Source organism: Oryza brachyantha, chromosome 1 (genome assembly GCF_000231095.2).
Source record: "Oryza brachyantha chromosome 1, ObraRS2, whole genome shotgun sequence".
Lineage (NCBI taxonomy): Eukaryota > Viridiplantae > Streptophyta > Magnoliopsida > Poales > Poaceae > Oryza > Oryza brachyantha.
Window position 1 is genome coordinate 1122736 of NC_023163.2, and position 142785 is coordinate 1265520.

The 142785-nt window shown below is 41.0% G+C and overlaps 12 protein-coding genes across 16 annotated transcripts; 5 read left to right on the forward strand and 7 right to left on the reverse strand.

The window, feature by feature from the left end:
- Window positions 1-8612: 8612 nt before the first annotated feature.
- On the reverse strand, window positions 8613-10440 carry LOC102722900 (endonuclease 2). Its single transcript, XM_006643636.3, has 9 exons — window positions 10330-10440; window positions 10084-10258; window positions 9880-9987; window positions 9727-9782; window positions 9548-9631; window positions 9351-9443; window positions 9196-9263; window positions 8958-9031; window positions 8613-8860 (listed from the first exon to the last, which is right to left on the reverse strand). Exons 1-9 carry the CDS (start codon window positions 10438-10440, stop codon window positions 8766-8768), a joined length of 864 nt encoding a protein of 287 aa, XP_006643699.1. The 3' UTR covers window positions 8613-8765.
- Window positions 10441-11465: 1025 nt separating this feature from the next.
- Window positions 11466-14846, forward strand: LOC102703537 (endonuclease 2-like). Of its 2 annotated transcripts, XM_015832773.2 has the most exons (8): window positions 11466-11642; window positions 11740-11911; window positions 13729-13830; window positions 13918-14057; window positions 14193-14285; window positions 14361-14428; window positions 14513-14586; window positions 14689-14846. In XM_015832773.2, exons 1-8 carry the CDS (start codon window positions 11487-11489, stop codon window positions 14823-14825), a joined length of 942 nt encoding a protein of 313 aa, XP_015688259.1. In that variant the 5' UTR covers window positions 11466-11486; the 3' UTR covers window positions 14826-14846. The 2 variants fall into 2 exon arrangements, with proteins under 2 accessions (XP_015688259.1, XP_006645460.2); XM_006645397.3 differs by having other exon boundaries at window positions 14513-14846.
- Window positions 13437-17037, reverse strand: LOC102703823 (protein MAO HUZI 4, chloroplastic). 3 transcript variants are annotated; one of them, XM_040529105.1, is made up of 7 exons: window positions 16702-17037; window positions 16426-16627; window positions 16217-16317; window positions 15980-16108; window positions 15807-15895; window positions 15559-15664; window positions 13437-13559 (listed from the first exon to the last, which is right to left on the reverse strand). In XM_040529105.1, exons 1-7 carry the CDS (start codon window positions 16753-16755, stop codon window positions 13518-13520), a joined length of 723 nt encoding a protein of 240 aa, XP_040385039.1. In that variant the 5' UTR covers window positions 16756-17037; the 3' UTR covers window positions 13437-13517. The 3 variants fall into 3 exon arrangements, with proteins under 3 accessions (XP_040385039.1, XP_040385035.1, XP_040385043.1); XM_040529101.1 differs by lacking the exon at window positions 13437-13559 and adding an exon at window positions 14776-14862; XM_040529109.1 differs by lacking the exon at window positions 13437-13559 and having other exon boundaries at window positions 15184-15664.
- A 536-nt stretch (window positions 17038-17573) lies between these two features.
- Window positions 17574-22815, reverse strand: LOC102722617 (transmembrane protein 214-A-like). Its single transcript, XM_006643635.3, has 10 exons — window positions 22242-22815; window positions 21758-21895; window positions 20653-20838; window positions 19740-19877; window positions 19511-19632; window positions 19274-19406; window positions 19051-19180; window positions 18870-18949; window positions 18662-18793; window positions 17574-18313 (listed from the first exon to the last, which is right to left on the reverse strand). The coding sequence occupies exons 1-10, from the start codon at window positions 22686-22688 to the stop codon at window positions 18077-18079; spliced, it is 1743 nt and encodes a 580-aa protein (XP_006643698.2). The 5' UTR covers window positions 22689-22815; the 3' UTR covers window positions 17574-18076.
- Window positions 22816-28490: 5675 nt separating this feature from the next.
- LOC102722337 (extended synaptotagmin-1) lies at window positions 28491-37345 on the forward strand. The gene is made up of 16 exons (XM_006643634.3): window positions 28491-28988; window positions 30516-30621; window positions 30778-31047; window positions 31300-31374; window positions 31449-31556; window positions 31957-31989; window positions 32067-32156; window positions 32639-32764; window positions 33212-33355; window positions 33474-33884; window positions 33995-34126; window positions 34858-35079; window positions 35175-35450; window positions 35707-35844; window positions 36378-36683; window positions 36810-37345. The coding sequence occupies exons 3-16, from the start codon at window positions 30859-30861 to the stop codon at window positions 37026-37028; spliced, it is 2469 nt and encodes an 822-aa protein (XP_006643697.1). The 5' UTR covers window positions 28491-28988; window positions 30516-30621; window positions 30778-30858; the 3' UTR covers window positions 37029-37345.
- Window positions 37346-47423: 10078 nt separating this feature from the next.
- On the forward strand, window positions 47424-49098 carry LOC102704105 (zinc finger protein STAMENLESS 1-like). The gene is made up of 4 exons (XM_040520015.1): window positions 47424-47544; window positions 47867-47992; window positions 48258-48339; window positions 48432-49098. Exons 1-4 carry the CDS (start codon window positions 47424-47426, stop codon window positions 48865-48867), a joined length of 765 nt encoding a protein of 254 aa, XP_040375949.1. The 3' UTR covers window positions 48868-49098.
- Window positions 49099-58450: 9352 nt separating this feature from the next.
- On the reverse strand, window positions 58451-61345 carry LOC102722055. The gene is made up of 6 exons (XM_015837000.1): window positions 60946-61345; window positions 60482-60849; window positions 59946-60395; window positions 59235-59600; window positions 58947-59143; window positions 58451-58820 (listed from the first exon to the last, which is right to left on the reverse strand). The coding sequence occupies exons 1-6, from the start codon at window positions 61212-61214 to the stop codon at window positions 58569-58571; spliced, it is 1902 nt and encodes a 633-aa protein (XP_015692486.1). The 5' UTR covers window positions 61215-61345; the 3' UTR covers window positions 58451-58568.
- Window positions 61346-75254: 13909 nt separating this feature from the next.
- On the forward strand, window positions 75255-76324 carry LOC102721775 (LOB domain-containing protein 40). The gene is made up of 2 exons (XM_006643632.2): window positions 75255-75444; window positions 75585-76324. Exons 1-2 carry the CDS (start codon window positions 75255-75257, stop codon window positions 76265-76267), a joined length of 873 nt encoding a protein of 290 aa, XP_006643695.1. The 3' UTR covers window positions 76268-76324.
- Window positions 76325-92174: 15850 nt separating this feature from the next.
- On the reverse strand, window positions 92175-98198 carry LOC102704660 (metal tolerance protein 7). 2 transcript variants are annotated; one of them, XM_006645401.3, is made up of 6 exons: window positions 97902-98198; window positions 93777-93892; window positions 93396-93641; window positions 93169-93249; window positions 92858-93088; window positions 92175-92737 (listed from the first exon to the last, which is right to left on the reverse strand). In XM_006645401.3, exons 1-6 carry the CDS (start codon window positions 98032-98034, stop codon window positions 92393-92395), a joined length of 1152 nt encoding a protein of 383 aa, XP_006645464.1. In that variant the 5' UTR covers window positions 98035-98198; the 3' UTR covers window positions 92175-92392. The 2 variants fall into 2 exon arrangements, with proteins under 2 accessions (XP_006645464.1, XP_015699286.1); XM_015843800.2 differs by lacking the exon at window positions 97902-98198 and adding an exon at window positions 95090-95429.
- Window positions 98199-109750: 11552 nt separating this feature from the next.
- LOC121053244 (protein NEGATIVE REGULATOR OF RESISTANCE-like) lies at window positions 109751-110595 on the reverse strand. The gene has a single exon (XM_040519845.1). The coding sequence runs from the start codon at window positions 110480-110482 to the stop codon at window positions 110078-110080; it is 405 nt and encodes a 134-aa protein (XP_040375779.1). The 5' UTR covers window positions 110483-110595; the 3' UTR covers window positions 109751-110077.
- Window positions 110596-125902: 15307 nt separating this feature from the next.
- Window positions 125903-130587, forward strand: LOC102721487 (alpha-xylosidase 1). Its single transcript, XM_040522741.1, has 3 exons — window positions 125903-126282; window positions 126771-127429; window positions 128515-130587. The coding sequence occupies exons 1-3, from the start codon at window positions 126053-126055 to the stop codon at window positions 130404-130406; spliced, it is 2781 nt and encodes a 926-aa protein (XP_040378675.1). The 5' UTR covers window positions 125903-126052; the 3' UTR covers window positions 130407-130587.
- Window positions 130588-138200: 7613 nt separating this feature from the next.
- On the reverse strand, window positions 138201-138948 carry LOC102704932. Its single transcript, XM_040530032.1, has one exon. The coding sequence runs from the start codon at window positions 138854-138856 to the stop codon at window positions 138380-138382; it is 477 nt and encodes a 158-aa protein (XP_040385966.1). The 5' UTR covers window positions 138857-138948; the 3' UTR covers window positions 138201-138379.
- Window positions 138949-142785: the final 3837 nt, after the last annotated feature.

Consider the following 142785-nt stretch of genomic DNA (forward strand, 5'->3'; position numbering starts at 1 on the left):
TCCTTTTTGTCATTGACAGTGGCTATGTACAAAGATATAAAAAAAATATAAATGTGATTTTAGATCTGTCCAGTCGTGTTACTCCTGCATAAACTTGATTAATTATTGCCTACAAATGGACCAACCTAACTAGCTAGAGTGCTGATTGATCAAGAACTCGAGATAATTCTACTTGAAAGTAACAAACAACAACTAGGAGGATACGCTCAAAAGAAGAGAAAAAATTTACATTGGTGGTCCAAATTTTAACACTTGCAAATATTGTACCGCTGGTAAGCTTTTCCCATGGACCACGCACTAATACCGTGGCCAACAAGTGATTATCCATATGGACCACAAAATGATCGTTGCATTAGCTCACAAAACTACTAGAAAGAACAAAATTACTGTAAATTTAGTTACACATGCATGAGGCAGTTAACGACCTGATTAGCCTTTCTAGAAGAAACAACATATGTAGCACATTGTTTTATCTTTCTTGTCAATGATATGATATAATCTTCAAAACTTGTGTTTGCTATTATATTTCTAATTATTAGATGATAGAAATATTATTAACATTATATATTTATGTGATGAATGTTCCAAACATTTCTTTGCATATTTGCAGAATTGAGTCACATATTATAGTATGTATGACGTTAATCTATCTATCTCTGCTATATTACAAAGACGTCTCAAAAAAGAGCAATCAAGTTTATTCTAGAGGATAGATATTACCACATTAATCTAAGAAAAAGAAAATAATCTTAAGGGTTTGATTACGATGAGTTCAGATTGTGACTATAAAGATTGATTGATATAGTTATTTACGAAATACAATTATATTTATGAAAATTTTCTATAGGAAAGTTGTTTTAAAAAATCATATTAATCTATTTTATATTTTTTTAATAATTAATAATTAATTAATCATGTACTAATCTATTACTACGTTTTCTGCGCCAGATAACAAACCTACCCCTTCCTCCTAACCGAACGGGGCCAAAATATTGCTTCTTCTTATTGTTAATATATTGCTCCCCCTCTAAAATAAAATTTTATAATAGAAAAGTCTAAGGTGGTTTCACATATATGTGTAGTATCAAACTATATAGAACTAATAATTAATTGTATTGTTAGAGATGTGTATATAATGAAGAAACTCGCAATTCATTATTTCAAGCAACAGTGAAGGAGTTTCGACTCGAGGTTGTCTTTCGTCTTAGCAGTGAAGGAGCTTATAGTTTCAGAAGACCAGCTTTGGTCGGCCGCTAGTGCCGCTACCTTTGGGGATCTCTTAGGAGGGTAGAGCGGTCTTGCCACCTCCTCCCTCTGCTGGAGTTACGTTTTGTTTCTTAGTCGCGTGTTTAGTTTAATCGTTCTGTTTTTTACCTTCTTGGATCTTAGCCTTAAGCCCGTCAGGCCTCTAGGCATCGTGTACCAAAACTCTTTCCTGCTAATATATTGACGTGCAAGTCTTTTGCGTGTTCGAGAAAGAAAGAAATTATTTCAAGCAACGTAACACATTTACTGTTTATTTTTATTCGTAACAACACTAGGATATTTAGCTAGTATTAAAGGAAATAGGAACGTCCGTACGTTCCACATGCTGAATTATTCCCTATTATTATTTTTTGCATGTACTTGCAAGTTTCATCTAACTCATAGTCCTTGAATAGTCCCAAAGTCTAACCATTCGTCGTCTCACTAGCACTTAAATTATCCAACTTGGTTCAACAGAATTCATATGAAAGATCTATTAACTAACAGTCTACGCACGCTCTAGCTTATTTGTCCTCAATTAATTAGTTTTCTGTTATCTATCATATTATAGTATATTGCATCATCATATTATATTAATATTTATCAGGATATGTAGGCTAAAAGGGCAAATGAAATTTGTGAGAGAGAAATAAATCAAGCACCAATTGTATAATAAATTCGACGAGTTTTTAACAAACCATAAGCACGATAATATTTATGTAAGTCTTAATTTGCACGGTCCAACAGTCACCTTTGTATTGTTAACTTGTCTGTGCACATTTACTTCTGTTTCGGTAGGTCCTAATGGGAGTTTATCAGCTAATAAAATTAACATGTTCCTTGGGAAAAAGAAACAACCGGTCAATGTTGTTGCTAGAAACCGTACAGATTGAGTGTGTTTGTACCTACAGTTTGTGTTTTTATGAAGATGTTAATTTAGATATTTGAATACACATATTCTCTATCTATACCTTCTATATAGTAGATGAAACCCACTAACAATCATTACAACTAAAGCTTAATATGGAAACATACCACAACATCACCGCTAGCAATTAGTACAAGCTCATACAAGCATGTCATGTTAACTATTATTTATTATAATATTCTATAGACTCGAGCTTGCGTGCAGAGTATGTTAGCTCACCATCCACATATCATTTATGTAATATTTCAACATATATTTCTCCATTATTTCTACAACATTTAACATATATCCATTCAAATGTTCTATAACAAAGTGTGGGGGCATCATCTAGTATAACCTACATAATTGCCCCCTCACTAACTTTAATTAATTAATGATATTGTTTTCTCTTCTCTCACAAAGTCACATCCCATCTATCATACAGATGATGTGCCTATATCAATTTTTAACCCTAGGATAACTGGTCATATTAATGTGCAAATTATACACAACAACAATGCACATCATGTTTACCATTGTGATGCAACTTTACCGTTGCAACACCCTGGTTTACATCTAGTTACATCGGTAATTATGTAAATTGACTAATTGAAATGCATGCATCTGCCAACCGTAATTATGTAAATTGACTAAGTGCTTGACTAACTAACTACCGGGAAAGGTGAAATTATCACAATCGATATCCTGGTTGAAGTTAAATATTAACAACAAATAGTTAGGGATACACTTGCAATTGGTCTTAAGAGGACCAAGTGAGATGAGGGAGAATGTGTGTACATGTAGTATAGGGTAGGTTTTTGAGAAAATTTAGAGCGTCCCCCTAATATTAATATATATGTGGTTCATTCATCAACATATATAGGGAAAGAGTAGGGAGAAAAAAATTCTCTTTTTACCCCAGTTATGTACGTATGTAGTGAACAATTAGATACTGCATTCGTTTCATATTACAAAATGTTTGACTTTTTCCAAAGTCAAACTCATCTAAGTTTAACTAATTTATAGAAAAATATAGCAACATCTATAGCACTAAATTAGTTTTATTAAATCAAATATTTTAATTGAAAATATCACTATGTTTTTCTGTAAATTTGGTCAAATGTACTAAAGAAGTTTGATTTTTTAAAAAAAATCAAAACTATTATATAATATAAAACCAAGAGGGTATATTATACAGTGGGTGTACACTATAGGGCATATTCCTTAAGTATATTCTCTTGAGGCTCTATACTATCAGTAAAACCCTGGAGATGGAAGGGGTGCGTATCCTCCAACAAACAACTTGTTTTGAGTATCCTAGTTGGTATTAATAAGAAAGCAATTGTTGTGTGTAGTATAGATATGTCACGGCGTCATATACGCATGCAACTCATTAGTTAATTAGCATATGTATGCATCCATGGCGATCATTTTCTCAGTATACAGGTCATTATTAGCATGTCGAGCTCTGAACACGTCGGCTCATGCATAGCAATGCTGAACAGTGTAGAAGATAACAGAAACAAATATAGAAATACATACATAATTATGGAGAGCAAGCATATGCATGCAGTGTAGATGCGCCATAGTTGAACTGCTTGGTGACGATAGATAATTTGCTTCAAATTAACTACAGTAAGACTAACAGTATCCACACACACACACTAAATTAAGTCATCTATCTGAATTATTAAGCACTGAATTTTATATATGAAATAATAATAGTTCAACTTTCAGTGATTGTAATCAGAAATTTTGTGTGCTCCAACTGAGGCCTCAGAAATTAATTTAACGATCGAGAGGCTGTGAAATTACCACGTACTGTAACACATGCTTAGGTGGTTGGGTTCTACGGTCGACACATGTTAAGTTTCTGCTTCGATCGATCCCCTCGGAAAGCGATCGCCATTATTGGCCACATTGATAGAAGAGCTGAGCTAGCTAGCTAGTAATCACATCCGATCCATCTCCTCCGATCCCTTTTCAGTGGTGCATATGCAACATGATGATAAAGCCATTTTAGCTAGCTAGCGATCGATCGATGGAAAGGAGATGATCGAGATCGACCATTAATTCCTTCTCCTACCTACAACTCGATCACCCAGATCGATCGATGAGCTACCAGCTGCTTATTTAACTTGCCATCATCGATCGATAGATCATCCCAGCTGCTGTGCTGCTGACGGATGATCGATATGATGCCTGAAAACAACACGTCGTGATCCACTACTTAACCTCCCTTTTAATCTCACTCGAGTGCATATGTGGATATTGCAGAGTCTAAGCCTAGTCGTTTTAGGGTAGGTTACCTAGGCGCCTCTCGCGCGACGACGCCGCCACCGACGACGACGACCGCGCCTGACGCCGACGGCGACGGCCAAGAAGAAGAAGAAGATGCATCGTGCACTAACCATATACTGATCATCGATCGACGCAGCGCTAGCTACTTGTTGGCATGTGATTATATTGTTTACATCGTGGCAAACAAGGGGATTGAAATGACAACTCCAAGAATCAATCGTAAACCTGAACACGCTACTACTTAATTAACTGCTCTCTCTCTCTCTCTCTCTCTCTCTCTCTTCTATCTCTCTCTTCTCTCTCCCTTGCAAGTCTTGGCTGCTTATTCTGAACGATCGTGACTACTATTTCATGCCATCTAGCTGGCCATCGAATATATGTCGAATGGATGTGAGCTTAGTAATCATGCATGCCCATCTCCTTTTGATCGATCTTGACTACCAACTGATCATCTTTGCATTGCTTCGATACCCATCTCTCTCTATTCTCTCTCCCTCTCACAGATACACACACACATACACGTTCCAGTTCTGCACGTTTCCACCACATCCTATAGTGAGAATCATAGATATCCTAGTATATTAATTCACACTGAACCTGATTAATTAGGATTAATCCAAGTTAATTAGCTATATAGCTCTAGAATAGGTCAAGGGATTAAAGAGCTTTTCACAGCACATAATCTTAACTAGGACCAAATTAAGAGGGAGAATTAGATAGCTAGCTGCAAGCATGAATATGCTGGAAACTAAGAGATGCATCTGCCTAGTGAAGTAGCCGGCTTTAATATTTAGGAGATTCATATTCCTTTCACATAATATACCATTCTAGCTAGCTAGGTGGTATAGCTAGCCATATAGCTAGCTATATAGCTCGACCTTTCACCCACACAAATTTTTAATCAACGTGTTTAATTGTATATAGTATTTAGTGGTGTTAATCTAGCAAGGCTAGCAACTTGTTGCGTACGTAAATCACCAAAGAAAACAACTAATCTTGCATTAATTTACCAATCGATGCGTCGACGGGGGTTAAACAAGGATGCATACTAAATTATTTGCACACTCACGACAACCTCCCATGAGGAAAACCAAGTGGTTTCTTGATAGATCAATCATGATTTATGTAAAGCATATAATATTAATATATATATCATCTCATACCACACTATACCAAGAATGAATTCGATCATCATCAGTTGCTAATAGCTCCGCCTATCTCGCCGTGTTCTTCAGGTCCAGAATCTGGGTAGTGTGAAACAGAAAACAATCTAGCAAAAGCACACATGCATGATGCTTAGACGATTCTAGCTAATTAACCAATTAATTATTACTAAATTAATTAAGGCATGCGTGTTACGTCTGATTCTAACGGAATGAACGCACATTAATTAATTAATCTGTGCTAGTTGTTTAATTTGACACCCCACACAACATACAGAAGCCTGGGCGCACCTGGCCGGTTTTGATGATCAATTCTTGCAATTAACCTCCAAGCCATGCCAGACTGCATATGCCATGTTGTTAATTTAATTTTGTTTGTACGTGTGAGCTGGATGGTAATGTGTGCATATGTTTAATTGCTAGTTGGGACTGAAAACCAGGCAGGTTCATGCATGAGTGCATGTCATTCATGCCAAGTTACGAGTTTTGTAGGGAGGTAGGAGACATCAAACTGTACAATTCGACTACCTGTTGCAGGGAAGAAAGATTAACTAATGCTCCTACGGATATATAGTTTGGTGAGTAGCCTAAGACATGTTTAAGTATAATGCCATATTTGCCATCCATTCCATGGCATTGGGTCATCATGTGTGTGCACATGAAGCTGACGGCACCAACCGTCTACTAGCTAGTTATTATCTTGGCAGCTAGTTAATTGCTAAGCTAGGAATTAGCCACTAGGAGATCGATAGAGCAAACATCATGTGTCTAAAGTTGCTGTAAATTAATGGTAAGTGTGTATTGAGTATATACCTATGGTAAGGTATTGCAAACTTCTTGTTTATGTTAACTACTAGGAGGATGTCTAGAGTTTTTCTACGGTTCTTCCTACCAAAATTCATTGTACATTCCAAGTTATTATAGTTTAACAGTACATCTGGTACAATGTTGACACCCCTGCATTTCTTTGGTAGGCTTTTGACTTTTCATGCATGGTATTCGAGATATTTGATCATCGACCATTGTTGTTATAACTCTAACTTAGTTAAGGTTTAATTAATTAAAACGGTATTTTTGTAAAAAAAAAATATTTCCAAAAGGTAAATTTGATGATATATAGTTTTCATAAAATAAATTTGGACAATTTTAAACATATCAATAGTAAAATTATATAATTATTAGTGGCATCCCATTTAAGGTTTCAAAAGTGAAAAATGAAGCCGGCACTGGGCAATAGCAACATCAGTACCCAAACATACAGTAGAATCCATAGCAGCATAGGAAAATAAAACTTGAGGACGACGTCAAGATATTTGTTGATGACATTCAACCAAAACCTACATTTGCTAGAAACACTACTTTAATAGCCTGTTGTTCACTAGTAGATTCCTGAGGAATAGCTAAAAGAGAGAATTAGAAACCGTCGTTGCGTAGAGCTCATCGAGTCGTGCAAAATAGACTAAATTTGGGATGATCGGAGTTTGAATGATTGTGCGGTGATTAAATCAACGTGGGTCATTGGGTTTAATTTTTTTTAATTTTATTTCCTTTATCTTTCTTTCCCTTTAAATAGAATCTCATGGTTGGTGGAATTTACGTTCGTCATGCTATAATATTTATTTGGTTTGTCACGGTATCTAGACCCTTTAAGTGAAACACATCGGGTGATTGTTTATCTTATTCATGAAAAAAGTCAATAGACATATTTCCAAATAAATATAATTTGTGAATAGAATGTTTATATATGTATTCTTAGCAATATAAAAGCCAAGGCTAGAAAATAAACTTCCGTGCAAAATTTCAAAATCATCTCTAAATTTAAGGTTGGAAATTTAAATTTTACGTTATAAGTATTTGCAGAAGCAAAAAGATGAGGTGGATGAATTTTGTAGACTGGAGTCATTTGGATGGCTCGTAGTAAACAAAACAAAGGAATTATAGTGGAAGTCTTTTATTTTGGGAAAATAGTGCAAGAGAGATAATGGGAGAGAGTGCGTGGGACTTCTCAAAGGAAAATAAAAACATGAGTTAGGAGCTTATATTTATTTTTCTTCGGAATTGGGGCATTGGAGGAAAATCCATAGGAATTTTCTCAATCATATTGCTTTGTTCTAAGGAAGATAACATGAGAAGAATTCCTAAGGATTAAACTCCAACAAATTTCCTTTGAAATTCCTCAAATCCAAAGGAGCTCTTAGAAGTTTTGGCCGTATACGTCGTGATTCTGATGGGCCTAGCTAACAGGAATTTTGGGCCGATAGGCCTAACAGTGGGGAAGTGGGGATGTAGAAGATATACGTTTTCTTTATCTATCTTTTCCTTGATTTTATATAATGTATGCGCACATCTAACACTCATACACTCAAGAATATATATATTTTTTTAATTTATTATGACATGAGTACATGACAATAGTAAAATTGATCTTTCAAGATTTGGACGCAACGCTACACAGAGAAAATAAATCTTCAAGAGAGAACTAATGTCAGGACCGTTCCTGGGCCAGGGCGAGAGGGGCGCCGGCCTAGGGCCCATGAAATCAAGGGGCCCCCAAAATACATATACATATGTATATACCTGTATAATAAAATGGGTCAAAGAAAAGAAAATACTTCGTATCAGGCCCAATGGCCCATCAGCCCAGGAGAAATGATTAAGGAACGTTGCTGCAGATCGCTCCCGCATTGCCGCATATCCGACGTCGGACGCGGAAGCTATTTCTTTATTTTCGCCGTCTCCTCGTTCCCCTTTCATAGTTCCACTTCCACGAAACGCAGCGTCGCAGGTTGCAGCCACAGCAGCACAATGGCGCAACTCAATCCGTAAATCGTCGGTGGCGACGCTAGGAACATCTGAACATCTGATCAGTCGGCGCCAACGCACGGCTGAAGCCTGAAAATCCTGGGTTTTTTTCTTCTCTAATCCGGTAATCCCTATCCAATGTCTTCTTTGGTTGATGCGAGATCTATTAGATTATCGTAGACTATAATTATGTACCCTAGATGTACTGAATATTTTTACCATTAATATAAAACATATTACTATATATTGTGTTGAAGCAAAGGGCTCCAAATTTTATCTCGCCCTAAGGGCCCCGAAATACTAGGAATGGCCCTGACTAATGTCTGCACTATGTGGTGCGTCTTCCTTTAACTGAATATTCTGTTCAGAGTGGCAGCTAATCTGACGCCTCCTTGAGCTAGCCTGAGATTCACAACTGGCAACCTGCTCCAGAAATATGCATCTGCATCAGCAGCAAGAGAAATTAATCGCTGGTCAGGACATTTTTTGGTGTGTTTAATCTGCATCATATACAGCTTAAGTGGCACTACTAACAGTACCTTCTAGGACTGAATTTTCTGCCACATCCTTGTATGCCCAGTCGCACGCTGCAGTGATGCTCTCGGATGCGTACCTTGCATAGTTATCAGTTGCAGCCACAAATCAATCAGATCAGTAATCTGCCACAGCTTGTATACGGAATAATTCACAGGGCAAGGAATGGAAAGTTCAGTGACTTTGCATCGTGTAAAATCTAACAAATTCAGAGATTGCGCTTTTGGCTCTGAGAAACCATACATGTCTGGGCATGTGGTCTGGTTCTTGCTGCATTCTTCCCACCCTTGCACTCGCTGTGACCATTCTCCCTGAAACATCAAGAGCTTGATGAATCGGCTCTTGAGCACTCCTAGCTCAAGCCCACATACAAGAAAACGTGTTCATGTTTTTCTTACCGTTATGTTCTGCAACAGTGCATCGACAAATTCAGCCACACCTTCCCCGTAATACTCGTCTTCTGCCGTTTCGATGATGTTGTCATCCCAAACCTGACAAGTGACAACAGTAGCAAGAACAAAGGTGTCACTGTGTCAGCATTATGCACAATTCTGTCAGAATCGTTTTCATGCTTTAGTCTGAACATTGGACCTACATGGTGGAGAACAGTCTTCCTTTTGTACCAGTTCACATCAATGGTGTTTCCTCCTTTATCGGAGGTAAAACCCACATGAAGCGGCTGCAAGCCGACCACTGCAATTTATAAACAGTAAATTTCCCAGATAATCAATCATACACTGCGGAAGCTTACTAATGATATATTTTTTCAACAACCTGGTGGATGTCCCCCATGAAGTGTGCAAGGAACAGAAGTGCTTGTGTCAGGTTATCTGAACTCAAGATCAGAAACTCAATATCAGCCTGACTAACAAAGAAACACTAACAATTATTGACAAGTTTGTAGAACTGAATGAAATGGAACATTACATTGAGTAGAAGGAGATGCTGTATGATAGGTGAGGAGCTGGGAGGTGTAGTTGTTGATGGCGCCGGCGACGCACCGGCCCTCGACGCCATCCTCGTCCTTGCAGTCTCCTGACAAGACAAGAAATTTCAGTCGAGTTTCATGGATGATGATGTTACAAATTGTGCGTGCAAATTTCAGTCCAGGAGATGAACATAGAAACGCACTGTCGTAGGTGTAGCCGCAGAGGCGGTCAGGCGTGTCGATGTAGTGGAGCGGCGCCGACCAGGGGTACCTGAACTTGACGTCGTCGGCCCAGGAGCAGAGGCTGCTCAGGTCGCCGCCGGCGTAGGATGGCAGCAGGCCCCTCACCGCCGCGGCGGCCGCGTCGCTCAGCCGGCCCTGCGTGAGACGTCGAAAACGATGTAAAGAACACGGAGAGCAGAGGGAGGAAGAACAATGTGCACGCGTGCCTGTGCGATCTTGCAGACGATGAGATGGCCATGGACACCCCAAGCGTTCGACGGTGCAGGAAACGCAGCGAAGAGAAGCAGCGGCAGCAGCGTGGTGATCGGCTGCTGCATCCTGAATCCTGATCGATTGCACCTTGCAAGGAAGAAGACGAACACTCACCGGCAGGGATGAACGACGATCGATCAGGATCAGTGCCTCAGTGGTCAGTATTTTAAGCAATGGAAAAGATGATCGATTAAGATTGACGTACGGCGCAACCTGTCGCCAATCTCGTCCACATTGCTGAAAATGCAGGCCATGTTCATACCATTGAAGTGATGAACACACTCACACCTGCGTACTGACGTGCCATGTCCGTGCATACACAGGAGTGTTGTTATTCGATGTTTCTTTCTTCCTTTTTTTTTTCTTTTCCACTCAAGACGAATGCAACAGCTTACAGCTAGACGCACGGTGTGCGGTGTAAGAAGAAATTCAGCTTAAGCCAATGATTTCGGGTGTGTTCTTTTTTTTATGAAAGATAAAAGATTAGCTAATATTTTTATAGCTGTTTAGTAGTATATAAATGATAAAATTAACTGTTACTATATTCGTTCTAAAATAAGTTTATTTTTCAGTTTTAGATATAATGTTTTGACTTTTTGTCTTATTTGAATTTTTTTGCGATTAACATTTTTAATGTTACTTAGATGATAAAATATAAATAGTACTTTATGCATGACTACCAATTTAAGTTTTTGCATAAATTTTTCAAATAAGATGAGTGACAGAAATTGAAAAATAAAATTATTATGAAACGGAGATAGTATAAAATTAAAAAATCTAATTTACAAAGATGAAACGATGAACATCTAGACAGAAACCTTTTATAAAAATAAACATCATTTAAAGGTTTAGAAAGCACACGCAAAACCGAATAATCTGGCTTAAAAAAAAAACTCGCCTGTTAACTTGATGGGCTGAAATTGTCCGCGGCCGCACATGCATAGTGGGCCTCAATCCGGCCCATCCACACACGTGCGTTATCCACTTCAACATCTGGGTCATGTGGGCCAACCAGCCCAACCCACGACACCGCTTACGTTACCAATAAATAGCCCACGAGCCAACTACTCCGGCCATGGAGGCTGAGCTGACGACGACCACGCAAGCGGAGATGCCACTCGCAGCAGCGCCTCCGCTCCGGCTCCGGCGGCCGCCGCTCGTCGCCGTCGTCGTCGTCGTCGTCGTCTTCTTCTTCTTGGCCGCGGCGCCTCGGCGCGCGGACGCGTGGGGCAAGCAGGGCCACATCATAGTCTGCAAGATCACCGAGGTCGTCACCATGGCCGGCCGCCGGCGTAATTCCCTTCCTCGTCGACCTCTTCCCTCCCCGTACCTGGAGTAACACGGAGGTGTAATATTGCGTGCAGAAGTACCTGTCAGAGAAGGCGGCGGCGGCGGTGCAGGAGCTGCTGCCGGAGTCGGCCGGCGGGGAGCTGTCGGCGGTGTGCCCGTGGGCGGACACGGTGCGTTTCCGGTACCGGTGGTCGCGCCCCCTCCACTACGCCAACACCCCTCAGCTCTGCAACTTCAAGTTCTCCCGTACGTCGCTGCAAAATCGTTTCTTTCGTCTTGTTTTCGTTTTTGTTTATACTTATAAACCAAAACTTAAATTTAAATCAATTTAAAGGATTTAACGCAAGTTTAATTTTTGTATTTATTTTTAGATAACTGACAACGTGTATATATATATATATATATATATAAAGCGCAAAACAATAACCCCTTTGTATTTAGCTGCAAATGCACACTGACTGCATGATCAAACTGATCTCTAAGAGTACATTCTTTTATCTCCAAGTTATATGAACAAACTGTCGATCGAAGATTCGAAGTAGTCTTAATGAACTGCGGGCCATTGATTACTGTTTGAGTTTCTTCTTGATCTCTGCTCAATTCTGTCAGTAACAAACAATTAATTAATAGCATAATTCGGTAATTATCATTTAACAGTATGGGCAGCAAGTACGCGAGCGTAGATGCCATTAACCCAATCCGATCGAATATCCGAATTCTACCCCGGCATGTACTGTTGCTTGTTGGGCAGGACAATCAATCAGAGAAAGAGGTTGAGTAAAGATACACAACTCAAACTCTCATTCATTCATCAGAGGTTTCATTTCAGACAGACTTCGTCTCCGGTTTGCTTGCTTATTTATTTATTCACGGCATCACTACTGGACTTAACTCCATCTACTCTTCCTGTGCCAAACCGCAACGAATTCATTGATGCATTCACGTTTCTTTCAGACCAGTCGCTTTCATCATAAACACCCGTCATTTTGTTGTCGTAATTGTGCGTGTAATGCATCGTAGTACTGCATAAGCATAGACAGGGGAAAAAGAGAAGACATGATAACAAGAATCTGACGCCTTGATATTACTTACTCCATCCAATAATATACGCTATCGTTTCACTTATGCTTATAAACAAAATTTTAAATTTTTAACTTTTAAATGTGATTTTAAAGTTTTTCACTTAAGTTTATTTTTCAGTCTTACCTTTCGATCACTAAAAATACGTATATAAAAAGTTATTTAAAAATTAATTTTTGTTTGTAAATATATCGTTTGGTTTTTTTACATAAAAAAGCAGAACAATCACCCCATAATCATTTTGGTGGTCACTTTTTTGGTGCTTGAGTGAAAAGTCAAACGACAAATATAAAAAAATAATTAATAAATAAAACGTTTATATATGTATTCTTAGCAATTTAAAAGGTAAGTACTAAAAAGTAAACTAAAATAAAAAAACCAAAATTATTTTAAGATTAAAAATTTAAATTTCTTCTCATCTTTGCTCAATCTTTAACTCGCTAAACAATGTACTAAACCATTTAGAGATGCTTACGTTACGTTATAAGACGGAGCAAGTACTAATAATTGCACGAGAGCAGGTGAGATCGACAAGTTCTCTTCTTCCTCTTCTCAACATGAGAATATCTCGACAAATATCCTCCAAACTTGGTTATATTTTTGGGCACGTTCTTATGGGACCAGGAATGTGTGGTTGGCAGAGTCTGTCACATGTGCCCACACAAATCAATCGTTACTTATTAGTACTCCATTTGAGAGATGATGCCAGACTAACTGATCGATGGATCTTAAATGGCCTCAGGGACGAGTTTTCCAATTTGAACATCATACCTTAAGAAATGTAACAATACATGAATAATTCGACATTCCACCTCTGTAAAAAAAATAATTCAGCAGTCATTAGTGTCAACGTACAGCTGATATCCTGGTTAGACAGTGGCAGAGAGGAGTAGAGCTAGGCACAAACATTTCTCTGATTTCTGAAACATGAGCTGAACTTCATCATGGAGTTATTAGCTGCCTGTGACACTCAAATTATTCAGGGGATTGCCATAACTCCCGTCACCAACAAGGGATGTGCGTCGTCGGGGCTATCAACAACTACACCGACCAGCTCTACAGCTATGGCGACTCAAAGAGTTCATGTAAGCCTTTCTGCAACAGCAGTAACACTGATCTTGTTCAGACGGCAGGAACAGGACACTGATCTGATGATAATCTGAATTAATCAGACAACCTGACGGAGAGCCTGATGTTCCTGGCCCACTTCGTCGGCGACGTGCACCAGCCGCTGCACGTCGGCTTCGAGGAAGACGAAGGGGGGAACACCATCCACGTGCACTGGTACCGGAGGAAGGAAAACCTCCACCATGTCTGTACTGTTTCTCCCATGTCACCTTCATATACAGTTTATACACATGCATGCATGACAACTAAATTTGGACAGGCACGAACTGTCGTTTAATTTTAACTCACAAGATTGTTGTTTCATCATGTGCTGCTACAGGTGTGGGACAATAGCATCATAGAAACGACCATGAAGGACTTCTACAACAGAAGCTTGGATACCATGGTGGAGGCTCTCAAGATGAACCTCACAGTGAGTGCAAAGACATTTGAACGGTTTAGTTCAGAAAATGCATGCTTTCCAATTTCTGATGTTTGTAAGCCGTAGGATGGATGGTCTGATGATATCAGTCACTGGGAAAATTGTGCCAACAAAAAGGCAACCTGTGCAAATGAGTAATGATCCTCCACAAACACTTCCACTTATTCCATGGTTAGTATGTACAGACAGATTGACATGTATGCTCTTATGTCATGCAGCTATGCAATTGAGAGCATACATCTCTCCTGCAATTATGCCTATAAAGATGTAGAGCAAAACATTACACTAGGAGGTCAGTATTCTATATATCACAATCCTGTGATGAACATTATTACAATAAGTCATTTTGGACTCAGGATGATAACAATTGGCAATTCTGCATCCTGGAATACAGATGATTATTTCTTCTCTCGGTACCCGATTGTGGAGCAGAGGCTAGCACAGGCTGGCATCAGATTGGCGTTGATACTTAACCAGATATTTGGCGAGGACAAAGCAAATGCCAATGTTATACCATTACAATCCCAGTGAGGGCTATGATCAGCAGGCAAATATTTGTTGTGGCACTCTGTTTAATCAATTACCAGTTAAATAGTTTTGCACATAGTTTATAAGAACACACATGCCTATAGTATAGAATTCAAAATTGTAATTACTCTAATTCCAGTATATTGGAAAGCGTATTGCTTTATAAGAAGCAAATAAGCATAGTATGGCATTCAAAAATGCAATTGTCGTCATTCCTACATATTTGAAGGTACAACTTGTGATAAGGAAGACGTAAGCCTAGTATAGCATCAGACAGATGTAATTGTTTATTGTTGCAATTCATCTATATTTGAACAGTGTAACAATGTAACATTTGAATAAGTGTGTTTGAATTAATTTATTTCGCATGTCTTCACTTGAAAACATTTGAGATTGGTTGCTTACACTCTGATCATATAGGTCGGTTGCGCTTGTCTTCATTAGCTAAAGAGAAATTAGCAAATGCCAAACTGTTCTAGGGATGTGTGCATCCGATGGATGTAGAGGCTGGTTCTAATCCCATTTTTTAAAAAAATTAAAAAAAGGGTGAAGCGATTTGATATGTAGGGAGAAAACAAGAATCACATTGAACTCGATGTAACACATAGTGCACTGAATAAACTTTATTGATATATGATAATATGAATGAGATAAAAAATATATCATCTAAGCAATCGTAACCTACATACAGTCGAATAGTCGATCAATGTGAGCGATCAATTGAGCCCACCAGTACCTTAGTCAGAGCGTGAGTCGCGATTCCAATTGGGCAGAAGAGCAAGCACAGAGAAACCGAATGTCTGGTCTCTATGTTGTTCTTGATACCATCATGATACACCTGCCTGCAATGCAAACCGAAAAATACAGGCATTTTATCACATAGCCATCATGCATACATAACACCTGAATCAAGAATTGCTTTTTTTTTCCTGAAAGAAGGAAAGAATCATTTTTTTTTGAAAGAATGAACCAAGAATCGCTAACCTTGCTGCGAAGAGGTCGACGGCGAGGAGGTGGATCCAAGCCGAGGCGACGGTCATCTCGCTGGCGAACATCCTCACAATTCCCGGCAACTGCACAGGAGAAAGTTTCAGAGAATTGCGCACGCCGGTATTCATGGAGTGCAAATGCAGAGCGGTGCCAGTGGAGTGACTGACCTCAGGGAGCCAGTACTTGCTGGCGAACATGGCGCGCAGGGTGTCGGGCGTCCATGACAGGTAGAGCAGGTAGGCGTAGAGGAGGCCGAGGGCGACGTACGGCGCGGTGCTATCCACGGCACGTTTGGTCTTTATGTATGCAGATGAGATGAGAGGAGAGAAGATGGTGAGAGCGAGCGATTCGCGTGTGGTGTCGGTGGGAGAGTTCATGGGGATGTTGTGTTCTTGGGAGCTTACGAGGTCGGCGTTGGGGGCGACGACCATGAGAGTGTAGAAAGGGAGGACGGCGATGGTGCCCCAGGTGAAGGCGCAGCTGGCAATCTGAGACGTCGCCATCCCTGCTCGTTCCAAGGAAATCCATGGCGAAACGAGAGGGCAGCGTGAGCAGATCAATTGTGCAAAGAACTAGAACTAAATCGAGAGGGAGGGAGGGAGGGAGGGCGTACATGCGCAAGGCCGGAACAGAGGCGCCCTGCCGCGGACGCCGGCGCGGTGAGAGGCCGCGGCGAGCTCCGGGCGGCGGAGAGGGCGCGCCCACGTCGACGCGGCGCCGGCGCTTCCCGTGCGGAGCTGGCCACCGGGCAGCGCGGCGGCCACCCGAGGCACCGCCCGCTGCTGCCTCAGCGCCAGTGGCGCAGCCAGGCCAACCTGCAGCAGCAGCAGCAAATCAAGAACTGGAGCAAAGATAGAGCCTTGGTGTGTCGTCGTCGTCGGCTACGTACCCGAGCGGGGCCTGCGGAGGAGAGCAGGAGAGCGGATGGGGAGGAGGCCGCCATGGATTGAGCCGAGGAGGAAGGTGAGACGAGGCCATTACTAGTAGTAGTAGTTGAAGATAAGCAGAGAGAAGGTGTAGGCTTCTAGTGTCCTACACTACACTACACTCCTCTAGTACCGCTGTTCCCATGTCGGCCCGGGTGGGCGGCGCCGGCCGTGGCGGTGGCCGTCGACGCGTGGTCGCCACCACCAACCAAAAAGCAAAGAGATCGTGCTCGTGCTGCTGCCGCTGCCGAGTGCTGACTCCATGGTCAACCGAAAGGAGCGAGCTTTACAGGGACAGGCTGGCCCGCGGCCATGTGCCATGTGACGCCGCCCGCCCCTCACTTGCCGGCGATCCCCCGCGATCCGTCCCCGTCACCGGCCACCGCTGCCACGACACGTGGCACCTCCCTCCGTGCTGTCATGAGTCATGACCCACATGGCTTCCTCTCTTTCGCGCACGAGTTTACCACTTCCAACCAATGCTATGAATCTGGACGTCTGTCCACACCATGATATATCCCATTCATTACCTAAGGTCCTGTTTAGTTTAAAAAGTACTTCTAGTTTCAAAAAGTATTTCTAGAAACATCATTAAATATACATTAATATTAAAACTAATTACACAGTTATACAGAAAATCATGAGACGACTCTTTTAAACCTAATTAGAATGCAAGTCTGCTAATAACGAAATAATTAAACTCAAAAAGATTCATCTCGCAGTTTCTCAACGAAATATATAATTTATTTTATAATTAAACTATATTTAATACTTCAAATATGTTTTTTAAAAAAAATTGCAAACTAAACAAGGCCTAAGGATACAAACACACAGCTTTGCGAATCATACTACACCACAGCACGGCAGGATAGGATACGGTATCCACAGCAGCAAGTACAGATGATTCAGCAACACACATGGCATGTTGGTAAAAGCAAACAAGATTCAGAAACTAAACAAAAAGAAAAATAAAAATAAACAAAGAAGCAAAACTGTTTCTCGTCATCAGAGATGCAGCAAAAACGAGATAAGCAAAAGAGGGGGTGGGGTGTTAGTCCTCAGGCCGAACCATTTGGCCCAACCTTTCCTTCTTCTCTGACAGATCAAGTCTAACCCGGTTTAACTTTTTTTTTAACTCTCTGCAAAGTTGCTTGCATCTCCTCCCAACTACGGGCTTTGGGAGGAGATGCGAAAAAGGTGACAACTGTATTTTCTTTTCTAGGACCTACCCTGCTTATTAGCCTTCCATGGCGCCGGCCTCTTCTTCACTCCTAGAATCTTCTTCATCTCCTTTGGATTGTCTGTATAAGCTTTTATCAACTGCTGGACACTATGTTTTTAGAACGACAGGTGGGACGACACCATGGCCTGGATCTTCTCCCAGTCGGATGGGATCTCCAGGTTATCAGATAGCAGAAACCCAGCAGCAGCAGCGAGGGCAATGACCAGCAGGCTTCCCTTCAGGCAGGTTTTGCCGCGGCTCAACCTTCCAAGGATCTCCTTGCAGTACTTGTCCGCCTCTTTGATAGATGCCTGCTTTCCAGAGTCTGTTGCTGCTTCTAGAGCCACCTCATTCTGCAATTGCAACCAATAGCACATATTACTAGGGGTATGTGCAGCTAAAGGAAATGTTGTTAGCTTTGACCAACAATTTCCCTTGTTTTGCATGTCCTTTAAAGTGGCAATGATTTGATTTCAATTTATCGCAAAAAAAAAAGTGTGGTAACAGGTAACGCCATTTATCCCAAACTAATTGTGTTATATCAGCAAGGCCAACTTGTACAAAAATCAGCATTCACTAGTCATCTAGAATTTTACTGCTATTCAAAAGAGTAGCATCATATTGCATATACAGAATATAAGAATGAAGCAAGCGCCAAAACAGTCAAACAGAACAAGGAGTTCAACAACGACTTAACATACCTTAGCCTTTAAGTTCTTCAGAGTCACCTTAAGAGACTCAGCATTGAGCTTAGAAGACAGCTCGCTCCAATGCATGACTATATTGCTGAGTGCGGCAACACTTGCTTCAATATTTTCAGGATGAAGTCTTTCCTGCAAATCAAAATTAAGCAACTTCAGTTGTAACATTCTTGATTGGTGTAAAGGCAGACAGGCACAGACTACTCACCCACTGTTTGTAGGACTCTGCATTTTGAGTCAAGCACCAAACGAATACATCAGCAGCCTCCCTGGTGAGGTCTGCATTATCTGAAGAAAATGCATAATACATCAACTCAAGAATTACAAAATAAAGGTAACAAAGCTCTATATGGAAACAGAAGGTAGTGCAGCAAAGGAAGACAACTCACTTTCTTGCATTGCTTTCACACACAATGGCAAAATTTGTTGCGCTGCTTGTTTCACAGTTTTGGAACCAGGAGGACCAGCAAGGGCCAACTCCTTGATTGTCGGGTATGCTGATTCAAACCTTTCTGTAGCCTAAAGAGTTCCACACGATGACTAGAAGTCAAAACATCATCTCATATCAAAATCAAAAGTGCAGTAAACAGGAGGGAAGAATTAAGAATAAACCTTGACACGAGCACTGGAAACAGGATGTGCAGCTCTCATGAACAGATCAAATGTAACAGGGGGAACCAGGCGTTCCCCCTTTCTAACAGCACCATTCAGTAAGATGCCCCGAGCTTTGGGAACAGACAAAATTCTGCATATTAAGTAACAAAATGTGCATATAATATTTGATATGATATATGTAAGAGAACAGAAAAACAGAACAATATTCTTAATCAGATTTATGTTAAGCAATACCTTTCAAGCAACTGCAGAACTAGATCTCTCGACTGGGGATTCCCACTAGCCTTAGCGCACAATGTGGGAAACAGGAAATGAGCCCAGCAAAACATTCCAGTCACTAGGTCTCCTTGAGATGCCTATGATACATCACGGAGAACTTATGTAAGAAAATATAAAATGATAGTCGGAGGACCAGGAATAATTAGTGCCTTCAGAAAGCATGAGTACAGGAGGGAAAATATACCTGAGCAATAACCCAGACAATGACCGGAAGCTTTTCCTGCCCAAGATACTTATTGTTTCCCATTATTTTTGGCATGACGTTTATTAGTACCTCTGGCTTCCTTCTTACAGTCATGGCAAGCACAACAAATATTGCAACCTGAACAGAGCAATAGTCATTCAGAAACTATAAACCAACTTGCCAACAAGATAGAACCATCCATAATTACAATCACAGGTTCAATAAGCAAGTGTGAATCATGGCAGTCAAGATATTAGAACAAGGATTTAGGTTTAATCACATTGCCACCATGCAATCTTCAGGGCCCTAACAAAATATAGTTTGTTCTCCATGAACAACTTACGCAAAGAAAAAGATGGGAAAACTTGCATATTCTATCATCACACTGCAGAATTTTTTGCTTAGAACTTAACTTTTTAGTTATCCTGGCTATCCATAAATCAGGGTAATAAGCCAATGCCCATGATCAAATTTGGATATAGTTCTTAGTGCAAACGAATTATATTATGTAAGAGATGCATACTTTCTTACATGCAAAGACGTATCTAAAAGTCATATTAGTGCTAAGTTACTTGAATTTGATCAAACGAGGCATTCACATTTATGATTTATCTGAAGTAAATGGCATTAACAAGCATATTCTTCCAGCAATGTAGGATCAGGATGTCAGCCATATGTCCATATAATATTTCAACTGCACAGCCTACATTTTTCTCACTGCAAGGTGGTTGCTTCAGAAACCATAGTATGCATATATTCATTAGATGACAACATTAGTGATAGGCTCAGTTGATAGGAATACAATTTAGGACACATAATCAACATAAACGGCATGATATTCTCCATCACGACTCCATGGTACCGTGCTGGCTTGTACAGTGATAGTTTTAAGTCATGATTGAACGAGGACTACCTGGGCCCTTGGAGTTTGCTGGGCAGCCTTCTTTGAAGACTTGGTGCCCACTGCTTGACCTGACAGTTCAGACATGATGTTGTCTATACACCACATGACAAAATCTCCAAGGGCATCGGGAGATCTCTGGTTGATCCAATCACTCGCTGTGCTACGAACTGGTTCGGGAATATGGCACAAGGGAATCTGCAAGATATATCAACTAGTTAGATGCAAATATGAAAAAAACAGAGACATGAGAACAAAGGGGCATTTTCATGCTTATAAATTCAAAACAACACGACAAGTCCATTAGTAACCTAAATTAATAATTGCATTAATAGCGTCATTTCTTTTCTGGAATGAGACATATATATCAAACAAGTGCTTCCAATTGATAAAAGGCTACGAAATCCCAAGCTGATCCGTTCTATGTGTACCCTGTTACACTCATTTATTCCTCATAACTCCGTGCTCTGCACCAATCCCCACCTTCCAAATTAAGTCGCCTTTACGTCTACCCCATTTCAGAAAAGGAAAATGGAAGGAACTTAACACGATGTCTTGTTAGTTGTGACAAATGCAGAAAGTTTTTCGGACAATGTGGATTCCAGGGTAAAGCGTTACTTGCAAACTCAAGTCGATGGAGCACGTGAATGTAAATCACAGTAATTGCACTGACCTTATCCAGCTGTATCATGTTATAAAGGAATAACCATGCAGAATTTATTTTAATTGATAAAGATACACAGCACAAGCAAGAATAGCATAACCATCCTTAAAACTAGAATACTTGACAAGCAAGTTTACAGTGACGACAAGTCTACAGATAAATTGGATAATATTGCTGGTAGTAACCAAAAGTAGAGTTAGTGTTTCACAACTCAATGATGACAATGAATGAATCAGTATCAATGTTCATGCACAACTATTAATTTCATAAAATTTGTTAAGTACGACAATGAAAAGGTCATAAGAACTTAACGATCCAATAAACCATAGTAGGATTTCATATGTGATGCAATTGGCGGGTAACCACCCTATATAAACTGCAATGGGTCTTTACATCTGGTCCAAATGCAACATTCGAATGCGTAAATGAGTTAGGGCAGCTCTAGTAACTCACATCAACCATCTTGGACACTAGTGATTCCTTGAACATCTTCGCCCAGGGGAACTGGGCGGCACTCACGCTTGCAAATGCCCGGCCAAAGTAGTCAGCAAATCTCATGAGCTGGATATCCTGTTGGTTGTCGTAATTTTCCTGCACACAGAACAGTCATTCAGAATCTGTGAACAAAAACAGAAAAGAGGTGTAACACGTAAAAGGATCTAATCGTTGCACCAAAACCCCATACTTTTCAAGATCTCATATTTACATCCAGAAGATCCCAACTTTCTGGTAAGACCAGAATTTTGCATCTTTTTAATCCAAAACTAGCAAATAGACAACATTTTGTCGGAATTTTGAACAAAAAAAAAAGAACGATCCAGCACAAAACCCCTATCAGATCCGATCACTAGGAAACAGACAAAAATATGATCCAGTCCAAGAACGCGAGATCTGATGGTTTCCAAGCAGGAATTCCGCGAAACAGGGCGGCTATTACCGAGATCTGCACGAGATGCGCCGCGAGGTCCTCCGCGTCGATCGAAGCGGCCGCCTCGGCGACCGTCACCTTGGGCTTCTTCGGCTTCTTCACCTTGGGCTTCTTCACCTCCCCCTCGGGGCGAGCCGGGGCCGCCTCGTCGGAGTCGTCGTCGTCGTCGGAGTACCCCGCCGTGGCGGCCGCGATCCGCGCGTCCGGGTCGGCCGCCGCGTCCCTCGCGGCCAGCAGCGCGCGGTGCCGCTTCTCGGCGTTCCTGTCGACGGCCTCGAACACGTTGACCTTGCCGTTGGCCAGATCGGGCGCCGCGGCGGGGGCCGGGGGCGCCTGCTGCTGCTTGCGGTGGCGCTTCGGGTAGGTCACCTTCTGCCACCCGTGCGACGGGTCCGCGGCGACGGAGTCCATGTAGGAGGTGGAGGAGGAGCCGGCGACGAGGTCGTCCATGGCCATGGGGTCGCGTCCGCTCGAGCTGTGCTGCGTGCGAGGCGAGGCGAGGCGAGACGAAGCCGAGTGCGAGCGAATGCGAGGGGGAGAAGAGAAGAGAGCGGGGGATTTTATTCCCGGGGTGAGGCGGGGCGAGGCGAAGGCGAGGTTTTCTGTGTGCGGAACCACCACCTGTGTCTCCCCTCTCCACCCACTTTGGTGTCACGTTTGCTTCCCGGCTGTTTTTTCTTCTCTCCTTTTTCCGATGTAATCTTCCCAAGTTCTTGTTAGAGATATTATTTTCACTTTTTTTTGTGCTGACACGATTCTGGTAGGAGCTACTTCTGGATAGATGGATTCTGGTAAACGATGATGATGTGGATACAAGTACGGTCTAAATAGATATAGGATAATGTTGTATATAAATGTGACGATGAAAATATGTTTGTGTATTTTTTTTTTGTTGTTTAAGTTTTACTAGTTTATCCATTGGCTATTAGGTTAGAATTCTGGAGATGGCAGGGTTTTTACCTTTTGTAATTAATGAGTGGCTTAGTGTTTTTAAATAAGTGTTGTTGGTGTAAATACATATATAATTTATTAAATACGTAAAATAATGTTCATGGTTTTACGCTCAACATGGACTCTTTAATCATGATCTTTTGTTCCTCTTAAATCCGAACAACCAACATAACATTTAGACCTGAATAAATTTATTTGTCGAAGCAAACAAACCAAACTCGCATTTCTTTGTACCTACAGAATCAAGTATTGTACATAGTTTTTCTCTCAACCTTGTATGAGCAGTCATGGCAGTTATTGTGGTAGCTATTAGGACAACATCATACAGAGCTACGAGGTAGCATTAGCCAAAGGCAGTGGTGGTGACTATGCCAACTATAGCACTTTAGTATCGATGGAGAACTACGAGGTTCATGGATGCGAAGGAGGAGGAGCTGTCTTTTAGGGTAATGGCGGCTCTGGCATGATGGCAGCGACAATCTTGAATGATTGAACACCTCCCACACCTCTCCTCGTTGCCTATATCTTCATTTAGCATCGGTGATACATTGGCCAAATCTAAACCTCCCATTTTTTATGTTTCACATGTTAAATCTTGATGTTGTAACTAGTATCGGTGAATGTTATACATATTTGAAGCATTTTTCTCTTAGTGGTGAAATAATTTTATAAACGATGAAATAATGTCTAATTCTTAATGCTCAATTTGCGGTCAATCAAGTTCTAATACACTTAGGACACCCATTGTATTGTTGTAGGTTTTTTCATTCTTTTTTTTTTCAACATATGTCATTATTATGGAGGTTAAACTATAGAATTCTTGACGTGAACAACAAGACATACTGACGTAAAATATAACGTCTCTATAATTACAATTAATATATATTTATGTTTCTATAATTGTATTCCTTTATTGAATATAACTATAGCGATATATATGGTTGAATGTCAAATTGCCAACCATTAATACACAGGTGGCAGTTGTTGGAAGCTTCTTGGTGCAATAGATGACATAGGAAAATTCATTGACAAACTGTGATGCTCTGGTGGTAGCTGGCATGACTGTAGTGCATTGATTATTTTCCTATATTTACATTACATAATGTATTTCTTGATTATATCTAATTGTTAGTAAATATAAAAAAATATTACTTCCTTCACATAGTTAATTTACAAACAAATATAAACATCACATCAGGCCACTCACATTTTATTTGGTTTCTCTATTACTCTTCGCCTACGCAAATTGATATACTCGTGCAGTAAGATAGATCTAGATAATTGATATACTGCATAAACATATGGAGAAAATGATGATCTTTTTAAATAAACTACTTGACTTTTTTGTTTTTATCAAAAAGGTGATTCTTATTAACGTGGGATAGAAAAAAAGTGGATGACTCTGTATTTAAATAATAGATAAATACATCAGAGATGTTATTTTGGATGTTTTAACGGTCATGACAGTTGATCTCATCTCACCCACTGTTAGCATTTAATTAATTACACGAAAGATATTCATGCACGTCACCCTCGGTTATATCTAGTAGGGATTAAAAAGTTGGAGGGTAGCAACAAATTTTTAACCTCTTTTATCTGGGTTTTAGTGTCTGCCCAAATTGTGAGCGGATAATATCGCACTTAATTAATCCGTATGAATAAAGTTGATTTCGGCAGATTTTTTTGTAACTTTGCGGAAGGTCGGGAGGATATGACGCATCATGGCCAGATAAAAACAAATACTCCCTCCATATTTTTTTTATCTGACGCCGTTGACTTTATCCACAGTTAAACATTCGTCTTATTAAAAAATTATATAATTATTAATTATTTTGTTATAATATGATTTATTATTATATAAACTTTAATTATAAATTATAACTTTACATATTTGAATATAAATTTTAAATAAAACAAATGGTCAAACGTGATTCTAAAAGTCAACGGTGTGCTACTCCGTATAATTAGCAGATTGGGATGACATCGCCCGGGCCCCACCCTACTCTGACCCCGTGCAGAGGTCAGACCACGTGTGCAAAATGTGTTGGGCCATCATATTTGATCCAAGGCTCATCACTCCCTCGCCACGGTAAGGCTGCGTTTAGATAGCCAAAATTGTTTAGGTAGGACGTCATGCTATATTTAAAGTATTAAATATAGTTTAATTATAAAATAAATTTTAGATTTCGTCTGAAACAACGAGATGAATTTTTTGAAACTAATTAATTCATAATCAATATAGGTTGGTTACTATAGCACTTATGACTAATCATGGTCTAATTAGGCTCAAGATTCGGCTCACAATTTTCTTCGTAACTATATAATTATGTATAATTAGTTTTAATGTTTATATATTTAATGTTTTATTTAGGTATTTAAAGATTCGATGTGTTGTTTTTAGGAAAAAAATTTTGAACTAAACATGGCCAAAAGTCAGAGTAGGCCCTTGCACGGTAAAAATAATTTTGAGTAAATTTCACGTGACTACGACATGTTGTTCAAACTATTACAAAATTACTGATTTATGAATATATTTCACTGAACAACTAGCATCATATCGTGAAACTACATAATTAATGAGATGTTATCACGGAGCTACTACATATTTTAGAATTAGATCTTTCGGGTTAAAATTAGTGTTAGATCTATAATTCACAATACAATGGTCTAAATCTATAGCTTCATAATATAGTTCACATAAAAATTGTATTTTTTAAGACATCTTCTTGAATCTATAGATTTAAGATAATTCTGATTCTCCATTACCATCTCCATCAAAGAACTGTCAAGGACGCCATGGGAGGTCTATGTCCGTGTGCTGCTTCATCAAAGGACGTTTTTTTTGTTTCGACGGGAAAAAAAGGCTGAAAGAAAAGGCTATCGTCAACATTGACATTCTTGTTGTTTTTCTTCTTTTTGTAGAAGAGTGCGATGACAAAGTCTTGCGCACTAAGCATATGTCAGCAACGAACAGTCGATGCTCCATCAAAATAGAAAATGACGTTGGGTGTTAATTAGTACTAGATAGATACCCACTTGTTGTTGCGGGAGAATTGCGTGATAATACAGTAGATATGAATTCTAAATTTTTCTTACATACTACGATTTTTATATGTTTATATATTTTTGTGTTTTTATCAATTATCCATAAGTTATAAATAATGGGTTGAACGGTGTGTTTTTTGAGGAAGAGATGTATTGTACAATCTTGATGAATCATGCTAAGGTTAAAAACGATTGAGGTAATGTGAAGAGATGCAATTTACATCTTTCATATATCATCCTAAGACTAGAAAAGAGAATTAGCATTAACTATATTAAGTGGGTACGAATTTTATAGAGAAAGGATAAATATTAATTATTAATACTTGGGTAGAAGCTTAATAATAACAGCTCTGAAGCCTCAATTCCGTACGCACATACGTATGAGTAACGCTATATGTGCGACGTTCGCGCTAACCGCAGCGCGGCGACGGAATTCCAGCGACGCACGGCGACAAACGGCTGAATCGGGCAACAACGCAGCAACGGCGGCTGAATCGTAAACGCGTCGTACGGACAACACTTTCCCGTACGTATCTACTGTAGTCCAGACCATCATGCCCTACTACGGCCTGAAAAAGCATTTTTTTTCAGGTGAAAATACGGTGGTTTAGCACCCAACCGTGAAAACCGATTTTCGCACACGGTCTATAAAGAGACCTGTATGTGAAAAGATCTTGTTGGCGCAAAAAGAAGAAAAAATTCAAAACCAGTCAGCTTGCAATTTTAAAATTCCAAATTCTCATATCCAAGCACAGCAAAGACAAACTTATTTTTGTTAGAAAAATATGGAATTACTAGAAGATCTTCTAGAAAGGCCTCCAATCCACAAATGTGCATGAGCTCTTCGGTTATGTTTGTCTCCGATGTGATTGTCTCTAAGCACCATTGTGACCTAGTCTTAATTTTATGGCCCCCGTAAGTTGATTCGTTACAAATAACTCCCTACTGATTCATTTTGGTTTGAGATTGCTGCCTATTATAGCTACTCGCGTACTCTCGTGGCATACCTATTGAGTTACGATCTCAAACAATTTTTAAAAGTAACACAACTGAACTCATATAAGTTGGTGTGGGACACAAGTTGGTTCAGCGGGTTGAACATGCTAACCATTTTGTCTTTCCCGACGACGATTAAAGCTAACAAATAAATAGAAAACACACATGATTTTTTAATGAGCTTGCACAGGTGAGCTAGAGAACCCTTGCTCTGGTGTTGACAAGTCGACGATGATGATCTCTATCTTAGCGTCATAGCTGAACACCAGGTCCATGAGTCAATCGTGCTCATGGATCGATCGTGCTCATGGACAACTTTGCTGGATGCTGGCATGGAACATTAGCTCGATGAGTGAGCGGTAGCGTGGACAGAGCCCAAGCGTCCGCACATCACTGTGAGAGCAACTCCACATGCGTGACAACTACTTCCAGCTCCTAAGACAACGAGAACTATAACTAGTTACCAAGATCGACCGAAGTAGAAAGTTCTGTAACCACGTTGATCATAAGATGTGTTAGGTCATATAGAACATACATAAAATATCCATGAAAATATATGAGCATCGACGAAGGTGATGAGAGAAATCTTAAACTAAAGTGAATTAGTAATGGTTATTTGGAACAAATCAACTTATTTGGTAAGAGTGACATTTAGTTTTTTTTTACAATTTTACTTAAAATAAAAGGATTTTTGGCAAGCGAGAGGTAACGGCCCGACGGTTAGGTCAAAGAATTTGTGCTTGGACCAATGGTATGGCCACTCTATACCTCTTAAATTTATTTTTTTTCTAACCACCATTTGTAGTTTTTTTATAAAAAAGATACCATAATATATAGGCTAAAAGTTCTTAACCTTTCACTCTATATTTCCGCTTATGTTTCTATTTTATAAGCCAAAATTTAAATTTTTATTTGGAAGTTTTTTTACCAAAGTTTATTTTCCGATCTTGAATTTGAATTTTAGATTGTAAGAATATATATATAAATTTTTTATTCACATTCATTGTTCGTTAATATGCCGTTTAGTTTATTTATTAAAAGCAGTCACTCCCTTCTTTCTCGGAACAACACTGTACATATTCTTCTACCGCATTCTAGCCTTAAAAAAAATAATTCTAGACGCACCATGTGGAGGAAAAACGGGGTAGATGGTCAAATCTTTGTTAAAAAAATTGAAAATAGAAACAAAAACAGCAAAAACAGAGCAAGGGGAGCAGCAGATCAACCAAAAACAATCGCATTCCAAACCAAGGATCCAGCCGTGGCACATCACAGCCACAGGAGAGCGCTAACGAGACGAACACGCACGAGCCCAAAATTTGACGCTTTCCCTTTCTTTTTTCCTGCACACTGAAATCTCTATACTACTCGATTCTGCCGCCCAATCCCCTCCGTTTCCAACAACTCAGAGCCCCAACTCACAAAATACTATAAATTTTCTCCATCTACTTCTTGCCTTCTTGGTTCTTGGTGGAGTATATAGAATCATTCCAAACTTGCAAACTCTGATCTTTGCCAACTTCCCTCTGACAGTTGCCGGTGGGGGGGTTGGTAATTTCTCCCAAGAACTCAGAGATTCCTGGTGGTCAACAAGGTCCCCCAGATGCGTTTGTGGCAGGCTGGATCGGAACGGAGGCATCTTGGAAGCAGTTTCAGGAATTCATAGCGCTCAACCGGGTTCGTTTCGTTCGATCTCTGGCGCGGGGGAAGCAGCAACCTTTTCTTCTTCCCAGTGCGTGGATTGGAGCCACATCGCCTTCTCCGGTTCGTCTTTGCCACTCCCCTTCTCCTCATCTGCTCCTCTCCATCTCTCCCGGTTGCTTGGTCTCAGTCTCTGCACAAATTAAGCTCCATGGGCGCAGCCACCGGGTCGTAGCGTTTTGGAGCGTGTGGTTTACGGGAGGTACCGCCAGTGTTAAATTGCATTTTTTTTAGTTGATTTTTGTGCAGTTTATGGTGATCTCTTTGGGTTTCATGGAGGTTATCATTTGGGTTGTCAAGAACATGGACATGTTTTTTCATGAGAGGATGTGACCTGTGACTTCTGGTGGTTCTATGATGATTGGTTGTTTTCAATGGAATATGTTAGTCAGATGCGTACGCACACTGTAACTGCTGTGCAATTTAGACTTCCTCTCGTTTATGTGGTCTAGAACTAGAAGACATTTTAGTGGTTTAATCCAGCTGTTGACTTGCGCTGGAGGCATCAATTGGGTCAATTTCTTCTTAATTTATGCTAATAGAACATGCTACATGAAAGAATGCAAAACGTTGAGGTGTCCTATTCGTTGTTCCATTCTACAAACGGTGAAATATCTAAGTCGGGATCAATAGGTCGCAATCATTCATGCTTTATCTTAGGTGTCTATCTTGCTGTGCCCATTAATTGGAGCCAAATTGTAGGTGGACAGGTATGAAATACTCACAGTGCAAAAGGTGGTTAGTGACAAGAACTTCGAAGTAGTGGAAACAAAAGCATAAAACAACAAAAGAACAAAAGTTATATTAATCAATTTCTGTTGTATCAGCGGCGAATTTAGAATTTTATAATTAGGATTTAAAAAATTAGTTGGTTTGTAAAATAATAGAATATTATCAATATTATAAAATTATTTTAATATAAATTAAGATAGTGAAATTAAATATATTTTTATTGTTATTTATTCTCTCCTTTTTATATTATAAACCCCTTTACTTTTCCTAAATTAAACTTCATTAAGTTTAACAAAATTTATTAAAAAATACACCAACATCTACAATGTCACGTTAGTTTCATTAAATACACAATAAAATATATTTTCGTGATGCATCTATTAGTTACCATAAAGCATTTATTATTTATAGAACCCTCCAACCATGTTGACGTATTTACCTATACATTATTAAGTTAGAGAAATTTAAGATCACTTAAATAAAGTTTTAATTTTATAATTAATTGTTTGCTAATATATGCAATGTCTGACTTATATACCAAATTAAAAAAATATGACAGGATATCACCATTTATCATAATATATTTTTTTGGTGGGGTTTGAACAAGTGAGCATGTTTCTGTACTGTTTTCTATAGTTTTTTTGCAAATTAGTCCATAATATTTTCTGATATTATGAAATAGTTCAATATTTAGTTTAAACTATTCGATAAAAACTATTTTGTAATATAGTCGCATAGAAACGTTAGGATCACCAAGACCATTCCCGCCACCTGAAAAGACCAAAATGCACCCCGGCCTTTTGTATTGACTAGTCTAGCAGCACTAGTAGTAACTTTCTTTTCTCCCGTACGCGGCAGGGGGGCAGCCGGCCGGCGAGCTCTCCCTTGCGGCGGCCCAGGACGGGCTTCTCCTCCCGCCGCCTGCGCTGCGAGCAGGGGCGATGTCGTCCTTCGTCCTCACCTGGTGAGCATCCACATCCTCTTTTCTCACCTCTCTACCCACGCACTTTATTCTCCTCTGGAATCTGCATCATGAACACTTTGATAGGTTCTCTTTTGGATTTAAGGGAGACTAATAACATGGTTTTTGTTTTGCTTTGCTTTGTTCCGCCCACAATAGATCCGCCCCTGTGTTGTGTGGCATTCCAGAAGAGAGGGGAAGAGAACCAATTGCTGAAGCCACAGAGAGCAGAGAGGAGAGATGGGGAAGAAGAAGGCGAAGAAGCTGCATGCCAAGGATGCGCTAGAATTTCTTAACCAGGTCATGGTGGAGCAGCCCTTGCTTCCCTTCCTGGTCCCCCTTGTCCTGTTTGCATGGCTTGTTGAACGGTGGGTTGTGCCGTTCTCAAACTGGGTTCCCCTGGCGGCTGCTGTGTGGGCAACAATTCAGGTAGCTGTTTCTGCTATGGTGCTCATATGAAAAAAAAAAGGAAGAAGTTCTGCGATGAATTTGACTTGGCTTCTTTGATGTCGTGCTGAATTGTCGGACGAATAGTCCTTAGCTAGGTGTTTGGAAGTGTTGATCTATTCTTTTGAGCAGTGAAATACTCATAATTCTGAAAAGATTAACATAAACGTACACTTCACCCTGGTCTTTGTAGTTTTGCTGTCTTCTTACTATTTTTAAAAATGACAAATGCAGTATGGGAGGTTTAAAAGGAGGACCACCATAGAAGATTTGAACAAACGATGGAAGCATCTTATACTGAATACAACAGTGTGTTCCTTCACTTATTTTTTTTCCTCTTTAAACATGATGTTTTAGTCATACTGGTTCTGTATCTCCTGTAGCCTACCACGCCGATAGAGCCTTGTGAGTGGTTGAACAAACTTTTGGTAGAAGTTTGGCCCAACTATATGGAACCAAAACTGTCAATCAAGTTTAAATCTACTGTTGAGGTCAGTTTCTGCATCTTGATATCTTTCTTATGAAGCTTTTGAGCACTAGGATGATAGAAAATAAATGTGCTATGATCTGTGAAAATTCTATTACGCCGTATAATTTTGTGTGATGTAATAATCAATCATTGGTTTTTTTTTAAATCTTAGCATTCCATATCTGGAGAAACTAATGATGAGGAGAAGTATCTGAACATATTATATTTGAGATTATCCGCATTTGATTCAATGATGTTGATTATCTCAAAATAAAATTCATTAACAAATCTTTCACCTCCATTGCTCCTATTAATTTGTTATATTCAAATATTCAATATGCATTGCAAGATATGGTGCACACTGTCTTTTATTCTACATTATTTATAACTAGCTGACCAGTGAGTGCCCTGTGAATTTGCAGAAACGTTTAATGCGTCAAAAACCAAAACTAATAGTAAGTTATCTTAAAGTTGTTTATCCTCTTCTGTTGTTATCCTGACTGCAGTACTAACTGCTTTTATCTCTCTCTAGGATAAAATAGAATTACAAGAATTTTCACTTGGTTCTTGTCCACCTACTTTGGGGGATCAGGGGATGCGCTGGATGACTTCAGGTGACCAGGTCAGATGCTCATATTCTGTACCATGTATGGAATACTTGCACATGGTAAACTTAAGAGGGATGAAATACTGGTTCAGGCACTGATCATTATTGAAAGTATTGTTTATGTTGTTTTTGTTTCTACACAATTATAGCGCCAGAGCTTATTTCTTCTGTTTCATTAATTTAGAATCGTGCTGTTTTGGATATTAGACTGGTGAACTTATCCCTATGTCATTGAATATATTAATGCTTGCAGTATCACTAATAGTTTCTTCACCTTTGCTGATTATAACTATGCCTCTGTCTGTACTGACTCATAACTGTTGTTGCATTATCTAAAACGATTATGTATTTACAACATGCTGTGTAGCCTTTTCTGATCCTGCAGTCAACTGTTCCGTGTTAAATGATATTACATTGTAAGAAGTAGGACAGGCAGGGGGAATACTTCCTTTGGCTGTACAGTTGCATACTTTAACTCTCATTTTTTGAATATGCAGAAAGCCATGCGCTTGGGTTTTGATTGGGACACCAATGAGATGAGTGTAATGTTTTTGGCAAAATTAGCAAAACCACTGATTGGCGCTGCTCGTATTGTTATAAACAGCATTCACATCAAGGGAGATGTATGTCCTTTGCTCTTTCAATTGATTCTTTGTACATTATCATTTCACTTATGTTGATTTTGCGACACACTTCTCTTAAATTAGTGGGCAATACTGATATCCAGCTTTGTTCAATGAGTTCATTAGGCTTATAATAAACAATCATGATGAACAGAAGTGGTTTTGGGGAGTCATTCCCGTCCTTAATGGTTGACATATGATATTATGTTATAAGAATGCAGTTAAGCTGGCTTCCACTATACTGAATTTGCAAAAAGCAGCAACATCATTTTGAGCTATTTCACTTGACCATTTTGTGAAAGCACAGTATACTTTGTGTGGATATGCGCTTGAATCACTGTATTAAAAGCTTTTATTTTCTTTCCTGTTCTGAATATTTTATCTGTACTTGATGATTATTTTCTTGTCCAAGTGCATTGTCCAGTTGTCTCATATGTATTATTGCAGCTTCTACTGTTACCAATCCTTGATGGTGAAGCTGTTCTTTATTCTTTTGAATCCACTCCAGAAGTCAGGATAGGAGTAGCATTTGGAAGTGGTGGAAGCCAAGCAGTTCCTGGTATGGAGCTACCCGGTGTCTCAACATGGCTGGTGGGTTTGTGTGTGCCATTTTAGTTAGTCCTTGGCATCTTTGCAATGTCTTAATACAATTACGGCCATTGCATGTTGAAACTTGAACACTAAATGTGATGCTTCATAAACCATGCAGGTTAAGCTTTTGACTGAAACTATAGTGAAGACAATGGTTGAGCCTCGCAGACTATGTTTTCCTTTGCCACCAGTAGATTTAAGGAAACGAGCAGTTGGAGGTGTTCTTTCAGTCACTGTTGTTTCAGCTAGTAACGTAGGCAGAAACACTGCTAATGAATTAGGGATCCACCAAAGCTCAAGTGGAGCCTCTACATCTGGGATTGCTGGCAAGAAGGTGGCGCAGGCATTTATTGAGGTAGAAGTTGGTAGTTTGATGAGAAAAACAAGTACAAGTAAGGGTCCAAATCCTGCATGGAACAACACATTTAACATGGTACTGCATGGAGAGACAGGTGTTGTCAAGTTTAATCTGTATGAATTGGATTCTGGTGGTGTTAAAGTCACCTACTTGACAAGCTGCGAGATTAAGGTATGATAGTGATGAACTTCTTATTTTAGTCGGTTTACATTGCACATGAGGCAGTTGTAGTTCTTCCTACACATCCAAGGATACTGATGAAATGAAACTAATGTGAACAGGTTAAGTATGTTCTAGATGGTTCTACAATATTTTGGGCTATAGGACATAATTCTGGTGTTGTTGCAAAACACACCGAGCTTTGTGGACAAGAAGTTGGAATGGTGGTTCCATTTGAGGACATTAGGGGAGAGGTACCTTGCTTTCTCTTTACATCTCCACAGTAACTACTGATATCTTCTCACTGTTTTTCTTGCATCAAGAGCTTGTTTTAGGTCTGCCGTAATACTTTGAAAAATGATGGCCCAATTGATAGGCATTGAATTCACATGTGCCAGCTAATTTTGTTGAGCCACCAGTAAATTTTGACTAGCCTGTATGGTTTTAAATCATGCCATATTTGAAATGCTCAACACAAGCTGTGAAGTAACACACATTAGGACTCTATTACCTTAACTATTCACATGCTTAAACTTCTAATGCTCTCTGTTGTTCTACATTTGATTTTTGAGTTGAATTGTCTTAGCAATTGGGTTGATTTATAAAATATAAAAGAGAGGATCAAGAAAGTGTCTAGTCTAGAAATAACCTGTGGAAGTAACAATAGTTTTATTTGGTTGGGCTTCAGATCTCTGTAGATTGTCATATAACACATAAAGGTTACTAGGTTAGAGTGACCAGAATTTGGGGGTTTTGATGATGAATCCTTATGTTTCTGTTCCCAAGTTAACAATATTTGTGGATAACTCCCTTTATCATTTCTACTGTTGCTATTCATGAAGGTTCCAACAGTAATGTGCTCATTTTTCACCTACGTATTCAACTGCAAAGTGGTTAACTATGCTATTGCTTGCTCCTTTTCCATTTCTGGTTTATTTGGTCTGGATGGAAGTGTAATACTGTTCCAAACTCTTTTTCCTTGCAGCTCACTGTCAGTCTTGTGCTAAAAGAATGGCAATTCTCTGATGGCTCAGTTACGTTGAGCAATTCTCTGAGCAATGGTTCTCACTCTCCATTTGATATATCGCCAAAGCTTCAGTCCAGAACAGGACGGAAACTCAGAGTTGCAGTAGTTGAGGGTAGAGCCATTGCAGTTAACGCTAAATCTGGAAAGTGTGATCCATATGTGAAGTTGCAATACGGAAAGGTTTGTCATTACCTTGCCCCTTGCGGCGTTGCCAAAGTTTTTAGCTTCACCAACTTCCATACAAGTTCATATCTAATCTCATTTTCTTCCTATAGGCTCTATACAAAACAAAGACACTATCTCATACAACCCGACCAGTTTGGAATGATAAGTTTGAGTTTGATGAGATCATGGGTGGTGAATATCTCAAAATAAAATGCTATAGTGCAGATACATTTGGAGACGAAAGCATTGGCAGTGCAAGAGTAAATCTGGAAGGACTTTTAGATGGTGATAGTCGTGAAGTATGGGTCCCGCTTGAAAAGGTGGATTCGGGAGAGATTAGGCTTGAAATTGAGCCAATAAAAAATGATTTCAACGGTGACCTGAAGGTATTTGCCTTCCTTAAGCATTGATTTTTAATATCGTGAAGATCGGCATCACTAATATTTTTTCTTAGGAGGGTGTCCAATGTCCAGTAGAAATCTGAAATTTAGATGTTAGTACAACTATTTTGTTACACGTGAAACCTCCACTATCAGCACCATGTTTGATATTCTGTACTAAACATAGTTTTATACAGTTTCTCTGTTATACCATTTTGTCGACTGATGTTCCTCTGGATTCTGGATTGCTCTTCTTAAGCAGACTTCAAGTGGTAGAGTTGGAGCTACCTGGATTGAGCTAGTAATAATTGAAGCCAGGGATCTTGTTGCTGCTGATCTCAGAGGCACTAGTGATCCTTATGTTAGGGTGCACTATGGGAACAATAAGAAGCGAACGAAGGTTTGTTGATGAACTTTCCTAATATTTACTGTCTATTTGGAAATACAACATGCATTGCTTTTCTAATGTGTGAAATGTGATGAGTGGGCCATACTGAATTCGTTGGCTGTTTGAGATAATAGAAATGAACAAATATGCTGACACAGTACAGCACCTGGCATCCTCAGATGGTGCATAGGATTAATTCAGATTACTCCAAACCTTTCAGCCTGTAGTAGTCTGCTTGGTTAGAATAATGTAAGAACTTCGATAGGAAAATAGGCTTTAAAAATGTACTCTAGGAGGTGCCAAATTAACTCAGAAAGTGTGGTACCTCAGTACCTCCTCGCGTACTGGAGGAAACTATTGAGCAACAGGCCGTTAGTTTGAGCATATTATTGTACTGGGAAAAAATCATGCTTTTGGCGCTATGATAGTTCTTTTTATTGGAGGCTGGAGAATTATGTTGGTCATTCTGTTCTTAGAAGTAATGTGGTGTTTAAATCACCCTATAAGAAACAATCCATTTGATCTGCATAACTCATTCCATGCAGGTTGTTTACAAAACACTCTCTCCAGACTGGAACCAGACATTTGAATTTCCAGAAACAGGAGAACCCCTGATTTTGCATGTCAAGGACCATAATGCAGTTCTTCCAACTGCTAGTATAGGCAGCTGCACTGTGGAATACAGCATGCTTCCTCCAAATCAGCCTGTCAAAAAATGGATACCACTGCAAGGAGTAAGAAGCGGTGAAGTCCATGTAAAGATCACGCGAAAAGTTCCAGACTTGGAGAAGAAAACAAGCTTCCAGACTGATGCATCTCCCTTTGGCAAAGGGCGCAACATATCATCGCAGGTGAGAGGCTTCGTTGGTTCGTTTGAACGACACATCTGTTTGTTTACTTGCACCACATTCCTCGCGGTATCCTCTTTTGATATGCATGACAATTTTACGATGAACATCATGTGCTTTTTTCCACAGATGAGAGATAGCCTGAAGAAATTCACTGGTTTAGTTGAGGAGGGTGGCGATCCAGACGCCCTGGCTCTGGCCCTGACCGAGATGGAAGGCATCCAGGATGAGCAAGATATGTACATACAGCAGCTTGAAAGGGAGAAAGCGGTGTTGTTGCGTAAAATACAAGAGCTTGGTTCTGAAATCGTCAGAACATCCTCTGGTCCGGCAAGGATGCCTTACTAGTTAGAAGCAACCAATACACAGGAACAAAGAATAGCGTTCACAATTGTATTCATGGGCAAAGACCTGAATTTTCGTATAATTTATACTCTAGTGCAGATATGTGAGTAACATGTAAGTAGATACATAGCAAGTAGACCACAAATCAGTGCAGTATATATATAGTGCTGAAGGACCAACCAGTTCATGTAGCTTAATTACTCTATGTACACATCAGTAATTCAATATACACACACAAATTGAATTTAGGTGAAACCTGAAATGCTTGTGGTTCTTGCATCCAGTTGATGCTATACTCCAATATATCAGAAATTCCTACTAGTCCACTGGATGTGTTTCTTCTGGTTGGTTTCATGCCTAATGGACTAATGGTTAATGCCTTGTGGTAGCAGCAGTGCAGTGCAGTGCAAGGACCATGGAGTACACACGGCAGTCCTATCTTTTTCCTCCATTACTGTTACCATGGTGGCAGTATAGTCCACATTTTCAGGCATCGGTGTCCCTGGACATGAAAAGCACGGGGGGCATGCAGAGCCTAGGGCGGCGAAAGGCTACCAATTTTGTGGCGCCTAAATTGGAAAGCATTTGTTGGGCAGTGGACACACCGATCAAAGCATTCTGCAGTGGCAGCTGCTGCCGCCTCCCCTCCCAGCTACATCTAATCTAATCTATCACCTGCACTGCCAGCTATGGCCGGCCGGCTGCCCGTTGTTGCAAAGTCAACTGATGGATCGGAGATCACCTCTCTCTCTGGTTTGACATTCGGTTCCATGGATCGTCTCCTTCCTTTTGTTCTTCAGCAGCAGACAACGGGGAAGGTGATGACTGTTTGCATTACTAGCTACTTAGCTAGCTGTAGTACTGGCGTTTAGCATCATTTAATTGCACCATCCACTAGAGGTTGTAAGTGAAGTTCTTCTCAAAGAAAAATGAAGACATTGGTAGGTAATCAGCATTGATCCACCGTAGCTAGCTGTAGGACGAAGACAGCAATGATCTCGCGGCTGGTCGGCATTGGTACTAGTTCGTTCGATCGGCCATATGGAGGTTGGAATTTAATTTCCTGTGTAAAAGGTCCAAAAAGAAAACATTTCATCTACCACGGATCATTTGGTGAATAAATGGCACCGGGTTAAAGGTGTGAAGGCGTGTGAAGCTTTATCTAACAGCTGTGTGTACGTCTTGTGTAATTTTGGAGAACCTTGCCTAACTCCAAATTAAATTATATTCCATCTGTACTATATTGTAAAATTATTTTAGCTATGTCTAGATGAATCTATTGATCAATACATATTATTTTTATACATATCTAGATTGAATAATATTCATATGAATCTAGACGATGCTAGAAAATTTTACACTATGAAACGGAGGTAGACAAACAAATACTTGCATCCCTTTACAAAAATCGATATACGTAGCAAACTGTGATTCTTGACTTTTAATAACTATGATTTGATTACATCCAATGGCTAATATCTTTGTTTGTAAGTAAGAGTTTTGTATAAAAAGAACATTAGCACTGCTGACGCAAAAAAATATATAGAACAAATGTGATTTTATATTGTTATATAGGTGTTATCAATTTTTTATCTTACTCCAAACACCTATAAGTTTTAGTTACTTTTGGATGGTTTATATTGTGTTGTGATCTACATAACCATCTTTTCTGGATGTGTTCGCACCACCCATCACCCTCCTCCCCACCGAGTGGTGTCTCACCAAAGCCAATGAGGCCCCCTGGACCAACCTCCTTTCTCCTCTTCTTCCTCCACCCATGTTCCGAATTCCGATGACGCCAAGGTTGTCAACCAGTCTGTCATTTGTCTAAAACTCCGGCAAGCTCCCCTACACGGTGGTGAAGCTACTTATGTGTGTGTTGGGGGCGAGGAGGAGGGAGGGGACTATCGACTTAGGAAAGTTACCCAAAGGTTGTGAATATGGTGATAGCCACTAGAGAAGTTTTAAGTTTGTCAGTTAATTCAATTAGGTAACATCACCAATGTAAATTAGTTGTAGTATTGTATGTTTATAATTTCACTTTAGACATACACAACTTGATACTGCTAATATTTATATACTTGGTATATGTGAGACATATCTTCCTTGGTTGGCATATGACACGCACCCTTTGACAACCGATACGGGAAAACATATCATGTCTCGATGTCACCATCTAACTGAGTTTTCGAGACTTGAATCACACTACACAATGAGTATGACTAAGCGATATCAAGGCCTAGATCAAGTCCACAACTCCGTAGGGGACTAGGGGTCAACTAGTCAATCAAGGCAAATTATGATCTATGGATTCTCATTCTTTTTTCTTGCATCTGTTCATCGTGACATGATACCTACCACACATCTTGCTATCGTTAAATTACCGTTAGGTTCTCCCCAATACATTGACCTTGTGGTTAGCCTTCATGATTTACAAATCCTAGCTTTGCCCATGCGTCCACCTTGCCTCTATTCCCTTGATTTGGCGGCAAGCCACCAGATCTACCCAAACATTCTAACATGTCAGATTTATTTTCTACACCACCAACCTTTCCCATTGCTCTGATTATTGTCCCGTTCTATTGGACTACCACCAACCGCTAGGCCACCGTCTCCTCAGACATCCTCTAAGCTAGGTCAACTCCTTCCTCCTCCTCCCTTAACCCCCGCACCCAACCTACACCCATGAATCATAATCCGACGTGCCACCACCATTTGTCGTTACTAGCTTTGAAGGGTACGCCACTGCCAAGGAGACGGCGACATGACTATATATCTTTGGATTCATCCTATGCTCAATAAAATCGACTGGGATTTTTTGAGGTTTCCTGCCAACCGAAATCTTGCGGTCCTATTACTCATAACATGCATCATCATATATACTATGATGAGTTGGAGAGACCAGGAGTTGACACCTTCGAGAAAGAAACACCAGTGGTGTTTTGGACAAGCATGCCTAGCAAGTGAAACCCTTTCATCATCTCATCCCAGCTTGGGACTTGAGGTTGGGTTTGAGTAGAGCAAGTGACTTTGATATATAGCTATAGTGAGTGCTGCATCAGGACAAAGGGCACCTCTTACAAAGCTAGCAGTGCTAGTACTAGTGTATGTGCTTGACACTTAGATGATAAGAAGTACTCACTCCGTCTCAAAATAAACCAAATTTTCACTTTTTACCTATAATCTTTGACTCTTCGTCTTATTTAAAAAATTTTTGCGATTGATATTTTTGTTTTTATTAGATGATAAATCATAAATAGTACTTTACGTGTGACTAATTTTTTTCTAATTTTCTGAAAATTTTTTAAATAAGACGAATGGTCAAACACTAGACAAAAAACCGAAGAATTGATTTTTTTTGGACAGAGGGAGTAGCCAAGTAGGTGTTCAGCTAGCCTATGATTGAGGACCACTGACTGGCAAGGGTACGTTAATTTGCTTTTTGAGGTAGTGTTGTTTTTTTGCACAAAGATATTCATGTATAGTTTGGACAGATCACAGATATACAGTGTCTCTAGGGTACGGGGTACTCTCTACAATGTACGTCCTCGCAATTATAATCGCCAGATCAGAAGGCCACACACTAATTTGAAATAATTAATTAGTCCAAATTACCCTTCTGCATGCTAACTGTAGCATATATGAGTACCTCCTTGCAGAGTAAATGTAACTGTAGAACTTGTGTGCAACTACACTTTAAAAACTTCAGATCTTCCCGCTAGAAGCGCTTCCAAGTCACTCTCCACCCAGGCATACCCTTATGCCATGTTGTTGGCAAGGACTAAGGCCATGTTCTTTAATGGTGATTTTCCTCGTATTATTTTGACTTTTGCACACACATTTATCGAATTACTAAATGATATATTTTCTATAAAAGGTTTTTATATAGAAATTCAACATCGTACGTTTATAAAATAGATTTTTAACTTTGTAGTGTGTAATTCCATTTTATACACCACTAAATAAATATCATAAAAATTAGATAATGTAATTTTTCATCTAAAAATCTAAAAAAGAACGTAGTCTAAATAACGTATGTAAGATGGCAGTGTTCAAGAGGGAACCTCTATTTTAATTTAAAAGTCATAGAACTAGAGGTCAAAACTTACCACATTATCTAAAAAATACCTCTTTTTTCATTTGAGCAGAAAATTGTGTCATCAATTTATCTAGGATTGAAATACTAGTAAACGAATCACATCTGACAAGTGACTCATGACTTGTACATGCTACGGTGCAAGAGTCTTCGATCGTCACAATTGCCACTTGTGCCCAAGCTCCTTTGTGTCCTTGTAGCAAGGGGAAATGAGACCCATCTCTTATTCATCTCACTTTAAATTTTTAGTTTCTATTAACTTAACAAAGTAATTAATAGAAAAATGAGCCTCCACCTTTGTTGACACGGACTATAAATTCTCAGACTAATCAAAGGAAAAAACAAGACAAGGAAAAAAAATCATATTTTGGGTGGAACATTCGGACAAGGATATATTTTATTGAAACTGATAAGGAAAATTTTGAAACCGTGTGAAACTCTAATGATGGAAACCATACAAAACAGTGAGATACTTAACCCTAAGAGCAAGTTCAATAGTATAGCCAACTACTAGCTCCAATTCATCTATAACTAATCTAATAGCCAACTCATACAATAGCTACCTACAAAACATATACCACCATATCCCACATGTCATACACACATTGTGTATTGGAGTCCATGCTACAGCTGGCTACAAATTAGTAGCTCACTCCTCTTCTTCCCCCTCTCTTATCTTCTTAAAATATGTTTACATGGCTTATAGTCTGCTATTGTACCTGCTCTTATCAAACTCATGAATCGCCGTATCATCCACACAATTTTGAGTAATTTGTTAAATTATGTGAACTAGGTTTATAGTCCTCTTAAAACTATGTGAAATTGCTATACAAATTTCAAAAATAGTAAGACCACATGTCCGATTTTTTCCCGTCCCTATGCATATATATTCTTGTTACGCTTTCGAAGCTATCGATTGCATCTTGGTTAATTGGCCATCTATACCTATGCTAACTTGACACTTCATGTTAATTACAAAGAGTTGGACATGGTCAGATGAACCGTATTATCATGACCGTATGACTGCATTTAACATCACGTGCCACGTAAAAATCCCATCTAATTCTCATATCTTGTGGGAATTAAGACTCCAAGCCGGATATATACCAGATTTGATTCCAAACTCCAATCTTTTTTTTTTAAAAAGAACAACAGTCGATTTCTTGTAATTGTGCAGTCAGCTGGGCAAAGCTAGGTACACGTGTCATCGGGGTCAGAATATACTAATCTTATTTAATTTTTAGTATTATCTTAGCCACCTAAATAGTATAACAATGGATTTCGTTGGAGGTCATCGGAGAGGCCGACCCGACGTTTACACTGTAGCTCGGCCCTTGGTACCTGTAACGTACGTGCAGCAACTAACTAATTAATGTTGACCAGATTAATTAAGGGATCAACGTACGACTCAAGTTAAAGCAGGCACCAGATGAATGCATGAGTCGTTGCATACATACGAACGAGCAGGCATGCAAGAGGACAGAAAGAAAGGACAGGAGGAGGAGTAGTGAAAGATTTGCACAGTGTGCAGGGGTTCGCAGCAGCAGGGTGGATCTCTCTCATCTCATCTCATCTCATGTGAGGGCGGCCAGAGGTAGAAGACAAGCACCAGGGGCGCCCCTGGCCGGCCTCTCTATGTCCTCCCCTGCCCTTGCATTGCATGCAGCAGCATTACCTACACTGCTACTGCATGCACCTCTCTCGCTGCCCTGCAGCTTGCTGCTGCTGCTGCTGCCGCCCTCTCCCTCTCCCTCTCTCTCTTTTTCTTTCTTTCGCATCTATCGATCGATCTCACCTGTATGCATGAATGCCCTGCGTGCAGCGGCGCCATGCATTATGCATCGTTCTGAATCTGATCTCTGTGTCGATCACTGCAATACTGCGTGCCAAAGTTTTTTTTAATTTATGTTCAGGAAACTGATAGATGGATCGATCTCCTGCATATATGGGCCCTCTCCATGATCCAATCCTCGACGACGATCAATCGATCGCTTTATGCATCGTGTGTGTATATGATCTTGATCGGACCACAAGCAGCAGTAGTCTGCAGCAGGCAATGCAACAAAGCTCGCACTTCGATTGTGGCTGCTTTCATATCTACAGTTTATCTCATATTAACTCTTAAGCTTTTACGTGTATGTTTTTCGAACGATTAAACAATGTTTTTTTATAAAAAAATATATATAGAAGGTTTTCATCTTAATTTCTACAAATAGATTTTCAATGTTATAACTATCTTTTAATCATTTATGTTATTAAATATAGTTATAAAAAGTTAGCTAATATTTCATCTCTCATCGTTTAGGATCAATCCGGCCGTATCCATGCATATATGCAATTATGGTGTGTATGAATGCATGCAGGAAGGAGTGAAAACAAAGTCAACGTTCACCGTTAAGTTGATCATATATGTATCACATATCTAGTGAATTTAGACATATATATAAATTATATATATTCATCAATGAATGAATTTAGTCGAGGTTAAAAAGTCTTACAACAAAAACGGATGTAGTACAATCTTTAAATATTAAAGCATTATAGCTGGGAATATTTTTCTTTCATTCCTTGTGCTCCCAATCACTAGAACGATTTTTAGCGCCGTTTTTATAGCAAAGGAACTAATTCTAATAATTAGAAATCAATTATCAAAATTAATTAAAGGGAAAGTTTTTCCTCCCTCTCCTTGGTTGTGGGCCATTTTTGGCCCACTCTCTCATCCCTCTCCCCCTTGAGCCCGTTCCCGCTTCTCTCCTCCTTTCACTTGGCATGCCATGGCCCTTGACTGCATCTGTGCTCGTGCTCACACACTGCACCGTCCACGTGATCCATCTCCCGACGCCAGCACCTATTCTATCCCCTGCGCTCCTATGTCTGCCGTGAATTGCGTCCATCTCCTTATGATTTTTCTAGCACTTACATGGTCTCACATAGCTCTTCCCTGAAGCCTATAAATTGATCCTCTTGCGATCACCCCATCCTTTTCCTTCTTTTTCCGCTTTCCCCATCACTCCTGAGCTCAAGCACCCACCGTCGCCGACCTTCCGGTATCACCTGCCGCCCCTCGAGGCTATGTTGAGCCCCATAACCCTCACTTCTCTATTCTATAGGTCCTAGAGGTCCATGTCTACCTTCTCGCCTGCAGAAAACCCCCTCTGGATACCCATTCCCACCGATGACTCGACTCGTCTCCACCATGCTACCTTAACGATCACCACCAGTCCTTTCCATCTCTCTCTATCTGTGAATGCCCATCGGTGAGATCCCCTCTGCTCTCCTCTCCCCCTACACTTGTTGGCCCTACTCCAGCCACGTGCACAAGTCCCAGCTGCTGGTTAGCCTTGCCCTAGATGCCGTAGGCCATCCGATCGACCTTGCCCCTCCAATCCCCACGCGCGTGGTGAGCCACCACTATCTTACGCCGTGGACCGAGTCCAATGCATGCCCCACCACCCGTGTAGCTGATGGGTGGGGCACACTTGCTGGCGTCAGCCTCCTTACTAGTGACATTCGTGCCTTTGTTAAATGCACAATAAACCGCTCTAGGGTTTTTTTGTTTGATATAAAAGCACACAGAATCTTCTATAAATCATAACATTGTTTTAGTCCATTAAAATTATATACAATTTTTAAAAATTCAAAGAATCCATTAAAAATAATTCATTTTACTATTTCAGTAGTCTATATACTTTATATTGTTTCATTATATGCTTTAGATTATGACGTTTCTGACACTCTTAAGTATTTCAAAGTAGCTGCACCGGTAGCACCAGGAGATCAAGGCAAGCAATATGCTCGAATACTTTTGGGCCTATATTTTGAACTATTTCACTTTTCGAACTCAAATACGCATGTCTCAAATTTTCAAACTCCAATGAAATTGTCACTCACTTTATCAAATTTCATTGTGTTAACTACTCCAAAAATAATGTCTTTGTGGAAAAATGAAGAGGACAACAAATGAAGCCTTTATGGGATGAATGGATTATAATGGTGAGTGCCACGGCAAGCTTCGCTCCATTGAAGTCAGCCTTTATACTAGCATAAATGAATTTGGATAATAACTCATCATCAAATGCTTAGGGTACAATCATGTGCTAGGAAACCTCAAAGATTAGTTAGGAACAAAACCCCTACATATGAATATTTAGGGGTGGCAAGCTTGTATTTGCATGTCCAGTTGTTCTTGTTTGATCCTATCGATCTCATTCCCTACCAATGCCTACATTAATTTGTCTGGGGTTACATGGCCAGGCCAAAAGCCAGTGCTACAAACCTGCTTGAATGTTGCATCCCATTGTAGTGAGAGAGAGAGAGAGAGAGAGAGAGATCTCATATGAAAACCATGTATGTCAATGTCATTACCACTATCCAACAGGTCCTATCACTTGTACTGCTGAAGCTCTCCCAGTGTCTCATATTTTCCATACACACATCCCTCCAAAGGCGCTTTTTACTGCCCATGTATCCTCCCTGGCCTCTACCCTAAACACTCCCGGTACTTGACAAGAGCTCCTCCTAGCATGCATCCATCCTACTAGACCTCAAAGGCTAAGCATATGCATGCGCCTATAGGCCCATAGCCTCCTTGTGTGTGTGATAGCTTCTTCATACTCAACCAGGGCTCTGTAAGAGGTGCCCTTGTCTTTATTACCTTCTCTCTCTCTATCCATGTATCTCTCTTCTCAAGCTCGCTGCATGCATGCATCCATATGGCCTACACAATGCAACCACAGGTTGAAGGAGGATGAAAGATGCAAGCAAGCAAAGGACGAAACATATAGGCCTATAACCTACACATGATGGGCACAGAGATGTGTGTGTGCGCATGCATGCATGTGTGATCGATGTTGTTGCGTTGTGTGCTTAGATCTCTTTGCACAAGATCTAAGAAAAGTGGCGTAGCTTACTCTATTTAATGATTCAACAATGCAGGAGAGAGAGAGAGAGAGAGGCCTCAGCTCAGCATATCTGCTGCATTGCTGCTTACAAAGAGATACAGTGCAGTGTTAAGAGTAGTGGTGCTGTGGCTGTGGGGCTTTCTTTCAGCTCAGCTGCCTAGTGTGGACACTGACCTACACATATTGGCATATAGTCATCGCCATACATACGTACTACACTCCTCTCTCCTAGATTGATCTATACGTACCCTTGGAAGATAAAGGATAACAACGCAAATAATACTACTTCTCACTTGGATTACAGTCATCACATATTCCAAGAATCATGCACAGGCAGCATCTTATTCTCAGATAGAGAGAGAGAGAGAGGGTAGTGTTGTACTACGTAGGGGTGTACCAGTATATGTGAATGTGTGACAGGAGAGAGAAAGGGACGGCTGTGCAGAGGTGAACTGATAGAGAACTTTCAGGGTTCTCTCTCTCCCAGCTAAGCTCTACTACTACTGCTTCTCTCACTCTATAATATCTACACCCCAAACCAACACTTTTAAGACAGCCGTTCCCCAATGCATTTGCTGTTCCCAAACTGCAGTGTCTTTTTGCTTTTGTGTCACGTACTAAATCAATAATATTACTTGTACTCTCTCTCTCTCTCTCTCTCTCTACACAGACAGGCACATCACTCAGCTGAGCTCTACTCAACGTCTCAACTCTCAACCCCACACCCCAGCATCCGATATATATCTTCCCCCCCTTTTCTTTTTTCCTCTCCTTCCAAAAGCCTCATTTGCATCATAGTGTTCAGCTGTCTCTCCCCCTGCTGCTCTCTCTGCTCCACCATGTAAGAAGCAGCCTACAAGCACAACTACCCCTCATGACTTTTTTGTGTCTTCTTCTATTGTTCATCTCCATGTTATGTACATCTTCTCTCTGAAACACTGCTGTCTTTGTGTGTCTTGTTTCTATGTGCGCATATATATCGCCTAATTTTTCAGCAGTTTTTCTGCCCTTCAAGACAGTCAGTCTTGGATATGATATGTGTTTGTGTGTAAATCTGATATTACCAGTGTAATCTTTTCTATGCATACATCATACCTGCATTTTTTACTGTCTCCTGTTACTTATCACAACTATCTCCATGAACAGCTTGTTTTCTATGCCATTCTAGTACTACATAAAACTACTATGCATATATTCATTCTTGTTGTCGGCAGTCGGCACACAGTGCACTACTTGTGTTCCATCGGCATCTTGTTTGGCTAGCTCTTGATCAGTTCCTGTTCTCATCATTGTGCAAATAGGAACTTGTTCTGTGAATCTGTATCTTCAACAAGTTGTTGTATATATATTTGGATAGGAGAGGGATGTACTAAAAATGTTCTCTTCTTCTTCTTCTTCGCTATGAACTCATCAAGGAGACAAGAAGGGAGCCCCCTGGACCTGAACAACTTGCCGGATGAGTTCGGCAAGCAACCGGTGGAGAGCTCAACGACCACCGCCGCGTCCAGCGCCGAAGCATCTAGTAAGGATCACTGCAACATCCATATGTACTGTCGATTCTAAGCTCTCTGGACTTGTAGATGCATCCAGAAGACAAGCCGATCGATCGATCCTAGGCTAGAATAAACGGCATGCTAATATATAGTACATATGTAGCTTCAAAGCCTTCAATGGAGAGTTAAAAAGTTCTATTTTTTTCGAAGGTGTATGGTCAACAAGTTAAGATTTTCTCTTGAACCGTCTCATTACATGGAAAATCTTTCTTGTTTACATTTAGATTATGCATGTAAAATCCTTATTTTTTACATAACTTCAGAATGGGATAACTGATTGATCAACTACAGGGATTACTAAGAAGAAGAGTGTTGGAGGGAAGGAGGAAGCCGGCAAGGTCTACGAGTGCAGATTCTGCTCCCTAAAGTTTTGCAAATCTCAAGCACTGGGAGGCCACATGAATCGGCACCGGCAAGGCAAGACCACAGCAACCTGCTAACTACATAATCAATACTTTTAATTGAGGAGCAACCTGATCATAGAGGAAGAACACATCATATTATTCATATATATGAAAAAAGTTTATAATTTCAATTCCATTCATCTAATCCCATAGCATTCACTTATAACCTTATGAAAAAAAAATCCTTTTTTTTTTACATACATGCCTTTAATCTTATTATTTTATACCCTTCCCTCTGAATCTCTTTGCCTGATCTATAGTTTGATTTGATCTTTCAGAGAGGGAGACCGAAACCCTTAACCGCGCCAGGCAACTCGTTTTCGGCAACGACAGCCTCGCCGCCGTCGGCGCACAGCTGAAGTATATGCGCGAAATCTCCACTGCAAGATCAAGATGTGTTCTTTCTCATCGACTAGGGTTTCTTATGGCCGCTGCAAACTTTCTTGATACAGTTTCAGGGATGTGAACATGGGAGGAGCTGCTGCTGCTGCTGCTCCACCGACGCTGCAAATGGGAGGAGGCTTCCGCGGAGGCGGCGCCGGCATCGGCGACCCGTGCCTCCCGCTCCGGCCGGTGCACCCACGGCTGTCGCCGTCGCAGCCGCCGTATCATTACCTCTACACGACGACGCCGCCGTCCACCTTGCACCCGATGAGCTACCCGGCGACGTACCCTGCCCCGCCCCGCCAGCAGCCGGCGGTCGGCGACTATGTCATCGGCCACGCCGTCTCCGCCGGCGATGCTCTGGTGCCGCCGCCGCACCGCGGCAGCTTCTCCTGCTTCGGAGCCCCGCTCACCGCGGCGGCGAACGTGCAGCCGACTGACAGCGCTAACTGCAACTGCAGCTTCGGGTGCGGCCACAACAGGAACGTGAACGCCGCCTCCTGAGCCTGAGCTGACGCGTACGTTTGATGTGATGATGCAGTTAAGTTATCAGTGTAAATTAAGACCCAAGAGATTAAAGTATATGCAGTTATGCATAATAGGCGATGCTGTTTGGAGGGCAAGAAAAAATGGTTCATGATGTTCAGTTCACCTTAAAAATCCACTGCTAAGTGAGGTACATGTCTGCATTTATTGGATGCATGGTAATCAATTATAGTTGTTTTACGATGTTTTCTAATAGTTGTAAAACTAATTTAGATAATCTATTTTTCTAATTTAATGGATCAGATTTGTTTATACTATTACATCTAATAGTAATTTTTTTCTTGTAGTAAACTATAGATTATTTTATGATAATAATATCATAGTAGTAGAATACTAATGATAAAGAGCACGCACAGTTGCTAAGCTCAATTGGGGTGTGTGTGTTTTTTTGGAGTTCTTTAGTTGAGATATATGGGATTAATCATGTGTAGTGGAGTGATACATTGATGTTTTCGGAATGCATATGATTCTTTAAAATATAAAATAAAGACTGAGCATGAGTTTTTCTTGTGATTTTATGAACATATTAGAAGTAAAAATTAACTAGTACTTTACAAATAAAGTTAGTGAGTCAAATATGTATGTACTGGAGTATATCGAAGCAATGTGAAAAGTCTCATTAAAACTACGTCTACTTCGAGCCACATCTATCTACGTGTGTACTGAATTATTCTGCAGTTGTGCTCTCTCCACTCTCTGACCTTCGATGCCTATAGGTGCCGTACTAGTACAAATAAAATACGAGCAGTCAATACGAGTTCATCAGAACACACATCACATCACATTGAAAACATAGGCGCCGCAAGTCAACCAGGCAAAAGATGGCATAATTATAGCTCATTCAAGTGTTAGAAAGTGATGATGCCTGCAGGTGAGTGCTGACTCTTGGAGAAGCTACTCCTCCCTGATCAGGATTTTGGACATAGTGCCACTTTGACCATTGTTCTTGATGGAACAGCAAACTTTTTCCTGCCTGTTGCTGCACTTAATTTCTTCTGATTTGGTCGTTATCATTTCAAAAATGATCAGTGGGAGGAGTAACAGCAAAGATCAAGATACTTAGGCCCATTTAAATCACATGAATAAAAAAAATAAAACAATAGAAAAAACATAGCTTTCTATAGAAATACAAGTGTAAAACAAATAATTGCGAAACACAGAAAAAACGTAGTAACGACCGTTTGATTGGACCATAAGAAAAACATAGGAAATTAAGGAGAGATAAAGACTCAAAAGATTTTTCCCATGAGGTTTTACGTCTTGTTAAATTTTCTCCAAAACTTGTCTGGATTCTATAGGAATTTCATAGGGTTCATTTATTTGATTCAAAGGATTTTGTAGAAAAAAATTCCTATAGGAATGAAATCTTCTAAAATTTCTACAAATTTTCTTCGAATCAAAGAGGGCCTTACTGAAACAAGGAAAACCGACAGGGAAGTTGATCCTCGGATGTATGCCAATCAATTTCCCTATGATACGTATGCTTATTGTATGTTTCACCCCAAGAAAACTCATATGATCATAAATATAATAAACAATTATACTTTACTACCTCTGTCCTGAAATAAGATCATTTTTCAGTTTTCTGATACAATGTTTTGACTCTTCGCCTTATTTGAATTTTTTTGCGATTAATATTTTTATTCTTATTAGATGATGAAACATGAATAATATTTTATGCATGACTATTTTTTTAAAAGTTTTTTACAAATTTTTTAAATAAGACGAATAATCAAACGTTAGATACGGAAAAAAACGAAAAATAAGGTTATTATAAAACAGAGGTAGTAGCATAAACTTCGGTGAAAAATGCAATAATTAAGACGTACAATGCCCCCACCACAATACAAAACACTACTGTTACAGGTAGCCAGGAAAGTCTCCACATAGCTGGCGTATGTGTACCAGCGTATTAATTCTAATTGTACTATGCTACTCCTGGGGGTTGGGTATGGTACCATGGTTGGCATCTGACAGCATAAGTTGTATTTAACTCGACCAGTATACAGTACTTCCTCATTAACATGGAATTAGACAATGTATAGATACATCAAATTTAGTATCCATCTCTATAAATTAGACTTCCAACTAGTACTAACTTGTAAAGTTTAGTCCATAGCAACTGCATGATTAATTTTCTTATTGTTGGAATATTACAATGGAGTAATTATTAGATCATACCTCTGTCCTTAAATATAAGAGATTCTGGAGATAAATCTAGACAATGTTCTGGAGATAAAATCCCTTATATTTTAGGACGAATTGTGTATTCAATATTTTCTCTGAACATAAAAAACAATAAATTATTTTTAGCTCATGTATATGACAAGGTTAATTAGAAGACTTGCATATCCAAATTAACTCGGCCGGTGTCCAAAATAATCTGGATATCAATTTACACACACAAACCCATTGTAAAATGTGTGAATTAACATATATAATTTGTTAATTTGACTGTCTCTTCCAAATTAAATCAAATTACCTGCATTACGATATTGACTATGTTACTTTGTGTTTAAATTCATGACTTCTCTTGTAGTTTTGGGACAGACTCTATGGATAAACATTTCTCACCATGCATGCAAGCGCATATGCCAGCTTAGCAATCTACACCCATGAGTACGACCACCCTGCACTGCACCTAAGTTTCTTTTCCTGATTACGTGGAAGACGTACACACATCAGCGTTATTCACAGTGCGCTCGCATCCCACAAACATGTAAAGTTCTTAACAAACGCTCAACAAAAGGAGGTTAGGAATAAATCAGTTATTAACATGTTTGTACCTGTGTGTTAGTACCAAAATTTGGCACCAAGACAACGATAAAGTACATTATGGCAGTTAAATTTAGAAAGAATCTGAGCCTACTCTAGAGAGCTGGTCTAACCGAGTAGCGCACTGTGTGACCAGCGGGTTGGTCTATAATAACCAACTACGTAGCAACGGTCTGACCGGCATAGAACCGATGATTTGACTAGTCTAAATCCAATCAAGGGGTGTCTTCGTGTTTCCTTGGGTATGCATGAGGTCTCTAATACCTAATCAATGTTGAGATCTAAATAAGACGTGGAGAAGGCTTTATAGATGTAAGTTCAGCTCCTTTATAAAGACTATGGTGGTTTCTATTGACAACAACCAATAATACAACACACAATATTAGCCAACTAAACCGTTCTTCTAGTTTTACCTATTTTAGCCTTAGCTCATCCATCTTTGTCGGCTACTTCGCCCTATAAGTTGTTTATCCTAGCCATGAGAGCATGTAACCCTTTGGAGTATGTCTCGTAAAACTTCTATTTGTCTACTAGATTAGTGTTTACTCTAAGTCTATCGGAATCGACTGTGCTAGCTAGTTTGATCTTATTATCATCTTGATCAGGTGGTTAACGGCTCCATAACACTATGCACCCATGCATATATCGATGGATTCAAAATACAAATACAAGTAAACTAAAGTCGACCACTATAAGAATCATTTTTGGAATTCCATTGAGCTACTGATTGTCCCTAGATTAAAATTTGTCGAACCAGCAATTCAAATTTTATATAAAAGTTTAAGGTATATGATCTAGGCTTTTGTTCTAAAATTTATGCAATGTATGCCCAAACATTTGGATTTCAAATTGATAGGAAAGGAATTAATGGATAATGTACCCGAAAAGCCTAGTATATTTGCATCAGTCTGTGGGAAAATTTGTTCCATCATTCAAATTAATTCTTAAATTTCACGATGTGCTGAAATTGTGTTCTCATATCATCTGCGTGCGAAGTGCGAATCTCTGCTACCGTGACCTTTCTGTCAATATGCAGAGTATTCATCTGCAACCTGTAGCAGTCAAGCTACTGATAGCCGCACATATGGAGTCTAGTGACTAGTTAGATATACAAAATTATATATATAAGGTAGACCCCTAATAAGGTACTATCTTCGTTTTATATTATAAGACTTTTTTATCTCCGTCTAAATTTATCAATTAATGAATGTATATAATTTATACATATATCTAGACTCATTGATATCTATATAAATCTAGACAATACTAGAAATTCTTACCTTGTGAAGCGAAGATAGTACTAGTATACTAATCAAAGTGGCTGCGTTGCAGGGCTTGCAGTGCAGCTGCCTATAGCCCACAAACCAAACCTGCAGCAGCTGTGCATGCGGCAGGCCAACCAAACGAGACTGCACGCAGCTGGCCTTCCTGTGAGCTTCTCGAGGATACAAACACACGCATGCATGCATGTACAATATCATGTCGAATCGAAATCGACATGTCAAAAGCTATACAACCAGCATACATGCCGGCCGGCCGCTTCCTGGACTAGTATATAATAATAATGCTGCTTCCGATCGATCTCAGCTAGCTTTCAGTCCTACTACCACTACACTCACTCACTTTAATCAGCAACGCCTGCATCTGCAAGCATCAACACAAGATTGATGAACACACACACACACATCTACTAGTATCAGTCAGTGATCGATCTCTCTCCTCTATCTTCTTCGTTCTTGATTCTCTCTGCATTTTCTTTTCAGGAGAATATACAAGACAAGAAACTAAGCAGCTTAATTGTTGTTGCGATGCGTGTGCTCCGTTTAGGTGTTTATGGCGAGGCGTAGCAGCATATGCATGCACATGCGCAGCTAGAATTTGTACTGCAACGAGAGAGAGAGTGTGTGGTGGTGCTAAGCCAAAGGTAGCAGCTGCTTCACAAGCTGCTAGGTAATAGCCCTGCACAACCCTAAGCTAAGCTCTGCTGATCTCCATAGCTTCTCTCTGCTGTCTTCTACGTACGTACACGCACCGCTTTATTTTAAGATCTTTAGCTGCTGTATGCCTGTATATACCCATTTGGCACACAAATTAACAAGAGGAACAATCCAAGGGCATGGAAACAAACCTTCAGATCGCACTTGCAGGCTTCTTCAGGCCGATCGAGAGAGGGAAAATAATATGGGAAATAGAAGGAATCGAGGACTAAGTGAGGCAGCATATATCAGAATAATGTAGATGGGATGGGAAAGTGAAATACAGTAACTACCAAACGCAGAGCTTCTTCTGAAATTTTAAGTGATCAAACGCTTTAATGTGAGTGCTATCTTGGCCATTTCGATTATACTCACAAAAATACATTCTTTTGGGAGAAATGTCAGGAAAAACCAAATATAAAAATAACATGCATAAGTTCATAGTTCCTAGATTCATGACAATGAAGGACAATATTATTGTGCATGACTGAACATGAGAAGGAAAAGGAAGAGGAGCATTTGGACATTACAGCAAATCATAGATTCTACTCTAAACTTTAGCCTGCGTGACAAGTCGAACCTAGCTTTTCTGTATCGCTCTCTGAAGCTGCCGCCTTTGTCGCACAATTGATAAACAAAAAAAAAAACTAGATTAATTACTGTATGGTAAACCAGTGGGACCCGTTGCCATGGTTTCTTTTGAAAGAAACATGCATCTGGGACTATGTGGGTCTATTTGATTATGATGAATTTCTGATAGATACCCTCTGGGCACATCTCATGTAGTGGAGTAGTAGTAGATGAATATATGGTCCAGCTCCGTTCTTGAAAGAAAAATACTATACCAGCATGCTGTTGCTGTCCATCCATGCAATGCAATGCAATGCAGCAGCAGCAGAAATCGATCAGACCGTAGGGTTCAGCACTTGGTGTGCTGTCAGCAGTCAGCTAGCCGACTATGCACGGTGAAAACCTACTACACACGTATGCGTATGGCTGCACATTGTCAGGTACAAGTAGACTAGTAGTAGTAGTATATACAACCAAGAGCTAGCCAGCCCAGCTAGCAAGTGTTGTTCATTAGTACCAGTGCACCATACACCATAATTTACTGGACTAGCTAGCTGCTACAGTAGTACTGCTATGCTACAGTTCTCAAACACGACACTTAATCGACCACGGACTCACGGAGAGAAATTTGATATATGCATGGTTGCAACCAAGGAATTTCTGGGTGATTTCCACGGCAGTGTACGGTTCGTTTCCCGCAGGTCGATCGACTTTGGTTAGTACTTCATCCTTCATTCATGAATACTTGTCGATTCTAACAGAGTGTAGGTTAATTCGACAATTTGTTGGGGATGCAGTTTTTTCAAAAGTCTCCCTCCCCCTTCAAGCCGAACTGTCATGCCCCCCTAGCTAACTGGCCTTCTCCTCCATAGTACCATATCCATGACAGCACAGTATACTTTTAATCCAATACCAGTTCAATGAGACACAGCTACTATCATAGTGGAATAGAATATCATTCTAACTTCTCTTTATTATCGGAAATAGTCTTATATCCATATTGCGACTGTAAAATATATCCTAAGTTCACAACTGTACACACAAAAAGGAAGAGAAGTGTGACAGCAAAACCGTGCACACCCCACCGGCGTGACTTGGGAACTAGTGATGTTAGATGATGGGGCCTGTGAGTTGGCAATTATAGTGCTCGAGTGAGGAAGGGAAGAGAACTAGGGTTAGAAACTTGCCTTCTTGGGCCATTTTTCTTTGTTAGGCCTTTTTGCCTTATTAGGCTGCTAAGTAATGATAGATTGGGCTCGTGAGTTGGGCTATCCTTGGCTCGTCTGGTTTGCATGCCAACTCGAGCGGGCTTGTTATCTCTAACGAGCTGACATGTCATTTTAGATCATTACAAAAATGAAGCCGAGTTAAGCCAACCACGAGTTGAGTGAGCTAAAGACAAACTTTTCGTATTGTCGTACCTTCACCTCGGTTTGCCTCATTAGATGGGCTAGGGACTTTAGCTTGGCCACGATGAGCCCTATTATACAGCCATGCTTGCCTGGAACGAGAATTAAATGTCACCCTAATCGAATAGAAAGATGAACTACCACATGGACATGATACCTCTGAATTACCACCATCTACTACAATCAAAGTCTCAATTATCGGCTAAGAGTGGGTGTCAGTCAATTTAATCATGCAATTGACAAGAAAGATTGATAGAATTCAGTTAGCTCAACTAGTCGATCCGTCGATAGGCCGATGGGTGTCTATGTAGCTAGTTGATTGACGTGAGATATGCATTGTGATGCAATCAACTATAATTTTATAGGTGGAATAAACTGAAGATAAACAAAATCTACTAAATTACTTGATTTATCTTTAGACCGGAACTAACCAAGTAGTATAAGATTAAAATTAATAGGAAAATCAAGTAATAGAAGATCGATGCAAACGTACATATCAATTTATTGAGCCGATGTTAATATTAAGAGCTTTTTTACCATTTTTGAAAAAATATGGTATCTTAAGGTACCAAAAATTTATAACCTTAAGGTACTTTTCAAGGATGATAAAACCTTAATATTAAATAAAAGAAGCAATGACAATCGGCTATGGTAAACTGAAAATAAGAAAAAGAACTACTAAGTTACTCCATTGAACTTACTAAAAGTAATGTTGATAGATCAGGCTTAACCAATAAAATATTATATTATAATTTATAAGGGTAAATCAAGCAATACACCTATGCAAATTGCAGTCTACTGAACCAATTTTGATATTTTCTAGGCAATAATAAAGTAACTCGTTGGCTAAAACTTCAATGAAACAGTGAAAAAATGTATCAACTGAACAAAAATTATTTGTAAAATAATATAATAGATTTGACTTAACCGAGATAGTATATGATAACAAACAACAAAATATCGAGTTGATAAGGCTTGCACGAGGTGATTGATAAATTGGATCAATCTAAGAGACAAAACTAACTTAAATTGAGATGGTATGATAAGTAGCAATCATGCAAGTTTGATTAAAATGAACTAAAAACTATTAATGAAACCGATATAATTATCGAGTGAAGACGACTTACCTAAGCGTCAGAAATAGAGTCAATGTAACCTAACAGTGTGTACTGAATTGTTGTTATTTGACATCATCTTCGCTGATGACACCGTGGCTGGGATTTTTATCTTTTTGACTGAAATATAGGTCCCACATATTGTGTTAACTTTTATTTATTTATTTTTCTTCCACTACCATAAAAGGCATGCCACTGCCAAATGGTGAAATGGGAGGAAGACCATGTGAAATGGGACACATAAGCGCCTCGCCAGTCGTCAACCGAAATACTCTCTCCGTTTCATAATATAAAATGTTTGACTTTTTTGGTTAGAATGTTTAACCATTTGTCTTATTTAAAAAATTATGAAAATATCATTTATTTTTCTTGTGACTTACTTTATTATCAAAAGAACTTTAAGCATGGCTTATCATTTTTTATATTTGTACTAAATTTTTGAATAAGACGAATGATTAAATATTGTAATAAAAAAGTCGAACATCTTATATTATGAAACGGAGGTAGTAGCTTGTAATACTTCCTAAGGGACTTGTTGCACGGGCTTTCGTAGTTAGGGGACATAATATACATGTTTTTTTGGTTGAAGGAGGTTAATAGAATTGAGGGATGCGAACTTGACTTTTCTCTTCTTTATATTGTCTTACATGAGCCCATAGGCCCAGCCCATATTGAAACTGCTGAACCCGAAACGAAAAGCTGAAGCACCGTGTTCGTTTTTGATTTTGTTCTTGGCCAGGTAACCAAATTTTGTCAGTGGGAAAATCTTTTCCCCTACTCTTTTTGACCTGTTACAGTGGCCAGCCACTTTCTGACTCTGCTAATCTTTCTTTGCCAAAAGCAAGAGCACCATGGACCATCTCTGTATACTCGACTCTGCACGTACGTAGCAATCGGCAATAAAGAGCTTATCCAATGTAAAAAGTATATATATGATCACTTCGGCGTAATCTTTGGTTTGTTCATGCAGCAACAAAGATATCTAAATGCAGCCCATCATCACAAGTTCAGGGATGAATTTGTTTAGTCGGAGGCAGAGAAGTCAGGAACCTGTGTAGAACATGCATATGGAATATCTGTTTTTTTTTTATTTCCTTTTAATCTTTGTTATGTAGAGGAGAGGTCGCTTTCCTTGATGACATAGGAGTGCCAACATCCACAAAGGAAAAGGATAAAATGAAAAAGGAAAAGGAGGATGATGTGGTTATCCTAAAATGTTGAGGCAAATGTTGTGTGACATTTGTTGTTATCATCATCTTGTGATCCAAGGAGGCGATCTCATAAAGCAGAGAGAGAGATGAACACATGAAAAAGATAAAGCATGTCAAAGCTGTGGTTGTCTCCATCCTCACCACCTCACCTCTTTTCCTTTCCATGCACAGATTGTGTCACCTACACGCACACAAACTGCAACATGGCATGAACCATCCTGATTCCGATCCATAGATCATGCCTGCAACGATCAAATTCATATACATCTCTCTCACCACCACACATCACATGCACCCAACTACAGTCTACAAAGCTGATAGATGTGGCTGGCCTCTCTTATTTATCTATGTATAAATACATAAATACACATATAATATGCCTTTACAAAGTCTCTTCCATCTCTGACTCTCTTTTTACAGTACTAGAGGGAGGCTAGCTGCGTGCCATGCATATTCTCATGTCGTCTATGCAACTTTATCTTTTGCTCACTACATCAACAGAAAGGAAGATTTGACGAGGAGATCATGGGCAAGAAAAAAAAAAGTAGCAGAAGATTACACATGCAAGCTGAGACTAGTTGCAGCTGCAGCTGCTGATGCTGTTCAATGTGCAGGGAAGAAAAGAGGGGAGGGGTCCCTCTGCATCTTGCCCTGTGCAGGGTCGACTCTGACCCTGTTCATCTTCTCCTCGCACCAGTGCAGCTGTTGATCGGTGATCTCCGGCATGCGCAGCACCCTGGCCACCACCTTGAGGTCGATCAGGCCCAGCAGTATGGACGTCTCCTCTTCTACCCTCAGCTTCGTCCTCCTCAGGCACCGCCGTGGCCTAGTCAGGTCCTTGAGCCGGCTCTTCTTCTGACGATTTCAGTTTTTCAGGCAGTGAAAAGAGAGTGGAATTAATGATGATGGGGAAGGGAAAAAAATTTCATTCAATCTTTGATCAGGATTGTGCATGAGTGGTGTTTGTTTTATGTGGCTCACTTTCTTGTTGGCTCTCTTGAGGGTGATGACGAGAGTTTGATCCATGGAGCTTCTCCTCCTCTTCACCATTTCTCTGAACATCTGGTAGTGGCTCCTCTTGTCTGCACGCAGGAACGCCATGAACGTCCTGATCGAGTCCTCCAGTATGTACAAGAACTGCACAGCCGATATCAGATCGTCCTTTTCGTCCTCCTCGTCTGCATCTCCAAAAATAACAAACAGCAACGATAACTAATCACATCACAGCTGAATATCAATGGAAGGCACAAGGCAGAGAGAATTGATCACCTCTGAACTCTGGGACGATGAGCAGCTTGGGAGAGGAGTTCTTCATCCTGGCGTACACCTCGGGCCGGCGGCCGTACTCGTAGGGCTCGTTCTCGATGAAGCGGTGGAGCAGCACCTGGAACTGCTGAAACTCCTGCGCGACGCGCGCCGGGCAGCACCTCGCCGCGATGTCGCCGCCGTGCCGCTGGAAGCTGGCGTAGTTCCAGTTGAGCGCCTCCCACGTCAGGCAGATCTGCGCCACGTACACCCTCTCCAGCTCCGGGTACGGGTCCCTCAGCCCGATCGCCGGCCGGGGCTTCGGCGTCAGCTTCTGCACGATCCTCTCCGACACCGATCGAGGCTGGTACTTGATCGACCTGAACGACTCTGCGACCGTTCCAGCAAATGCAAATTCGTCAACTTTTCTCCAAAAAGATGAGATTTTTTAAAGTGAATTTTGTGCGTACTCTACTAGGGTTTGATTGCGTGCATCAAGAAATATGTAAATATATAGTTTTGCTGTGTGAGCCCACGTGTCTAGAGAAAGCGTTGCAGAGAGCTGGAATTACGCGTCGATTAATCGTGGTTTTATGTTTCTCGAGAAAGGTTAATGTTGGGTAATGAGTGGTAATGATGAGTTGATTTGGAAGAATAGCACTAATTTGACAGTGATGATGAGCAAATGAGGTTTTTGATTTGGATTTGTTTAATTGATTGGTAGTAGCTCAGTACCTGTCTCGGTGAGCTTCTGGGCGCCGACGCGGTGGAAGTAGACCATGTCCTCGTCGTACTTGCGGAACAGAGTGTACGACTCCCATCGCGACGAGCTCCGCCGCGACGACGACGAGAAGGGGTACTCCGTCTCTGAGTCCTTGGTCACCGTCGAGCTCCGCCACTCCACCGAGCTCTTCGACGTCGACTCGCTCGTCAGCGTCGACGCGCCGAACCTGCTGTCCTTGTCGTCCTCGCGCTCGCGCTCGCGTTGAACTGCTCTTCCTCCTCCTCCTTTCCCGGCCACGGCGCCCTTCAGTACCAGCTTCTTGGTGTCGGCGAGCGCGCGGCTGTTGACGAACAGCTTCACGTCGTCTCCCCTGAACCTCTCCTCCTCCTGCTCATCATCTTCTTCTTCTTCGTCTTCTCCATGATCGTCACGGCCATCTTCTTCCCCTCTGCTTATCTTCTCTGCAACCAGCAGGTGCACACAAAGAAGTGTCAGAACGAACTGAAATGGTTAAAAAGAAGCAGATGTTAGTAGAACGAGTGGTTGCCTTCGACGGGAACGTCCGCCGGTGATGCCGCGGCGGCCGGAATATGCTTCTGCACCGTGGGACCGGCGGCGGTGACGGCGACGACGTCCTTGGGCTCCTCCTGGACGTAGCTGTACTGGCGCTGGTGCGACGAGATTCGTCGGGTGGATTCGTCCGTGGGAATGGTGCTCTCCACCTGCAAGCAACGTGCAGGTGTAGCTGTGTACAGGAGCTGATCCTTTCCTTCGTCGCCAAGCAGCGCACTGTCCTCGAACACGGCCTCGTCGAACCAAAACAGCATGTCTGCCTGCTGCTGCCCTCCGGTGATGTCGGCGCCGGCGAACTCCTCCTCGGACCTCTCCCTGGCCCGGTGCTCACCGCCATGATCTCTATGCATACATATACACACACGTTACGTGCACAGAAAAATGTGAGACGTCCACCCAATGGCACCAAGATCTCGTAGCAGAAGCTCTGTCACTCACCGTCGATGCAGGCGGCCGGCGAGCTTGGCGAGGAGGAAGAGAAGGAGGTAGGCGACGAGGAGGAGGACGTTGAGGGAGACCAGCGCACGGAGAAGAGACGGCGGCGGCGGCGTCAGTGCCTCCATGCTGCATGCCGCAGAGGAGAGCGGCAGAAGGCAACTGTCGCCGGCAGCGCCGCCGTAGCCATGAGAAGGAGCCGGCGAGCCAAGCACTTGCGCATGCCACGCCGCCACCGTAGAGCAGCAGCTGCTGCCGGTCGCATTACGCATCTACCACCACCAGCCCTGCAGCTAGCTAGCTTTCCCTTTGCCTCTCGCTCGCTCTGCTACCACTTTCACTTCCACAGCCTTGCACTTGCTGCCTATCACTTTGCCACGAGATGAACCAAAGTTGGTGTGGATCAAATCGATCAGCAAATGGTTTTGGAAGAACACAAAGTTTATATAGGCTTCCATAAAGCATCTGGGGGAGAGAGATTAGCGATGCATGGGGCCCAACGTGGTATAAAAAGATGATCAGATGATGCTGATCGAGTTGGAAGCAAGCGATCTTGTTAGCATGCATGCCAGAAGCAAAGAGTGGTTAAAAATAATCGTTTGATTATGAAGCAGAGAAAGAGAGAGAGAGAGAGGCAGGCAGTCCCTGGCTCAAGTGACTTGCATTACGAGGTAAGCCTATATGCGATATGCGTTTCATCAACTGGGGTTTTGGTATAATGCTCGCTATATGCGATATGCGTTTCATCAACTGGGGTTTTGGTATAATGCTCGCAAACAGTTTTTTAGCACACGGGTATATATATATCCATTGCTTGCATACCATCTAAATAGTCATAAAAAATGAAAAAAATTTAACAAGATAGTTTAATATGAGTTATATCACTCCACCAACATGCAAGTTTAAATTCATCTTATACAAGTTGTAGCAAAAATAACAAAAACAATTATTAATATACGTACAATTAGTTTCAGTTTTATTTTTTTTACAACTTATAGAAGTTGAATTTAAACTTGCATGTTTATGAAGTGATATAACTTATATTAATCTATCTTGTCAATTTTTTTCATATTTTTAATGACTATTTAGATGGCATGCAAGCACACATGTGCATCTACACTTGTGTGCTAAAAACTGTTTTCCGTATAATGCTCTTCTTGTTCTTCATCATCACCGCCGTTAGCTTTGACAGTATATGATCCAGGCATCCATTGATCAATCTAGTACACAGATAGCAAGATCGAGAGCATCTTGAGGCCATTATGATTTTGGGTTCTTTGCATAATTAGGTCAAAGAACACGTTATCATGCAACTTGCATGAATGTAAGTTCATCAAATAACATGGGCTTACAAACTCGGCCCGTTTAGAGATTAAACTTGTATATTAATGGGCCTAGTTCGAGAAACTGGACCAATACGGAGTGGTAAGCTCGTGGGCCGTGAAGATTATGGCAGCACCAGGCCTATAGGAAACTAAGTAAATTTGGGCTGATGTTCACGTGGGCCAAATATTGTAGTGTTCGTTTGGGCTTCATTAGGCCCTATGGATGAGGCCCAAATTAAAATGACATATCGTGCACTTTCAAAGCAGGCCTTGAGCTTACTATCACTAAAAAAAACTTTGTTGGGCCTAAATCTTTTCTTTGTCTTCCTCGAGTTGTTTGCATATCACACATGCCAATTTTCTTCGCATCATTTTATCTCCTCCAATTATCATATCAATATCGACCATTTATTCAACAAACAACTTTGACGGTTTCAGCAAAAAAAAAAAATTAACCGGTGTTTTTTGAAACTTAACGGGCAGAGGAACAGATGATTATCTCAACTACTTAAAACGAAGTCGTTCGTGTCCATTGTGATGCACATGTATATTACTATTTTCAATAAAGTAAGAGTAAAAAGTCTAACGGGTTACAACAAAAACAACACATCGACAAGGAGAACCTCCCCAAAAAAACGAATTAGACGTGCTCTAAAACCAGCAGTAATTGGCCTGTCACTGTCAAAGAATAGGAGCAAGCGCCCCGCATAATTAAGCACTTGATCTACATATATTATCAACTCGATCAATCAAAGTCGTCAACATTTGTGGCCACTTGACTTGGAACTGGGCCGGGCAGGACCAAGCAACCCGGTTGAGAACAGGAACCGTACTGGTAATTAATTAATTAATTAACTGGGCTGTCAGTGGACTGATGATCAGTTACATTAACGTAATTCACGCTCTCTCTCTCTCTCTCTATCATGTGTCAAAGTTCTCAATCAAGCAACGAGGAATTAAAGTTACACGCTATATATCCAGGCTCAAAAGAAGGTAGAAACCAGGGGAACCAACTTTAATTTTTTTCCCCATATAAACTACTTTCCAAGATCAACTAGGAAGGCCTGAAGCGTAATTAGGCACTAGATATAATTAACCCACAACTGCAAGCTGTATGAGATCATGCCAACTAGGACGAACACTTGCATATGCATGCACTCAGCCAGCAGCGGCACACAAGTTTTGCCCCAAGTTGTGCAATAAAACTGGTGTTTTTTTTTATCGCAAGTGTCCTAGAATCATTTGCAGCTAAAGAATAGATAAAAGTAAACTGGTGTCCAGTTGCTGATCGCCCTGTACGCTCGGAATCCAAGTGTGCTTGTTAGGTGCATTGCATCTCTACCAATCGATCGGGCCATCTGATTAATTGGGGAATGTGTCGTGCATATGAACACCAGGAGATTCTGTCTCCAACGAGGGGCCCCCCAAATTTTGTTGGACAGCTTGATTTGTTCAATGTATTTTTAGCTCGATTTTGTCCTGAACAAGAGGGGTTTAGTGTGTCAGAGCATATAATATATACTTTTACTTTCCCTGAGATAATTGTTCGTCTATTTCTGAATTGTTTGGCTGTTTGCGTTGTATAGCTAATATTGAAACATATATAGCACTATATACTTAAATTACATAGTTTAGCCCAAACTTAACTTTAATCGAATATGCTCTATTCTATAACAGATTAGCCCTATGCAGGCAGCTAAAACATACCTATGGAGATGGTTCGTTGGCCTGCCTTTCCAAAAATAACTATGAGGATACCTTCATTGTGGCCATCATTCTAGGTAGTGCGCCTAATGCGCCCGCCTATGATAGTCGATCTTCATAGGTGAGCCACCGAACACATCATCCTCTTAGCTTCACACAATAGATCTGTTATCACCGCCATAAGGTATTGCCCTCCTCCTTCGATTCACTATTTTTCTAGTATCAAATTTGTGCAAAATGTGTATGTTTATGTCCTAGGAGAGCACCAACCAAATAAACTAAATTAAATAGGTTAGTGCGGGGCTTTTATGTTGAACTTTTGTGTATGTTGATGAACTTGTCCTAAATATAATGTAATATGTGATGGATGTTAAACTTTTAATCTGTTTATGATCTACTTATATATGGATGTTTATGTTCTGCTTATGTGATGGATTATCCTAAATATGTGATGAATGTTTATGTTATGCTTAGAATTTTTCAGAGTGCGTATCGCAGGCATGCCGCTTAAGCAACCTTCTGCGAGGATGCATCCATCTTTGCAGGTGGGCCATTCCCCCAACCCTGGACTAGCTCATCGCAGGTGGCGCAGTCTTCGGGCTGCTTGGGAACTTGAGGGTGGGCCCCAGGGGGCTTGCTCGCAAAAAATACATTATGAAGTGGTGATGATGTTATGCAAAGCGGAACAATTCAAACTAAATAAGAACTTCACTCAGCATGAACCAATTGTAGAGGTAACTAACATGTAAATTAAACAAACAAAAATCCTATTTTTTGAGAACTAACAAAAATTATATATGAACAAGCTTACTGCTATTTGCTGTAGCTAGCTTTGTGACAATGGTTACGAGTGTATGACTCATATATGAGAGGTTGGAACCAAAAATAATTCCTTTGTCTAAAGAAATAACAAAAAACCTATAGTTAGAGTAGAATAGACAATTTGCACCCTCAATTTTTTTCAGATTAGTTTAGTCCATCAAGGTTGATATTTCATCCATAATGGTTTCATTTGACGTAGATTATTGAGCAAATTATTGCTATAGATTATCTACTTAATTATAGAGATGAAATTAAATATTTTGATAATATATTTAACGAATAGAACAATTGACTCTGATGACGATGGCAACAAACTCTAACTAGTCAAGTTTTAGGGGAAGAGAGGAAATTTCACTGGGTTTATAAGGAAGCTTGGGCAATGTTGGCTTGGCAGTGGTCGGTGGTATGTGGTGCGCCACCGAAGCTATATGGGGTGTTGGGCAGTGATAGAATGTAGCAAGCGGTCACTCGAGACAAAGGAGGAGTGTGGGGGCAAGGACACCAGAGACAAGGAAGATGATGGGAGATTAATTAAGAAATGGAGGCGGAGGAATGAGGAGATGTGTCCCAAGGAAAAAAATGTCAAAAATTGTCTCATTTTTTTATTTTTATAGAAATGGCTAGGAACATAATTTTTATATTTATGAATTTAAATATTAAGTGGCGACTTCACTACAACATAGACATAAATTAAAAAAAATATATTTTAGAAATAAAAATGGTAAAAAAGGACTATTTTTATATTAGCTTTTTTTGAGACAGCGTTGGCACAATCAAGATTTTTTATATTGTTTACACCTCGATAAGGCAGTAAGATTGAGGGAGGAAACAAGTACAAGGTGTACATTGAGGAAAAAGAAAAAATACAGTGAGGGGCAACGACAAGAAGCTGTCGAAGACAAACGCACCCGTCAGGACGGAGAGCGCCTAGCAGACTACCTACCTCATGCGGACTACTCGCAATCGGTTTTAAACACCCCAGCAGCCGTCCAGACCGCTATCTCCTCTTTAATATCCCCAAACAGGCGCACAACAGATCGAGATTTGTTGTTAAAGATCCTGTCATTTCTCTCCTTCCACAGCATCCAACAGGTGAGTTGAACGAGCGAGTCGAAGTTATCTCTGTCCTTCTTGCGACAAATTGGATATGATGCGTACATAGGAGGTGAGGTGCACAACATCGGTGGAACTCAAGTCGTAAGGAGCTAAGGAGAGACGACGTGCGGCCAGAGAGTAATAAGCAAGGAGAAGAGACAATAATCTAGGATTTGGTCAGTGTTAAGTATTGTGTAGGTAGTCACAATTTTTTTATATTGCAAACCCAATATTAATTAAGCTACGTACCCACCAAAGAAAGATTAGTAGCTAGGGCGACGTACCACCAAATCAGCCTCCTAGGTTCTTCTTTTCTACTAATCTAACCAAACTATACCTTGTATAATCTAACCAAACATTTTTTGGGCTAACCGAGTTTGTTCGCGAAAATGAAACAAACTAATTAAAGAACTCGTTGGCTAATTGCTACAAAATAGGATCATAGGTAGCATGCATGACAGCACTAGTTAACCCTGTTGTCAAGGTGATCTTGATCAGATCAGGTGAGCTACAATTTATACCCAATAAAGCTTAGTTAGAGCATCTTGAGACCATTTGGTACTGGCACGCAACGCTCGCTCGTGGAGCAAATTTCCGTGGAGACCACACGCCTCTGTTTAATCTAACCCAACATATCTAAATTGAGAATTGATCACATTGACTAGTAGCAGTAAATAAAACGAAATTAGAGTGGAGTAGCCATCAAGTGGGCGGTTGATAAAGGCAGCACATATACCACCATGAGGGCTGGATACATTGCACTTTTGCACACAGCTTCGTCGGGAGAGCTTAAAATAAAAATGCAACATTGATCGAGGGTTATGTCATTGATGACCTATGCTAGTACACGTAAGTACAAAAAAAATATACATGCAATAGTTTATGAGAGTACGACGTAGTCATACGGATTCTTTTGTTTTAGATTCTTGAGCGGTTGCAAGTTTGCGCAGTAGTAAATAATTGTGCGTGCCTGGATAGCTTTAAATTAATCTGGGTCTAGAAGTCTTTGATTTATCTAATGGCTCCTCTCTTTGTGCATCTTTCTTCTTTATTCCATGTTGCAAGGAATGCATAGATCGAAATTTTGTTTAATCCTAGCTTATTTTAAATGCGTCTACTAACAGCATACTTTTTAAATAGTTTTAGTTAGTGGTAAGGATCTAGACGAAGTTCAGCTGGCTAGTATAATTAGTTAATTCGTTTCTCATGAGATTTATGATATTATTTCATTCAACACTAAATCTCTTATTGAGAACTCTTCAGGGAAAATGTTTGCAAAACAGTAGGCAACACTCGTGGAAATGGAATGATGCAAGTAAGAGGCCGGATTTGAGGCTTATCCTGAATTATAATTAATTGATTGATGCCTCGTACGTTTAGTTGACCTTGAAGCTACTAGCAGGATGACCCAAAACCATGGGCGCTTTCTTTTCTTATTTTAATTTTTTTGGGACATGATATTTGCATGCATGTACCACACGCGATTCACCGTATTTTCATAACTCATGCATATTGGACAAGTGGAGGCACAAGTATTAGGGGAGAAGACACTAGCTAGATTGTTTTGTTTATTTTCCCTATGCCTTTACCGTACTAGCTATAGATAATTTCTCCTAATAAATGTAAGCCATTCAGTACCATTAGCCCAATGCAAAGTCTCACGCTTCAGAAACTTAAACTAGTCGGATGAAATCAAGAAAGAGACTTTGAAGAAAATTTCCTTTTAGTTTATTCAATGGCAAAATTTTGCAACATGCTGGTGATGATGTTCTAACGTACGTATAATGGGGGCGCATCAACCGTACAGATAGACCTAATTAAGGGCGTGTTAGATTGCAACACTAATAAGAAGTTCACCAGGTTCATATAGAAGTTATGTATAGAAGCAGTTTTCTTCGATCAGGATATATAATGTGGAAACTTTGACATATCAAATAGTAGTAATGGTTTACAACAACTTTGTGAAGTATTATCAAAGTTGACCTCAAAAGAAAGCTAAGACGATATATGTTTTCCATATATATATATATGTCCAATGTTAATTTGGCATCCATGTAAAGGTGCACCAGAAAAAAAGGTCCATTATTCTATTTCAATCTATATACACACAAGTGATGTGGCAATTTTTTATGCTTGTTGAGCATGTACATATATTCGCCTGCATTATAGTACTCTAAAAATGATCGATTGTTTCACTTGCTTAGTGCAAACGAAGCTGTAAGATTTAATTTTGTTACAGTTTCAACCAGCGACTGTGTCTGAGATAGCTGAAATTTAGGATGGAAAGACTATCTTATTTTTATGATAGCTATATAAGGATATAAATGACTAAAGTAACTAATATAGAGTAATAATATTACTTTATAATAAAGGTTAAATGAGAAAGTTTTGAATATAAGTTTTTTTTGCACGAAACACATCGCCTATAATCTTTTCACTTGTGCTTATGCTTGAAAGTTTAGCACTTAAATTTGAAGTTAAATTTGATGTTTTTTCCATCATTGATTATTTTCAGGCTTTGTTTTTAGATTATTAAGAATATGTATATAAAAATTTTACCTACAAATTATTCTTTAATCGCTAATAAGGGGTTTTGCTTATGCTTATTAAAAGTAAAATGGTGACACTAACCATTTAGGAACTTGAAAAGTGTGCCATGATAATCCAAAATCTATAAGAGCAAGTAATAGGATGACTAGGGCGATGTCTATAGAATTAAATAAGATGAGACATAGTTTCTACATAACACCCAAGACATGACATGATAAGAGATAAGTAACATTAAATTTATATATTAATTAGTAGTGTTTATATTGTAAGAGTGTTGTCTAGTACTAGTTTCTTTATGATATGGAGAGTATAGAAATCATGACTAGTGTCATTAGGATTGCTCTAATTCTCTTACCACAAACCTCAAGATGTCACATAGGATTAATGGTGATGTGTAGAATAGAAGAGTGGAGAGAGAATGAGCCACCCCTCATGCAAGACCCGGGGTAGCCTATACATAACCCCAAAGAAAAAAAAGGAAAGAGAGAGTAGATTAGCTAATTAATCGTTGAAATTAGTGTAGTAGGTGTAGTGTAGAGGTAATGAAGTGTATATATCGCCTCTTAATGAATGAGTTTCTTATGTATACAAAATTAGAGGTGGTATGCACCTCTATTATGAAACTTGGTCTAATTGGTCTCGAACATGGCTATATATTTTCAATTCAATTTTATTTTGTCTCTTACAACGATTGAGTTTCCCACCAAGTACGTCCATTAATTTGCTTAAAGATTTAACAACTGTTAGCTTGTGAATTAACAAATTAAACAGTACGTATTGGCAAATCACTTGTTTGATCTATAGCTGATAAGGAATAGATAAATGAATCAACCAAAAATATTTTTTGAGTAATAATTCTATAATTTTTTTGTTCCCGATGATTAAAAACCAATGGTAAAAAATACATTACCATGAAAAAAATCTCAAAATTAGCTGTACAATTAAATTTCCAAATTTGTAAATTTTGCCACAACTGAAAAGCCAAAAAGAAAGACGGTGAGAGGTTTATATCCTCATATGCATTTTTTATATAATTCTTTGCTAAAATGATTCACATTTTCTGTGTTTGTGCCGGGATCAGACTCTCTCTAAGATAATAGATTGCAATGATGCAACAGTATTTCTCGATGAATTTTACTCTATCATATTGTATGTAGCTTGAATTAATTACCATTATCCATGTATATGGATTAGCTGGAAATAGTTTTACACATTAAGTTGCCTTTTATTATTAAGGGCTTATTCAGTAAAACAAACCGTAAAATATAAGAGAGAATCTACTCCGTGCTACTGAGTTTGTCACATTCCAATGATTTACCATTGATATTTGTCACTTTATATACTATACCAATGATTTTATCAATTGTTCAACAATATACCATTCGGCCAATGACTTTTCTTTTCAAAAATAAGCCAAATGCTCTTATATACATGCAAGGTTAAATTATTGATTCATACCTCAGAAGTTCCAAAATTTTTTGATTTTTTTTCATAGCATCCTTGCACGACATGATAGTTTGTGTATATCCTTCAATATTTTTTTCAAGAAAGGTATATACTATATTACACATAACGGATACAAATAAAAATACAAAACCTTGAAAGTTACATACACACTTTTATGTCATGTAAAGAGCATACACAAAATTTCATAATTTTTTGAAGCTTTTAAGGGTATAAATCAACCATTAACCTTGCAAGTATATAAGGGCTATTTGGGTATATTTAAAAAATATTATTGGTCTAATGGCATGTTATAGAACAATCGAAAAACTCTCTGACATATTATATAGAAAGTGATAATGCCAATGATAAATTGTTGAATTAAGAGAAACTTAGTGACATAGAGTATATTATCTCAAAATATAATGGAAGGGCTGAAACTAAGGAAAAGGTAGCATATAAAGCTTTCATCAGAAAAAAAGCTACTAGGAAATAGTTCAGGGTCTAGCAGCAAATATTCGAAACGCCCTGTGTGCTGCAATTGGACAGTGGGTCGGATGCGAACAAATAAATCTGATTAAGAAAAAGCATGCCTGCATGGTTGGGGATGCGGAGAAGCAACAGTTCCACTTAATTTGCAAAGCCTGTCTGCCATATTCTTCTTAGTCTGAACACCCTTTGGCATCGCTCTCTCCCCTTCCCAGTTTCCCTAATTATTAAGTACGCCGTACCTGTGTCTAGTCATAACAAAGGCTTTAATTATTACTATATATATATAAGCAGAGCAACTTCCTTGCTAATTAATAATCCCTAGCTACATGCAAGTGGCCGATGGATGGATGCAGTACTAGTATCACAAAAACAACATCGCTGGGTCAATATGAGGTGTAGTACGTACGTACTACACTTGGTTCATTGTTTCTGATATGTGTGTCTTATAATATAATCTGACGCCACTTGCTCTCTCTGTGTCGTACAAACAAAAATTAACTAGTAATTTCCTTCCTGATGGAGCCTTCAGAAAGGTTTGGATTCACGGCGTGAGATGACCTAAAATGCCCAACTAATGTGGCTCGGGAATCTTAAACGGATCGAATCACATGTAATCCTCGGTAGTTGAGAACCCTCTCTTGTGTTACTAGTGGTTTTATTAGAAGATGGCTACTTTTTAAGGATATACGTACTCGGTTTGTTTCTGAATAGAATCATTTTTAGACTAGCTTAATTAGACAGTACGTACATGTATTAAGAAAGTTAGTAAAATTAAACAGAAAATATTTTGATTGGTTGAGATGGAAAAATTAGTAGGTAGAAAATTTTAGTGGTGAAAGCTTGTGTTTGGTTGAAAAAATTTGTAGAAGCTTGTGTTTAATTGGTTGGAAAAAAATTAATGGCTAGAACTTAATTGTTATATTTTGAGATGTATGGAGTAATTGATGGATTTATTCTATGTATAAGCTTGAACAAAACCTATGTTTTCATCTATAATTAATATCTTGAGTACAGTTTATTTAATAATAGTTGTACTAGCTTATTAAACAACTGTAAAAATTACAATTATTCAGTCACACACACATATATATATATAGCCTTTTTAATAAAAAAAGAACGAAATAAACCCTGATGAGTTGGGAGTATACAATTAAGTGAAAGCACAAACACTGTGAACACCATTCTATCACTTTAATAATTTGAGATATGCAACTAGATAGGAAGGGGAAACACGTACCACTTGGAGCTTGCTAGCAACAAGAACTTGACGTTGACATCGATGGTACACATACAATGTGCAAGAGCATAAGAAAAACATTTGGTTTTGTTGATTATATATGGGCAACAATTAAATATGAGAAATTAACGTACCGCTCCTAGGATTCCCCGCTTTAAGTTTGTAACTAGTTGCTCCATATATATATCCCTCGACGAATCTCCTTCCTTCCCCTCTAGAGATGCATACGACTACGGGGACATCTTAATTTTTTAACTACTATCTTCATCTCAAAATATAAGTATTTTTAAGTTATTTAGCAGACATTAAGGTTAAGAAAAAAGACTATGATATCATTTAATAATAAAGAATAGATAAGGATGGAAGGGGTAGCTAAATGTAATATTAAATAAAAAGTGATCAATAAAGCAAACTGTATAATAAATAGTACTAAAAATAATTGCATTTTAGGATTAGATCTAAATACTTAAAATATTTATATTTTGGCACGAAACTAGGGAGAACAGCTAGACACATAGTCCACCAACATATAGTACACCAACATATATTTAAGCGTACGAAATTAGGGTTTCCACTTGCCGGTGATGTGAGCTCTCAACCTAAACTGTCGTAGGCCTATCTATATATGTATGAGTAGCTAGCTAGGTAGCTTGATTCCCAGCATAAAATAGTCGCGCCAAACTGAAACGCACGTAAAATTGGATCATGATTCACGCAGGCAGAGCCAGAGGAAACTAGCTCAGCAGGGCCGGGGCGCGTGCATTTGGGCGGCCAGATGCATGCACGGTAGCAGCTGCTATCCCCCACAGATGCATATGATATGATTTACACGGCAGAGAGTCCCGCCCCCTCCTACCAAGTTGGATCGAAAAAAAGGTTGGGAGATTGGATTAAACAAGGAGCAGGTGCGTGCGTGGGTGGGTGGCGCTGGAGCAAAACCGCCCATGGAAATTAATTCGGCTCTCGGCCGCCCACAGATGCTGCTGCTGCGCGAGGAAGAAGACGACGACCGCCTCCACCAATGGGCGGCCCCCCCTGCCCGCGCGCGTGGGGCCCGCGCATCCATCGTTCGTACCACGGGGCCCGGCCGCCCCCCTGCTCGCTGGGGGCCGCCGCCGCGTGTGCGCGCGCCAACTCCCGCGGAGACGAGCGCGGCGCGCGATTCGCCGGCAGCGTGCGTTCGTGTTCGCTAGTAGCTAGCTCCATCTATTTATCCATGGACCATGGATCGCCTCTGACGCTGACAACCACCCGCCCAGCCACGGGCGCCACGCGCTGTCATGTGTCCCCCACACGCACCCCCCAATTTATAATCAGATTATTCTTTTGGTTGCTTGCCCTAATTGCCCTTGCCCCCTTATATGTGTGCTTAAGCTGTAACTAATGCAGGGTACCATGTGGTTGTGGAACTATTTTATCATGTTTGCTTGTGCCGCTCGATCTATGCATGCTAATAATGACGGTTAGATCATTGGTGCATCAACATTTGTGTCTCCATTTTTGTGGTCAACCTCTCCTGGTCATTGCGCTGTATCAAACCGATTGACTAGAGTTGCACGACTCTATCCATCTGGATTTAAATCATGGTGTATATAAATACTACACACGGCTCACTGTCAATAGACATTCAATGTGGTGACGCGTTCCTCATTGTATTTTTTGATTCGCGGGAAATAAGTCCAAAATTTTTATTTATAAGAATATAGTAGTAATAAATCTTGCAAAACTTTAATATAGTATATATTTACATGTATAAACGCTTTGTATAAATGTTTTTGCATTTTCTCTACTTTTACATGTATTATTTGACTTGGCATCCTCGCTATATACCATATCAAATATTTAATTAGTTTTGAATTTTGACCACTGATGTATAATATCTCCGTTTCAGAGTATAAGACTTTCTAGCAATAAATAGCCATCAAAAAATATGAAAAAAAACTTAAAAAGATGGATTAATATGAGTTACATCACTCTACAAACATGCAAGTTTAAATTCAACTTCTACAAGTTGTAGTAAAAAAACAAATAAAATTGAAACTAACTATACGCATATTCATAATTGTTTTTGTTATTTTTGCTACAACTTGTAGAAGATGAATTTAAACTTGCATGTTGGTGAAGTGATATAACTCATATTAAAGTATCTTGTTAAATTTTTTCATATTTTTTATGACTATCTATATGACATGCAAGCAACGGGTGTATATACACCCGTGTGCTAAAAAACTGCTTCTCATCTGTTTCGTAGTGTAAGACTTTCTATATCATTGTCTTAATTCATACAGATACTAACTAATATATATTGATCTATGGATGAATGTAGACGTAACTAAAAAAGTCATAAAATACAAAACAAAGGGACTATTATATATTAAGAGAAAAAGAAAGAAAAGGATGATGAGAGAACATGCATATCCGAGAGTATTCGAACACAGTTGGCCTGAGCTCCTTGGCCACCGGTCTATAATACCATTTCTCCTCCTCCGTGGAGTTATCTCGGAGAAACATGTCACGATTGAGGCATCATAGCTCTTTGGTTTAGCAGATCTTAGCACTTTGGGGGAGCAGACTAGGGACGAAGCCAAGAATATAGCCAAACCCAAGGGGCTTAACAATGCATCTTGCTTTAATATGTACCTCCAAAATTTTTATACTTTTTTTTGTAGGATCTTAAAAGGGATCAAGGAGAGAAACCCCACCTAGATGAACTCAATCAATCCCTAACTATTGCTCTAGACTCGATCCTTACCCGGAGCAGACTATATATCATCAAATCAATCGCTCACAAATTGGCGAGAGTTGCAGCAATATATTATTGTTGGAATTTTTGTAACATGGTTTGTTCTTTTAAAAATGAAGAGGGTAGTGAAATAACAAACACACACACATGTTACACCTCGCAAAGAAACCGTCAAAACCAACTCAATGTTCAGGAGTAAGTGGTGATTAGACGAAACCACGGCTCATGAGATAGTTAATTAATTAATTATGCTTCGTTCCAGAGTCGTTACACTATATCTATTTAGTTTTCTGCTAGCTACACTGAGGTGGTTTTCATATGATATATGCATGCCTAGCTAGGTCAGCATGCAGCAGCAGCAGCAGCTTGAATGGAGTACACAGAGGATTACAGTTTCTTCGTCTCTCCTAACACCGGGTTTCTAATTAGTCGGAACCTTCTGTCGGATCCCTTTCTTTTTGAGGCAAGTACACAATATATATTCAACTCCCACATAAGTTAATAAGGTTAATTCAACCTAGGACCACTTGGTCAGCCTGATGGATGACCATCATCACGTACCTAGTTTAATACAATTGAAGTTTAGTTTTAGCTTAGAGATGGATGGATTGGAGAACGTACGTACAGTGGATGAGGGGCATTAGGGTAACTTGAGATGTTAGGAGAAAACCAGCTTTCCACTCCCAGAGAAACCGGAGGCTTTCCAGTCCGGTGCCGGGAACCCACGGCTCCACCTCCCAACGCTTTATATACACCGAACCCTCTCCTTCCCCGCCCACACCACCACCACCACCATTTCCTAGCCTCCTTCTACCGAGCTAGCTGCTTGCATTGCTGCTCGTCGTCTAGCTCGCGCTTCTCGATTTCCCTTCCGGCGTGCCGGCTTGCTCTTGCTAGGACGATGCGGATGAGCTGCAACGGGTGCCGCGTGCTGCGCAAGGGGTGCAGCGACAACTGCGCCATACGCCCTTGCCTACAGTGGATTCGCAGCCCGGATGCGCAGGCCAACGCCACCGTCTTCCTCGCTAAGTTCTACGGCCGCGCCGGTCTCATCAACCTCATCACCGCCGGCCCCGAACACGTCCGTCCTGGTACGTTGCTAGCTTGCACGTCTAGGCTAGCTAGGTAGCTACTTGAGTTCCATCGACATGGTCATGGCCGGCCCCGGCCGGAGTAGCTTGATGAGTTCGTTCGTTCTCGCTCTGACTTCGCTTGCATTCAATTCGTGCAGCCATATTCAGGTCACTGCTGTACGAGGCCTGCGGCCGCATGCTGAACCCGGTGTACGGATCCGTCGGCCTCCTCTGGTCGGGCAACTGGCAGCTCTGCCAGTCCGCCGTCGAGTCGGTCCTCCGAGGCATGCCGATCGCGCAGCCGCCGCCCTCCGCTACGGCCGTCCCCCCGCTCCCGACGTGCGACATCCGCCATGTCGGCAGGAGAGGCGACCACGGCGCCAGCCCACTTGCCGACCTCCATCGCCTGGACAACAGCTCGCGCCCCAAGTTCAAGCGACCCGGCGGCGCCGGCCACAGGTCCGACGTCTCTTCCTTCGAGCTCGTCTTCTCCAAGCCCTCTGCCGCCATGGCGATCGATGTGGTCAGGCAGGCACAGCCACTCAACTGGGCGCCGGGAGCACTGAGCCACGAGTCAGCGAGCCACGACGCCGTCCCGCCGGAGAGCGAAGGTCACAGCAACGACACGGCTGACACAGTCGACGGCTCTCATGTCAGCCAGTCGGAGCCGGAGCCGAGAGCGACCGAGGTGCACGATGCCGGCCTAGACCTCACATTAGGTTTGCAGCCTGCGCCGGTGCAAAAGGCCGAGCCAGCAGACAGCGACGGCAGCAACCATGATCGGAAGGAGAAGCCGGTGGAGCTCGGCTTGGCGATCTCAACTTCGGTAGCAGCTCAATGACCGATCAATATATAATCAAATTTCCAATGAACATACTGATAGAAATATATGGATCAGATTCAGAGGGGTCTTTTGACGGTCGTAAGTGTTAATTAATTAGGTGTTAATCCATAGGAGCTAGTCACTTTGATATCTTCCAATATTGGAAGCATCGATATGTAATAATCATCTGCCTTTTTTTATCCTTCATATACTGTCATATTCATTTTTCTCTTTCCATCTTACCCTTTAGTTTGAGATTAAAATTTCCATGTATAGAGAGTTTGATGTATGCATGCGTTACTATGAAACCGATATATAGCACCTGAAGGATTCGTGTACGTCATGCATATGTGCATGCGTGTTATTTCTGGTACAGGAACTATATAGAGGAATTACTCTGTTAACTTAGGAATTCTGAGTCATTATATTGATGGAAGACTAAATCAACTAGCTAGGATGCACACCTAATCAGATGAATATATATTTGTTCCATGTTGCAAAAAATATCAATTTTCTTGTAAATCACCAAACTAATGACGTTCATATTTGTATGTAGATTTTTGACTTAATATTTGAGCTTGTGTAGATTTCTTGATGACGAAAAAAAAAAGCAAAGAATTCCCAGATCAGTATGCAAGAAAATTTTCCTCCGAGGTAAAGGAGTTCACAGAAGTTGGAACTTGAAAAGAGTTCGATCTGACTGTCCATATATATGTGATGCACATGGACCTTATCTAGTTGTTCTTTGTCCACCTTAATGTGTGTGTACAGTACAATGTAGATGCACAAGCAGCTGAGAAAGAAAGACAAGTCTTTTAATTAATTTCTTGCAATACTTGTGTGTTGCCCAGAGAAAAAAAATACTTGTGTGTGCCTAGCTAGCTTGCAGAGAGAGAGAGAGAGAGAGACCTTTAAATTTCTTGGTGCATGCGGCGCCCCCACAGAGGAAGAGGTTCAATGTATATGGCAAAAGTATGAGGAATGGGAGGCCAAATTGCACAAAAAAAATGGAAAAGTTAGCTAGGGTTTGATCACCTCCAAGCAGGGAGAACAAGACTGACAAATGAAGCGCATAAAGCACTTGTTTAGACAATTTGCCAACTAGTTAATTAAGTATCTCGCCAATGGTGTACTGCATGCATCACCAACTATATATACTGCTAGCTAGCTAGCTGCTACTTTAAAACTTGATGCAGACATATTATTGTATATTTGAGCAAATTAATCTGACCTATCCCCGGACGCCGTCCAAAGCGGTGTGCAGTGCAACATTATTTGGCTTGCACGCATAAGATAAATACTCGTACTACGTACTGTACGTATGTATCCAGCTGTATCAGTAAGTATAATGAGCAATTTTACAGTACTTGAGTAGGTACCATGAGGTACTAAAATTTTAGTGTAAAATTTGATATCTCTTATTACCTAGGTACCAAGAGGTACCAAAATTTTACACTGAAAATTTGGTACTACCTTCTCAAAGACTGTAAAATTACTCAAGTATTATATACATAGTTTCTTAAATTAGGTAGAAATACTCCCTCCATATTTTTTTTATATGATGCCGTTGATTTTTAGGTTCACGTTTAACCTTTCGTCTTATTCAAAAATATATAATTATTAATTATTTTGTTATAATATGATTTGTTATTATAGAAACTTTAAGGATGCTTTATAATTTTGCATATTTAAATAGTATAAATTTTGAATAAGACGAATGATCAAACATAGATTCAAAAATTAACGGTGTCATAAAAAAAATATAGAGGGAGTATTATATATGGCCAACATCGATCAGTATATTTGTCTCTAATTCTCAATGGATGAATTAATGGCAAAATCTACATATCATATATGCATGAGCTAGCAGGTTATTCTGAAACTACGTACATACATATATTATACGTTGTCATATTGTCCTTATATATTGCTAAAACTAGAAAACCTATTAGAGCCAAAAGCTTGTTAATTTGGACGTCGTCGTCAGTACGCAACGGCGAGACGTAATACCTACATATCTGTACGTTCTGGTATAGTGCCGGAAATTAAAGAAGAGCAAGCAAATCGTATGTATTTTAATTCTGGGCCGGGAGTAACTAATTTTCTCCACCGGAATTAAAACGTTAATTACGTACAAATGACCTAGCTAATTAATCCTGATGCATGCTGGTGGTGCGACTAGTGGAGGACTACTAGAGCCCACACGCTCGTTTCGTAGTCCTATATGGCGATATCCATGTCGTGTATCACGTAGCAGCTGGGCGGTCACTTGCAGAATTACAGTGTTTAAGTTGCCATGCATGTGCTTGAATATCTGATATTATATATGTATATATATAGTCAAGTATATAGGGAGAAAGCATACGCATGTGTTTTTAATTAGATGGTGGGAAAGAATATCTATGTGTAAAATAATAACCACACGAAAGTATCTTGCATGCATGACAGATACACTTCATTTTCACACATATCGTGCATCATGTTCACCCTCATCCTTTCGTTTATTTCGCTTATGCTTATAAATTAAAATTTAATTTTTCTTAATCTTAAATTCAGAGTTGATTTTACGGTTTTCATTGAAATTTATTTTTTATTTTTTACTTTTAGATCGCTAAGAACATACATATAAAAGTTTTATTCATAAATTATTTTTTGCTTGCAAATATATTAATGAATAAGTCAAAAGATGGGCAACTATTATATATATTTGTTAGGGTGAGTTTAACGGTGAGAGCAGAATAAGAATAAGATAACGCAAAACGATGTACCTTACCAATGAGCCATAGATTAAATTTTAACTATTATAAACTTAAAAAATCGATGAATATGATTTTAAATAAGCAACTTTAAGATAGAATTTTTTTCTTCCAGAAAACACACCTTCTAGGGCTTATTCGATTTGGAGGAATTTCTAATCACTCACGTGAGTAGGAAAAGTTGAGGAATAGTAATGCGCACACACACCAATCTAAAATGATTTTTTTATGAAAAATTTTCTTTGTTTCATCTCTACCATGTGAGCTAGCATGTAAAACGCTGTGGATTGTTAGCGTATAGTTAATTAAGTATGAGTTATTAAAAGCTAAGAATGTTTCTATTTGGGTTTTAAGAAAATTATACAATTTTTTTAATAAAAAATACACCCAAAAGCTTAAGAAGCATGCTCATGGAAAAAAATAAGGGTCTGGCTCATCCAATAAGCTAAAAAGAATATTGTCTACTTTATTATTCACATTTGTGCTTTTATTTACTCTAGAGGTACGTACTTCATTAATCCAATAAGATACTTTTTACGGTTGTAATATAAAATATTTAGAGAATTTTTATTGTTGTTTTATATTGATATATTATATACATATGTATTTTTTTTTTGCAAAGACATGGTACCATCCATCTGTGTTGGGCTTTTCCACTGATCATGGTACCATCGGTTCCTGAGGAGCGCATGCAGTACTCATCTGTGTGTTGACTAACCGGCATTGATGAGCTTTCACATCGGTGCCAGAGATTTATTATCGGGTATAAGGTGATGTTTAGATTGAGAAAATTTTTGAGAGAAATGTCACGTCAAATATTTAATCGAATGTCAGAAGCGATTTTCGGACACGAATGAAAAAACGAATTTCACGATTAGCCTAGAAACCGCGAGACGAACCTTTTGAGTCTAATTAATCCGTCATTAGCACATGTTGGTTACTGTAGCACTTATGGCTAATCATGGGCTAATTAGGCTCAAAAGATGCGTCTCAAGATTTCTTTTATAACTGTGCAATTAGTTTTTTGGTTTGTTTAATGCTTTATTTAGGTGTCCAAAAATTTGATGTGATGTTTTTGAAAAAAAATGGAAACTAAACAAGGCCTTAGATTGAGAAAATTTTTAGGAGAAGTGTCACATCAAATGTTTGACCGGATGTCGAAAGGGGTTTTTGGACACGAATGAAAAAATCGAATTTCATGGCTAGCCTAGAAACCGCGAGACGGATCTTTTGAACCTAATTAATCCGTCATTAGCACATGTTTGTTACTATAGCACTTATGGCTAATCATGGGCTAATTAGGCTCAAAAGATTCGTCTCAAGATTTCTTCCATAACTATGCAATTAGTTTTTTGGTTCATCTATGTTTAATGCTTTATTTAGGTGTCCAAAAATTCGATGTGATGTTTTTGAAAAAAAATTAGGAACTAAACAAGGCCTAAGTGTTACTATCTCCGTTTCATATGGTAAGACTTTCTATGCTTAAATTCATCAATTATAATATATATATATATATATATATATATGTGTGTCTAAATTCATCAGTATTCATATGAATCTAGAAAAGTCTAGAAAATCTTATATTATAAAACGGAGGGACTGCTAATCATTCAATGAGTGTTTCTATAGTAGTGGGTGTATGTATATGCATGGCCCACCGGCTATCACACAAACAAGAAAGTCCATCAAAATGCACAACTGAAGATAAGGGTCTCGGTATATATGGAAGAGACACTATATTGCAACAAACTTCTGTGGGTATAAATGTATCTTTTCATAATAACTAGCTAGCTAGAGATTATTTCAACTAAATGAGGGTGTGGGTGTACATCTCCAATGTTGGCTCGATGGAATTAGAGGTGAGATTGTATATATTGTCTTCTCTATGTTGGTCTCCCCTCCCCTCCCCTCCTCAAAGTTTTTGTATAAAACTAGCTAGCTGAGATAAATATGGATACTATTCGAACACTTTTGTAGGAACTACTTAGAACTTTATATTTATTTCAGTATAGAACTTGGTATGTAATATTTCTATTGAATATGTATACATATCACATACTTCCACCATCCCATAATATAGGCATAACTACCACTAACACAAAGACTAAGAAAGAGTTAGGCCGTTCCTAACCTAGAAACTATCAAGTAGGTTTCCATAGTTATCATGCCATATAGACACTATGTGTAAAAACTATGTATTTAATAGATGGTGTCTTCAAATTAAATTCTCATCCAATCATCTCTCTGCTCTCTCCTTTTATCCACCTATAACCCTATTTTTGTTCTTGATTCTTGTGTTGTGATGGTTTCTTGCATGAGAAATGGTTTATTCATCTTTTTTCCTCTCTACTCATTAACTCCCTTGCCAGATAAGATTTTTATTTATGTGAATATATTTAATGCTATGGAAACTAGATGACATGAAGGGTTAGGGATGGCCTTATAACCATCTCCTTGTTTAGATTATCTAGGTGCACCTAGTTGCATGTATCATGCATATAATGTGGTTGGATATTTTGGTGGTGAAATATTTAAAATAAATCAAATTTAGAGAAAAGATATGTGCTAGTTAATGCATGCTTGCAAGCCTTATATTATGAGAAAAAATAATAGTTATGTCTTATACTATGGTACGGAGGGAGTATATGTTACACTAACACTTTTAATAACAGTGTTATATTGGTGTTTTAGTTCAATATTTTTGTGCTGTTAAAAGCTTTCCCTACCAAGAAAGGGTTGCCAACTTGTAATTATCTATTAATAAACTAGCACTATGGATCTCTTTTTACATATGCAAGACTAATCAACAAGCCAAATGTGATGATGACTAATTAACCTAGGCAGACCAGATCGATCGTTGAGGGATTTAAGAAAGATTATTCATCCAACATTGTTTAGGAGGACATGTACTATAGCCTTTTGACAGCTGGCATGCAAGAACCTTCATTTGCAAACAATTCTTTAACCCCTCTTCTAGAACTTCTCTAAACTTATGTAGCAGCTAGACACTAGTGGTTGCATGATGCGAAGATATATCTACACGTGTCTAAATAGCTTCTAAGTTGAATTGCATTGGAGCTGAGACTGTCGGGTGGGCCTCAGGAGGACAAGGACCAGTCTTGTATCTATTCATTTATGTGTATAGTTTTATATCGCGACACTAAACTGCCCAAACAAATATTATTTTTATAGATAATATAACTCGATTGGTTATTGTACTAGCCATAGACGATTAAATTGAAATATTCATTTTAGGTTGTAGCCATGACGGATAGGTTGCGTGTTCAACCAAGAGAAGGAAATCTCCTCTTGTTGATACCGCGTTATCTATATGTCATGCCACCTCAATAGATCCATCAACACATAGACCATGAGCCCTAGGACAATGAAATCACTGAAATCTAAGTTGACATCTTTGTTACCTTGGCCAACTAAGGGTTGAATTGTTCAACCCACAATCGAGCAACTAAATTGAAATCTCTCCTATGATTTTGAGTTGAAAGTGAGCTTTCCGTGTATGAACGTCAAGGTGATAAAGTTGAAAAAGGGGATGATCAAAACGTGGTGAGACCATGAGATGCACAAAAGGTAGGTAGGAATGGCAATATATTAATGTACTACAACTAATATGTAGTATAATAATATAAAAAAAACTTCACGAATATAATATGAAAATATGTTTAGATTGTCTTTCTGAAAGTCAGATACTCAGATCCCCGTGAAGATAAACAAACCGATTTTTCCTACAAGTCTAAGAACATATATATATATACATCGCAAGGATATATATATATAACACTAAAATTAGCAGACAGTACATATATATATATTTTTCCAATTGCACAAGTGTGCTAGCCCCCTGTAATATCGTGTAAAATATTTTTTATGATTAATTAAATTTACTCATCCATGAATAGGAAGAGTTAATTAGACGACATATAAGGCCATGCTCAAGTTAGAGTCCATTGTAGACTCTCTAATCCACGTCAGCAACAACAACATATTTTATAATGGTACGTATAAAAATAAAATCATGTGTGATTTCTTCATTAATACAACAAAAAATGATTACGCTACTTTCTTTTTTATCCACCCCTACACAATAAAATTGTCTTTAATAAATGCTAAGAGACGACTCTAAGCCGTTGTTTTCCTCGTTCTCTCTTTCTTTCACGTCACTAAATTTACTTACGTGGCCAATTAAGAGAGTCACGTATATACATCCCCTAGAACAAAATTTCCAGCTGTTGCGGGCCCATCAAACGTCATTGGTGCAGCTTATTAAACCATTCCTTGCATAAAATAATCAAATGGCGCGTGGTGACCACGGTGTAGGAATCGTTTGGTCCATGTGGTCAGAGGACTCCATCTGCATCGCTTGCATAAAAAAGAGAGCAAATATTAAAAGTTTAGATCTAATTGGAGACAGTTTTGGCTTTCTTGGGTGTGGGAAGGTTCGCCTTCATCCTGAGACCTCTCAACACACCATGGATAGATACTCCAGCCTCCTCCCTTTGGCCGATGCAGCTGGAGTTAGTAATAATTAATTAAAAACTAATACTATATGTTTAAACAAATCTCTGCACCTAATTGGTGACCCTGTCGCTTGTTCCTTCATTTATTAGTAGTCATGCTTGAATTTGTTTCTCGGAAGGCATGGCCTATGTTTTGACTTTATATGTCAATGGTTTAATGGCTCGCAGTTTGTGTTGGCATGCATGCCACAAAACTTTGGCTGAACTTTGACTAAGCTGAAACGGTGACCAAATTGAGAACCAGAAAAGACACCTGCACAGTTTAGTTTAGAATGAAAATTTTCACATGTAAGCATACATGACATAATAAAAATTGCCTATATATATTAATTACCAGCTAGTAGTATATACTATATATTAACTGGAACTGTAATTTTTTAGCGTTTGGGTACTGCAGCGCATTAAATTCTCCCATCCAGGGCAGTCAAAACGACGTACGGACGTTTGTGTAGTCCGTGAATCTACAACTACATGATGTGGTATTAATTTATGTGCAACTTGAACAAGTGACTCCATGACAAAATCCTTTGATAATTAGTTTAATTTGTACGCGTACCAGATCCCACAGGAAAATGGGGAGGACTCTGCCCGAGACGCGCCAAAAACAAAAAACAAAACATTTATTTTTAAAGTGAATGCTTTTAACGAAACGTACGACGCGCCGTAACGTAGCTATATACTACATACCATGGCTAGGCTGATCGATTAAATTAATTAAGGATCGATGAAGAGTATATTAACTAGTAAAATACTATATAGGAATCTAAATCAGTGAATATAATTGACTTGATCATTGGTCTTGTACTCTTATCCGTGATTATATGTTTTCCACACATATCTTATTATAGGCGATGATGCACATGCATACACGTACCCTGCATATATATGTATGAAAAAAAATGCTCTAGATAGCTAGGGTTAAACGTAGGCTCTGATCTTAATTCGATTGATTAATTTGGTCCAAACCAAGATCGCTGTTAATTTGGAACAAGCTAATATAATCCACCGATTAGCATTTTGACAAGCTAAACCACTGATATACCGCGTACTTACGCATATATATAGTCCTCCATTAATTCAATTGAACTAGGAACTTGTAAAAGTATGGGAGCTTAATTTGTTTATCCCTTTATTGATGGGAAAGCGATGGAGTAAGAAGTTTAGCTATACATGCACGCAAGGGAATTCGCAGCGTAATCGACCATGTAATGTTGGTGAAAGCGAAGGCAGCCCGGCCCATAGATTTTGAAAAGGTTGGCCCAAGTTGGCAGTCCAAATTTCACTTGAACTTCTCTTCTACGTGGGCCGATGCATGCGGCCCACACATCCGAACTGGATCCTACGGGACTTGGGCCCAAGCAACCGCAACTAACGGGCCTCCAAGTCGTAGACCAGCCCATTTCGGATGTGGTTGAGAGACCCAAATGAAACTTAGCCCATAAAGTAGGGATGTGAAGTGGACTTTTTTCCAGCCCAAAATGGATGGGATTTTCCGGTGTTTCAAGTTCCATGGGCTATTGAAATTACTCCCTCCGTTTCAATTTACTCTGTACTACTGTCAGCGTAGACCACTAACTTTATTTACATTTTGAACATGGAAAACATATATATTATGATCTACGAGTAAAATATTTTAAAGTTTTTACTAGAACAAAGCGTGGTAACGGGTCGCAGCTCACGGGCTCTTTTTCACAACCATATGCTCTTCCAATCCTTTTTAGATTGATCCTGAATATTTATAGGCTAAAAACTTAGGTCTATTATCAGGCCTTGCTAGAACGTTTTTTCCAAAATATATTATTATGATTGGAAATTTTCATACATAAAGAAAACTTTGCTAATTTTATAAATTTTTCATTGGTTATTTCTATTTTACAAGGATGTCACTGAATGATAGTTGTAATTGTATTTTTATATTTTTTTTATATTCTTATAATAACCATTCAAATCAGTGCCAAATTCGTAGCGAACGCCGCCGGCGCAGCCACCCCGCACGCCTGTTTCGGCCGCCACCGTCCCGCCCGCTGCGAGCGAACGTCGCCGCCGCCGTCGTCGTCGTCCCACATTCTGCGGCATGATCCGCGTCGGCCGAGCCCTGCTAGCGCCGCTCGGTGAGCTGAGATTGAGAGAGTTTAAGAGAGAGGGAGGGGAAAGGTGGAGAGAGAGGGAAAGGTGGAGAGAGGGTTGAATAAAATATGTCGCGGGTCCCATTTTATAGCACTCTGCGCTGTATAGGTGTATCTTTTGAGGTGGCACAAGAAAAAAACTCTATGGGAATGACAGAATGACATGTAAGTTATGCGTTAACGATGAAAAGCTAACCAATATATTAGGCTACGGATTTACTATAAAAAATTTTATAGTCAATTTATTTACATATTATTAGCCTTGCTCTTGGTCCTACGACCTGCTGACCTACCGGTCTGATCGGCTTGTCCTTGGATTGCTGATTTCTACTGCTGGAGAGACACGCGTCACGCCCTGAAGATCACGTATGGGGATTGGCGACGCAAGCTTGACGCATTCGTGTCAGCTCGATCACTGAAGATTGCAGACTCTGTCGATGATTGCTCCGATTAATTAACTAATGTATTTGCTCAGCTCAGCTGATTGACGCTCATTTTTTTGTACAAATTCATTAAGAAATAGGCATCCTACATGTTCCGCTACATGTGAACTTGCATAATGGGGAGAGCAGGACAAAAAGATGCTCTGATAACCATCGCATGGGTGGAGTCCCGGAGATCAGAGCCGGACAGTGTTCTACTCTCACTAGTCTTGCTATAAGATGGTAACTTGTATGAGAAAGATGGGAGTCTAGCTACGAGATGGTAACTTATACGAGAAAAATGGGAATACTTATTTTTTAAAATATGAGAAAAATGGGAGTACTATTTATATTTTAAAACGAGATATGGATATTATACTTTTGACCACATAGCGTGTTTACGGATCTTTCCAAATTCAATTATTCTAAAGTCCCATTTTAAGTAAATTTCACCAGAAACACGTACTACGTGTTTTTTTACTGATAACATTATATTACAGTAGAATTAATCTATATCATATGTTTATAAGGACATATCAGTATTTTACGACTCAACGTTAGAGGTAATATTGGTATTTAGAATTTTATTACTTCTTCACAAGAGGTTTTTATCTATTCATATCATATCGGTATCAAGGACGTACCCGATAGCCTCCTCACACATGTGTCAAATATATGATTTTACCTCCCTATACCCATATTTTTGTTGGATAATTATGTATATTCCTATTTCTACTGTCATAAGTGAGTTTGTGGTAGAAATTGGTCTGAACCATATGATAAAATTAAATTAACGATTCAAAATTATTCTACTATCGGTATAGAGCACCGTAGAAGAGTTATTTAACAAAACTACCAAAAATTTAAGGTGTTGTGAAAGCTGTGCATAGAACATGTAAAATGTGTTGTTTACATAGGTTCAAAAAACATTGGGCAAATAAGAAAAACCTTGGTATTGAATAATTAAAAAGAAAAAAAATAAAAGTGTTGAGAATCGAAAACAGAACCGCGCGGTTGAAATCTCATTCTTGCCACTACATGCAGCAGCAACCGCATCTTTTCGTGATAAGCTTAACAGCAAAGTTGAAATATTGTCATAAAGTCAATGATAACCTTTATACACCAAAGATCATTTTTGGTTCGCTCTCTTTCTTTATCCTTATGTTTCTTATCCCTGTAAGCCCTTCTTCCATAGAAGATTTTTATTTGAAAACTCTATTTATTCTGGTGTGGTGTGGGCGACGTACACATCTTTTTTTTTCTTCAATACGACCCCATGGTTTCAATAGAACTCATTAATTATGTTTTTATCTACTAATATCTCTATTCTAAAATAAGATCGTTTTATCCCTTCTTGTTTGTCCTAAAATAAGTTTATTTTTAATCAATCATTGTATTAAAGTTAAAGTTTACGAAAGTACAGAACAAATGTATTAAAAATAAATAAAGTAAAGGATAATTGTATTTAGATTTGATAAATTAAGTGTATTGTATTTTTTTCTTGTATTGGTACGTGTTACATGGGTGAAAAATAAAATTATTTTAGGACATATGGGGTATTATTTAAAAATAGTCAAGTTATTAATGACCGGACAAAACTAAGATAATAGCATTTTGACAGATATTTGTACTAAGCACGTGTAGTTCTTCCTCTGATATTAATTGTATCTTTTATCTATCTGCAAAAGCTCTATGCCAATATATATGTACACTTCTACATGGTGATTAACCTGTTCCTTGAGAATACTCTGGGAAGATACATAAGCACACAGGATGCCCATAAATTGAACAATTTTGAACTAAAGTATAAGCCTATCTCTGAAATAGTCATGACAAAGTTTCTGATCTATGACTCATGAAGTAATTGGTGGCGTGAATTGAGCAACAATGCAATGGCGAATTCTTATATATATGATTGAAAAGCAGCTAGGCACACTTCCGGCCGCAACCTGTACAGAACACAAATCAAAGGCAAACATGTGCATGCACTGATCAATCACTCCGGGCAACACCATAGCCAGTAACTAAAGTTGGCTTTGGAACAGGCAGCAAGCAGTATGACACACACACTCTCTTTGCTTGTACAAACTGCTAGAATTGCTAGCTACGATCGAGTATATACTCATTTCTAGCTAGCTGAATTGATGCATGTTTTGCATCTTACCTTCTACCTGTTGTGGAGGGCATCGGGGCAGCTTGGAATCCGCCGCTTGTCGTCGGCGAACTGAGAGGCGCCAGAAGTCGACGGCGACCTCCAGCTGGCCGCCGCTGCGGGGACCGGCCGCGAGCCGACGACGTACGCCCCGGGCGATGAGGCGGCGGCCACGCCTGGGCGGCGCGCCGGCGCCGCGTCTGCCTGCAGACTGGTGCCTGATCCGCCGCCGTGGAGGCAGAGCGCCCACGCCAGGCACACGATGAGAGCGAGGCGACGACGGCGGTGGAGCGGCGGCCGCGTCGTCCTCCTCTTCTTCGCCGGCGGCGGCATCGGCGACGTCGCCTGCCTGATGGACTGTAATAATACTACCTGAACGAGCTGAGCTTGGAGTGAAGCTAATGGTCGGTGTAGTGTTTGGAGGAGCTAGGCAACGCAACGATCGTCGTGAGTCTTGTGGATTAACTAGCTAGGAGTAGTAAATTAGGTTAGCGTCCGGTGTTTCCACTCTGAAACAAATAATGCGCGTGAGAAGCGGGAATCATGGAGAGCTGCCCCCAGTCACTGTGGGTCGTATAATACACTTCGTTTTCTACTGGAAGAACAAGACTTCATAGGTACAGATGTAACGCATTAGGTGTTTTATTACTCTCTCTACCGAAGAATCAGTCCAAACTAATTGGTTTTTTAATATAATGAATCTCATATCTATTTAACTATAGCCCGTGGCGGATTCTGAAAAAAAATATTAGTAGGGACTGAACGAAAAAAAATATGTTTATAGTTCTTTCTTCTCTTCATTAATATCAGAAATTTTTGTTGGAGGGCTAAGGATGCTTCAATGGTGTAAATCGGGCACGGGCTAAAAGCCACCTAGTTCCGATGATAAATCCAACCCTGACTATAGCATCAATTACTGATAATAGAATAATTATATCTACTTATGGTAGAACCCATAAATCAATGGATAAAAGCCGTTAGCCCCAACTCCTCCACCTATATTCTCTCGTCTACCGTGTGCACGCTCCATGAACCGTTATACGGTCCGTTTTTTTAAGAAAAATCTACACTAAATTTGTTCTAAACATTCACATCAATTCATTTTTTATATTTTTATAGTTAGCAATTAATTAATCATATATAAATTTACTGCTATGTTTTTCACGTGGTTAGTAACCCTACCACCGAATGGGTCCAAAATCACTTCTGCTAACCATACTGTGGTTCTTCACCCACTCTTATTAACCCAGATTCCCTCGTTTTTCATACGTACGTGTCCTGAACTGCAAGCGGTGTGTTTTTTTACAAAAATTTTATATGAAAGTTGCTTTAAAAATCATATTAAGATATTTTTAATTTTTTATAACTAATAATTTATTAATTATGTATTAATGTATTACTACGTATTTTACTCCGGATAACTAACACCACCGCTGAACACGGTCTGCTATGATACCACCAGCAGAGAGCACCATAAATATACTGTTAACACATACTCAGTACTTAATTGGTTGACCACCTCAAAAACCTTAGGTAAATTACATTAAGAGCGTGGATGGATGCAGACACGACGTTAAAAATAATCATGTTACTGCTACTTACTGGAGACTGCTGGATGCCTGATTGCCTTGTTAAAAAAAAAACTATAGCACAGTATAGGTAGTGCTCTGCTAGTATAGAACAACGTACAGTAGAGTGAGAATCACGGGCAAGTAGGGAACTTGTTTAATCAGTGGCAGTACGACGTAGGACCTTCAGGAGATTAGAATAATAACGAGTTAATGATCGATCGAGGAGGAGCAGCAGCAGTGCAGCGGCAACAAGTTGCAGAGATGATGCAGGTGACGACGTAGTACTAGCTAGCTGTGCCTGCCTGCCATGGCGCGTTACACCGTGCCGCATTTGGGGCTGACGCTGGTGTACGGCGCCCCGCCTCAGCCGGGGGTCCGTTTTGCCCGGACCCGACGACGACGACGACGAGCTCACATGCTTGCCACGGCCGGCCGCCCTCCGTCCACCGTGGTGTTCGCTTTCTCCTTCCACGTGATGAACTTGCCGGGATCGATGGACGATATAGGGCAGCTAGTGTACTTTCTTCTCGGAAAGGAGCTATTTTTTTTTCTCTTACGGCCTTTTAGGATGCCAATCGTTTCTACCGGCTCCCAACTTCTCGTTTCTCGTTTTCCCCGTGCAAATTCCCCAAACAACTAAATAATATATTTTCATTATATGTAGTTGTAGTTGTTTTAAAATTATATTAATCTATTTTATATAGCTTTTTAGCTAATATTTAACTAACCATGCGTCAGTGGGTTAGTTCCGTTTTACATATGTGGGGTTTCGCAATCTAAAATGAGCACAATGTTACGATGTTTTGCGTAATATCCCAAATATATAAGAGTGATTTTACTATTATTATACAGAGATACGAAATTCCACCAAGGACAAGACCAATATTATTATTAGTTGGCTCTAAAATTTAACAAGAATCTATGATTTACCTATATAATAGTTAGCAATATATACATGTTAAAACATTAATACCCTAACTCACTGCATTCACTATATTTTACTACCTCCGTTTAATAATGTAAGATGTTTAACTTTTTTGGTTGTAATGTTTGATCATTCATTATTCAAAAATTTAGTGCAAATATAAAAAAAATGATAAATCATGTTTAAAGTTCCTTTGATAATAAAGTAAGTCACAAGCAAAATAAATAATTTTCCATAATTTTTTGAATAGGACTAGTAATCAAATATTACAAGGAAAAAAATCAAATATCTTACATTATGAAATGGAGGGAGTACATGTTAAAACTTATACTACAATAGGCTATAGATCTAAAATCCCGTTTCTATCAACTCACCAGATATCTAAGGTGCCACCTCTTATGGCCTTGCTTATGCTTTTTTTATTGTGACTGCTTTAAAAGTTTTAGTACTCTTACTATATCCCGTGGGTCATCCCATTTCTTCATAAAAAATATTTAGCATTTGTTCCGCCATTAAGGTCACCGTTTCTTACCATTGATTTTGGTTTATAAAGAATGTAAGGTAGAGGTGTGTGTATATATTTATAGTTACTATTTATTTATATCCTCATATAACTATAGAACTAGATAATTATTTCATCCCTGAACTCGTTTATGGCCATATTGTTCGCTCAAACGTCCTGTTGTGCGCCCATTTTTCTGCACAAGAGGACGTGCGAGAGAATATCTAACAAACAACCACCAAACATTAGGCGTGGACTGTCGACTATAGCCCTGGACCTGGAGAGAACAAATAACATGGCAACACAATCATCTGTGTGACATTGTCCCCAATTTCCAATCATGCTGCCAGATGAATGCTTCTCACCAAAAGTCCGAACTACTGCTGCTGCATGCACAAGGGTGTGCATCCATCTATCCAGCCAACAATTTAATTGATTTTCTTAAATACTTTTTACTGGATTCTTTCCCAATCCCAGCTGATCGATGACAAACAACACAAGTCTCTGTGTGTGTGTCACTGTTTGGATCCTTGTGATGATCACAGCTATAATAGCCATGTCCTTTCTTTTCATTCCAGCTGAAGAAGCTATTGATAATTTGTCCTGTCACTACTCACTACTACTACTACATCCACATAACACCCAGTTGCAGCACGCCCAATACAAACGACCGAGCAACATGTCACAGGCACTGCCTCATGCATGGTTTGCCCCTTGTATTTTTGTGAGTTTTTCTGCCCTAGTTGGATAGGGCCCAAGCTAACTTGAGGGGACTTGTCCGGAGCAAATGACAAAGTAGTCCGGTTCATCACTACTGTCCCAGTGACATGACCTCCGGAAATGGAGAAAAATATATATATATATATATACCAGCTCTGATCACAGAGGTGACATTTCAGATTGGTAAATGTACACACATGCCAGAAATTTTGTCCATTTTCCAGCAAAAGAAAAGCATATATATCCCACTAGAAGAATTCAGTTTTCTTCTCAAAAAAAGAACCAAGAATTCAGTTACGCTCAGCTACTCTACTTACAGAGACAGTTGTAGTACAATTGACATCCTTGTGGATTTCACAGGGAAACAATTTATACAAGCCAAAATATAAGAGTATAGTGTAGTGAAGTGAAGTGAAGAGAGTAATATATATTATTCAGACCTCGGCCTTGTGCTCGGGGCGGTGGGTGAACTCGAAGTCGACGTGGACGAAGGCGCGCTCGACCTCGGGGAGCTGCTCCAGCTTCTCCTGGAGCGACTCACCGATGTCGTGCGCCTGGCTGAGCGGCATGTCGCCGGGGAGGACGATGTCCACCTCCACGAAGTAGTGCGTGCCGAAGGTGTAGGCCCTCACCGTGTCGATGTGCCGGATCTGCTGGTGGTGGTTCCATATCAGGTACGTCAGCTTCGTCAGGTACTCCGCCGGCGCCGACCTCCCGATCAGCGTCCCCACGTTCTCCACCACCGTCCTCGCCCACGTCGTGATCGTGTACACCGCGATCTGCATGCATACGCCGCATCCGCCCGCCATTAATTCCCCATGTATATATCAGCTGCTGCTGCTGCTCACATGCTTCATGCTTCCCTCATGGCTAGCAGAGTGGCAGGCATGGGCACTCACCAGTATGGCTCCGACCGGATCCATCCACCATTTGTACTGGACGGCGAGGAGCGCGCTGACGAGGCCGACGGAGTTGGTGATCACGTCGAAGAAATGGTCCTGCGCGTACGCTCTCACGATCTCGTTCTTGAACGACCGGCAGTAGAGCATCAGGAAGAACTTCACCACCGCGACCGAGGACATGCTGCCGATCATCCACAGCTCCTTCCTGTGATCGAATATTTGGTGTTCCTGCCAGGCCGTCACATACATAGATTAAGCTAGTGTCAACTGCTAAATCACAAAAATGGACCAAGAGTGTTCGTGGGTACATTTGTGATAAGCTGCCGCCCTGACTCGATCAGCACTTGGAAGCCAAGTGTTCCCATTACTGATGCAAAGACTATTATACCCTGAAAATTTCATGCTATTCAGTTAGCTCCAATATTGTCATGTACCAACGAGAACCAGGTACTCTGAAATCTAGTTACTTTGGAATATTGCCTACGTCATTTTGGTAAATCTAGCAGAAAAACACAGCTTAAGACTGAGTTATTACCACTGGTTGCATTCGTCTCTTCCCAATTGGATAGCTATACTTGTTGGGCTTTTTCATAGCATGTGCAGTAAACCAGAGTATGAAACCCGACAGAAGATCCAGTAGGGAGTCCAGTGTCGAAGCTATCACTGCCATCGATAAACTTTCAACTGAAGCAACAACTTTCCCAATGAAAAGAATCAGATTGATGATGTTCGACAGATTGATGGCCAGTCGTTCACCCTTTGCCAGTTGCCTCAACTCTTCCTAAAAAAATAACATGAACATATACTTCATACCAGTTAACCAGTAGTAGTATGTAAGAAAATAATTACAGCATCCGTTTTATAGTTATATTGCATATTACAGTGAGGAAAGGTGTGTTTCTGAACAGGACTTTACCTCAGTAGGAGCATTCTGATCAACCGTACCAATCTGATTCATGGTTTCCATCTCGCTGAAATCCTTCAGAAGACTTTCCTGCTTCTTGTAGTATCTTGCAATTTTCCGGTGTTTTCCTGAGATGGGGAAATGACTTTTCAGTACTTAGAAGAACTCAAACAAATAGTCGAAGAAACGAGGAGAGAGTAATAACCCAAATATTTAATTAAGCTGAATGAAACTTATCATTTTTAGTCCTTAGAATGTTCTGCGTGAATTTAACAGCTTGATCTATCAAGTCACAGTACTGTTGGGTAATTACATAAGCTCATTCAGTCATTCTACTAGTACAAATGCATATGCTCAATTGCTCATTCACAGAAAGAAAACAAAGCAGTCCAGTCACTGGGCCGAAGCCTAGGAGCCCATTATATTTTGGGCTGGACCTCAAATAAAATCTGTCTGGCCCATTATAAATTGGGCTGGCCTCAAAATATTTTTCTCTTTGGATAAATTACAGCACCCCTAGCCTTGCGTCTTTTATATGCATTCTTTCGCCCCCATTAGTGAAGAGATAACATAAAGCAATTATGGAATTAAATATCCATCTAAAGAGTAAAACTCCCGTCTAAAACCCTCTACTCGAACGTAAAAACCTCCTACAAGTGCTTAAATAAAGTAATTAAGATAAAGTTGTACACATAAGTAGAGGATCCCATCAATGTTTGGAAGCAATTATTGAGAGACAAACCGGGTATTATTTGATAATTGGCTAGAACCGTACAATGGTGTGTGCAACGTTGATAATATGCAGAGTAGTGAAAATGACGGGCCCTTTGCATCAAAATAATGCGTGTGCGGTCAACGTCATTGTACATAGAACCTAAGATTAGACACTAGTGGAAGGACAGAACTAAATCCAGCTGAGTGTGTCTACTGACCAACTAAACTGAAGCACTAGGATGATATGCCGTGTTAGTGGCAGTCAAACCACCATCTCCAACACGCCAAGTTCGCATGATAACAGATCACGAACGTAAAGGGGTACTAAAAAGCTGCACGAGTGAAGTAAAAGCCGGAAAAGAAGAAGCATGATCAGAGCAGTAGCGGCTTTTCCTTTTTCTTTAATGAAAAAATAAAAAAGAAGACTAGTAGTAATTGATGAGACATAGAACTACTGGGTGAGTATATACGCGTGAAATCTAGTATTACTGGAATTAATCTGGAGAGTAAAAAATCAAGAACGAAATCGATCTAGCAAGACAACACGAACGAAAGAGGAGGAATCGATGTAAACAGCTAGCAGCAGGAGAGGAAGGGAGAGTGGAGGCCACCGTGGGAGCCGGCGGGGAAGATCCTGGAGAGGAAGGGGGGCCTGCGGTGGAAGCGCTCCGGGACGGTGAAGTCGTCGCCGACCCGCAGCTTCCATGGCTCCCCCGTGTCGCCGGCGGCGCGTCGTCCAGGGCTCCCCATGGGATCGGAACAGCGGCGGCTGGTGCGAAATAACGATCACGCCAAAATCCAAAGCTGGAGGAATATATCCATTGGCGCGGCGCGGGTGGGAGGGCCAGCGCTGGGGCGGGGCGCACGCGTGGTTGCGACCAGCGAGGATCTCTCGGTCTCCACACCCGTCCACGTACGTACGCGAACCACCGAAAGCTAGGCTACGGCGCGGGTCACGATCCGGTGTTAGCAGCGACGAGCCGGGTTTGGATGAGATTATCCAGAGTTTTCAGCCAGGCGTCCGTCCACGCTGCCTGCCTGCCACTATGGCCGTGTCCGCCGCCCCAGGTAACTTATCCTCTAGTTTTCCGCACGTACACGTCCCGAACTATTAAATGATATATTTAAAAGAAAATTATAAAAAAGTTATTTTAAAAATTCATATTAATTTATTTTTATATATTTTTAATAATTAATAATTAATTAGTCATGTACTACTCTACTATTATGTTTTTCGCGTCCGTGGAAGTTAACTTATCGAAAGATGAACGTGGCCTATAAAGTTTTGGGAACAGAGGGACACTTGCCGCTGCTCGATCATTATCCCGATTCGTTCGTTCACACGGGAAATCGGCAGGAATACATGTGTTGCCAAACTCTGTCACGGCGTCCGTGCGTCTATGATTTGCCCTCGGTTTATGGAAGGGCCTGGAAAGAAAACAGAGGACACCTGGACGGACTCCGCCAACTCCAACATCGCAAGGAACTCTGCGGCCTGGGGCTTTGGGGGAGGGAAGTCGGCCCGGCCCATAAAAGATCTGGGCCTAGTCCAAGCATGGCCCAAAACGTCATCTTTGCAAATTTGTCGGGGGTAGGGCGTCACCTGAGAGGGATGGAATCCTATGTAGTATTGATCCACCGCCCTGATTCGTATCAACTATGCCACTGAAGAATATTCTCTCGATATACTTGGAAACCAACGATCAATTATCATCGACCGCTCGTAGCGTGGTTCTAAGATATTATTTAATTGTAACTTTTTCATGTAATCTTTAGACTTTAGAGTATAAAAGCCCTTTATACCTACTGTACTAGGAGAGAATATCTTAAAAAATATAGAACTGTGGTATTTAAGCATTTTACACCCGAACGCGAGTCCACATTCATCTTGAATAGGCAGGGAAGTTGTCTTTCATTGCCTAACCACTTTATTGCTCGTGATCTAAGGTCACAACAGGAATATCGAGGGTGCGCTAATGAAGAGGTGTAACCAAGCATCGAACAACTTAGGCTAGAGCTCTATGTCTAACTGAAAATTTTCATTAAAAAATCCATGTGTTCCGCCCATGCCACTGGCCAAGGCCGGGCAGCACTACGGCAAGCTGGCGTTCTATCGATCAACTCCATTTCTTCTCTCACGAACCATAACTTGTGAAGAGACCAACCAGCGCTACCTAGCTACAAACCAACTACGGTCGTGTTGTTCATCCAATTTCCCAAGTCAAATTCTTCCGTTTTTCGTGCATAATTTCTAAGCTTATAAACGATGTGTTTTTAAATAAAATATATTAAATGTTATTTTTAAAAATCATATTAATATCATTTTAATAATTTTTTATAACTAATAATTAATTATGATATATTAATTCTCTGCTATGTCTTTTAAGCCATGAACACAGACGTAATAGCTAGCAACTGATTTTGTCACACCAAAACGGGGGAGATCAGATCACGACCATTCTAGCAGTCAATCCCATGCTGCCTAGTTATGACTTATGATGCATGTAATACTAGGTTGTGCAGCTCTGCATGCTTCGCACGTGTAAGGCTTTCTCAGCTTTTTCTCAACGGATTTTGGCCGCCATCATACATTGTATATGTGTTCTGTGTATGGGTACGGAATGTATCATCTCCTCCTTGTGATCGTCGTCAAGAATTAGCTAAACTATCGATTTCCGCAAGAAAAATGGCATCGTTAATCAGCTCATGGGTACAAAAGTCGTGTCATTGCAACAAGGCGGCTAGCTAAAACAAGAAATTAAGGAACAAATAGCTTTCATGTACTAGCTGTCAAATGGGTTGGTAATAAGTTAGTCGACAACCTTTTCCATGCTTGAGCAACGACAGGTACTACTACACGACGCAGAAAGGTTGAACACAGCATTCCACACATGGAAGCAGGCATGGAACTCGTTGTGTGATATGAACCAGGGAATTAGGGAGGCTGATCATGTGAACCTGATTAACTACGGCTCTACGGTGGTGTGTTTGTTTCCATTGTTTGCAAGTACTACTGAAAAACTAACTGCACAAGGGCCATCCTTGATGCTAGTTTGATCAGGTGACTCGGTCAAGACCAAGAGTACTATAGTCCACGTAAGTTGGTTAGATTATTCCACTGGCATTAAAGTGCAAGTTGATCTAGCTATACCTAATCTTTACCCTCCCTTGCACTTATATCTTGGAGTTAAATAAATATAACTCGCGTAAACTACTGGGCAGTTTTGATTAGTGACATCAGTACGTAACCAGGACTTCCCCAATTCGATCGATCATGGGATCAAATTAAGAACCAGTTCGAAAACAGGATCAATTCGGGATTCATGCATGTGCTAACTAATGGTAATCGACCCTTGCATATATAAAAACATGGAGCATGAGCAGGCAAACGAGATCATTGATTTTAAGCAATTAAGTACGTACCGTGGCATCGCTTGATAACCCTCTTGACGAAGTGCGGGTCCTTGGGCCGCTCCGGCAACTGGAAGTCGTTGACCCTGAGCCGCCACCCCTCCGCCGCCGCCTCCCCCACCTGCTTCTCCCCGCCGTCGCCCATGGCGGCAGCGACCGAGATAAGCAACTATCACTGAAGACGAAGACGAACTGCTCGAAGCTCGCTCGCGCGCGCCGTCTCTGTTTGAGTGGTGCAAGCAAAAGCAGCGGACAGGCTAGGGGTGAAGTGGTAACTGATTTGGCTTTGTACTTGCGTTGCTGACCCGCCCGTAATTGGCTCGCTTCTCATGGAAAAAACTACTCCTACAAAAGAGAAGACCGGTCGATGGATGGAGATGGGCAGCTAGGGAAGAAAGTGGCACGGTTGCGACCATGACGGATGCGTTTTTTTTCTTTGTTGCCGCCCTCTCGTCACCTTGCGTTTTTTTTTCCTCCATCATCAGCGTCACCCTTTTCAGCTGCTCCTCCTCCTGCAAAAATACGCCCGCCATGCAATCCATGATGAATGCATCACGTACATATACAGTATATGTTGTTAGATTAAAAAAAATCAAATTATAGTGGGGCATGACGAGGTGGATAAGACACGTACGGTGCGGTTCCGATGCAGTTTTTTCCGCCTTGGATTTCTCTCCTCTCCTCTCGCTGTCGCTTTTACACAAACGTACTGCTCGTCGATAGCTACAGGGATACGGCATATGCTCGTCTTGTGTAGCTGCCAATCAAGCTGCGACGACGGCCTTCATTGGGTGATCACACTCATGTGACAACCGCACTTTGTCCTATATATAGGTTGCAACGAGAGAGAGATATATATAAACTAGTCCCATTTGTTCGAAATAAGCTAGGGATATATATAATACACTCCAAAGAAATGTGTATGATCAATTAAACCTAATGATGATCTTGCCTGAGCAGATTAGGTATTCCCTGATGTGTAGTGATGTCACAGTTAACCGCCATTGGCAATTTGGCATGAACCTATAATAGCCTAAATCTTGCCCATGCGAGTCATCCGACTCATCCCAACGTAAGATGCAACAAGGGCTTGTTTACTTTATAGGGTATATTAGGTCAGAGAGAACTCTTGGAGTGTAAACAAGTACGGCATTTATCTTTTCGCTTCTAATTATATTTATAAGCCAAAATTTAAATTTTTAATGTTTAATTTAAAGTTAATTTTAGGTTTTATTTCATCCTAGTTTATTTTTAAAAATTTGCTTTTAAATAGCTAAGAACACATATATAAAACTTTTATTCATAAAATATTTTCATTTATAAATATTTTGTTTGGTTTTGTTCTTAGAAAGGCAAAACAATGACCCGCTAATGTTTTGGGTGTTCACCCATCGTATCATTCCGGCCCATCCCTCTTTGTGTTAGGCCTAGCAACTTAGGAAGAAGTCCACTTTTGGTCCTTCAAACTGATGGCGAGTTTAAAAATCATCCTTTGACTGGAAACCAGGTGTGACCCGTCCCTAATTTGTTATTTCCCGTTTATCAAAGGTCCTAAGGCAGTATTGAGGCCGGTTTTGTGTGACGTGGCAGTTTGACTGGAGTCAATATGGCTGAGTCATCAAGGTAGTTGGGTGATAAAAGCTAGAATCAACCACGTCGTTCATCCAATCCCCATTTGAGAAAAGAAGTAGCATAGCAGTGTGGAGGCGAGGGTTCGGTGGCGGCGACGGCAGCGGCGGCGGCGAGGGTTCGGCGGCGGTGAAGAGGAGAGTGGTGCTATGACGATGGCGAGCTCGAGGAGCGACGGGTCGTCCTCTTCTTCCCATCTATCTTATCGTCCCTTATCGGGTTGGTCCTCTGGAGTACGAGCCGGCGGTGATATGCTGATGTCGCGCGAAGGCAGCATGGTGTATATCCTTGAGCAATGACAATCCCGGTCGCCGCTACTTCAAGTGCCGCACTGCTCGGGTATTTTTGCTTTTTTGTTCATTTGGTGGTTCAAATTTGGAGCAGTTTGGTATCTATTTGGTTTTTTGGTGTAGGCGGGAGGGTGCGATTTTTTTGCTTGAGGCAGGAGTTGCTGACTAATTTACGAGATGTTGTGTACTAACTGAGGAGGGATAAGGAAGATCTTCTTCAGGAGGTCAAAGAATGCCAAGCGAAGATTGAAAGAACATGCACAGGCTCTTGATTCAACGAGGAATAAACTGGCAACTGCTACAGCTCTGGCTGCTGCGAATGAAGCAAAATTAGTTGATTTGAATGGGAAGAACAATAGGGTAGAGAAGGAGAGATATGTGTTGGTCCTATGTTTGCTGGCATCTATGTTTTTGTTATTTTTTCGGTCTGGGCAGAATTAAGTGTAGAACAATGTGGCCTATATATGGTGTTATTCCATTTGAAGTGAACGAAAGCTTGTGCAATAATTTTAGTTGTTATTAGTGAGTTCTAAAGAAGAATTGAATGAATGAGGGCTAACTTGGTTTTAGCTGCATAGATATGACAAATAAAATGTATGTCTAGCATTACATAACAGAATAGTGAGTCCAACTACTACTTGTCTTGCATTACATCACAGAAGGAAATAGCCTAATTGTTTGGCATTACATCTCAGCTAACTTAAATAGAGGGCCTAATTGTTTGGCATTACAGATTACATAACAGGACTGACGGGCAAAATAAAATCCATTTGACATGAAACCACATAGAAATCATAGCCTGTTAGACTCCCATGGAGGCAATAAAAGTAGTGCACTTCCAATTTTCTTCTTTGGCTTGGGTTTTTTTGGCTCTTTAGCTGAAACAGAAACATATGTTGATCCAGATGTTACTTTAACTAACGCACGTGCAGAGGCCTGAGCATTTGTTACTCTTACTTGAGCAGAACCCCCTTGTTTTGTAGAAACTTTTGCTCTAGCATTAACCCTTACTGTATGATTGCACTCTAGTGGTGTCTGCCCAAAAAACAACATAATATTGAAATTTAATTTTGAAATGACATAACACATAGGATAAAATAAAATGAAAGTTAAATTTGAAATGATAGTGCAATAAGAGGCAAACCTTCTGTTTTGGCTGTGTTGATGATATGGACTGAGTAGCACTTGTTGTGCTGATGGGGGATGCCTTTCTCTTCCTACTTTGAGCAGTGTTGTTTGGTGTATTGGACAAAACCAGATTCTGATTTGGAGATACTACATGTTGAGAGTTTGCATTACTAGGTCCAGCATCACCATGCTTGTGACAACTTGATCTGTTATGGCCGACCTGCTTGCATCTGGTGCACCTGATGACTGTACCAAACTTGGACATTTTAGTAGGCTTAGCTGGTTCAGTTGGTTCTCGTCTCCTTTCAGTCTTGGTCTGCCTAGCATCCTAATATACCCAGGTGCATTTAGTGGCTCCTTATCATCTGTTGGCCAGCTATTCATGCTTTCAACTGGTTGTAGACAATAAGCATAGGTGCTTTTGAATGCAACAACCGAGTAACATGGATTAATATAATCATCAAGTGAACCAGTTTTATAGAAGATGCATGATATTGCATGGGGACATGGAAGACCTGATAGCTGCCAATATCTACGTGAACACTCCTTTTTGTCTAAGTGCACTGAGAAACTATTGGCATGGTGCTTAACTTCATAGCTGTCAGCCCCATTACATATTGCATGACAATAAGCAGACTTAGTTATGTATACATTCAGTTTCTTCAGGATGGATGGACATATAGTAGTGTTCCATCTAGAAGCAGCCCTTCTCTGGTCATTTATTCTAACCATGACTTTCCTTCTAATTGTCTCAAGCATAGTCATTATGGGAAAGAACCTAGCTTCTAGTATCCATTTGTTGAAAGATTCACACAGGTTATTGTCCACTGAGTCACAATAAGAACCTAACCTGAACCATGCCCTGCTCCTGTGCTGAGGATGGGTGTTCATTATGGCTTGAGCTCCTGCCTGTGTGACCTGGGCAAGCTTGGCCCTTGCCAGGTTGAATAACATTCTGCATGGAGCTTTGGCACACTTCCAAAATTTTTTTTGGAACAACTTGTCATTGAAATGTCTCTTCCAATTTGCATAGATGTGTCTTGCACAATTCCTGTGTTCAGCTTGTGGTGCCCACTTCTCTACGGCATTAAGTATCCCCTACAATAGCATAACAGTGTTAGAGGAGGAGTGTGATATTATTTATGATAATAGAATTGAATTTGCTCTATGATTAACAATATTACCTTTTGCTGGTCTGAAATGAAGACCCAACCATCTCCATCTCCAACTTGTAGGTCGCCACACAACAAGTCACAAAACCAATCCCATTCTTCATTATTTTCCTTGTACACCACTGCCCATGCAATTGGATACATTTGATTGTTGGCATCCCTTCCTATAGCACATAATAGTTCTCCATTTGTAGCCCCTTTGAAAAAGCAGCCATCTAATCCAATGACTTTCCTGCATCCAGCTTGGAACCCCTTCTTGCATGCATCAAGGCAGATATAAATCCTCTTGAAGACTGGTGGATCTAACCCAATCTCTCTATTCACAACCACTGTGCTTCCTGGGTTACTCCTAAGTAGCTTCAACTGGTAGTTGTATAATTTTTGGTATTGGCCCCTAGTAGCATCCATTGATTTCTTCATTACAATTGATTTTGCTCTCTTCAACTGGGAGATGAAGCTTTAGCAAACATTTCCTCTTGTACTGTGGCCTTCATGTATGACAAGTTCCAACTAGGATTGGCACCTATGAATTTACCATATTTCTCAACAATCCTACTAGCAGTGACCATCTTATTATCCCTTCTTGGTGGACAAGCATGTAAGTTCTCCAAAGTAACAATTTGCCAGCTTGTAGACCTGGAGTTCTTTGATAGAAGGCACACCCATGGACAGGTAGCCCAATCACACTTGGCCCTAACCCTCTCCTTGTCATCTTTGATAAAGTTGATCACCTTCCTCTCAGCAAGTGCATAGGTGGTAATAGCTTTCTTGAACTGCCTTTTGCAGTTGAATTTCATTCCTAACTCAAACACAGGAGCACTGCTCTTCTTATATCTTGGAAAAATGTTTTCCTTGGGTATGAGCTTCCCATCAGTACCAATCTCTTCAGTAGACTCCTCATCATCTGTGCCAGCATATGGGGTATCGTTCCCATCTTCCTCAGCACCTACTTGTATAGTAGGCTCTGACCTCTGTCCTTCAAAGAAGATATCGTCCATGTTTTCGAGTTCACCGGCCTTTACCTTCCTCTTAACCTCCTTGTAGTGCTTCTCGATCTCGGTAGCTTCTTCGCAATCATTTGATGGGCACTCATCTCCAGGAACGTAATCGCTGTCACTTTCACTATCTAAAGGTGGATGGCGCTCAACAGATTCTAACTCAGGTTGATATAGCACTAGCCTCCTGTCAGCTTCTATCACTTCTTTGAGCCCTTTACCCTTATATGCTCCATCATCAGCACTTGCCGACTTTTGCAAAATTTTACCCTTTGTTCCGCCATCATCTACTACCATGTCTTTAGAATCTTCTTCACTATCCACTTCCATGTCAGCCTCATAGTCACTACCATCATCTAAACAATCACATAGATCAACTATTTCTGGCTCTTCTACATATATGTCAGCAACACCACCTTCAGTAGTACAGTCAGACATGTTCTGACAAACTTTATCATCCAAAAGAGCACGCAGTCCAGAGCTCAAATCTTTCCTAGGAAATAGCCAATGCAGCATTGTGCCATTCATCACATTGCAGTGTTCACGTAAATGCAATAATATCTCAGTAAGGGACACCTTATCTCTGTCGACATATGAGAGTACCTCTATGCCACCATCATAAACTTTCTCTCTTCCATTTCTTACAAATTCCCCCTTCAAATAAAACCTAACCACAAGCGTCTGAAACACGTCCATGCCCTCACAACTGCTCTGTATGCAGAAGATATTAAAGAATGATTTAGCTAAATATTATACTGTCCTAAGTACATATCCCAAGCACAACGTTTCCAAAGCAAACATAATATAATAGCCCCAAATTTGAACAGATCTAGTACTTATACCACTAAACAACTATTAGCCATCCCCAAAACCGATAGAGCAACCAGATTTACCAACGAACGATACTCAAATCCAGGGAGGAATCCACTACATACATCAACCATCCTGTGTCGCGAGAGAGTACCTGATGTTTTTTGTGCCTGATTTGTCCTGCGCCGCCGCGAGCTTCAGCGCCGCCGCGACCTCCACCGAGCCCAGCTCCAAGTCACCCTCTTGTTCGCCTACACTGTCTCCCCTCTAGGGTTTTGGGGGAGAGAGATGACCAACTGCCGCCCAGGAGCACATACGATTTTATCCACCAATGACCAGTCTGACTCAGCACAAGAGAACAAGACTGTCTTGCTGACTCAGCCATGTTGACTCCAGCCAAACTGCCACGTAGCACAAAACAGGCCTTAATACTGCCTTAGGACCTCTGATAAACGGGATATAACAGATTAGGGATGGGTCATACCTGGTTTTCCGGTCAAAGGATGATTTTTAAACTGGCCATCAGTTTGAAGGACCAAAAGTGGACTTCTTCCTAGCAGCTTATCACGGCCAGTTGTACATACTAAAGCCCAAAACGGAGTAACCCACGGCCACCTACCTTATCGTGGGCTAGGCCCAAAACAGGGCCCGTTTCCTTACATTTCTCATACGCGTAAACAAGCAAATCCCTGATAAACTTGTTCGTCAGTCACACGCAAATCCCTGTGACAAGCATCAATTTGGTTTGGAGTTTGGATGGAAATGGGATGAATCACACTAGAATATTTTATCATGGGTTCTCCTGGAATCAATCTACTACCAGCACCAGGATTTTTTAGTTGCAATAAACAGAAAATTCTCGTGATCCGAAAAACCTGGATGCGATAGCAGGATGAACACAGGCGATTTCTGTGTAAGAAAAAGATCTGCACCCACCGACCACGATGGATCACGCGTATTCGATCAGGTCAAGCGTTTCTGCAGCATCTTCACCTCGTTGTCCAGCCATTGTTCCTCTTCAGTTTGGTGCTGCGGCAGGAATCAGAGTGCCAACTGAGCCATTGCCGTGTTAGGACAAGTAACCCGCGCGGAAAAGGTAATAATATATTAATATATGATTAATTAATTAAAAAATTAAAAAATAAATTAATATGATTTTTAATGTAACTTTTTAAAAGAAATTTTCGTAAAAGAGACACCATTTTGTTTAGCCTAACATTTCAGGAAACGTGCGAACATTAAAAAAGAGAATCTGACTTTCATTACTCACCGAACAATCGTGGCCTTATCTAGGTTCAAATTCCAGATTTTGATACGAGCAGTTGCGTTTATTTATTATTTTTAAAATGACATATGCGTGGACAATACAATAACGAGAATTTATCGATGCCCAAGATATGTTGGCCAAATATTTGAAGGTATTAATAGGAGTGGAGTGTTCCTTTGTGTATTTCTTGGTGTGAGTAAATACGTGCTACAATCTTTACGTTTAGGCCATACTCGCTCGTTACAAAATATTGGTTATTTCTAGAAATATATACGTGTATTAAAAAAAAGGTGAGAGTGATCGAAGAAAGTTAAGATTGATCAAAAATAAAATCTAAGTGGATAAATCAAATGAAAATAATTATGAGTAGTTAAGGTAATAAGATAGAGGGAGAAATATATACATTTTAGGACAATGTGTGTGTGATATAAATAGCTTTATTTTATGACCGATAGAATTTCTTTATATAAATGCGTGTGATATGTCACGTTAACGTATATAAGATCCTGAAGTGGAGGGAACTATTTAGAATTGAAATGACACGCTATACGTATAAAGTTTTTTTTAACTCATGCACTTTATTTAGTAGAGAAAAGTAAACATGTCATGAGTAGTCCTCGACACTGAGGATTAAACTGCATGCACCAGCAGTTTTGCAAAGAGAGCCCTTGTAGCTGGCCAAATCAACCTAAGCTCAGGACTTTTGCAACAAAGGATTTTAGAGGATCTAAAAAAATCAACCAGACCCTTCGTTGCTTCTCCGCCTTGACGAAGACACGTATGACGACGACGACGGTGATTTGAAGACCACAAGCAGCCGTAAATGAACGCCAAGAAGCAAACCCAAAAGGGGCCTTCGATGGAGGTTGAGGCTTCATTGACTGTAACAAGAAAGTTCAGCCACTTGCTAAAGATCCGTCTGCGTTGACGAATAAGGTCGACGTTCTTGCGGAAGGATTGCCGGAGATGAAGGTGAAGGCTGGCATAGCCCGCTAAAACGCAAACCTGCAGCACATCCAGTTGAAAACGCCATGGGAACACTCGGAGCTATCACCACGGGATATCAGCAACCATGGTTTTGCACCGAGACAAGAGGACGCGACGCCGGCGACCTCCTAAGCTGCACAGAGAAAAGAAAACACAAACAAAGCAAAAGGATTTACCCTACTACGGAATCTACCCGACTACCTGGACCCCCTCCCTGCTGCCGGCGACCGAAGCCACCGGAGTCGGAGGAGAAAGGGGGCCGACGACCACCTTGCAGTTGGCGTGAGCTCGGATCTATGGCTGGGAAAGAAGGAGGGAGAGGACGGGAAAGAGGAGCCTGGAAGGCATCCTGCAATAGCAATGCACACAGTGTGCTGCAGAGCACATAGTCCCATTTTTCTCGTGCACATAGTGTAACAAAATAGTTAGGATAACATATCAATCTAGATTTTAAAAACCACTCATGCACTTTACCCTAAAATTTCTTCTATAGAGAGAAGTGAAACCATACGCCCAATCTCTTTGCTTTTTTAATGCTGGTAAGCCAAGATTTAATATTTTTTAACTTTTAAATTTAAGCTAATTTTAGATTTTTTTATCAAACTTTAAATTTTAGATTAACTTTTAAATACCTAAGAATACGTACGCGTCATCTGCCTTAATTTAATCACCCCGTACACGCACGTGTCAAACCCAGTCAGACGCGTCCACACACAGACGCAGGCCGGCCCGCACTGCATTCATGTGCGCACTGTGTCACGTCGTCGGTGTCGACGCCCACGCCGCGCTTCCGTGGCTCCGCCCTGCGCCGCATTTACGCCGAGCCATGTGCCACACGCACACACAGAGAGAGAGACTTGGTTTTGTTTTTTCATGCCCCTCCCCTCCCATGTCCATGTGCAAACGCATTTTACCCCTGCAATGCAGCCAACACGACGCGTAGACCACCGTGGTCAAGCAAAAATTTGAAAGTGGAACTGATCAAAACCTCTCCAAATTTTGTTTTTGTTGTCACAAATTCCTACCCGTTCATCTTTTTTTATGAGATATCCTCCGGTCCAATAAAAAATACCACGAGATACAGATAGCTTGAGGTACCAAATCATTTCTCACCATTAAATCTAGCCTAGTAGGATGTGCACTGTTAGATCACACGATCAAAAATAATTTGGTACCGTGAGGTATCAGTAACTAGAGAGGTATATTTTATTGGAGCGAAACAAATCTTTTTTTTACAGCAGCATGGGAACTTGCACTTGTTTTTCGTCCGGGTGGCGATGGCCCAGTTCTTTTTTTTCTGTATGAAAACAACGCATCCTCGTACCAATTAGACTACCTCCACTTGCAATGAATTCAAGGATTATTAAGCCTTGTGTTTAAACCTAATTATAGTTGACTTGACTAGCTAGCTAGACTGGCCTATCGACTTTGCGTTGACACGGTAGCACAACCTCTTTCTAATTCATAATATGGCCTTCTAGAAATGGAGATGTACTAGCATTATTTATAGTGGTGCACTAGTGCTACTTTTTTGTTCTTCACTCGTCGCTCTATGGACTATGGTTACTCAAACTCCCCAGAGTTTCATCACAAGTATGTTTACCAATGCTTTCATGATATCAGGGTTGTACTATTATACTATATACAGTACTAATTTATTTCAAAAATGCTTGTACAAAATTCATATCTTAAAAACTTAATAAAAGAATAAATACATCGAGTAGATATAGTATGTGTAGGCGACCAGACAAAGGTTATTGTTTTGACATGTCATAGTTGTGCAGTAATATAAACATGCCAGCTATGCATTAATGCATTATTTGTTTGTGATTGAATTTTAGTTTGTCATATTTTATTACTGAAGTTTTACTTTAGATCACTTATACAACATTTATATTTTGGCTTATGTAATTGAGCCTTTCATACATTTTCACCATCTAACTCTCTCCTCTAGCTTAGACACGTCTAGCCTCTCCTCTAGCAAAGGTGTGTCATGGGCACAGGTGAGGAAGATTGTCGGTAGAGTGTGTTGATGCGTCAAACATATATTAAGTTAGATGGTCTAAAATGTGAAAAAAGTTATAATTGTTTAGTTCGAAAAGAATATATTAGACAAAGGATAATACATAGTTCAAAATACAATTTACTCATTTATGAACGAATTGTAGTGTAGGCATTTTTATTTACCTTTGAGCTACTTAGAAGAATTTATCACTATAAATTTGGGACTTTTGAGCCTTTTTCTACCCTCATCTTAGGAGCCAACGAAGGGTTAAGCGCGTATCACTTTGGACATGCAAATATTTTTCATTGAATTAGTGGTATACTTATTGACATAGACTAACATTTTTTCCTCGTGATACATAATGACAATGATATCATGTTTTCCACGAGAATGACAGCACCAACTTGTATATGTACAGAGGTGAGGAGGATGGAAAAGTAAATTAATTATCATGACTTACATCTGGAGAAGAGGAATAAAGTCATTTAAACCAACTTATTTAGAAATAGAAAGGAGTGATATATCACTTAACTATCTTTTCTTTTACAAAATCGATTCAATTTTCTGGTTTTTGATCGTCTTGGACACTCTGCTCCCTAAAGCTCACCGCACTAGTCTCTGCTGAGGGTTAGGGTTTTCCCTAAGCTACGACGGCTAAGTTTTTTTCTCCCCCTTAGTAACCCCAGGTTCTCATGCATTTCTCGAACTGCTAAATGGAAGGTTTTTAAAAAGTTTCTATAGAAAAATTGTCTTAAAATATCATATAAATCTATTTTTTTATAAATAATAATTAATTAATTATGTAATAATCTATTAGATAGCATATCTAAGTCGAACGTGGCAGATGTTAGCTTCAATATCTCTTCCAATAATTAAAAATAATAATAATACACCTTTTATGTAAACAAATAGATAGGTTCACCTCGCGGAAAATGTATATAGCTAGATGCTGGCTGCCGACGGCTGGGAATAAAAGACGATGGTGCACATTCATACTAGCATTCTTTTGCCATACTTTGCTTGCCTTTCTTAAGCACTGGAAAAAAAAGGGAAGAAAATTGTTCTGAATAAAAAGACAAAATGAAATTCTTCTCTTGTACTCCTTCTATATTTTTATATGCATGACACCGTTGACTTTTAGAATAACATTTGACCATTCGTCGTATTTAAAATTTATATCCAAATATGTAAAATTATAATGCATAATTAAAGTTTCTATAATAATAAATCATATTATAACAAAATAATTAATAATTATATAATTTTTTTAATAAGACGAATGGTCAAACGTGAACATAAAAGTCGACGGCGTCATATAAAAAATATGGAGGGAGTATTCACTAAAACGGATTGCTTTTCCACTCAGACATACCTTACATAATTTCACAATTTTTTTAACCAATGACCAGTAGCAGAATTGATTAATCGATGCTAATACTAAAAACAGAAAGGGCGTAATCGTAACGAAGTCCGAGATTGTAAGGCAAGACACGCCGAGTGCTTCCTTCCAGAGAGAAAGGAAGAGACAAGTTAAAAAAAAAACAGTTTACAAGGACATATGAATAAGCAATCACTAAATTACAGGAGGAATAATAGTGGTAATTAATTAACAAGTCAATTTTTTTTTGCTCTGTTACATTATGGTACATCCATGACCATGATTGATGAGACCAATAATGGGATTCTTCTTCCCCAGCAAGAGCGACTGATTAATCACGTCTCACCTGTTCACACACGAGGAGGAAGGAATGGCAGGCAGCGCCATGGATGCATCGATCGCCAGCTTCACCGTGCTTGCACTGCAGCTGCTCCTAGCTAGCTACTAGTGCGGAGGAGTAGTAGTAATCAGTAGGGGTGAGCAGTGAGCAGCGCGCGCTCGTCGTCTCCTCGTGGCGCGCGGCCGGGCTATGCCGGGGCGCGCGCCGAGCGCGGGGTGGCCGGCGCGGCGGGGGCGGCGTCGGACGGCGGCTCCACGTTCAGGTCGAGGCCCGCCGGCCGCCGCGGCGGGGTGGCGTTCTCGGCGACGCGCTCGTCGACGGGGTGCGGGTGCGGCTTCGGCGGCGGCGGGTCGGCGAAGTCCTCCCAGGAGAAGCTGGGTCGCCACGCCGGGGCGCGCGGGCCGGGAGCTCGGGCTGCCGCGCCCGCGCCGCCGAGTTGTCGGGTGGCGTCGCGCATGCGGCGGAGGATGGCGTAGAACTCCTCGACCTCGGCGTCGGAGACCTCGTCGACGGTCGTAGGGGAGTCGTCTGCGGCGGCGCCTGGGATGTCGGGGGCAGCCGGGCGCTTGCGCTTGGCGGTGGTGGCGTCCATGGTCGTCGTCGCAGCGCGCGGGGTGGAGCAGCGTTTGGTGGACTGAGGTGGTGTGGTCTTGTTGCAAGCAAACGAGGAGTGTTTTGTAAGAAAAGGAGGCCAAAAAAAATAATATTGCGGTGGTTTATAGGGCAACGAAGGTGACTGGAAAAATGCAACGACATCATTTGGCCTTGTTTACAGGTTTCCAAATTTTTTTTTCAAAAACATCATATTAAATTTTTTGACACCTAAATAAAGCATTAAATATATATGAACTAAAAAACTAATTACACAGCTATGGAAGAAATCTGAGACGAATCTTTTAAGCCTAATTAGCTCATGATTAGCCATAAGTGCTACAGTAACCAACATATGCTAATGACGGATTAATTAAGCTCAAAAGATTCGTCTCGCGGTTTCTAAGCTAGTCGTGAAATTCGTTTTTTCATTCGTGTCCGAAAACCCCTTCCGATATCCGGTCAAACATTTGACGTGACTTCTTCCAAAAATTTTCTCAATCTAAACACCACCTTTGTTTATAAGACCAGTTAGTTATTCACTAACTTTTCATAATGTAAGATGTTTTTTTACCATTCGTTTTATGTAAAAATTTAGTACTAATATAAAGAAAATGATAAGTTAAGTTTAAATTTCTTTTGATAATAAAGTAAGTCACAAACAAAATAAATAATATTTCTATAATTTTTTAACAAGATATAATTAAACATTGCAGGCGAAATAATCAAACATCTTACATTAGAACATAGGGAGTATGGTTTATGTGAAAACTAATCTCCGAAACCACCGCTCAACAGACCTCGATTATCGCCCGATTATTTTGGTTTTTATGTGATTTTTTACTGTTTTTTGTCATAATAATCGTGGTTTCCACGGTGATCAAACCGGCTTCGTAAACCTGGTGACGACCATCACTGCGCCCTACGGTACTGGCTATATGTTGAATAAACATATAAATAAATAATGTGGTTTTAAATGTAACTAAAACCAGTTCTTTGTTTATACGCATGTTTAGATAGTGCAATTTGTTTTGGAACAATAAAATAAAAAAATGCATACAAGTGTCATCATCTGAAATAAACGGTTGCAAGTTAGGTCTTTTAGATATTACTCTTGAAAATATAGCGAATATGCTAATTTGCGATAGTTTCTGTTTGACAAACCTTATGTCTACGTTTTCATTTTTTGAAAAAACATGACATATTATATTCCAAGCTTTCTATGGCCGGCCATTATTATTAGACCTCGATTTTAGTTACTATTTATGCTGGCCTATTGCTTTATAAACACTAACCGCTAATAATAGAACATATGCAACTAAAACAATTGGTGGCGATAAAACAATTCATGAAAACCGCTATTACCCTCGGTGTTACACTCTACGACTCTTTTTCATAAAACCACTATGGGCAAAATACAACAAATCAATTACTTAAGTTAGGTCCACAAACATACAGAGGGCAAGTCAGATAGTAACTTTCTTTTTAATTAGATTTCAAAACTTTCTTTTTAATTTGGGTTAGCAAGCACGAGATAGTGGGTGATATCCTTTGTCATAGTGACGGGTGAGTGTGGTATCCTGAGTCTGAGCTTAGCACGAGGACCATCCTATTATCTGCTAAGGAGCACAAAATGTCATCCACACAAGGCACTAGGTCACTGCAGTGGAGAAAACGGATCAGTGCTTGCTATAGATCTGAAAATATCAGCCTTTGTGTGGACCGATATGCAGATTGGTCAGAAATTAGTGAGCCCGATCGATCAAAATGAATTGAATATGGCGGTGTGCACTGCATGCACCTCCAATCATCGATGATTAGCTAGACTAAAAGACCGTACTTCTATCCCGTTTAGTGAATTAATAGTTTGTTGGTAAATTTGACTAAAAGACACTGCAAATGTAATTTGCTACTAGTAATGGACATTCAAAATTCGGTAATTTGTCTGACGACACCGGAGTCATTGTTGTATTGTTTTCAGTCTAATTGGAAGGAAATCATGCTGAAATATAAATTTGTCACTTTGTGCCAACACATATTATCTGACTAGGTTTTGTCGAATTAGACCATATCCCCCGATCCTCTCTAAAACCCTAGAGTGGAGCCACGAGTACATTTGCAACATAACCATGATTTCAATTTTGTTTCAAAATTCCATTTCCTTCAAAACTTTTTTTCTCTTTACATTTTTTCTAAAAATCCAAATTTTAGAATTACTTATTATACAACTATAATCTTTAATCACTCCAATTAAATACATAGCTAGTCTATATTTGCTATATTAATATGTTAGTAGCTTATGATCTAGGGTAAATTATCTTCTTATTTTTTTTGAATAATTTCTCTCACCCGTTGGGATATAAATAATAATTAGTATTTGTGGGATCTTTCAGTAAATTAGAAGTTTTTGGATGTGTATTCCATGACACGTTTTTTGCATTATCCGTTAATAAATTACACAAACGTGAATGTCCTGTATAAATATTTATCTACTTTATTTGTCCAAAAATATAGCTAGATAAGTATTTACCGTTATTCTTTGTATCCGGTTCATGTTATTGTAAAGGTCATATGAAGAATTCTAAAAATATTTATTTGCATAGATCACAATATCATGCCATGCACTGTACAAATTAAACAACCAACACCATTTGAGAAGGCCGAAGTTAGTGAAACTTCATAATCATTTATAGAAGAGCTGAAAATTATCCTTGCGAAAGAAGAGTTCAAAATTATGAAAAGACTTAAAAGATATCTGGACTTTGAAGTCATTATTTTCTTTTTTGAGAGGGGACTTTGAAGTCTTGGTCAGTAGTATTACTAGTATTATATACCGTCGCATAAAATAAGTACCAGTACTCAATTGTTAATACGTATAAAATCAAGTAGTTAAGTGGTAGACTAGTACAAGCAGCACCTAAACAGTTTGGTGTCGTCACTAAGCTGACGCAACAGTTCAGTTGCCAGGCGTCGTCACTGCAGACAAAGCTAAGGCGTTGTGTAGTTCCCAAAATTTTATTAAAAAAATCGCATCCAATTTTTGACACCTAAATAAAACATTAAATATAGATGAACCAAAAAAACTAATTGCACAGTTACGGAAGAAATCTTGAGACGAATCTTTTGAGCCTAATTAGTCTACAATTAGCCATAAGTACTACAGTAACCAATATGTGTTAATGACGGATTAATTAAGCTCAAAAGATCCGTCTCACGGATTCCAGGCTAGCCGTGAAATTCGTTTTTTCATTCGTGTCCGAAAACCCCTTCCGACATCCGATCAAACATTTGACGTGACATTTCTCCTAAAAATTTTCTGAGTTTGAAAAGTCGCTATAGCCAGATCAATTATTGCCTCACCACAAGCAATAAAATTTAATCGACAAATTGCACAGCCACCAGCTACCACCAGTCCTTCCATGCCGTTAACTTTTTTACGCTTTTTAGTTTTTTTGTCTTCTTTAATTTTTTAATTATTATTTATTTTGTTATGATTGGATTTGTTACCAAATATATTTTGATAATACTCATATTTTATGCGTGCAGACAAAAGTTTTTAATAAGGTCGCGTTGTTCGGTTGGTAGTTATCCAGCGCGAAAAATGCAGGGAATAGATTAGTATATAATTAAATAATTATTAGTTAGTAAAAACTGAAAAATAGATTAATAGTACTTTTAGTAACTTTTATATATAACATTTTTGAAAAAAGACATCGTTTAACGGTTTAGAAAATATATGCGTGAAAAAGAAGTGAATCTAGGTTAATTATCCTGCGTAAAGAACATGGCCTAAGTTGAATGGTAAAATGTGCACTAAATTAATGATGTTATTATCAATTAAAATACGTTGGAAGTAATTAATATTCTACCCAAGCTGGTTGGTGACTGCAACATCTTTAGAAAACGAGACTCTCCGTGATAGTCTTCTTAGCTTAATCGATATGGTTGTTCCCTTCACATTTTCTTCTCCGGATCGGCGAATCCATTGATGCGATTGTACTCAAGTGTGCAGCGTTTGTGGGCAACTGGTGAGGAAAACCTGTAAAAGCTGGTGCCATTTGGCTTGCTAAAGTGCGAATCTATGAGCGCATCATCGACAGGATAAAATGGCAAGATAAACTCTGGGCGATAGATAGATTCGCAACTAACTTGCAACTATGAAATTGTCTACTTGTAATGCACGAATGTCTAACGCACTGTTTGTCACAGTATTGAGATGGGGTATTTTCCCCTTAGTTAGATGCATGATGAAGCTAGCTTAAGCAAATTGCTTTCTTAGTTAGTGCAGGATGCTTCATGATAGGGTCCACACCCTTAATAAAGTACTTACCCTTAATAAAGTACTTGCTCAGTCCTAATATAAGTGTATTTCTAGCAGGATAGGAGTAAATTAGTTATAAGGAAAAATGATTTAAAAGTTTCGCGTTAAATAATGAGTGTATGGAGCAATAAACAAGTAAAATGAATAGAGATTTCAATATGAGGTGATTGATGAAAAAAATCAATACTCTGTAAATACAGTGTTTATAAGATAAATTTGAATTTTAGAAATGGAGTGAACAGTTTTTTCTTAGGTAACCCATTTGGAGCTCCAGCCAATGGCTGCACCAGTTCGTCGGCCACCAGCTAGTCCACTACGCTTTTCCTTTTCACCACGACAACACTGCGCAAGTGTGGTAGCTACCATCCATGTCGATGTGCCTAGATTCCAAGACAAAAAAAAGAGAGAGACGGTAAAACTGATCTCTTCTCCGAGCGTATTCCTGGTGGAACCCTATTATATTGGGTCTCGAATTGAGGAACAGCATCAACGGCAAGAGCAATCGATAATGGTGATGGACATGGGGAGAGGTACAAGAGAGCAAACACATTTGCAAGCCCCCTTTGAATTGGAGGATTGCCGAAGAATTAGGGGTTGTTTTAGCCCCATGTCATATGGATATTTAGACACTAATTTAAAGTATTAAACATAGACTAATTAAAAAGCTAATTTCATAAATGAGAGCTAATCCACGAGACGAATTTTTTAAGCCTAATTAATCCATAAATAGAGCATATTTACTGTAGCATCACATAGGCTAATCATGGATTAATTAGGTTCAGTAGATTCGTCTTGCAAATTAGTCCAAGATTATATGTGGGTTTTATTAATAGTCTATGTTTACTATGTATAATAAATGTCCAAATATTTCCTTTTCTGAATTCAATTCCCTTGTGATTTGCCCTATGTACCCCCAATTTGATAAAGTTTGATTCATACTAGGAAATAGTTAGGCAATTAATTTTAGCCTTGTTTAGTTCCCAAATTTTTTTCCAAAAATATCATATCGAATTTTTAGACACCTAAATAAAGCATTAAATATAGATGAACCAAAAAACTAATTGCACAGTTATGGAAAAAATCTTGAGACGAATCTTTTGAGCCTAATTAGCACATGATTAGCCATAAGTGCTACAATAACCAACATGTACTAATGACGGATTAATTAGGCTCAAAAGATTCGTCTCGCGGTTTCTAGGCTAGCCATGAAATTCGTTTTTTCATTTATATCCGAAAACCCCTTCCAATATCCGGTCAAACATTTAACGTGTCACTTCTTTCAAAAATTTTCTCAACCTAAACACCACCTTTACATGGCTTGGCGACAGTGACGACACTGACATTCAGAGATGTGGCGTCAGGCCAATTGCTAGGGGATGACATCACTGACGGCTCCTTGTTCAGAGCAGGTACAACAGCAAACAGCATAGGCTAAGGAAGAGATAAGAGAGATAGATTATTAATTTGTAGCCAGTTGTACATAGGCTCCAAGACAAAATAAATATGTGTATGACATGTGGGATCACATATTGATATTTTGTAGGTAACTATTATATGAATTAGCTATTAGATTGACTATATATAAATTGATATTTTAATATGGTTGGCTCTCTGACGAGTCCACTCGCTCGTGACCTTGATGGTAATAATTTTATTTTTTAATTTCTGTATCCAAAGCTTTGACTATTGTCCTATTTGAAAAAAATTATAAAAACTTAAAAATTAGGCACGTATAATGCATTATTTATGTTTTACCATCTAGTAACAATAAAATTATTAATCGCAAAAATATTTTAAATAAGACGAAGAGTCAAATATCTAAAAACTAAAAAACAACCTTAATATGGGACGGGGGTAGGACTACTTAGATTATAAAATAAGTTTATTTTTTAGCTTTTAGATATAATGTTTAACTATTTATCTTATTTAAAATTTTATTGTTATTAGATGATAAAATATTAATAATACTTTACGTGTGACTATTTTTATAATTTTTTAATATTTTTTTCAAATAATAGAATGGTCAAATGCTAGAAAAAAAACCAATAAATAAAGTTTTTTTTATTTATTGGTCAAGTGAAGGTCTCCTTTGAATAAAACTGTATCTACAGATACCCAGCAAGCGACTGGACGGATTGATCAAATTCGCTCCATCCATGCTGGTCTAATGGCATCTTTTGGGGCTAATAATACTACCAGCTTACCCAAAAGTGTACTCTTGCGCAACCCAGCAAGCACCACACGACGTGCTACTCCTAACTACTCTGATATTACCCCGTTCTAAAATATAATATTGTTCAGTATGAATTATTGAATTAAGAAGATGTTAACTGAGCATTTTTAAGTTACTTTTTTGAAAAATTTTTAAAATTTCAAATTAATTAGATTTACTTTTTAAACGTATGATTGGCTCTGAAATGACTGAAATCACATGAATCAACGTGGAAATACTTATATTATGATACAAAATTTAAATTTTTAAAACTATTTATATTTTATGACAAATGAAGTAGTTGCGTATATAGAAACGCCACGCACCAACGGAGAAAATCAGAAAAATTTGCCGGCGTCAAGCCGTCAATTAATTGTTTTTAAGAGGAGAAGACAGAGAGGACAACGCCGTCGTGGTGCTCGATATCGAAGTGTCCTTCGTCGAGAGTTCGTGAGTCGTGGCTTGACGATGATTGATGAACCGATGCTGGATGCGTCGTATCTAATCGCACTCTCTTCAGCTTTTTCGATGTTTCTTAATTTTAAAGTTAGGTTTGCCTCGTTGAGCTTGGTGCAGCGAGGCCTTAAGCTTAGAGCCGATATGATCGAGATGAAGAGAGTAACGCCTAAACAATTTTGTGATTTATTTTTTCTACAAACGATCAAGCTTCCTGTTTCCTGTTGGGTGCATACAGAAATCGATCGATGGATCGACTGGGTAATGCCGTCGTGCTCTACTAGCCGTCACAATCGTCTCATTTTTTCCCTTATATTTATGGTACCAAAATTTTAATTTTAAATTTAAATTGGTTTTAGGACTTTTTATTAAAGTTTATTTCGTTAAAGTTTATTTTTTATATTGGATTTTAGATTTCTAATAATATATATATAAGTTTTATTTATAAATTATTTTTTATTTACAGATATACCACGGAAGAAGCCAAACAGTAGCTCCAGCGAATATGTTGGTCTGCCCAGCATGATTGTATCAAAACACAATTGATTCGTTCGTCATTATCGTGCACAACAATGAACCATACATGTGGTGCACAGGCGCCGGAGCACCACATCCATAAACGGGGAAATCAAGCAAAGAAATGATTCTTTTTCTGAACATAAGGGGAGGAAATGTCTCATTTGGTGGAAACCTAATCCGATGAAAATGATTATGATGTTGTCCATCATCTAAAAGTTTATGAGAGACAACAATTCAACTCCAACTACTTTTCGATTGCCACATTACTTGTTTGGTCCGCCGACGTGTATTCTTTGCTTTTAATATTCCCCTTTCCCCAAACTGCCAATATATATTTTTAAAAGATATTTATTTTCATGTGTTCTAGATAACTTAATATTGGTCTGACAGCACAACTCCATAATTCTAGCAAGGATATTTTATTTGAGGATAACCCCATGCATAGTATGTTGCTGCTATTTTTCTGAAATAGGTGGCAAGGATATTTTATTACAACTTGACTGCCGCACATATCTTCCTGGCCTACTTTTAAATCGGACCAAACTGACAGTTCAACCAAAAAAGACCGGAACCGCCAATCTTGATATTCGGTTCTGCTCAAAGATGTTTTTATAATTGAATTGGTAAATAACCAGTGAACCGGCCAGTTTTTTTGTGAACAACCGACTTTTCAATGAATCACCGGTTTGCAAGAATTGAACCGGTTTTTTAATTTGTCCATAGCGGTATTACATTATAAATTTATTAGGTTACCATACTATAATTATATTTTATGTTATGACTATGTAATAATAGATATATTAGTTTATTTATACAGAATTTACTAATTTGGGATGGTTATATATTAAAATCATATAAATTAAATTAAGTATTAATAAATAAAACCAGCGGATGAACTGATGGCCGGAGGAGGTCGACCTCCTGTCCGATTTTCTGTACTATGGCTATACGTCAATCAAGCTCTATGTGCCTTCCGCTCTTCAAAACAATGTAAAAGCTAGAGCAGAAACTATCAAAAAGAGAAGGGAAAACCGTGGATTTTTCAAGTTGTCATGTCCTCTTTCCGTGTTGGCATCGAGTAACATTTTAACTTCAGAAGAAAAATGATTCAATTTCTTACTAATAAGACTAGTTTCGTACCACTGTATTGTGTGCGTTTTTTAATCTTTAAGGTACAATTATGGAGAATAAAGTATAGATTTTGTAGGTCCAAAAGATGTGGATTACTACTTGCTCCAATAAAACAAAAAAAAAACATGGCGTTTGCACATTCACACCGTTTATCACAAAGCTACTCTATCCATCTAATTTCCTATTCGTTATATTATAAAGATGGCTCGAAACGGAGGCATCATGTTTACTCTACAATCTAGAAATTACAACGTTAATTTAAAAGGAGAAAATATTTTAAATGTTAGATCGTGGTGGTTAAGATTATAACGGTGAAGATGAATCGATATAGTCATACACAAAATACAATTATATACAAATACTACGTAGAAGTTAAGAGTTAGATATATAAATCCGAACCTATATAGAGATAGAATCTATAAATTGTATATGAAATACATATGTAATATTAACTATCAGATCATGTTGAGTCTATGTTATAACGATAGATTGATCGATATAGTTGTATAGAGATACAATTATATATAGAAGTTAAGAGTTATATATAAAATCCGAACTGATAGAATTTAATCTAACCATTGTACATAAATCCAAACATTATATAATATAAGCTGAGAGTAATATATGACATCCAAATAAAGTTTTACATATCGTGGGATCTATAGAAATAAAACGTCAAAGTTGTGCATTAAAATCTATCTTTACAATTATATAGCTCCATGTAAAATTGCACAAGGCAATTCACTGGTTATTATTCTATAAAGACACATGTGAAAGAATCACCACATTTACTATAGTGACCTTAAAATTAACATGTTAACAGGAGAGAGAAAAATGAAGCATTTGTATTCATATTATGTTCTTTTTTGTCTGAAACATGCCCAATTTGATATGTCTTCCCTTTTACTCGCAAATCGATAAGTTCTCTTTTGGCTAGATGAGCACTCTGCACTGGAATGTCCAGTGGTTTCTACTGATGTTCAGTCAGGGTCGTGGTGGGCCTCGTAGAAATCCAGAAGGAATAACGTTGAGTTCATCTAAAGTACCTTAACTCTAAAATTATAGATATGTGTATTTTTAAACTTCTATAAACAAGATCCATCAGCAGCATTAACTCAAGTTTTGACCGGTTGACATGGCATACGGTAAGTCCCACGTGTTAATTTTTTTAATCCTTTTTTTTTTTCTGTCCCTTCCCAGTTCCCACATCTCTCTCTCCTTGCATGCCAATTCCAGCTGCAATGGCCTGGAGAGCTGGGGCACGGATGGTGGGCGGCGGCGGCCTGCGGTCTGGGGACGCCATCGACGACGCGGAGGCGCTACGTGCGGAAGCCGGGTGCATGCTCCCGGTCTGACGGCGGCCGGTGGGCTGAGGACGGGCGGCAACGACCCAGCGAGCTGGGGCACAGATGGGGCAATGACGGCGGCGGCGGGCAACGGGTGCCGGCGGACTCGGGGTGCCATCGACGACATGGCGGCGCAAGCCACGGAAGTCGCGCCTGAACCCGACACTTCCCTCCCCGCTTTCCTTCGCGCCGCGCTTCGTGCGGGCGCTCGCCGTGGACGCCGGAGAGCTGGGGGTCACGACGTTCACCGAGTCGAGCGGGGCGGCGGCTACCGAGGAGGCGAGGAGGCGGCTAGGCCAGGTCGGCGGCGTGCGACGACCCTGGGCGTCCGCCAGGCGGGCGGCGGGCTCGCGAGACTGTTGGACGGCACAGCAGACCGGTGCTGGCGGCGGCCGAGGTAACTGCCGAGAGAGAGAGAGATTAGAGGAATAGTATAAAGACATCAGCTTCCTCTCCGCCATCGCTGATACAGCCATGCCGGCGACGAGCACCATTAGGAGCAGGAAGCTCTGCTACTTCACCATCTGTCCATCTTGCCAAGAAGATCTCACAATTTGAGAGAAAGACTCGATGTGTAAGTGTTCGTGGTGGTGTGTGTTAGAATAGATATAGATCAGTTGTATATGCGTGTACGTGCATGAGATAAACATGTATGAGATAAGTATATGTGTATACATGCATGCGATACCGGACATAACAAATCAACAGTTGTAATCTCCAGATATCTTGTAAGCTCCGTTGGAAGCTATTTCCAACACATCTCTATATATGTGCGGCCCGAGCTAAAGGGTTCTACACTTCGTGAAATTTATAATGTGAGAAGCAAAGTTGAAGCTGAGAAGTGAGAACTGCTTATATAGCCGAGCTAGCATGATCGAACTGATTAGGATTGCCTGGAACAACATCAAATTCATAATCACAATCTAGCGTATATAATACTGTGCTACATTCTACCTGGAGTGGGTCCGTGAGCCATAGGCTAGTGCGTCCCGCTCCCGTGCACCGGCTCGTCAGCGGCCGCCGCCGCACGCCGTCCGCACCACAGCCCACCGCCGTCGCCCGCCACACGTCGTCCGCGCCGCCGGTCGCCGCCTTCTGCGCCCCAGCCCGTCGCCCGCAAGCTCGGTGAATGGGAGAGAAGCATAGAAGAGAGAGAGAGGGGGAGAGGAAGTGAGAGAGGAGAGAACAAATAAAAAAACTAACACGTGGGACCCACCAGATGCCACCTCACCCAAACCAGTCAATAAAATGATAATACTGTCGAGGGACCTATTTTAAATGGATTATACGAGTTTAAGGGTGTACATTTCTGGTATTGTGGTTAAGGGATGAAAAACTGACTTGCGTTTAAGTTTAGGGACCTTGGATGAATTTCTTCCAATCCAGAACCATGAGAAGGGCTGGGCCGGTCGTGGAGCGGTATCCATCCCATACAGCCCACATGGCCGTAGCATTCTGCTTGCTGTTCCTGGGGCTGGGAGGATGCATATGCGGGCCGTGGCGACCTCTTGTCGTAGGCACGCGTACGCGAGGCGGCCCAGAGATTCGGACGGCGCGGCTACGGATGGGCATCGCAACTGGTCGCGTAATCGCATGCCCAACTGCCGATCGGGCCGATGCACGGGTGGGGGTGGCACAGGCGCAACACGGGCACGGCCACGTGCAGCGTGCGTCCAACCTGTCTCGTGATCGCGAGGAGAGGTGGTCTCGCTCTCGAACGACGCATGTGACCTTGGGGTGGGGAGGCAAGTTTCCACCGGCCGTGGCAGCGCAGTGCAGACGGCGCATTGGACAAAAAAACGGTGTGGTGGTAGCAGCAGCAGTGGAGCCGCGCTATCCGCTCAATTCTTTCTTGCGCAGGAAAAAGCGGGAAGCGACCGACCACACTTGCTACGCCACCGGTCCAGTCCATGCCGCATCTCATCTCCCCCCGCGTGATCGCAAAACGTAACCGGCTCCCCCGAAACCTCTCCCAACGCTACTACTCGCTACTGCAGCAACCTCTTGCTTGCGCGGTTGTGCCTGTGCATACGTGTACACTATAAAGATAAATACTCGTGGTTTGTAGCGGAACCAGATACGCTGTCGAGTCCAACTAATTCATAATAAAAAAAATGCTAAAAAACGACGTACGGATAAAACGGTACAGATGGATATCTAGTTATCAAATATGATACCTATGGCCGTGTTCGGGGTAAGAGTCGGTAAGTTAACTTACCTGGTACGAAAAAGTAGTAATAGATTAGTACATAATTAATTAATTATAAATTATTAAAAAAACAAAATAGATTAATGTGATTTTTTAAAACAACTTTCCTATTATTTTAAAAAAAATACACCGTTTAATAGTTCAGGAAGCGTGCGTGCGGAAAATAAGAGGATAAGAGCATCCCCAACAGCTCATCTATCTCATCATCTATCTAAAAATAGAGGACGTAGACTATGAACTAAGCTCCAACAGAACGGTCATCCTATCATCTATTTTTAGATGTCATTCATATTAGAAAAGAGAACATTCATATTTATATGATCTCTCTTTATCCTCTGAAAAGATATAGAGTATGTCATATATAGATGATCTAATGGAGTACAAAGAGATATAAAGTATGAGACGGTTTCAGATGATCATTCATTTCCAAATAAAAATATGAATGACCAAATTTAAATGAGCTGTTAGAGATGCTCTAAGTTAACTTATCCATGCTGACCGAACGCGGCCTACGTGTATTAGATCAGATATATTTGGGTGTTGACAATGGTCTCTAGTGAACTTGGAAATTTTCCGCAGTTCTTGTGAAGACGGAACGGTATTTTTGGGTGAAATTACTACTCAAGTTGTAAAGAAGCTGTGTTTGGTGAACATGGGGTCCAATCTTGCCCGGCGGTGGTTCCAGCTCTTGTCACCTTGTACCGCGTTTCTCCAACACGTGGACCTGCAGCATCTTTGCCCATTTCTCTTTTTCTTGATCCGTCAAAGATCTCTCGCTAGCCTACGAAACGAGATGCAGACGGCCGAGGATTCGAGCTCGATCACGCACCGCACCAAACCTTGCCGTGAAAGGGTAGCAAGTCAATCGTCGATGAGTGAAGCATTCATTCATGCATGGCTGGTTGTCAGTCAGAGACGATTGCTTTGCTGTGTGCCCCGCTGAACTAGCTCCATTCACGCAAGCACAATCGCATGTGCGTGCGTGCACGAGGCACCAAAGGCTGTGTTCTTTTCCACCAACAGGTCCTGGGTTGAGAATACAAAAGAAAGAGAAACACGTTTATAAACAATAATTTATAAATAAAACTTTTATATACGTATTTATAACGACATAGAAGTTAAAGCCGAAAAATAAACTTGAGTAAAAAAATCTTAAAATTAAGTCTAAATTAAAGGCTGAAGATTTATTTTTGGGTTTTAAACCAAACTTAAAGCCAAAAGATAACCTGCAAGTATGTGATGATCGTGCTAAATATAGTCATATCACATAAGATTAGATATCTAGATAAAGTACGTGGTAAGTCACTAACTCACTATGTGTGTGTTGTGAATAGAAGAGTACGGTTGAAAATACTTTAATAAAATATATCTCTTATTTATTATGTTAATAGTGCTCTAATTATATATTTAACTTTAGATAATGTGGCATATATATATCAGTTGGCTATACTATTAAATTTGCTTTTATAGATGAATCGTAAAAGATAAAATATTAGCTGATTTTTATAGTTATTTATGATATAAATCATGAATTTAACTGCGAAAGGTGGAGAACTTATCTTAGAAAGGTGAGAAGAAAATTTTGTATAAAAAAACTTTTTAAAAACACGTACCGTCTAACGGTTTAGAAAGTATACGTGAAAAAAATCAAAAAAGAAATATAAGAAAAATTTGCGTAATACATTCTGAATTTCTGATTATCGGGAAATTATGCACGCAGAAGCTGCAACTTCTTTTTGAGAATAATCTGCGTAAAATATTGTGATCCTCGTTAGACTGACTAGTGGCAGGATCTGGTGGTAGGTGATGTTGATGCGTTGATGTTGAGTGAACAAAAGGGATGGACACGGGCACGCGGCTGGGCGCCGTGGTCCGCCAATCCGGCCAGATATTATGGCCCAGATGATAAGATGCGTGCCCATCTCGCGTGTCGCGTGCTCTTCGGTTGTTCCTCTCGCAAATGCACCCTAGCCCTAAACGTGTTACTAGTATGTTTTCCTGTATATCTTTATGTAGGTTTATCTGTGATTTCTCCTTCTTTATGAACATGCATGTTCTATGTGAATGTTTTCCGTGTAAAATTTTATAAAAATAAATAAATACATATTTCAGGTTTGTAGTAGTTAATATTTAGAATTTTTTTGCTATTTCTCAATTCCATTTGCATCTCTATCTATTCGTTTATGTTTATATTTATAACTCATCATATGAATTCTAATACTTAATAAAGTTGTTTTTATAGTCTTCTCATCGTAACTTATTTTTAGATTGTTTTATATCCCCAAGAACACGTATGAAAAGTTTTACCTAAATTATTTCTTAATCGCTAGTTGTTTTGGCTTATGTTTAATACTACCACTATTTTACAGTATAATATTTTTAGCATTATATAAATTTATATATATGTTTATGAATCTAGACGTATATACAAATAATATATATAGATAAAAATATCTAGGCATAGTTACGTAGAGACAGAATGAAGGGGGTATAAACTAAAAGATGGTTGCCTTTGGTTATTCATTTCACATTTGCAATTAGCCATCTCGGGTCTCTGTTAATCAAATTTTGTAGGAGTTGATAGTACTAGTAACTGGTACGATTAGCATTCACAAAACCAGTACTCCTCCTCGACCTGTGAAGCCGACATGTTTGCTGTGGCGAGGATTGTAGTAGCACCTCGAGAACGAACATGCCCACATAGACATTGATGCAATCCGGGGCCTATCGTGTTTTTCGGTGATTCACCCAATCTATCGTTGATTAGTGCGCCTGACAGCAATTCTTTTACTGTAAAAAGTACAGTACTACTACTCACTGCAAAACAAGCGCAGCTTTTCAATCTTAACCACACATTTTTTAAGCTGTCACCGGCTTGATTGTCACTACCAGTAGTAGTACTACGTGACTATATGACCGATCTGCGTAATCAATCTTGTATTCTTGCTACTGTGCTCCTAGTATATGTTTGGGTTTAGCTCGAGCAAGCTGCATGCAGATCTCCCCCGTTGCAATGTTAATCCTAGCAACAACCGCTATGCCATTGTCACCACGTTAGCAATGACGATACACTGTGCTACTGAACAGATGGACCCACTGTCAGTCAGCGATAGAGCACTCCGATTGGATATGGGGCCTATAAAGCAGAAAAAAAGTTGCCCCATCCAATGAACATGCATGCCACTCAATGCGTGCAGTAGACAGAGGGGTACTGACACTGCACATTTACTCGGGGTATTCACAGCTAGCTCCTCTCTCCAGGCTCACACTTGAGCTGTGGCGAGTGACACAGTGCAGTGCTCAGTGACTCTCTCTGTACAAAGAGAGAGACGAGAGAGTGCAGAGAGTGTGAGAGGAAATTAACACGGGAGGGAGAAATGCTGGCGTTTACTACTATCGCTTCTTCCTCCTGCACCCTCTGGTGCCTCCTCTTCTTGACCTTGGCGAGCGGCAATGGCGTGACTGCCGCAGCACCACCCAGGGTTGGGTCAGGGTACAAGCTGGTGTCCCTGGTTGAGCATGGAGGGGCGCTCGTTGGCTACCTGCAGGTGAAGCAGCGCACCTCCACCTACGGCCCGGACATCCCTCTCCTCAGGCTCTATGTCAAGTAAGAAAGAACAGAGTAGTGAATTGTCATCGCCTTTTCGATTCAATTACAGATGCTTTCATCTTTCTGTGCACGGCGTTCTATGTTCCGCTGATTTGGCGCCCTTGTGTAAACATGGTGTGGTTTTGAGAAGAATGTTCGTAGTCTGCAACAATTGATAGTTTAGTTGCATCGCTTCTTTCTCCATTAAAGAACGACCTTGCATTCGGGATCGATAGTTTAGCTGCATCGTATCTCTTCTCCGATAAAGAACAAGACTTGCATTTGGGATCTTGCATATCACAATCAAGCTCGAAGTAGTATAAGATTGGACCACAAAGCTCGATGCTTTGGCCAAAACTTTTTGATGTTATGTCACAATGTGCTGCTCATCGTGCTCCTGCTGAACAGCATAATTTCCCATGTTTTTAAGACTGCCGATCATTCATTATTCAATGCTTAGGTAGTAGGAGCTGCTCTAATGGCGAAATGGCAATGCTGTCGCGCAGGCACGAGACCAAGGACAGGATACGAGTCCAGATCACGGACGCGGATAAGCCGAGGTGGGAGGTCCCCTACAACCTGCTCCCGAGGGAGCCAGCCCCACCGGTAACGGGCGGGAGGATGACCGGCGTCCCGTTCACCGGCGGCGAGTACCCGGGGGAGGAGCTCGCGTTCACCTATGGCCGTGACCCGTTCTGGTTCGCGGTGCACCGGAAATCCAGCCGGGAGACGCTGTTCAACACCAGCTACGGCGCCCTGGTGTTCAAGGACCAGTACATCGAGGTGTCGACGGCGCTGCCCAGGGACGCGGCGCTGTACGGCCTCGGCGAGAACACGCAGCCGGGCGGCATCCGGCTGCGCCCCAACGACCCATACACGATCTACACCACGGACATCTCGGCGATCAACCTCAACACCGACCTCTACGGCTCGCACCCGGTGTACATGGACCTCAGGAGCCTCGCCGGCCATGGCGTCGCCCACGCCGTGCTGCTGCTCAACAGCAACGGCATGGACGTGTTCTACAGGGGGACGTCGCTGACGTACAAGGTCATCGGCGGCCTTCTTGATTTCTACTTCTTCTCGGGGCCGACGCCATTGGCCGTGGTGGATCAGTACACCTCCATGATCGGCCGCCCTGCGCCCATGCCGTACTGGGCGTTTGGTAATCACTGCAAACTCCATTTTCTTTACTTGTTTGGATGACTTCTGGTGTCCTTTAATTCCGTTTGTCTCGGAGTTTTTATTAGTTATGTAAAGTGTTTGTCTGCATAGTTTGATCCATCCACCCAATAGATGATATACTACTGTAATTCTGTAAATATGATTAGCTAATATGTACACATGTAGTACCATCCAGATTCATTGATGACACAATATTTGGAGACAGCGGGGTAGTGGGATGTCTTCACATGGCACACACTAATTTAGGCTTTTAGAAATTTGGAGACAGCAGGGGGGCCGGTTTGATTGGGAGTTCATTTGTCTTGAGCCAATTCCAACTAGTACTAGCACTATGCTTTTTGCAATAGTATGCCATATTCTCCTGTAGTACATTACATTAGTAACTGGTTTCCAATAGAACAATAAGCCTCTGCAGGGTTTAGTGGAGTACTTTATTATTGCTACCTTCCAGGAAAGAATCAAGTCATGCCAGCTGCTGCATTTCCTTCTTTAGAGGAGAGAAGACAAAAAAGAAAGTAGTAGTTCCTCGTTGAACACCATTACATAATTTATTGTCTTTCAAGGAATATTATCTGAAGTTGGCAGTATTACTCTGGTGAATATGATGTTGATAATGGTCAATTATACTGCTACACTACTGATCTACCCAACTCGCTCAAAATGATCAGAGATGGGGTTGATCGGGGGTTGGCACGGAGTTAGACTAGTCAACCCCATCTTGACGTCATGTATCGTGACGCCGAGCTGTTATACTTCGGCGCCACGTTACTTGGTGCCAAGAAACAAGCCTATTTTTGGATAATGTTTTTAAAATAGTTTATTTGTGAAATTTCTTTGCGAAAAAGGCTAGATTGCGAAAAATTCACTGCATATATCGGTAGATGCGGATCATGAGTAACTTTAACAGTCAGCTCATAGATAAAATATGACTCCCAGAGCACATGGACAGATCAAGACTAATTAAAGAAACAATACGGAATGTTGCTGCACAAATTGTACCACAAAGAATGACATTTCTTAGATTGTGATGCAAATATGTAATCTTCTTACACGCTTTGTTTTCAGGGTTCCATCAGTGCAGATGGGGATACAAGAACCTGTCTGTGGTCGAGGGCGTCGTGGAGGGCTACCGGAATGCGCAGATACCCCTCGACGTGATCTGGAACGACGACGATCACATGGACGCCGCGAAGGATTTCACTCTTGATCCTGTCAATTACCCACGCCCCAAGCTGCTGGAATTCCTCGACAAGATCCATGCACAGGGCATGAAGTACATCGTCCTCATCGACCCCGGCATCGCCGTGAACAACTCCTACGGCGTGTACCAGCGCGGCATGCAGCGCGACGTCTTCATCAAGCTCGACGGGCAGCCCTACCTGGCTCAGGTGTGGCCTGGCCCTGTCTACTTCCCCGACTTCCTGAACCCCAATGGTGTCTCATGGTGGATCGACGAGGTGAGGAGGTTTCATGATCTTGTCCCCGTGGACGGGCTCTGGATCGACATGAACGAGGCCTCCAACTTCTGCACCGGCAAGTGCGAGATCCCGACGACTCACCTGTGCCCTCTGCCCAACACGACGACTCCATGGGTGTGCTGCTTGGACTGCAAGAACCTGACGAACACGAGGTGGGATGAGCCGCCGTACAAGATCAACGCCTCCGGTCAGACGGCGCGGCTCGGCTTCAACACCATCGCCACCAGCGCGACGCACTACAATGGCATCCTGGAGTACAACGCGCACAGCTTGTACGGGTTCTCGCAGGCCATCGCGACGCACCGGGCGCTGCAGGGGCTCCAGGGCAAGCGGCCGTTCATCCTGACGCGCTCCACGTTCGTCGGGTCGGGCGCCTACGCGGCGCACTGGACAGGCGACAACAAGGGCACCTGGGAGAACCTCCGGTACTCCATCTCCACCATGCTCAACTTCGGCATCTTCGGCATGCCGATGGTCGGCGCCGACATCTGTGGGTTCTACCCGCAGCCGACGGAGGAGCTCTGCAACCGGTGGATCGAGCTCGGCGCGTTCTACCCTTTCTCCAGGGATCATGCCAACTTCGCGTCGCCAAGGCAGGAGCTTTATGTCTGGGAGTCCGTGGCCAAGTCGGCTCGGAACGCGCTCGGCATGCGGTACAGGCTGCTCCCCTACCTGTACACGCTCAACTACCAGGCGCACCTGACCGGAGCTCCGGTGGCGCGGCCGGTGTTCTTCTCGTTCCCCGACTTCACGCCGTGCTACGGGCTGAGCACGCAGTACCTGCTCGGCGCGAGCGTCATGGTGTCGCCGGTTCTCGAGCAGGGCGCCACCTCGGTGAGCGCCATGTTCCCGCCGGGCAGCTGGTACAACCTGTTCGACACGACGAAGGTGGTGGTCTCCAAGGGCGAGGGCTCCGTGAAGCTGGACGCGCCGCTCAACGAAATCAACGTGCACGTGTACCAGAACACGATCCTGCCGATGCAGCGCGGCGGGACGATCTCCAAGGACGCGCGGGCGACGCCGTTCACGCTGGTGGTCGCGTTCCCGTTCGGCGCCAGGGAGGCGGAGGCGGAGGGCGCCGTGTACGTGGACGACGACGAGCGGCCGGAGATGGTGCTCGCGGAGGGGCAGGCGACGTACGTCCGCTTCTACGCGAGCGTGCGCGGCAAGACGGTGACGGTGCGGTCGGAGGTGAACATGGGGAGCTACAGCCTGCAGGAGGGGCTGCTCATCGAGAAGGTGTCCGTGTTGGGGCTAGAGGGAACTGGCAGAGACCTCGCGATCCATGTCGATGGCGCGAACGCTACCGCCATTGCCGCGTCAAGCCCTTACTTTGCAGGTGCAGAGGCGGAGCTGCACGGACACCACGACCACGACGTAGAGGAGCGGAAGAAGAGCGTGATGGTGGAGGTGGGAGGGCTGGCATTGCCGCTCGGCAAGAGCTTCACCATGACTTGGAACATGCAGATCGAAGCATAGACCAAAGCTTCTTATGCTTTCATCTGCATCTCTCCATTCTCTCTCTCTCTCTCTCTCTCTCTCTCTCTCTCTCTGATTTAGGTTCTAGTTCAGCAAGGTTATGTAAACTCAGTCTTGCAGCACACCATATATGATTCTCTTCTGCATTTGAAGCCTTGTGGAAATAAAACTTGATTTTTAAACATGTATCCTCACCTTTTCGAACTCTTCAAATCCACAAACAGGAGAGCGTGTACCCTCTACTGTTATATAAGTACCATTTAACCACTGTCATGTGGTCCTACTTTTCTAGGACCCATATATCAGTGTCCATGATGGCATTGCCATAATGGTACAACGATGTATAGTCAAATACTTTCAGTCTCACATATTCACAGTAGTAAATTGAAAGAACATTCACGATCGCTAATTAGTATATGTGTTGGCAGTGCCTATTTTTATGGAAGGTTTTCGTGTGAACGTTTTTTACATGAAAGTTTTTAGGCTCAAGTTGAAAGTTTTGTCTGGTTTAAGTTAAAAAATGTGTAATTTTGAGCTAAAAGTTTTACCTAAAGGGAAAAAATTGTACGCCAGAAACATGTGTGCACTAATTAGCAATCCCTTAAAACGTCAAATAAATTGCGGATTTATAGTGTAAGAAATCACGGGTGTCCTACTGATCACTAGCCTAATTTTAAGCTAAATCTTATTCTTTAGAGGGCTAGGATTATTCCAAGATCATGTACAACTAATGAATCTAAAGTCATACATTATGTAACGGTGGTAGGTTTTATACGAAAATTTTCTATATAGAAGTTCTTTTAATAGTAAATAAAATGGCAATACTTAAATTTTCAATTAGTTATATGCTAATTATATTTTTCGTTGTAGATACGGCTAATCACACTAATTCTAACGAACGCGCCGGAATAGCTGTGGCCCAGGGAGAGTATAATGGATAGCCGTGTCACACGGCAGCATGTAGCCCATAAGCGAGCTTTGACAAGCCCGTCAACAACATATGTGGGCCGAGCACAAAGGTAGAATAGTGCGTGCCTACCATCGTCCCGGCTCGCGAGCAACAATTGCGCATAAATGCAGCTTTGCACATCCATCTTGATTGTTTCATGGCACTCTCAGTTCGTGTACCAATGGCTTGAAATCAACCGGTACAACGTCGTTCAGCGAACACGGCACCCGAGTGAACATTGTAGAGTAATTCCTTGATTGAAATTCTAATTTGCCGGACAGATGTGACAACATGATTGTGTTAACGTGTCGTCGCAGTGCTGTCACGTATCCAAGTGAATAAACCACGGAGCCGGTGGACCCGTTTCGCGAACCGGTTCTGGAGTTGTGATGTTGACCGTCAACTACTCGAGTCGGCAGGCGAACTGGCGAAGGTTATCAAGGTTGGATTAAGCAACCGCTGCATACTAGTTGTACGCAATGCAACTCCAAATTGCTGCCAGTCGTTGTTCTGATCCCTCTCTCGTCGTGGTGCCCCGCGCCGGACGACACCGGAAAGCGACGCCGAGCTCCCGTCAGGTCACCGTCGCCGCACTCGTGAGCCGCACGCGGCGCCAAATCGCGGCACGCCACGCCACGGACGCCGCGGCGACCGGCAGGCAGGCAGGCAGAGGACAAAGCGCCGAACGCCACGCCACGCCGCGCCGCGCGAAACCAACGAACCAACCAACCAATCCAAAGGAAGCGGCCGCGCCGTTGTCACGCCAGTCGCAGCCGCACCCGCACCAGCGCCGCACCTTTCGTGGAACCCGAGGCGCTGACTCCGCGGCCCGCGGGCGAGCTCGTACGGCCACTGATGACGACGACACCTTGCCGCCGAAACCCACCGCGCCGCCGCCGCCGCCGCGACGCAACTGGACGGTGGTATCCCGTCACGTTCTCGCGGAGGTTTGGGCTGTCCGTCTCGGGCTTTCATTTCACCTTTATGTACTCCTATCCGCTCTGGGTTTTGGGTAGTTGGCGCAGGCAGTTGCAGAAAGTGCTCGATCGGGCCGACACGCTGTGGTCGTCGATGGATTTATGTGGCTGTTTTCCTGAATTTATTAATACACGGTGTAGTGGTATACCACGCTTTCTGTTTCCGAAACTTGTGTGCTCTCCGGCAAATAATTTCGTCGGTTTGGCTAGTGGCATGATGCGACGACAACAACGTTTGCCACTACTCGGGATCAATTTGGACGGCCTTACCCGGTTTTCGGGGCACGGGACAGCACAAAAAACTGTTTCAGACGAGTTCCGGCAGAGCATCCAGCCCCGTGGCGTGGTGCTTCAGCATGGCTCTTCCCAACACAACGAGAGACTCTGCCTCCATCCTCGCACGATCCGTCGTTGCCGCGCGGGAGATGGACAAGCCATGAGCCAACGCAAGGACGGTGGACGAGCCCGCTACTTTTGCCGCGAAACCCGTGCGGCAACACAAGAGCCAAGCCCGGTTTGGCGCGAAAGGGGCTCTCTCTCTCTTTTCTCGTGCCCTTTTTGTCCTTACCGCGATAATTAAAGCCTGTGTGGATGGGTCCCTCCCAATACGAGGAAGGCCGTAGCTGCTCCGGAGACCGGGAGCGAGCTGAGGCCGGCCTACCTCGCCGGCAGCGGCGGAGCCCACCGTCGCTGTGAAATTGCTCGTCAGAGAAAGCGTACGCGATAAGGCTTCCGCGCATGCACACCAAGTCCAATGCTCTGTTCCTGCATGCCAGACTGCCACCGTCTCGTGGATCGAGGTCGGCGACCGATCTCGAGCAGCATGCCCATGTCGGGGATGAGCCTTCAAAGGCCCCCCCCATGGGTCAGAATCGCCACCGTAAAAACTCTGCCTATCTTTCTTTACAGGGTGCCGCGTTGTCGTTTTCGACGCTTTTTACCGTGCTGGTGGACACCGGTGGACAAGCCGGAGCAGTTGAGGTGTACTACTAGTACTAGTAACATGGCTAGGACCGGACCTGACATTTTCCGGCGATTGATCTGTCTTCTCGTCGCCTGGCAGTCCGGATCGCTGGTCACATGCACTGCAGAGGGAGGGAGGGAGGGACGGAGGCCCCGTGTCCGGTCAAGCCGGTGCGGTGCGGCGTATGGCAGCGCTCTGCGTCAATCGGTCCGTGCAATCAGAATCCAAAAACCGATCTCGACCGCCGTACTATTTCCATGGCTGGCTGGCGCGGCGGCAGGCTGGGCTGGCCTCGTCACGTCCCCGTCGGGAGCCAGAAGCTGCCGCGCTGCCCGCCAAAGCCGGAGAGAGGCGCCAAACCCAGGTGACCGATGGAACCAACGATTGCTGCTGCCTTCTGCCGACTGATCCACGCAGGATTATCGAACTCATACCACTAGTACATCAATCCAGCCATCCGTCACGTGACGATGGCCGGTCGCCGGTGGTCCAGCCACGGCCATGGCCCGGCGATCCAGCCGAAACTTTGGCCGTCAGTGGCTGGCTCCGGCTGGACCCGTCCCAGCCATGTCCACCTCCGCAGCAGTCGCAGCCATGGACCGCAACGCATGGGGGCGGACCGCGAAATTCCTTCCGCCTGCCTGCTGCCGCCTTCCACCACCCACCACCACTGCCATCCCTTTCCATCGGTACGTGCTATGTGTACGTTTGTGACGCCGACGACTGCCACAAGCGTCCCTGTCGCCCACTACGCCTGGACCGCTCCGCTCCGTCTCGCTGTAGTACGTACGTATCCCTACCGGCTACCGACACTGGCCATGGCCATGGGCTTCCTTCCTCTGTACCGCAAGCACTGGCCCCTACTACGCCAGTACGCCGCGATCTGTGCGTGTGCGCGCGAACAATGGTGCACGTAATTACTACAGTGAAAGGACGGCGTGACCGATGGAAAGGAGCGCAATCTCCGGCGAAATCATTTTAGGGCGTCTAAAATGATTGATTGGCAACACTCTGGCCGGAACCAAAACCAAACCGAAGGAGCCGCTTTTAAAACTGACAGCCAGTCTGATCTCTGTGTTGGTAGCGGAGGAGTAGTGGACCCAACTAGTCAAAGAAAAGGTATTCAGCGGGTGGTAGGAGCAGAGTACATAAAGGCAAAAGCGAGAGATCGATTGGATTGGATTGGATTGGATTGCGCATGCAAGTGCGGTTGCCCATAAACTATGGCAAGCCAGGACGAGCGAGCGACCATGCATGCAAGCAGCACAACACGCGAGCGGCAATGGAGTGGGGGAGGAGACACACCGATTAGCCAACCAGCACTCACAAATGGTCACGTCCCTTTCCCCCGTATGTCGGCGCGGCCGCAACGTGTGTGTGTGTGTGTGTGTGTTGCGTTGCTGCGTGACTCTCCTCCGGCCAGAAAGCGTAGTACCACGGGCACTAGTGTAGCCGTGCCATTGCGTAGGCAGTGCGGCCGGTCTACGGAGATCGATCACGGGGTGAACATGCACGACATGGCAGCCGTTCCATCGTGTCACGGAGCCGACGACCTACACCTCCGCCTCGAGCGATCAATCGGCCACCGCGCCCTGTCTGTTCGGAACAGATGTACGACCACAGCAGCAACCAGCAAGCGCGTCAGTCGATCGGAGAATCCAAGGCAAATCGAGTAGCTAGGCCAGAGTTTGGACGGTGGATGGATGGTGCGTGCGCGTGCACCAACAGCTGCCTGTGCTGCCGCCCAAAGTTGCACTGCACAAGTACTATTGCAGCGTTCGAAGGCTAATCAGCTCACGTAAAACGAAAACGAAGAAAGCTATATGAGTATTAGATTTTGTAAACTTAAAAAATAAATTAATCTGATTTTTAAATAATTTTTATATAAATTTTTTTCTAAAAAATACACGGTTTAACAAATTGAAAAGCGTGCGCGCGGAAAAATAACTGAAAAGTGTCGATCGTTGGTCGGCTTCTAACGAGGCCTATGCCGTCACACACCGAGCGCCTGTGGCAGTGTGTGTGAGACATACCGGCACTAATGCTAGCACAGATAAAGCGGTGATCTTTTAAATTTTATTAATAAAAAATCAAATAATATATTTATAAATATAAACATTGTGAACAAAGATTTCATATACTGGTTCTAAAAAATAAACTACGGTAAAAACACAAAATCAAATTTAATATTTAAATTATAATTTATAAGTATAAGCGGAATTCGAAATTATCTTCTGGCCACATTTAATAAACTACTCCAGCAAATACGCACAGGTCGGGTTTACCGTAGGTATTACAACCAAGCAAACTACAGAACACGGGATGAATGATTATCCTTTTGCGTTGAATTTGCTCGCTAAATCAATCGATCAGTATAGTGAACGGAAGCCAGCTACCGTATGTTTATCCTTTTGGGAAAGCAGAATCGTGTCAAAGTTGAGGCCTTAATATAATAATATTGGATGAATATCGCAAGTTATACCGTGTCCGTCTTACAATAACTTTTTTTTATTTTTATCCGATATTTCATCATTCGTTTTATTTAAAAACTTTCTATAAAAATTTATAAAAATTAGTTATGTGGAAATTACTATTTATGATGTACCATCTAATAATAATAATAATAATATTGTTCATAAAAAATTTAAATAAGAAAAAAGTCAAATATTACATCTAAAACTGAAAAATAAATTTATTTTAGGATGAAGAAAATATATATTTTAAGATAAAGATATGACAAAGAGTAAATATTTTTTTAAGATAACGGATATTTGATTTGATATCTATTTTATGGTGTAAACGATAGATTTAACTTAAAAACATTAAGTACATAAATTAGAAACATATAACGATAGGCTTCTATACAGAACTTTATATAGGCGTCTGTTAAAGACATATACACCATCTGTTCGTTCATAATTTTGCTTATTAGATAAATTTTAAATTTTACATTTAAAGTTTATTTTATCAAAGTTTATCTTCTACCTTTGATCTTTAGACTGTTAAAAATACATACATAAAATTTTAATTCATAAGTTACTTTTCATTTACAAATATACTTTTAGAATTTTTTTTTAACAATCATCCTATTGAATGTCTACTTCCCGTATATACCCTCAAGGTCAGCGCCGGCTATAGTATTCTTTTCTCCAGGTTGACTTCATTCATTCAACAGATTGAGATAGCCGTCCAAAATCTCCGGCAAGCCTTGACCAACGCCGGTTACCTAGTGGAGCTACTATAGCAAGTACCATTTCGGCGCCTCGTCGGCACCGTCTCATGCAGTAACACCCCGATCGACCGCAGCGTTACTTTCGTCCCAATATGATTTTATTATTGAGTAGTCAAATATAAACCTATACAAATCTAAAATCCCCTCTAATACCGCGTTCAAAAAATAGTTACATAGCACGTGTGAAAAATATAATAATAGATTAATATATAATTAATTATTATTAACCTTAAAAAAATTATAAAATAGATTAATATGTTTTTAAAACAAATTTTCTATAGAAAATTTTCATACTATTTAACAGTAGGCATGACACGAAAAAAGATGAGAATTTGGGTTAGCATTGCTACTGCCGAACTCTATTAACTAGATCTATTGAATGGATTGATTTATTGACAAAGTTTTAGTGAAACAAATAAAGAGGACAAAAACAATAGAATAGGGAAAATATATCTTTGAAGACCGTTGGCACATTATTTTTTTAAACATTTGTTGTTTTTTCATGTTTGCCTTAGTTTGACGATTAATCACGTCTAAATTTTAGATTTTGAAACTATATATTCTAGCCTTCCGTTTAAATCACTAGGATACGGATACAGATGTTCGACGACCAAGAACTGCTAGTTATTTGTTTATTTTATAGTCGGTCATCAACTAATTTATCCATTCTAAAATAGTTCCATTCTTCATCCATCATAGTCATATCAATGCAAAAGCTAAGGAAAACTGTAATGTCCTCTGCTTTATCGAAAGCTAATGGATTTCTTCCCTACTTTACGTTATTCCAATGTATTTGTTAGTTACTTTAAAATTTCTAACACAAATATTGTTTAAAATGGATGTTTCGAGATAAATAAGCTGTGCTAAAAATGATTTTGTTTTCTTATAGTTTAACGCATCAGAAAACAAGGATGACCCTTTTAATTCAGACAGATATGCTCCGTGTTTTGAAGTATGGTTTTATTTTTTTAGTTCATCATACACGCACCAATATAAATATGAAAGGGCTTTGATGCATATGCTCGCTGTTTCTTTAATTCCAATACCATTTTCTCTCACTTTACCAAATTTTAGAAAATAAGTTATCTGCGGGACAAAGAGGAAGGTGAAAAGTAAATTCTTCAAGGGATTGAGGGAGTACTTCAAAGTTCAAAGGCCTCCACTATCCTTCGAACAATGAGAAACAAGGGTTTTCCTTTTAATTTCACGAAAATTAGTCCTATTTCTTCAGGGTACGCCGAGGGTTCCACCATACTTTTAGACCTTGGTACTCTGTAATAAAACCCATTTCTTCGATGTTCCAATGGGCCCCTAACTCTTAAAATACTTCCCATCCCTTTTTTATTTGAAGAGACTACTCAATTATTGGAACTGAAGCAGTCTCCAATCATATGGGAAAACACGAAAATTAAACTGATAAATATATCTTTCAATACCGAACACTATCCTTTTCATAACCGTCAACCGCAAAATGCTTGAAAATTATGCATTCTACTGCACCGAGCAAAGATTTAAAAAAATCGCGTGGATCAGGCCCGTGTCTCCCCTCAAAACCTCATGGCCGCAGTTCGAGAGAGAATTCTGAATGTGCACGGCAAGCACAAACTATCATGGAGGACATGCTAATCAAGGTAGCACGAACATCAAGTGTCATCCGAAACAAGCAATCAAAGAATGTAATGGAGGTAGTTTTAGAATTGCAGCATTTTGCAATTGGGGAATTGGGATACCATCATCAGTAGCTAGCTACCTCGTCAACACATTCTTGGCTACGCACTCAACACTGACTGATTCCTGTACCATGCAACAAGGAGTAATCTAGGCAAAACAAGATGAATCCGATTAGATCAATCACTTGGCCGCATAATTGGGTATCTCGTAGATTTGGTGGATCCTCCAAATGTCGTCGTCGAAGGCCATCTCGGCGTCGCCGCGGCCGCTGAGGCAGCGGAAGTCCTCCTCCACGAAGGGGAACCACCCGAGCAGCTTCTCCTCCTCCACGCCGAACGTCCACCACGACGACCCGGTGCTGAGGCCGCCGTCGAGGTCCCACTCCACGGTCGCCGCCCCGGCGTCGTGCCCGCCGGCGCACACGTCGGGCACGGTGGGCGCCATGTCGGCAACGGGCGAGGAGGATACCGGTGACGCGACAGCCGCCCCGGAAGCCGACGAGGTCTCGCGTGCCGCCGCCGCGGCCGCCTTCTTGGCCGCCGCCTTGGGCTGCCTTGGCTGCTTCGCCCGCCGCTGCGGCTTCGCAGTGGGGTTCCCGGCGCCAGCGCCGTCCTGCGCCTCCTGCAGTTTGGGCTGCTGTGCCCTCGTCCGCTTCATGCTCCTCGTCTGCTCGGCTGGGCTCTGCTCCTCGGCGAGCGGAGGTGAGGTGAGCGGATAGCGAGTCGAGTGAGAGTGGGGGGAGTGTTCGTTTCGGGCTGCGGCTCGAGGGGGCCGCCCCTTTGTGGGTTTTGTAGTGTTAGGCGTGGCGGGTGAGATGGACTCGGCTCAGGCTGGTTTGGCGCGCCGCCGTCGCCGCGCAGCCGGTGGTATGGTGCGGACCGGGTCGCGTCTCCTCCTCCATCCTGGCGTGCGGCGCAGTGCATCGGGGCCAGGTCGCGTCGTGACGGGAACCCGTGCGCCGAGGCAACTTGCAGCAATGGCCCGCAGCCGCATGCATCCGCTGGTGCCCAAGTGGTAAACGCACCAATCAATCAGATGCTACTAACGTTGTTCAGATATAAATATAACCTTCATACGAAAAACTAACCAGGGAGGAGTATCAGTTACAGTAATTAGTTACGGCACACGAGGTGGTCGTACTGTAGAAAAGGAACGAGTTGAATCTGTGGAGGATGGCACTGGCGTTTTGTTCGGGCGGAGTCGTGCAACGTACCGGTCCCCGGTGTTTTTGCAGGGGCAGGATCGACCGCTGGGTATATTCATTCCTCACGACATGTGCGCGTAGCAACGGCCAGCGCGGGACGTTCACGTGGAAGCCCCGGAAACTTGGGAGGTTGGGCGTCGACGGCTGCGTGCGTGTGTCTACGCAAAATCGCATGCCGACATCGTGACGCGCCACTATACAGCTCTCATTCTGGTGCGAACTATCGGTAGCTTCCAAAGCTCTCCAATCTCTACTTTTGATGCTGTTGTCACACTAGTATTCTACTCCTGCTATATCAATCAGTCTCGTGTTTTTCTACATACTTGTATATATAATTGACGTGCATCTTCGGATGGACAGATATTAAGGGTATATAGCAGTAGTAGTATAGTGATGAAGGAATTTGTATAATTGTATTGATAAGTGTGTTAGCCGTATCTCCCTCGGAAAGCAACTGATTAGAGGTCATTTAAGGGCCGACAGGAAGTGGCCGTATGTCGGCAAAGAGGCGTGGTTAATTGCTCGCAGATCCACAGGCCCCCACAACTCGTTGTCAACTTGCCACCGCTGGATCTGTAGTCGTCGTACGAGTAGTCGGAGGAGGAGTAATTTTTATGCAACACATGCATACAGTGCGTTGCACGGCCAGGACGCCACTCGATCTGTCAGAAACCAGATTTGACGAGAGGAGGCTGGCTCGCCTGCCTGCCCGGTCGGCCGGCTCCTGCGTTGGGAGCCCGCGTTGGGTCCGCTCACCGGCAAATTGGGCCATACGATACGGTACGACGGACTGGATATTCTATCAAAAAAGTTCGTCCTCCAGAAAAAACTTAACAATTGTTGTATCAAAGTTTAATAAAGTAGAAATAGAGTAAGATTTAAAAAATTATTATATAAACAATCATCGAAAAATGGTAAAAAACATTTTATTCTTCTTATATAGGCATATACAAAATAAAGACTTTTTGAAACTTAAAAATATGTTTTTTTTGAACGAATGGATACTCCAACAGTACTCCACAGCGTGATGGAACGAGATGCGAGTATCAGTCTCAAATCTTAATAATAGCGCCAGTTCGTTAGCAGCGTGGCAATGTCAAAGATTGGAAGATATCTTCGTACAGTGCTAGTATCCAAGTAGGGCGTGGGCTGATAGGAAAAAATAAATAGTATATTTGCAATGGAAAATAGTGTGTGGGTAGATCTATAAACTAATGCTGTAAAATAAACAATGGTGAAAAAAATAAAAAAACAACTATAAATTTAAGGTTAAAAAAATCAAATTTTGGCTTATAAGCATAAGAAAAACAAAATAATGCAATGGGCTGTGTCTCTCTTCTGGTATGGTTTTTCTTCCAAGAAATAAGTATACTTTAGCTCCTTTAACTATGGATCAATTTCATTCATGCCTCTTAATCGTAAAAACTAGATATAGAACAACCATCGGCTGCTAAACCTAGTGCAAATCAATCAGCTCGTAATGTTGAGAGCGGTTTTAGGTGACATGTGGCTCACTTAATTTGGTCTTCATGCCATGTGGCATTGATGTGGCATGTGTGTGTCTTGTTTGACTTGGTTTTTACACCATGTGACATTGATGTGATATATATATAAGACGATAGATGAAAAGGTGAGAATATGACTCGCATGTAAGTGATTGTCTATGGAGGAAAAAATAGAACAACAATTAGACTCATATGTGAGTGGGACCATATACCATCATTTTCTCTCTCTTCCCTCTTTTATACCTTCCCATCTTTTTTCATAGGTGATGGAGGTCGGTGGAGGGATATCGCTGACGCTAGTGCACTTCCTTCTGACGAGAGGAAGTTGGCTTGGATATGATCATGACTCTGTTATACAAATCTCGGTTGAATTGAGTAAGGTGAGTAGCAAACGCAATGGTATCCCCTGAGGGTTGGCGTGGGCTGTAAAAGTGGAGCAACATTAGGCAATATTGCTAGAGATGAGGTATATTGGGTATGATGGTAAGATCGCTTGGTAGAATAGGGATGGCTCAATCAATAGAGGTGCATGGCTCGTTGAGCCGTAGTTTGTAAAGACAATGATGTCATAGTAGTTCGGTAGAGGCACTTTATTGCTGGCGATGAAATCATCAACTTTGATGAGAGAGTTGGTAGTGAAAGCATATGCAACCTAACAAATGGCCGAGTTGTTGTAAGGATGATGGCAACGACAGGTGAACGAAGACCGGGCTAGGAGAGGAGGGGAGGATATGGCGTGTGTAGGTGGACAGAGACTAACCATGATTGGAGAGGGCAGGATTGTCAATCATCGTAAAGTGCGTCATCTAGATCAGGGTCTGCTTCCATGTTGGAAAAAAGAAGATGAGGGTGTCAGAGGCTAGGTCGATGTGAAGAAGCGAGAGTCAGTGGAGGTGGGTGGTGCACCACATGGTTGTCTAGATTTTTGGTGGCGATGAATATCGCAGACAAGGTAGCCGATGACTATAGAGCATGGCAGCGCCTACCCTCCCTTTGCTTGTCCGTGCGAGGCTTCTTGGCCATTGTGGTCTCCTATCACGCATTGGTGTGTGATTTTCCACCTATCCCTCCTCCCACCTCCCTTGTATGCACACTTGAGCAAGAGAAGAGTGAGGGGGAACATAATTGTTGCTAATTATCGTATCGGAGCTCCATTTCCTACGTATCTTCCTTTTGACGTACTCATGGGTGTCTGGGAGAGAATATGGTATATTGAATTAATGTTATATCATGATTATTCTATTTAAATACTGTAGTAATAGTATGAAACATACGTAGTTGTATGCATTTTTCTTTCAAATAAAAGAAAATTATCATCAACAATGTACATATATTTACAGAACGTTAAATTTCCATTAAATTTTGGTTAATTATCCGTATTCCGATTAATAGTTTGTACCCTCTCCGTCCGACTTCGCTGTTCCGTCTTCCACTGCACGCACTGCTTCCCGCCGGCGAACGCAAACTGCAGCGCGCGCGCGCGCCCGCGTGCTCCTGCTGTGGGCCGAGCTGGGCCACGCGCCCACGCGCCCTTCCTTGCCTCCGGCTGGGCCGACCGCGCCTGCTGTTGTCCGGGCCAGCCCGGCTCAGGCTCAGCCGCCTTGCCGCACGCGCGTGGGCCTCGCCAACAGAGCCGCGGACCGCGCGCACCTCCGCGTGGACCGGCCTCACTCCTGGTCGTCGCCTCCGCAAGCTAACTAGCTCTGTACGTCAGAAATGTACTATGCATCTCTCAAAAAAAAAAAAAAGTACTATGCATGCGTAACAAAATGCACAATACACGCAGGCATGCTAGCTACAGTCGATCATTTGGTAGAAGCCATGCAAATGCAATACACTAGTGTTCGTAATTTTTTCTTTTTTGATTTTCTTCGTGA

Bases quoted from the DNA above. Each gene is read 5' to 3' on its own strand.
- LOC102722900 (XM_006643636.3), bottom strand. From the start codon at position 10,440: ATGCAGCAGCCGATCACCACGCTGCTGCCGCTGCTTCTCTTCGCTGCG. The intron at 9,988-10,083 runs GTGCGTTTCTAT...TTGTCTTGTCAG, and splicing joins CTGCGGCTACACCTACGACA to GAGACTGCAAGGACGAGGAT. The intron at 9,444-9,547 runs GTAGGTCCAATG...GTCACTTGTCAG, and splicing joins GGAAGACTGTTCTCCACCAT to GTTTGGGATGACAACATCAT.
- LOC102703537 (XM_006645397.3), top strand. From the start codon at position 11,487: ATGCCACTCGCAGCAGCGCCTCCGCTCCGGCTCCGGCGGCCGCCGCTC. The intron at 13,831-13,917 runs GTAAGCCTTTCT...TGAATTAATCAG, and splicing joins TGGCGACTCAAAGAGTTCAT to ACAACCTGACGGAGAGCCTG. The intron at 14,058-14,192 runs GTCTGTACTGTT...GTGCTGCTACAG, and splicing joins GGAAGGAAAACCTCCACCAT to GTGTGGGACAATAGCATCAT.
- LOC102703823 (XM_040529101.1), bottom strand. From the start codon at position 16,755: ATGGCGGCCTCCTCCCCATCCGCTCTCCTGCTCTCCTCCGCAGGCCCC. The intron at 16,318-16,425 runs GTACGCCCTCCC...TGGAACGAGCAG, and splicing joins TCTGTTCCGGCCTTGCGCAT to GGATGGCGACGTCTCAGATT. The intron at 15,896-15,979 runs GTCAGTCACTCC...TCTCCTGTGCAG, and splicing joins GCAAGTACTGGCTCCCTGAG to TTGCCGGGAATTGTGAGGAT.
- LOC102722617 (XM_006643635.3), bottom strand. From the start codon at position 22,688: ATGGCCATGGACGACCTCGTCGCCGGCTCCTCCTCCACCTCCTACATG. The intron at 19,878-20,652 runs GTAGTCCTCGTT...TGCTCTGTTCAG, and splicing joins AGCAAACTCCAAGGGCCCAG to GTTGCAATATTTGTTGTGCT. The intron at 19,633-19,739 runs GTATATTTTCCC...GATGTATCATAG, and splicing joins TTGTCTGGGTTATTGCTCAG to GCATCTCAAGGAGACCTAGT.
- LOC102722337 (XM_006643634.3), top strand. From the start codon at position 30,859: ATGGGGAAGAAGAAGGCGAAGAAGCTGCATGCCAAGGATGCGCTAGAA. The intron at 31,048-31,299 runs GTAGCTGTTTCT...TGACAAATGCAG, and splicing joins CTGTGTGGGCAACAATTCAG to TATGGGAGGTTTAAAAGGAG. The intron at 31,375-31,448 runs GTGTGTTCCTTC...TATCTCCTGTAG, and splicing joins ATCTTATACTGAATACAACA to CCTACCACGCCGATAGAGCC.
- LOC102704105 (XM_040520015.1), top strand. From the start codon at position 47,424: ATGAACTCATCAAGGAGACAAGAAGGGAGCCCCCTGGACCTGAACAAC. The intron at 47,545-47,866 runs GTAAGGATCACT...GATCAACTACAG, and splicing joins GTCCAGCGCCGAAGCATCTA to GGATTACTAAGAAGAAGAGT. The intron at 47,993-48,257 runs GCAAGACCACAG...TTGATCTTTCAG, and splicing joins CATGAATCGGCACCGGCAAG to AGAGGGAGACCGAAACCCTT.
- LOC102722055 (XM_015837000.1), bottom strand. From the start codon at position 61,214: ATGCGTAATGCGACCGGCAGCAGCTGCTGCTCTACGGTGGCGGCGTGG. The intron at 60,850-60,945 runs GTGAGTGACAGA...ATGTATGCATAG, and splicing joins GCCGGCCGCCTGCATCGACG to AGATCATGGCGGTGAGCACC. The intron at 60,396-60,481 runs GCAACCACTCGT...TGCTGGTTGCAG, and splicing joins GGCGGACGTTCCCGTCGAAG to AGAAGATAAGCAGAGGGGAA.
- LOC102721775 (XM_006643632.2), top strand. From the start codon at position 75,255: ATGCGGATGAGCTGCAACGGGTGCCGCGTGCTGCGCAAGGGGTGCAGC. The intron at 75,445-75,584 runs GTACGTTGCTAG...CAATTCGTGCAG, and splicing joins CCCCGAACACGTCCGTCCTG to CCATATTCAGGTCACTGCTG.
- LOC102704660 (XM_015843800.2), bottom strand. From the start codon at position 95,228: ATGGGGAGCCCTGGACGACGCGCCGCCGGCGACACGGGGGAGCCATGG. The intron at 93,642-93,776 runs GTAAAGTCCTGT...TTATTTTTTTAG, and splicing joins ATCAGAATGCTCCTACTGAG to GAAGAGTTGAGGCAACTGGC. The intron at 93,250-93,395 runs GTAATAACTCAG...TGAAATTTTCAG, and splicing joins AGAGACGAATGCAACCAGTG to GGTATAATAGTCTTTGCATC.
- LOC121053244 (XM_040519845.1), bottom strand. From the start codon at position 110,482: ATGGACGCCACCACCGCCAAGCGCAAGCGCCCGGCTGCCCCCGACATC.
- LOC102721487 (XM_040522741.1), top strand. From the start codon at position 126,053: ATGCTGGCGTTTACTACTATCGCTTCTTCCTCCTGCACCCTCTGGTGC. The intron at 126,283-126,770 runs GTAAGAAAGAAC...GCTGTCGCGCAG, and splicing joins CTCCTCAGGCTCTATGTCAA to GCACGAGACCAAGGACAGGA. The intron at 127,430-128,514 runs GTAATCACTGCA...CTTTGTTTTCAG, and splicing joins CATGCCGTACTGGGCGTTTG to GGTTCCATCAGTGCAGATGG.
- LOC102704932 (XM_040530032.1), bottom strand. From the start codon at position 138,856: ATGAAGCGGACGAGGGCACAGCAGCCCAAACTGCAGGAGGCGCAGGAC.